This window comes from Bos javanicus, chromosome 14 (genome assembly GCF_032452875.1).
Source record: "Bos javanicus breed banteng chromosome 14, ARS-OSU_banteng_1.0, whole genome shotgun sequence".
NCBI lineage: Eukaryota > Metazoa > Chordata > Mammalia > Artiodactyla > Bovidae > Bos > Bos javanicus.
In genome coordinates this window covers 60,262,033-60,364,657 of record NC_083881.1, presented here as the reverse complement: position 1 = coordinate 60,364,657, position 102,625 = coordinate 60,262,033, and the positions used below count along the sequence as shown (strand labels likewise).

Here is a 102,625-nt window from a genome sequence, read left to right as displayed (position 1 = left end):
GTCCAGGGGACTCTCAAGAGTCTTCTCCAGCACCCCAAATCAAAAGTATCCATTCTTACTGGTTTGGCCAAAAAGTTCATTCAGCTTTAGCTGTACGGTTTTACTAACAACCTGAACAAACTTTTTGGCCAACCCAATAGTTCATCATCCTTTTTGTTCTGCAGTCAAGATAAATGACAGTTTGAGTAAACTGGATCACAGCCTGCTGTGGTGAAGGGGCTTGTATAACTCAATGAGGCTATGAGCCATGCCAAGCAGGGCCACCCAAGACTGAACAGGTCATAGGGAAGAGTTCTGACAAAACGTGGGCCACTGGAGAAGGAAACAGCAACACACTCTAGTATTCTTGCCTGGAGAACCCCATGGACAGTATGAAAGGCAAAAAGATACGATGCTGGAAGATGAGCCCCCGGGTTGGAAGGTGTCCAATATGCTACTGTGGGAGAGCAGAGAATGATTACTAATTTCAAGATAGGCTTCAGCAGTAAGTGAGCCAAGAATTTGCAAATGTCTGAGCTAGGTTTTGAAAAGGCAAAGGAACCAGAGATCAATTGCTAATGTTTGTTGGATCATGGAGAAAGAAAGGGAATTTCAGAAAAACATCTACTTCTGCTTCACTGATTATGCTAAAGCCTTTGACTCTATGGATCACAAAAAACTGTGGAAAACTCTTCAAGAGCTGGGAGTACCAGACCACCTTACCTGTCTCCTGAGAAACCTGTACTCAGATCAAAAAGAAGCAGAACCTTACATGGAATAACTGCTTGGTTCAAAATTGGGAAAGGAGTCCATCAAGGCTGTACATTTAATTTACATGCAGAGTACATCATACAAAATGTGAGCCTGGATGAATCCCAAGGTGAAATCAAGATACCTCAAGAAACCTCAGATATGCAGATGATACCACTTTAATGACAGAAAGTGAAGAGAAACTAAAGAGCCTCTTGAGGGTGAAAGAGAAGAGTGAAAAAGCTGGCTTAAAACCCAACATTCAAAACACTAAGATCATGGCATGAAGTCCCATCGCTCTATGGCAAATAGAAGGGGGAAAAGTAGAAGCAGCCACAGATTTTATTTACTTGCACTCCAAAATCTCTTTGGTGGATGGTGACTGCAGCCATGAAATTAAAAGATTCTTGCTCCTTGGAAGAAAAGCTATGACAAACCTAGACAACATATTAAAAAGCAGAAGCACTACTTTGCCGACAAAGATCCATATTATCAAAAACACTACTGTGTTTTTCCAGTAGTCATGTACAGATGTGATAGTTGGACCATAAAGAAGGCTGAGCGCTGAAGAATTGATGCTTTCGGATTGTGGTGCCGGAGAAGACTCTTGAGAGTCTCTTGGACTGCAAGATCAAACCAGTCAATCTTAAAGGAAATCAATCCTGAATATTCATTGGAAGGACTAATGCTGAAGCTGAAGCTCCAGCACTTTGGCCACCTGATGCAAAGAGCTGACTCATTTGAAAAGAAGGCTGTATATTGTCACCCAGCTTATTTAACTTATATGCAGAGTACATCATGAGAAATGCTGGGCTGGAAGAAGCACAAGCTGGAATCAAGATTGCCGGGAGAAATATCAATAACCTCAGATATGCAGATGACACCACCCTTATGGCAGAAAGTGAAGAGGAACTCAAAAGCCTCTTGATGAAGGTGAAAGAGGAGAGTGAAAAAGTTGGCTTAAAACTCAACATTCAGAAAACGAAGATCATGGCATCTGGTCCCATCACTTCATGGGAAATAGATGGGGAAACAGTGTCAGACTTTATATTTTGGGGCTCCAAAATCACTGCAGATGGTGACTGCAGCCATGAAATGACACTTACTCCTTGGAAGGAAAGTTATGACCAACCTAGATAGCATATTCAAAAGCAGAGACATTACTTTGCTAACAAAGGTCCGTCTAGTCAAGGCTATGGTTTTTCCAGTGGTCATGTATGGATGTGAGAGTTGGACTGTGAAGAAGGCTGAGCACCGAAGAATTGATGCTTTTGAACTGTGGTGTTGGAGAAGACTCTTGAGAGTCCCTTGGACTGCAAGGAGATCCAACCAGTCCATTCTGAAGGAGATCAGCCCTGGGATTTCTTTGGAGGGAATGATGCTAAAGCTGAAACTCCAGTACTTTGGCCACCTGATGTGAAGAGTTGACTCATTGGAAAAGACTCTGATGCTGGGAGGGATTGGGGGCAGGAGGAGAAGGGGACGACAGAGGATGAGTTGGCTGGATGGCATCACTGACTCAATGGACGTGAGTCTGAGTGAGCTCCAGGAGTTGGTGATGGACAGGGAGGCCTGGCGTGCTGCGATTCATGGGGTCGCAAAGAGTCGGACACGACTGAGCGACTGAACTGAACTGATGCTGGGGAAGATTGAAGGCAAAAGGACAAGGGGCGGCAGAGGTTGAGATGGTTCTCTGGGTTAGATAGCATCACCGACTCAATGGACACGAATTTGAGCAAACTCTGGGAGATAGAGAAGGACAGAGGAGCCTGGTATGCTGCAGTCCATGGGGTTGCAAAGAACTGCACATGACTTAGCAACTGAACAACAGCACAAAACTGGATTTCTACCACCCTTTCTCAAAAGTGTGAATACATCCCACATCTAAGTGAGTAAGTTGGGGCAGATTTGCCTGCCTTGAGAACATAAGTGCCTGGATTTTACGACATGTTTTTAAAATCCCTCTTGGCCTATTTACCCAGGGGAAGAAATATAAGCTCAGCTTCTCTGCATACATGAAGGATCACAGCATAGACCAGGAAGCATGGGGAGGGAAGGTTTCATTGTAGCATCTTTCAGCCACACCGATTCCATTTAATGCCCTCAAATCCTGTGTTCATTGGTGTGATTGGATAATTTGCGTTGGAGGTATTCTAAGGTTGAGTGTTCTATTTGATTACATGGGGTTTGCTGAGAAATCTGATTTCCAAGAGTTTGGAAGCAGATGTCTCTCAAGAAATTATGCTTTTGAATTAAAACCAACCTCCCAGACTCCCAATCCCATTAGTTAGGAGAAGATACACATGACAGGATAACAGGATATAAAATGAAGATCTAAATGTTTATTAATTATACTAAAGATCTAAATGCTTGTGAATTACAATAGAATGTAAAATCACAGAGTTAGCGATTTTAAAATAAATGTAGTCATTATAAAACTTTAAATGGGAAAGTGATTTTTAAAAATTCAAAGTAAGAAATCTGGTACAAGCAAAGATGACATTTTAAAGTATCGTCAATGAATTTTCACACTGACTTTTTATCTCACAATAATATTCATTTATATCTTCAATCTTACACAGCAACAAAGTCACAGTAAGAAAGACAGCAATTGCTTCTGAGAGGAAATCAAAGAAGCCTAGAGAGATTATTTTTTCAAAAGGATCTTAGGGAGTTGAAATAAGGCTTGCTTCTCCACGGGTTGACAGCATTTAACTGGGATGGGAACAGCAGCATCCTTTTCTCTGATTTTACCTTTGAACAGAATAAAAGGAAATGAGTGTAACATTCTCCCTCACAAAGAGATGCAGAACCGAAGCCTAACCCCCAAGAAATGTTATAATCAAAGTAAACACCAATCTTGCTCCTACAAATGCTGGTAATAGCATGTTACGCCATTCAACAGAATGTCTTCCTCTTGCTAATCTTCCTCTGAACTTTTAACACAATTTTCTTGGATTGGAAGAATAATTCTAATCATCAGGAAATGACAACAAAGCTGGAACTGTTGGCTTCACAGCATTATTAAAGACTTAACAACATTCAAATGAAAGAGAACACGGCTGGGAGTACACAGCACCCCATCACAGTCTCAGGGTTTATGTCAGGAAGCACAGGTTAGCATAATGTGCAAACCAGCAATGCCTAACTGGATTTGTATGTAAAATGAATCCTTTGACAGACAGTGTCCCTAATTAACACAAACACCTCTCCCTGTCCGTCATGTCAACCTCTTCTGTAATCTTTTGCTGATGTGACATGTTGCAAATCTGAATATATATTACACAATAAAAAGAAAAAAAAACATGGAGGCTAGTGAAGTTGCAAAACAAAACATGTAGATTTCATGAAGTCAATAGAAATGATGTTAGAGAAATGTTTAAATCACAGCAAAGCCCAACCAAATAGGTACCTGGCAGAGCGGGACCAGAAAACAACTGAAAAAATAATAATAATTAAAAAAAAAAAAACAAGAAAAAGAAAATTGACAAAGATGATGATCATAGGTGCTTGAAGAGGACAGATTTGAATGCAAAAAGAGAAAACTGATGAAGCACTCAAATTTTTTTTTTTAATGACCATATCTGTAATATTATTCTAAAACTAAGTGTGAAATAAAGCTTATCATATACTATCAAATAATTTTCCTGAAAAATTACACCTAAAGCAACATTCGATTCATTTTTCACTCATTCTAGCTTCTAGAAATGGTTGCCTTTACAATACAAAGATTCATTACTTCCAGATAAAGTCCTAATCAGTTTATACATTTTGACTATAAACTTGCACTCTTGGTGTTAAGTAGTAGCAACCTTCCTCAACAGCAGGGCCCTCTGTGTTACCAGCCTCTTGCTTATATCTGGTTTTGCAAGCCTCTGTGCAATGTTCCCTAACATCTCAGAGAATAAATCTCCAGCTAGCTCAAGGCCTTCTTCAACTTGGGAGGCTCACCCAAGTGTTCTGCGTCAAGAGGTCTTTTATCAGTCTGCCCTTTGGCCAAACTATCCTTGAATCTTAAGTCACTTGGAAGTCTTTGACCTTGATCTTGGACTCTTCAACCGTTCAGGAAAAAAGAGATAGGCTAAGGTCATATGTTGGAGAAGGCAATGGCATCCCACTCCAGTACTCTTGTCTGGAAAATCCCATGGACGGAGGAGCCTGGTAGGCTGCAGTCCATGGGGTGGCTAAGAGTCGGACACGACTGAGCGACTTCACTTTCACTTTTCACTTTCATGCATTGGAGAAGGAAATGGCAACCCACTCCAGTGTTCTTGCCTGGAGAATCCCAGGGACGGGGGAGCCTGGTGGGCTGCAGTCCGTGGGGTCGCACAGAGTCGGACACAACTGAAGTGACTTAGCAGCAGCAATGTCATATGTTGTGCTGCAGGAAACCTTGCTGTGCCCACCGTCCCTTACCCACAGCACGTGGCTCAGGGCTGGGCCTGCTTCCTGGTCCCGTGTGTGGAGTCTTCTTTGGATGTCAATGTGATGACTTCTCCTTTATAGGGTTCGCGCTTCACGGGGGTAGGTATGCAAGTCTGAAAGAGAGCATTTCATTTTTCTCTTGTGGTTTATTGACTTTCTGAATTCAAAGCTAAGTTCTGCTATCTAAATGAACTGTGAGATCAAAAACGAGGCAGTGAATTTATCATGTGCCTCGTACTCTTTACCCTTTCACAGAAATTCCCAGCGACTGCAGGTACCTGTGTCAGCCCACTTTCTCTGGCTGGGATTAAACTGCATCAGACAAAGGCCCAGGGAACACATGCTAATACCATTCTTTCCACCGCAACTTTCTCTGGGACCTCTACCATACCCTCCCACACTGGGTTCTATAACCACCGTACAGGCTTATCAAATGTTTTATCTTTTCTCGTGGCTTCAATCCCAGGTGTCTGTGTCCCCAGGGTTCTTTGTTGTACATGTCTTAAGACTTCCAGCATTTTGCGGCAGATTCTAGCAATCTGTGTGTACGTCTCCTCATTTTCCTGATTGTCTCTGCTTGTAATGGGCCTTCCACAGAATTTCCCATCTGGATCTACACCTCTCTGCTGGCCAACTGGGTAGCGGGACCCTGGATTCAGCCAGAGTTAATTCAGTGTTTGACCAGAGTTTTGAAATCAGGACTATCTAAACAAAGGGATTCATAAGGAGTAAATTATATTCTTCATCAGTGTGGAAACAAATTCCCTGACAGGTCAGGTGAATTGTAAACCACCATCATTAAGGGCATGGGCTCTGGAGCCAGCTTGCCTGGGCACGTTACTGTGCTTCAGCTGTAAACTGAGGATGGTAACAGCACTTAATTTATAAGTTGGTTATGAGAATTACATGTTGAGAGGATTAAATATATGTAAATAAAGCATTTAGAATAATGCCGAGTGTATAATAAGCTCTTAACAAATAAATATGTATGTGTGTATGTATGTGTGTATGTTTGTCTTATTTTTACCATCAAAACTAATATCTGATAGTGATCAACAGTGTGGGCTTTAGAGAAAGGCAGGTCTAAGTCTGAATAACAGCTTTGCCATTTACTGGCTACAGGAAACTAGCAAGTTAATAAGCCCCTCTGAGCCTACTTACTCACCTATGAAATGGAGGGAATAAAACCCACGTCCCAGGCACATGAGATTTCCCAGATACAAAGCATTTTCTTCATTCATTCAATAGATATTTATTGAGTACACACGAGCCCCAGGCACAGAGGATAAAGCAGAGAACAAGATGGAGACCATCCCTACAGCTGCAGAATTTGAAGCAAGCTGATCACTCAGTGAATAGGAAGACCCCTGACCTCTGCACACAAGTCCATGCCTCTGTCCATTTCCTGTGTCCAATGGAATGCTTTGCTGAACCTCCATTTCGACTCACTGTCAGCTAAGTCCCTTCCTTCACCCTGGATCCTGTCATCACCTTGAACATCGACACAGAGAAATGAAACACCGACCTCTCATGGCTGCCACCCAGCCCCTGGACATCATGGTTACTTGGAGCCCATCAACACCTGAAACTTTACACTCACGTAATTCCCCACTCTCTGATCACAATCTCCCTTTCAGGTCTTAAGTCTCCAGGCTTTTCCTTCTCCTGGTTCACTTTCCAAGCCCAGCGGTATGTATAAAAACCTCAGACATGCAGCACAACCTGCAACATGAGTGTGCTCAGTTCTGTCCAATTCTTGGCTCCTCTCTGCATGGCATTTTCCAGGCAAGAGTACTGGAGTGGGCTGCCATTTCCTTCGCCAGGGGATCTTCCCGACCCAGGGATTGAACTCGAGTGTCCCGTGTCTCCTACATTGCAGGCAGGTCCTTTACCCCTGAGTCACTGGGGAAGCACACTTGAAACTAAAGTGATCATAAATTTACCATCTAAACTGGGACATTCTGAGTGCGTAAAGGGTACTAAACATAATGAACAGGCATAATCCAGGACCGTCCAAGCAAACCAGGATTTGTTTCCACCTTCCTTCAACCTTTCTCTTACCGACAATCTAAAGTCTCACGTCTTTCTCTTTTCTAGTGGTTATTTGCACTTGGCAAAACCCGTGGCATATTTCAGTTCAATCATCAGCTTTTTCACAGCCCTTGGAGAAAATGACATCGGTGGGCAGATAATCCGTGTCACCTGCCTTTGTGCTGTGTATTCCTCATCAGCTCCCCTTCCCACCTCCCGGTTCCCACAACAGTTCCTTTGAAACCTTTCTGTCTGTGGTTTTCATCTGTACTTTTTGGTCTCTCCTGGACTCCTTAGGGACAACACTGGTGATTTAAATGGGGCTGTCAAGTCTGGGCCCTACCATCCTCATTCAGGAGAGGGCTTGTTCCACAAGCTGGCTGCTGGTCCCTTGAAGGATCCTTTCCCTGGACCTAATTGCAGGCTCAGGGATGACTCAAACCAGGTGAATCAGGGTCCTTCCTAACATCTTTCTGCCAGGAACATGTCTTCTTCCACTGTGGCATGCCCACCCTCTTTTTTACCTAAATATCTGCAATGGACCTTCAGTAACTCAGCCCAGACAATCGTCAGCCCAGGAAGCTTTAACTCTGCCTGCCACATCAGAGTATCTTGCTTACCACTTTCTGGTTTTGTGTAATAGTCTGCCTCCTCCAGCAGACTCAGGGACAGTGTATTGCTCTGTTTCTCCATAACGAGTATTCAGTAAATAGTTGACTGAGTCCCTACTGAGTCCCTACTGAGTCCCTACTGAGGGTGGAGGGTGTTGGTGGGAAGAGATCCCTCATCTGAGCTTCTCTCTTCTTTGCGTCTGTTGTCCTGGCCAGAGCTGACTCAGTTTCCCTCATCTTCTTTTGTTCTGCTTCACCACTGAGCTGCTCCCCAGGTTGCACTTGCCCTTTGCACTTGTCTTAAGACTGCTTTCCAGCTGCTCAGTCACTGTACTAGCAAGGCCACGAGGCCCCTCTCAGCCTGGCTGGTCACTGTGGTCACACTGCCCATCCAACAGCTCTGACCCGACTGGCCAGGTGTCACTTGCACATAGCTTCCCTCTGCATCTGCCGCTGAGGCTCGGGATGGGCAGGGACCGGTTTCCCACCAGAATGGCCATGGCCAACGGCCACTTCGGCACAGACTGACCTTCTTTGGGGAGTTTTCTGCCACCCCACAGGTCACAGCCTTCCCCTGTATAGACAAGCGGACAGGGATCAAAGAAAAGTTCTGATCTCAAGCCTTGTAGTCCTTTCAACCTTTTCATCTTTTCTTATCCTCGGACATGGTTACATAATCTCTTTTAATGCTAGACCCAGGTCTCGTTCATCTTTGTACTGTTTATCGCCCGGGGCACTGTACTCTGTGTACATTTTAGAACCTCAGTGATGTTCACTCTGATGAAATGGAAAGGTGACGGTGCCGGTGCTGCGGAATGTGAAGCTGTCCCTGCGTTATTCCAGAGCTCAGTTGCCCATTTGTTTTCCAAGTAGACTGACACTGCAGCTCTCAGGAAAAGCAGTCATGTGGCTTCTCTCTGGTGACAAACGGCAAGTCTCCATCTCAGCCTGGACATGGGCACTGGCATCTGGCATGCCCTCAGAGGGCATGCCCTAGGGGTGTCCTGGAGACTGTCCAAGGGGCACCAGCATCTGGCATAATTTCAGAGGCTGTCCTAGGAGTGGGAATCCAAATCAAGCGGGTTTCTTTCCCGGGTATCCAGGAGGAGTACAGTAATGACAGGACTCCATCCCAAGTCTCCCAACTAAGGGCACACCTATTACTTAGAGGATGTTAATGCAGCATAAAGCTCACAGAAAGGCCAGGATGAAGCATCAGAGGGTTCTGGGTTGAATAAAGGAAGTTGGTCTCTTCTCTTCTTGTGTTCTCTTGGCTTTCTTCCAGCCTCACCCATCAGCTTTCTTCAGCTCTCTTGCTGGCTCTTACCCTCCTCAACCTCTAAAGGTTGACAGCCCCAGAGCTCTTTCTCAAGGTCACTTTCTTCTCTGGTGGCCTCAGACTTGTGGTTTTAAATCTTATATATGCCAGGATTTCTGAATCTTGTGTCCAGCCCCAATCTCTCCCAAATCCCAGACTCCTTTATCCAAATGGCTAATGACCTCCTCACAGGGAGGCGTAACTAGCATCTCAAACAGAATGAGAACTTAAGCAGCAACAAACTATAGCTGATTACAGTTCTTTGAGCCTAGGAACTGCTGTCTTAGTTGTACCTGTATCATACCCAACACATGGAAGATGAAATAGCATCTGGGGCTTAATAAACATTTGTTAAGTGAAAGATTTCTTGACTGCGGGACTTTTTTTTTTCTCAAACTTTGTAGATGATATCGGGCGATAGAATCACCTGAGGGTAGCATTATCTATGATCACTTGACAGCTTTCTCAAGGAGCACCTCAAGAGACTAGGGTTCTGAATGTACAGCTTTGGGAGACTGACCTGGGTGGTGGCATCTTTCCGCCCTGTTACAGGCTGGTCAAAATTAGATGATCAGCCCAGGCCAGCAGTTCTTCCTGTCTTGATGTATTCACAACCAAATAGAAGGGCTTGAGAGTAAAACAGTTTGAAAGGCTATCCTAAGTAATACAAGAAACACGGATGGCACCTCACCCAGCAGGGTGCTGGTGGTTTACTCACATAGATGAGAGTTCAGTTTGAGTTCACAGTATTTAATGATGATTGTTACTATGATGAGTTAATAGAAAGACAAAAAAGAATTATATCACAATATGCAGTGCTAGAATAAATATTAATTGTAATCATTATATCTGCATAACTGAATTTTAGTTAGCTGATCAGGGGAAAGAGGAAACTTAAAGTTGATAGAAAATTTAACTGTATTGTCTGCAGAGAGTGGAATGCCAAGATGCTAGATTTTCTGATGAGCAAGACCATAGAAAAGAATCTTGAATTCCATGGAGTTCCTAATACAATGCTGACCATGGAGGCTAAGATATTAAAATAGTAATAAAGACAACAGAACTTCCAAATACCAAAAGCAGACGCTGACCTAACACCAAGCAGTTCCTTTGTTCCTTTGGAACAGCGACTGTCTGAGAATAAAATCCACACCTGGCTGGTGAATTTAGATAGGTACTCAGTACCTCATGAACGCCGAGGCTCTCAGAGGTCCTTATGGAACTGAGCTTGCCAAGGGATGGTGAATCACTAGACTCAATAGAGGTGATCTATAACAATGAAAATTCGCATTTTGATAATGTTTTATAATCCACCAAATGTTTCTATTTAATGTTCAAAATACTCTGTGAGCTATTTCTCCAGAACAACGTGAACACCTAATTGGTTTTCAGCAAATATTTACTGAGTGTTAAATGGTTAGATGAAATATGAAAAGAAAGCGTTTAGAAAGTCTCTGTACACAGTGATGTGCTGGTAAATGTTGACAACCCACCTTCCCTTTCTCTCGTCACTCCTAAAGCCCTGACTTAATGCACGTGCCTCTTTCTGTCCTGTAAATGCTCCCACCATGGCTGATTTCAAGCTACCAAACTAACATCACTGAATAAGGAGCTGGGGTGGGATACATACATGTGGCTCCAATATACAGCTCACCTTTTGTAAGTGTAAGTAAGAAGAGATCTACTTACTTTATTCATTACTAGCCATCCATCTGGGAAAATTAGAATTATATGGCAGTTGATGATGACTTCAATTATTAATATTTTCCTTGAGCTACCACATTGAGAAAGACATTGAAAAACTGTCATTTAAGAAATGGAGGACACCCATTTCAAAGATTAGATCAGCCATTCACTCAATTTTATCGTATCTAAATGGCAAATTATGTGTATAGATGCAAAGGTACAGCCAGTTTAAAAGCTTGGGCAGCAGTATTCTGAAACCATGCATGACTCCATGCAGATATTCCTGCTTCTTCAGAAAATGCCACATGACTCTTATTTTACAAAAGAGATTGGGTTGCTTACTACTGAGAAAAGAGGGGATGATCGGAAGAATGTCTATACTTCCAAGCTTTGGTAAAAAAATGTAACACTCTAAACACACAAAAAGTCTAGAAATAATAAACCATTTGAGTCTAAAGAGCTAGCTTTTGGAGGGGGGTAAAGAATGAATCACATGTGAATTGATTTTGTTCTTTCAAAATGTTCTTGAACATCTCAGTTGCTGTTACAGTGGCCCCCATATGCATCATTGGTTGAATGCACAGATAGAAAAAGACAACAGTCTAAGGGACTAGAACATCTGTGGATTTTGGTACCTGCCGATTCTGAGAACAAAACCCCTACAGATACCAGGGACAATGTACTTTTTTTCTTCCTCTTTTATTTTTATTTCCCTGAATCCCCCAGTACTCTTCCATATGTGACTTTTTATATTGAATTGAAATATATATTTTATTATTATGTTTATCAAATAAAGTTTGATATTTCATCTCCTGATCTAATTTTTTTCCCTTAAGGATCCGCTGTTTAAATGTTAAAGTAACAATTTCCTGAAGCTGTCAAACTACATTAAAATGTCATTTCTCTCCTTTGGACTTCCTCTTAATATCTGTTAACAGTGACAGCTGCACAGCATGATACTAAGTTTTTTATTAAGTCATAAAATCATCGATAGAAATCAAGTTTACAGATAACCCCACTGTTTGGGACAAGGCACTGGACAATCTTCTGTGCAAATTAATCTAAATTCCTGTCCATGGCCTCTGAAACTATAGTCTTTGTTCCTTCTATTTGCAATTCATCTATTTATCAACACCTACTAGATAGCAAGTATTGGGCATAAACAAAGTAAGTTCTTCAAAGAACTAACATTCTAGCCAGGAGACCAGCTGAGTTCTGGGACTGAGAAACCCTGGCATTTCTCTACAATCTGTGCTTTGGAGTCCAGAGTGGCGAGTGATTAATGTTCTTGGGAAGGATAACAGGTGAGCAGAAGTGGTGTGCGCACTTCCTGCTTGCCTTCAAACTCTTATCCTCACTCACGGAGAAGTTTGAACATTTTAAATGAAAACCAAGGGAAAAGCTCTCATTACTTCATGTGAACATAAAATCTAGGATTCTTAACAGCTCTTTTTCTTACCTTCAGTGTGATATGTTTCTTCTATAAAATTATCTTTGCCTAATGGAGATTTAAAAAAAAGATCTGAAACATCTCCACACAATCTTCAAACCTCTTTTTATCCACTTTATTTGATACTTTCTCCACATTAACACTTTTAAAAATAATGGATTCCTCATGATTTGGGTTTCACAATTATGTTCTTTTTTCTTGTTCTATTGAAATCCCATGGTATAGTGAGAATCTGGAAGGCATTACCACAAACCCTGGCTCTTATGATTCCTCACTGCTTAGCCCAGGGAAATTTTACCTAATTTTGCTGAGAGTCAGTTTTCTACTCTGTAAAACAGGGATGATGCTATCTCTCACATGGCTTGCTGTGCAGATTAAGTAAAATAAAAACTATTAATTACACCAAGTACAGTGCCTGACAGATCATAAGTACTCAGAACAACATATTATAATGACAACTATTACTTATTGTAAAAGCAATCATGGACTAAAATACCTTCAAAGTTGAGATCAGAAGAAAATATTAAGAAACTAACTCACAAAACTGATGGTGAACTCTGAAAAAAATGACGCTGACATTAATTTTGCCAACAAAACACCCAACAATTGAAATAGAGAACTGATAAAGCCAATCATGTGGTGATCTTGGCTGCCTCAAACATTTTCCCAACAGGAGGAAGACTTAGGCAAAGTCAGTCTTTTAAATATAGTCTATCAGGAAACCTGGGTTCAATCTCTGGGTCAGGAAGATTCCCTGGAGAAGGAAATGGCAACCCACTCCAATATTCTTGCCTGGAACATTCCACAGACAGAGGAGCCTGGTGAGCTACAGTCCATGGGGTCGCAAAGAGTCCAACATGACTGAGAGACTAACCCTTTCACTTTTTCTGTTGGATCTACCACTTCTAAGTCTACGTTTCTGTTTATTCCTTGTATTACTACTACGAGTGTCATGAATGAACTAGCTTCCATCAATGTCTCTAATTATTTTTTCCCAAACCTAGTACAGAATAATTTACCTCCCATTAACTTTGGCCACCTCATGTGAAGAGTTGACTCATTGGAAAAGACTCTGATGCTGGGAGGGATTGGGGGCAGGAGGAGAAGGGGATGACAGAGGATGAGATGGCTGGATGGCATCACCAACTCGATGGACGTGAGTCTGAGTGAACTCCGGGAGTTGGTGATGGACAGGGAGGCCTGGCGTGCTGCCATTCATGGGGTCGCAAAGAGTCAGACACGACTGAGCGACTGAACTGAACTGAACTGAACTCACTTTAAGGGCTTCCCTTGTAGCTCAGTAGGTAAAGAATCTGCCTGCAGTGCAGGAGACCCGGGTTTGATCCCTGGGTTGGGAAGATCCCCTGGAGAAGGAAATGGCAACCCACTCCAGTATCCTTGCCTGGAAAATCTCAGGGACAGAGGAGCCTGATGGGCTACAGTCCATGGGGTCGCAAAGAGTCGGGCATGACTGAGCGACTAACACTTACTTACTTAACTCACTTAAGTCAACCTTTATGTTTTACAGTATGTGGTTTATTGCTTAAGCATATAGCTTTTGGAGTCAGACAACCAGAGTTTATGTTTTGGTCCTGCCATATATGACCTGTATGACATTACGAACTTTATTTCCTGAAGCTTCAGTTTCCTAATATTTAAAGTGGGGAAAATAATAAATACTCCCTCACTCACAGGGTTGTTACAGTTACAAGACCCCCTAGCACTGTGCTTTGCCTCAGTAAGAGCTCAGTAAATGTTAGTATTGCTGTAATTTACCATATGATATTTAGAAATACATGGAAACCTTATAGTTTCTACCTACCTGTCACCTGTCAGTGTCAACATTTACAAATTAACAAAATAAATGGCAACCTTAAATATTTTGACTGGAATACAGTAGATGACGAATTGTAACATTCTGAGAATCTACAGCATTCCAAAGTACTTGTTTACTAAATCAAAGCTTTAGGAAGTGATTTTTAAAGAAGAAGAAGAAAGGATGAATCTTATTTATAACAAAGTCTGAGAATCCACAAGCAAAAACATTTCACAAGACATTAGGGAAGAAATCAAAGAGACTACAAGATCCAAATGAAATGAATCAGAAAACAGCTAGAGAACTTTGGAAAAAGAGAAATGTATTTTAAAATGTAAAAAGACAAGGAAGCCTTAGAACTAATCCAAGGGTTATAAACTGTAATGGTTATGTAGTCAGGTTGGGAACATTAATGAGTGAAGCCTGCAGATGAAAGTCATAAAGGCTGCCTCTGCAGGGCTCTGTCACCCAGCTCTAGCCTAGTCTTACCCTGTGAGATTGAAGGCACTGGTTGCCTTCCATCACTTCCAAACCAGCCGTTTAGATGATTTTAATCTGAAATTTTTGATATGTTAGTGTATTTAGTGAAATGACTTTTTAAAATTGTTGAAAACACTGCATGACCTAAATAAACAAATGTGGAAATGCCAGACATAGTAAAAGAACATACCTTTTAATACCTCTCTTATAACAACAGGATTATTACAAAGACTTTATTATAAATTCAGTCATCAAAGGGGGAAAACAAAGAGACAGAACTGATATTTATAGACCTCCCACTAGTGCCTTATATTTTACAATCTCACTTGACTCTTACAATCTCCTGGGGAGAAAACACTATCCTCGATTTCGAGATGAGGAAGCAGCCCAGGGACGACAGAGAAGCTTGGCCACACAGCGAGGAAATGTGAAGTCCAGGGAGAATTCATATTTACTTGACCCCAAACCCTGCCGTGAATGCACCTTGAAAGTGAAAGTGAAAGTCGCTCAGTCGTGTGCGACTCTTTGTGATCCCATGGACTCCTGGAGAAGTCCATGGAATTCTCCAGGCCAGAATACTGGGGTGGGTAACCTTTCCCTTCTCCAGGGGATCTTCCCAACCCAGGGATCGAACCCAGGTCTCCCGCATTGCGGGCGGATTCTTTACCAGCTTAGCCACAAGGGAAGCCCAAGAATATTGGAGTTAGTAGCCTATCCCCTCTCCAGCAGATCTTCCTGACCCAGAAATCGAACCGGGGTCTCCTGCATCGCAGCCTGATTCTTTACCAACTGAGCTATCGGGGAAGCCAGGATGCACCTTGCAGACCTTCAACTACAGGGAGTGTAGTTTCTCATGGGGCAGTTGTTGAGCTTGAATGTCATGTTTTTGTTCTTAGGGGAGGCCACGCCTCTCACTGCTGCTCCCAGCCAATGACAGCACGCCACGTAGCTGTACGCAGGAACGGGCTCACGGGCTGTCTGTAGGTTGCTCAACCTTTGTTAGTTTGTATGAGATGGTATTCTAGGATGCTCCTCACGCTGTTTTTTCTCCCTCTCTCATTCCTTGGGGTTGGGCTTGAGTTGCAGTCTGATGGCTCTCCACAGTCTTTCCCACTTTCCCTCCCATTTTTCTCTCAGGTGTAAAACGGTGGCACTTTTATCTTTCTGGATGGCTACTTGTGAGACGAGCCTGACTAACAGCAATTGCCAAAAGGCCCATAGCGGCCCTGAACTTGTCTAGGAAAACACGACTTGGTCCATTAGGAAACCCTGAATAGGCAGTAATCTGCAAAGGAAAATGCATCCATCCAGTAATGATTTTTTCTTTGAAAGCTCTATTTATCCCTAACTTTTTCTGACATCCCAGGAATATGTTACCCCACTGTATGTGATAATACCAGCACCAACATCCAGGAGCACATGACAGTCCAGCCCCTGCAGGCCCAAACTCACCTGGTCCCGTTGCTTGATCCGTTTGTAAATATATTCAGCAAACGGTTTACGAGGAATAAACTTCCCATCTCCTGCAGAGACACTGAAAACTCCAGCTTCGTATACCACTTTGCCTCTTGAAATAGTCACCACGGGCACCCCATGGCAAACCATGCCCTCGAAGATGTTGAAGTTGACAGCCTGATGATGAGTTTTTGCCGAAATGGTCCTGATGTAAAAACAAAGATTCTCCTGATCATGCCTGGCTCACTTGACAAGTATGAAATATTAAAAGAATGGCTTAGAAGAAAATTTAGCAACTCTATTAAGCCATAGCTTTATTACTGGAACAAGTGACTTTAAGAATAGAACATAGCATTAACATTTCATTACAAAGTAATTACATTTTCTGAGAGAAAAACCCAGTAGATCACTCTTTATGGTGATTAAAGAGGTGGAGTGGGTGGAAGAAGGGCATTGTCTCTCATGTTTATGATTTTAAGTTATTTTTATGTATATGTTTAAAGAACAAAATACTAATTATAAAATATTTCAAATAGATGAGTCTGATGAACACACTGACCCAATACCCAACTCTACAGAATTTTAACTTTTTGCAGACACAGTTGAGGCTTCCTCAATACTTCTCCCCAAATTCCATTCCATTCCCAGAGGTAATAGTTAAAGGGTAGCTTTCAAGGCAAATCATATCTTGAATTTCTTTCCCTTGTCTGTGGCAAAACTGGAAATTTGAGCACAATATAAATAACAAAATATGTTAGCATATAATCCCTTAGCATATTTTGTCACGTGTTTGCATATTCATCAGCTGTCTCAGCAGTTTATTAATACTTCTCAATCATATACAATATGACTTCCAGGCTGGATATTTGGAAATGCTGGGTGTCTCCTTTCCCTAAATCACATTAAATGGAAAATGAAAAAGAAAATCTGGCAGCAGTGGATTTGGACCATACAAGCATAACCTGAAGTTTCTACAAGTGCTTGCTCTCAGGAATGGATTAAACAAAAGTGATTTGTAAAAAAAAATCCCAAGGTTAGGTCGAAGGAATAGCAGCTAACAGCTCCCCTGCAGTCCTAATCTGGAGGGTCAGAGCTGGGAAACTTCACAGAGCCACTTCCAGTGGAAATGAATGGGATCACACTGGCCTGGTCTTGGGTTCCAGAACCCCGTACCCAACTACCTGTTGGGTTTCCACTCCTTAACACGTCCAAACAAATTCTTGATTTTCCATGATGACTACAGTCCACACACTTGAATTTGCTCCTCTCTTGAATTTCTCATCTCAATAAACGCTACCTCCAACTATGTTTCCTCAATCCTTAACCATCATCAAGCCTATTGATTCCACCTCTTCCCCCAAAGATCTCAAACCTGCCCACTTTTCTCCCACTCTGTTGTCCCACTGAGTCATCTCGGTGACACCACAACCATCTCTCATCTGGACAACCTCAACACCTCTTCATGTTTCCACTCTATTTTTTTTTTTTTTTTAGCATTTTGTCTGTACTGTGCTGCATGTGGGATGGTTCCCTGACCATGGATAGAATCCAGGGCATCTGCAGTGAAACCACCAAATCCTAACCACTAGGCCACCAGAGAGCTCCCTCCGTGTTTCAACTCCTACCCTTCTGCACTCCTCAACCCTCCCCACAAAGCTGCTCAAATGATTTTTTTTTTTTTTAATGAGTATCACATCAGGTCACATTTCTGCTTGAAACCCTCACTAGCTCCAGTCTGTTCCCCAAAAGCCAAATAACTGTTTAAAAAGCCCAGATGATGATAACCACAAAAAAGAATCTGCTCCCAATGAGAAATATCAGCATGGAAAAGAAAGAGAGGAGCTTCCTTATGCCAGGTGGATACTTTATGACATCCTATTTCATCTTTATAGCACTGCTTCAAGATAGAGAGTATTTTCTACACTTGACAAGTAAATAAATTGCGATTTAGAGAGATTATATAACTTGTCAAAATACCTATGACTACTTTGATGAAACTGCAACCTTTTTATATTTTTAAAATTAACTACAATAAATTTACTTTTTTAGTGGTAGTTCTGTGAATTTTGACACCTGGATAGAAGCTTTATCCTCACAACACTTTGGACACAAAATAGTCCCATCACCTCCCATAACTCACACCATTCCTGTGTAGTCACAACTTCCCCTCCCCCATAACTCTTGGAAAACCCTGATCTATTCCCTGTTACTGTAGCTGTCTCTTTTCAAGAATGTCATATAAATGGAATCATTGAGTAGGTAACCTTTTGAATCTGACTTCTTTCATTTGGCATAACTGTTTTGAGATTCACCCAAGTTGTTGTGTGTATCAGGAGTTCATTTCTTTTTAATTGCCATGTAGTATTCCTTTGCATGGGCTTCCCAGGTGGCACTAGTGGTAAAGAAACCCCTCCCAATGCAGGAGACTGAAGAAATGTGGGCTTGATCCCTGGGTCAGGAAGATTCCCTGGAAGAGAGCATGGCAACCCACTCCAGTATTCTTGCCTGGAGAATCCCATGGACAGAGGAGCCTGGCAGACTATGGTCCATAGGGTAGCAAAGAGTCAGACACGACTGAAGCAACTTAGCATGCACACAAGCATGCACGCATTCCATTGTACAGATGCACTACCGAGTGCTTTTCCATTCACCTTCTGAAGGTCATTTTGGTTGTTTCCAACTTTTGATGATTATGAATACAGATGTCATAAAGATTCATGTACATATTTGTTGTGAGCTCTTCTCTACTATATATTCCCATGAGTGGCGTTGCTGGGTCATATGGCCAGTGTATACTGCCAAAAAACGGCTTTCAGTATCCTTAGCAATCAACTTCCTCATATAGAGAAACATTAAAAGATCACTAATGATTGGCAGGTGGGTACAAATACAACAACAATAATTTCAAACACTAAGGAGGCGGGAAGAGTACTGATCAAATAGCAAGTGATGTCATCAACGTAAGGAAATGAATAAAATAGTCAAAGGGTTAGTAGATATAGAATGAGTTATGAATAAGTTATGAGTTGGTGATAAAAGATGCAGACTTAAAGAAAATAAATCTAGGAAACAATATAAAGGAGATTTAGACGTTCAGGCTACAGTGACTTTTTTATGACCAACACAGTCTCTCTGATAGTGCCATAGTCTGGTACTGGGTTCCTGCTTTTCACAGTTACACTGATGGCAGAAGCTCTGGGGCTTATATTGTAGTATGTTACATAAGCATGTCTAGACTGATGCATTAGTAAGGCTGCTGTAGAGAGAAAATAAAATGCATAGTAATTCATGCTGAAATGGTTGTTTACGTACAAGATTGGGAGGCAAGAAAGAGAAAACCCTAAGTTATAAAACTTTATTTCTCTAAGCAGAAAGTTAAGAGTTACAGATGCTGTTAGGAAAATAATCTAACAGAAGAAATAAGTTCTATACACAAAAATTGCCATTACAATATCTAAACTATTGAAAAACTGAAGCATAACAATTTTCCAATGATTACTCAATGGAATATGGCATATCTATGAAAGACTAGAATTAAGAATACACTGGGAAAGATTTAAATGGAAAAAAGTTGGGTTTTCCTAACTTCCCAGAAAGCATGGGTGAACACATATCATGTGGACAAATGCCAAGGAAATATACAAGACAAAGTGCTTGTGTGCCTAGGAAAAACAAATACACAAAAAACAAGTAAATATGAGAGCAAAAGATCTGTGGCAGCAAAATACCAAATCAGATTTCTCTGCCTCAGCCAAAATAAAGGTCATGGTTTTGACTTTCTCAGTGTTGGGGTTAGCAAGAGAAAGAGGGCAATTAGGCAACATCTAAGTGATGCGCTATAAGGCATTATGTAAATGAGGTCCAATTAACACAAAATGTAAATTCTTGGCATTATCACCAGCAGCAAAACTCTGTGCTTCCACTCTCACATTGGAAGGTGTCTGACAGGGTGTCATTCCTCACCCAGCTTTTCCTTCCCGCTGAGCTGAGAGTCTCCAGTTCCTTCTGTGCTTTCACACTTCTGAATCTTCTCTTTCCCTGGGTGCTCTTCTCACTGCTCACATCTGCCCTCTCCCTGCCCCTGCCATGCCAACTTCTTTTACCTTCCACTAACTAGATTCTGCTCAAAAATCCTGGTTCCATGTCAGTTATATCTCAATAGAGCTGAAAAAGAAAAGAAGAGAAATGAAATGAAAAGAAACAAAAGGAAAGGAAAGAAAAGGAAAGGAAAGGAAAGGAAAGAAAAAATAATACTGGTCCCTCTAGAAGCTAACCCTGATAACCCAGGGTGAAACTTGGCATTTTCCTCTGTGGTTTAGCATTATCTAAATCAGTTACTATGTTTTGTATGTTTTGGAAATAGAATGCTGACTTAAATGGAATGTAAACATCCAGTCCCACAGTTCTGTTGTGTACTTAACATTTCTGAACTGTACCAGCTCATTAGTAATAAATAAATAAACATTGTTACAATTATCATTCTTAGTTGTATTGTATCCAGTTATGTGAAATATTTGTTTATCAATACCTAACAATACTTAGCAATACCAACATTGTCAAGATGATCAAGTCCATAGATAAGTATTATCACCCCATGTCCTGGATAACAAGGCTGAAATACAGCTGTGTAAGAGCTTGCCCAACCCACTCCAGTGTTCTTGCCTTGAGAATCTCAGGGATGGGGGAGCCTGGTGGGCTGCCATCTATGGGGTCGCACAGAGTCAGACACGACTGAAGCAACTTAGCAGCAGCAGCAGCAAGAGCTTGCCCAGTTTGATACTGAAGCAACCTCTGAGAGGTTGGAATCACTGCCTCTTTTTGAGTAAACTGGTATATCTGTAACCCCATCGTAAGAAGATTTTAAAACTTGTGGTACATTTTCAATATTTGTTTTAAACAAAAAAATACAACACAGTATCATCACAAGGTTTATAAAATTATTACAAAATGTATTTAAAATCTACTTATTACCAGTGCAGTATGGGAGATGCTTCCCTCATAGCTCAGTTGGTAAAGAATCTGCCTGCAGTGCAGGAGATCCAGGTTCAATTCCTGAGTTGGAAAGATCCCTTGGAGAAGGAAATGGCAACCCACTCCAGTATTCTTGACAACCCACTCCAGTATTCTTGACAACCCACTCCAGTATTCTTGACTGGAGAATTCCAAGGACAGAGGAGCCTGGTGGGCTACAGTTCACGGGGTCACAAGAGTCGGACACAACGTAGCAACTAAACTACCACCATGAAAGATGTGGTCCACTGATGAAATAAGCACAAGTTCAAAGTCACACAATTGCTTTTTTAAGGACGCTTGTCCCTTTGAACATGCTTCCTCCAAGGCAGAGGCCTTCTGCTCTAAGGCAGAAGCCACAACACACTTCTCAGATGCCTTTGCAGCTGACCCCGTCACGTGACCTGGCCTCCTCCAAAATGGTGCCCCCGCACCAGTCTTTGCATGGCAAGCTGGTGGCTCAGGAAGCAGGTGCCACAGAATCCATGTTGGTGAAGGTAGAGATGGATCAATCCTGTTTTTCAGGCCAGCTGTGACAGAGGTTTAGCACTAGGGTTCAAGCCCTGCTTCAGTCAAACCATCCATGGTAACTGAGCCCAGGGACAGCCCTGGGGCTCTCCACTATCCTGTGGGAGACCTGGGGCATGGGTCCCAGCTACGCATCCTCTAGCCTGGTCTTCTGGCCCTCCTGGAGATTCTCTGAGCCACCAGTTTTTTTAACATGTTCCTCTTTTGTTTAACCACCTAGCTTAGAGTTCTTTTGCTTGCAGCTGAAGAACCCTGCCTGATACACTTTTTTCTTTTAGCCATCTTAGAAGAAAGCAAGAACAACATGCCCGGGCTCTGACTAAAAGAGATTCAGTCATTGGACAAACAGGTCATCATCCTAAGGTTCAGCAACACTGGGAGACCAACTGGAGCAGGTGACAAATGGGAGCTTTGCAGCGTATTTCAGCCACACGTGGTCCTATTCCGAGAGATGCAGTGTAGCAAGCACTGTAGTCTCAACCCTTGACATTCACTCTCCCTTCCTTTGGTTTCAGCCACCCCCTATTTTTCTTTAAGAAAACCCTCTCAGGAATTTCCTGGTGGTTCAGTGGTTAGGACTCCGAGTGTGTCCACTGCTGGGGTGGTGGGTTCAATACCTGGTCAGAGAACTAAGATTCTGCATGCTGTGGCCAAAGAAAAAAGAAAAAAAGAAATGTCTCTCTCCCACTGGAGTTAATCTGGCAAGATGGCTACACATGGTGCCCTGTTCTTCCCTGGCTAAGAGACGGGAAAACTCAATGTTTCCCAAGAATTTGAATCTTTGGCAGGATGACAAAATAAACCAATAAATAAAAGTGATTGGAGGGTACATCACTGAACACAGATCAACTTCTGTCCGTGGTTGTTCTGGGCTCTGCTCTTTCAAAGCCTGGCCCATAGACTATTCCTTTGATTTATGAGCTCCCCATGACCTTCTCATAGACCATTTTTACTCACCTGAGTGTAAGTTACTTGCTCTGGTTTGCAGCCAAAGACCCTGACTGATAAAGACTTTGGCCTTTGGAGAGTAATTCCTGTAATGAAAAGCCCAAGATGTCTGAGGCACAGTTCAAAAGGTCTATTACTCAAAAAGAAATCAGAAGCTACTTTCCACCAAATCTGTCCACAGAATAGATGTGAATGTGGGGTGGTGCTCTGATTCCATTCATAAGTCAAACCAAAGAGCTGTGAAATTCATCATCAAACATTTTTTCAACTTAATGATATGCAAGCGAGCTCAGGAGAGGAATAATTATAAGAAATACCTTCTTTTTGATTATCGATTGGATGGCTAGGCTCTTGGTCTGTCCCAGTGGTGACAGGAAAGATAAGAATGATTAAAGTCTTCCCATCTGGGAAGTGAGGCTGGGTTCCTGGAGCATTGACTCTTCATTAGCAGATTCTCCGTGGTCACCCTGCCCCAAGGGAAAAGCTGCTCTCTGTCAAACGAGCTTTGAGCCTGTATCAAACAGGCACATCTCTCTGCAGAGGGGTGTCAAGGTTGTCTTAGCGAGTCCCAATTATACACATCTCCAAGGCTTGAGCTGACAGGAAAGCAGAAGCCCTGAAGATAACATTAAGCTGTTTTTCAACTGAGTCAATAACTTTGATACCACTGACATCACAGCCACAGAAAAACATTCTGTCCCTTTGCAAATAGCTTTCTATCAGAGAGCTGCGTGCTCCTACAGATGAGAAAATCACTGAAGCAAAGCCTGCGGGAGATGGCAACACTGTCCGTGTGCTTTCAGAGAGGACACTGGAGAGAGGACGAGAATTCCTGAGAATAACTGCGGGTCTTCCTGACCCCAGAGAAGTCACTTGTGTAGGTGTTTTCTTATAGTTTCTCCAACTCAGCTACTTCGTCCATGGCATGAATAGATTCTTACCATGAGAACCAAAAGTAAGTTAAAAGAATCGTCTCAGGTCTATTAGTGGCTTCTTCAAAAATATATCTTATCTCAAAAAAAGGGAGGGGGTGGGAAGAATTGGGAGTTTGGGATTGACACCTATATACTATTGACACTTATATACTATTGACACTATGTACAATATAGATAATGAATGAGAACGTACTGGATAGTGTAGGGAACTCTACTCAATGTACTGTGGTGACCTGAATGGGAAGGAAGTCCAAAAGGGAGATGATATTCATACATGTACGGCTGATTCATTTTGCTGTACAGTAGAAACTAACACAACAGTGTAATCAACTATACTCCAATAAAAATTAATTTAAAATATATATATATACACCTCATCTGTCTACACTGTGTTCTGGTACCTTCTATATTGAACATGAAGGGATATTAACCATTTAAAGCTTCCCAAGAAGAACCAAAGAGCCTCTTGATGAAAGTGAAAGAGGAGAGTGAAAAAGTTGGCTTAAAACTCAACATTCAGAAAAGTAAGATCATGGCATCTTGTCCCCATCACTTCATGGCAAATAGATGGGGAAACAGTGGAAACGGTGGCAGACTTTATTTTTGGGGCTCCAAAATCACTGCAGATGGTGACTGTAGCCATGAAATTAAACGATGCTTGCTCCTTGGAAGAAAAGTTATGACCATCCTAGACAGCATATTAAAAGGCAGAGACATTACTTTGCCAACAAAGGAGCATCTATCTAGTCAAAGCTATGATTTTTCCAGTAGTCATGTATGGATGTGCGAGTTGGACTATAAAGAAGGCTGAGTGCCGAAGAATTGATGCTTGTGAACTGTGGTGTTGGAGAAGACTCTTGAGAGTCCCTTGGACTGCAAGGAGTCCATCCTAAAGGAAATCAGTTCTGAATATTCATTGGAAGGACTGATGCTGAAGCTGAAACTCCAGTACTTTGGCCACCTGATGCAAAGAGCTGACTCATTTGAAAAGACTCTGATGCTGGGAAAGATTGAAGGTGGGAGGAGAAGGGGACGACAGAGGATGAGATGGTTGGATGGCATCACCGACGCAATGGACATGAGTTTGAGTAAGCTCTGGGAGTTGGTGAAGGACAGGGAAGCCTGGCATGCTGCAGTCCATGGGGTCACAAAGAGTCGGATACAACTGAGCGACTAAACTGACTGACTGAACAACACTATGAGGTAGATACTATTTTTTCTCCCATGCAGTAGACAAGGATGATGACACAAAAAGGTGAGTAACTCACGCTCTGTTACACAGCTTGTAAGTTCATGTAGCTCACATGAGATAAGAAGTTGGACTCTTAACCACTAGACAATGTAGCCCCTTGAAAGCTCTATGAGAAGTTACTTGCAAAGCATGCAATCAGTGAAAACATTCTTCCTCCACCAGGAAACAAATGGGAAGCAGCTTGTCCCATACTTCCTGGTGTTTCTTAAGTCTGTTTTCTGTTTAGCCACAAGAGGTTTAGGATGCTATTCCTTAAACTGAGATTGGTCATTCTCCAGATGATCACAGTGGAAGATTTTTTTTTTTTTTAATGTGTGTTCCAACTGTCCATTTCAAACTACTTCTCTCTCAATTTCTTGGATGTGACAAGTTACATAAATGGGGAGCAAAGCAGTCACTTCTCTGGAAATGCTAAATGGTGTTGCTTCAAGTGCATTCTCATTATTAAGCAAAGTTGCTGCTCACTGCACCCATCAATCTTCCATTCTCTCTGCAGACTTCTGCACCGCCTCCCACAGAAGAGAAAATGGGAATTGCTTCAGCCACGTTATTAAATCTAAATTGGACAATCACTTGGAACTCTATTGGTGCTCCATGGATGACAAAACATTCAATGCAGAATCATAAAAATGCTGCCCAAACATTGACTTACAGAAATAAACTGATCAGGTAAGCCAGCTATTTTGTCCTTGGAGTTATATTCTACAGGTCATGGATAGTGGTAAAGACTGCATTTAGATACACTGGATTCAGACTCTAGAAAGTTGACCTTGGGCTTCCCTGGTGGCTCAAATGGTAAAGAGTCTGCCTACAATTCGGGAGAGATCTGGGTTTGATCACTGGGCTGGGAAGATCCCCTGGAGAAGGAAATGGCAACCCACTCCAGTATTCTTGCCTGGAGAATCCCATGGACAGAGAAGCCTGGCAGGCTACAGTCCATGGTGTCGCAAAGAGTCGGACACAACTGAGTGACTAATAAATACAACAACAAGTTGACCTTGGAAGGAGGTACTGCATCTTTCACCCCCTGTGCCTCACACAGCACTGAGCAAACAGAAGGCACTTTGCATACATATTTGTTTATCTGAAAATAAGTTATTAGCTAATTTTGACATTACTACTTAACATAAATATTTCATGCTTTATATAGTAGTTTTCAGAAAGTGGGGAACTAAAAATAATTTAGTGTCTCAAAGGAACAGGAGCTGAATGTGAATCAGCAAAAGTTTAGCATGATTCTAGGATGCATGTCCCATGAATGGTAAACAGGTAAGTGCTTATTGCTGAGGTTTGATTGTTAGCTTTCAGAAGGCTTGGCTGTGGGCTCAACATATTGGTTCTGAGTCAGAAATAACTTTCTGGGGTGGGGGGGTGGACTTGGCCTTGTAATTACATTGTTACCCTTCCTGGGAAGCTGCCTTGCTCCTGGCAAGATGACACTGATACCCTAACTATGGGGGCAACTTGGGCAGAAAAAGACGTGGTTTTTCTACACAGCAATTCATGCTCTCTCAGTCACTACAGCCATGTCCGACTGTTTGTGACCCCATGGACTATAGCCTTCCAGGCTCCTCAGTCCATGGGATTCTCTAAGCAAGAGTACTGGAGTAGGTTGTCATGCTCTCCTCCAGGGGATTGTCCCCACCCAGGGATCAAACCTGCATCTCCTGCATTATGGGTGGATTCTTTATAGCTGAGTCACTGGGGAAGCTGTGTAGGTTTTCCACACAGCAATACTCTAGGTCAAATTCACATAATATCCTTCCTGAAAATCAGAATAGGCCAGTTCCTTAAGATTAACATAATTATTCAGCTCTAATAACATATTTTAGGAATAAAAAAGGGTTTACTGGAATATAAAGGGAAGACAGTAGGGTTCTTAATAAAGGGATGGAAAAAGAGAACGCTGGATAACAGAAATGTCAGAGGGACTTCACAACTTTTTTTTTGGAAGGAAAAAGATGACCTATTTTCCCTCCATCCCTGCTGAAGCGAATAAAAAGAGGTAGTAAGCAGAAATGCTGGCAGATGGAATGTGGTATGACACTGGAAGATAACTTCTTGACAACCAGGAGTGAGATGTGTTAGTGAAGAAGAGCAAAGTCTACAGCCAGGAAAGAGATCCATGGACGTGGCTGCCAGTGAACTATGTGAAGAAGCCAGAGGGAATTTCCAGCTCCACAAACCTAAGATTGGACCCCTGGCCGCCAGCATTCCTGAGGCAAATAGAATGTCGCATGATTCCATTTCCAAGTCCCTTCAAATAGGGGCCCTCAGAAACTCCAAAACTGTCATCTGCTATAATAACCATAACCAAAATACTTAGGATTTACTCTGTCATAGGCATTGAAAGCATTATCTCATTTAATCCTTGCAGTAAGTCTATGATATTGATGTATTATCATTATGCCCATTTTACGGATGAGAAAACTGAGGTCAAAAGAGGTTAAATTCTCCAGGACACAGCTAGCATGTGCCAAAGCTAGACTTTGAACTTCAGTCTGTGAAGTAAAAAGGCTTCCACGTCATGATGAAAAGCAGCTTGATTTAATGGCAATGCAGGTTCTACACATTCTTTCAGAAGTAGCCTGAGACTATTGGTCGTTAACTATGCAAAGTGCTATGCTTATGTATTTCTGCCATGGCTAGCAAGTCTTCCCTCATGCTGACTGCTCAAACACCATCAATCAGCTTTGAATGGATGGAGTCACTGATGATCCAAGTATCTAAAGGGAATTTCCTTAAAATTTTTTAGACATGAATTGTGAATAACAAAGTAACATTTCCCCACCACTTCTTTGATTCTATCTAAAGGCTGTGCTGTGGTATAATACCTCACAAGAGCCACTCAGATACCAGAGGCTTCCCCGGTGTCATGGTGTGAACCAGAGTCCCAGGTGTCCAGAGAAGGCGCTGACCTTGGATGTTTAAGAAGAGTTTGTAATCTCCCAAAAGCCTAAATCAGGGCCTGGAAAACTATCAGAGGTTGCAGGTCAGATCAGGCCCACAACCTGTGTTTGTAAATAACGTTTACTAGCACATAGCCTGGAGAAGGCGATGGTACCCCACTCCAGTACTCTTGCCTGGAAAATCCCATGGATGGAGCAGCCTGGTAGGCTGCAGTCCATGGAGTCGCTAAGAGTCGGACACAACTGAGGGACTTCACTTTCACTTTTCACTTTCTTGCATTGGAGAAGGAAATGGCAACCCACTCCAGTGTTCTTGCCTGGAGAATCCCAGGGACGGGGACGCCTGGTGGGCTGCCGTCTATGGGGTCGCACAGAGTCGGACACGACTGAAGCGACTTAGCGGCAGCAGCAGCACATAGCCATGTTCACTCAGTTATACATTACTTGTGGCTGCTTTTGTATCACAATGGCAGAGTTGAATGGTAGCAACAGAGGTAGCAACAATAGTAGCAACCATAAAACAGCAGGTTTTATGGCCCATAAAACCTAAAGTATTTTTTCTCTGGCCCTTTACAAAAGGAGAGTTCACTGACCTCTGCTCTAAATGCTGCTGCTGCTGACGCTAAGTTGCTTCAGTCGTGTCCGACTCTGTGCAACCCCATAGATGGCAGCCCACCAGGCTCCTCCGTCCCTGGGAATCTCCAGGCAAGAACACTGGAGTGGGTTGTCATTTCCTTCTCCAATGCATGAAAGTGAAAAGTGAAAGTGAAGTCGCTCAGTCGTGTTGGACTCTTCACGACCCCGTGGATGGTAGCCTACCAGGCTCCTCCGTCTTTGGGATTTTCCAGGCAAGAGTACTGGAGTGGGTTGCCATTTCCTTCTCCAGCTCTAAATGCATCCTGTAGCAAAAAGAAACAAACAAACAAACAATAAAAAAGACCTAAAATCTTGACAAGGGATAGAGATGCAGAAAGAAAAAATGGAAGGACAGGGGAGAAAGAGAGAGAGGAAAGAAAAGGGGTAAAGAAAATAATAATTTTAAAAGTGCAAAGGAGGACAAAAAGGGTGACCAAATACTTGTGGGCAGAAGGGGACTCAACTGTGACCATCCAGCAAATTCCAGGTGTGATTAGTGTCCATTAAACTATATTCCAGTTTCCTCCATGTGCACTGCCTTATCTCATTTCGCAACAGCCCAGATTATTATCTCTGTTGAACAGTTGAGGACACCGAGACTGAAAGAGGTTGAGAAACTTGCTTGAGTTGCACAGGAAGTACATATGGCAGGGCAGGAAATAAACACTGGCAGACTGACCCCCTCCCTCTCCACCTTCCATCATCACACCCCACCATCCATGAGCACCCCCTGCCCCAAGGATGAGAGCATCACAATCTTCACTCATTGACAAAGTTACTAGAACACTTGGGACTTTCAACAGTGAGTATCTGCTTTCCATCTGGGCAAGAATGCTGGTGACAGCTAATCATCTATTTCCGTCCGGGTGCACCAGAGCGTTTCATTGACCCTCCAAAAATAGAGCATTTTGGAGGAATGAGCACAACCCCAAAGTCCCAATTAGCAATACAGTAGTCTAGTTTCCACTTGACCGGACCTAAAAGGCAGCTGCTTCAAGGGAGCATTGTCGGGTCAAAGGAGCAGGCGCCGGGGCTAATTATGGTCACGGCAGCATCACCTCTGTCCTCCTCGAGCAGGCGAGGCTCAGAATCCAAGGTGGTGATGCTGAAAAGTTGCACAAAATGCTGTGGGAGAAACTGACAGCACTTGAGCCCGCCACCGAGCCGCCTCAGGGCAGCTCACCCATAGTGAAGCAGCGAAGGCAGCGGCGGCCGGACAAGCGCTCTGCCACTGCAGAGAGACGGGCAGAAACCCGCTGACTTGAACAAACTGGGGTAACAACTGCCAACAGGGTGCTTACAGCCCTGGGCACTGTTGCAGAGAATGCACCTGTATTAATGCCCTGACTCTACATATAATCTTTGACTAGGGGATTATAATCAGGCCCATTTGACGATGAGGAAATTGAAGCAAACCAAGGTTAAGTAACGCACCCCAGATTTCACCATCTGTAAGTGGAGAAGCCAAATTATAAACCTGAGAGGTCTGAGTGCAGGGAGGTCTCAGTCCAGAGACCACGTCTTAACTTCTATGCTGCAGGCGCACCTTCCTTCCCTGCCCTCTAGGGAGGCTGTCACTTTGCAGTGTCAAAGAGATGAGACACAAGCCAACCAGGTCTGCTCTGAATCCCAGCTCTGCCCTTTTCAGCCGTGTGTCTGAAGCTAATGAATAACATCTCTGAACCTCTCAGTGTTTTTATCTTAAAACAGACACCCGCATTTATCACGGCATCTAGGCTTTAGAGGGTGGAAGTGAAGCAGCAACCAGTTTGCGGGTCAAATGATCTACCACCTCATCTCCAGGGGTGAGAAGCCCCCCTGGGTTCTCCTGCTCTGTCTTCATCAGCCTCCATCAGCTACTCTGACTCCAGGCTCCTCTGTCCACAAGATTTTCCAGGCAAGAATACTCAAGTGGGTTGCCACATCCCTTTCCAGGGAGTCTTCCCAACCCAGGGATCGCATGCATATCTCCTCCATTGCAGGCGGCTTCTTTACCACTGAGCCACCAGGGAAGTCCATGTATGTATATATACATGTGAGCATATATCTATTGCTCATACACATGTATACATGCATGTGTGTATACATCTGTATCTGTATCTGTATTTCCAGGTGGTTCCATTTCTCTGTTTGAACCCTGACTGATATATCCTAGATGGGCTACTTCTGGGATCTTTTCTTACAGGGATCTCTCTCTCTTGGCTTTTGCTTTGACATTTTCACTTGATTTTCTTACAGTCACTAACAGCACCTCAGTGGCTTAGGGGCCATGGTCAAGCCATGTATGATGAACATGACAATGATAAATAACATTCCGTTGCAGCTTCTATTTACTGCTTGCTTATTTGTCAGACCCTATGCCAGCATCTTTACATGCACTATTTTATTTAATCCTCACAATCCAACAGGAGCAGGGTTTTTAAAATACTTATCTCGTAAATGAATAAACTGAGGCTCAGGGAAGCTGAGTGACTCACCTAAGATCATAAATAAGAGTCTGTGTGCCTCAAACACAAAGCACTTAACCACCATGTGCTGCCTCCCACTGTAAGTGATCCATCCAGGAAACAAGTCTGGAGCAAAATGCACATTTTACCCCATGTTCTTCCAGAAACACTAAAGCACCTTAAAAGGAAAACGAATTTGAGGTAGGATAATTAGAGATAAAAACAGAACAGAGAAACTTTAGAAAAGAAGATGGTCCCAGGCACCTGTGTGTAGTTGAATTTAGGTCTCTACAGGAGATTAAACTCATTAGCATAAATTTCTATGCAAAACCTTTCCCCCAAACTAGGCGACCAAAGAATGAATCAATTCTAAGGCATTCTGTCATGTTTTCTTTTAGACCTTGTGAACAGTTTATTCTCATTATTGCCAGAAAACAACAAGTGAGGCATGGGAAGACTAGGAGGCTTGCTATATATTTAGGAATTAGAAATGCTTTTATATAAAAACAAAGCAACAACTTGAGTCTTTTATCATATTGCTGAAAGCCATGCTTGGGTCATTAAACTCTTCTTGTCTCTGGTTTATCACTTAAATAAATGAGGTAGAATTACTAATTAGGCTTACAATGTTACCAAAAAGAAAGTTAGGTTCTAAGAAATGAGTTTCCTAAGTCCAGAATGATAAGAATACTATTTCACAGTCCTGACCTGCCAGCTATCCACAACTCCATTTGCTTCCAGCTTGAGGCGAAAAAGAAAATGAAGTCATCTTGGTGGAACATTGTAGAAAATCTCTATCCATCTATGTGTTTATCTCATACTCATTCATTTAACATATATTTATTGATCACTACTCCATGCCATGGACTGTTTTAGGCACCGGGGATACAGCAGCAAATAAAACAGACAAAAATTCCAACCTGAATAAAGCTCACACTCTACTCAAGCCTATTTCTGAATTTGCAAGGACCTCTTTATTGTAAGTATGACTCTAACATATGAACAAGGCCAATCTTTCAATAATAATAAAGTGCATATAGGGCTTTACAGTTTATGCAAAGCACTTTCATGTAACTATAGGTTTTATTTCTCAAAAGAAAACTTGGAGAGTTTTCAAAAAATAAGACAGACCATTTAAATGAAGAGACAAACAATATGTTACCAATGAAAAATATACAAAGCACATGAACGGATATTTCCTTACAAGGAAAAAAAAAAGCCCAATGGCTAATAAACATGAAAAAATATTCAACTTCCTTAGTGCTCAAACATAGGCAATTTGTAGCTGAAAAGTAAGAATTTTTACCCAAAAAAGTAGCAAAAATCAAAGAAAATAAAAGATTGTGCTCAGAGTTGGTCAGGAACAGTGAGGAGGTAACCACATATGCAGAGAATCCTTAAATTCATATATTCTTTGATGTAGTGATTCTGCTGTTAGTAATTCAGCCAATAGAAATAATCAGAAATTTGGATTTAAAACCAAAAAAAAAAAAAAAAGAGAGAGAGAGAGAGAGGGAGAGAAAGACTTTAAAACTGTAAAAGTATTCCAAGTTATAACTAACATAAAGAAATTACCCAGACAGCCTTCTCTGGAGACACTAACCCCACATGGTCAGACAGCCATCGCTGCTTAATACCGCTTTGCAATGTGACATCTAAGGGGGTTTTTTCATAAAAACCACAGGAACAACTGCACCCCAGTGACATGCCAATCACAAACTAAGTGTGCAGAAGAGGATTCGTAAACAGGATGGAAACTATGATTGATGAAACAAACTGGAATTCTGAAACCGTTGTTGATTCTTCTAAGCTTTTTTTAAATTTCCCATAGGTTTCGAATCATAAAAGTCATTTACTTTGATACTTCTTTGCTAGTTGAGAAATCTCTTATCACTTTGTATGTGATAATGATAAAGCTATTGCTGTGTTGTGCTTAAGTTTCTCAGTCGTGTCCAACTCTTTGTGACTCCATAGACTGTCGCCACCAGGCTCCTCTGTCCCTGAGGATTCTCTAGGTAAGAATACTGGAGTGGATTGCCATGCCCTCCTCCAGGGGATCTCCCCAACCCAGGGACTGAATCCAGGTCTCCTATATTGCAGGCAGATTCTTTACCATCTGTGCTACCAAGGAAGCCCGATAAAGCTATTAACGTGCTTCAAGTTTTACCTATGCCACACATCATGTGAAAGGTATTATCTCCTCCTCCAACAAGCCCCAGAGCTTGGTACTATGATTCGCATATCTACATTATTGTGTTTGAGAGGAAACTGAGACCTGAAGAGGTGAGTAACTCATCCAAGGTCATGTAGCTAGTATCTGAGATTTGAATCTAGTGACCCAGTTTTGCTCTGAATCTCATGACCCTTAACTACTGTGCCACACACCCTTACCTTTTACTTTATAGTAAATATGAAGAGATTTGTTTCAATCTGTCCAATTAGGCTCTAAGCTCATAAGGGGAACACATTTTCTCACTCAGCTTTGAGTATGATGTCTTGCACCCAGATGGCACTCAATAAATGCTTGGGTCATAAATGAAAAAAGCTGCGGTTGTTTTGAAGTCATTTCTACTTCATTCAATTTTCAGTCTTTCTCCAAGTTGTCAGGAGACTTTTATGTCCCCCAGGGAAAAATATCTTAAATCAATTCCTTTTCCTCCATTCCTTTTCTTTGCCATTACTTGTTTGAGGCCTTATTCACTCAAGCCAGACTCCACCAATAGCCTTCTGACTGTTCTCCCAGACTCCAACCTCACCTGTACACTCATGACCCTAAAATGCTCTTTAATCAAGGTTTGCCAACTGATGAGCCCAGATTCAAGATTGAAACTCTGAGATCCCAGGGTGACCAAGTGTGGGCAGAGCTCCTAAGCTAGTCACCTTTGACCAAAAGCATCCTCGCAAGTGCCAAGCAGTCCTGGCATAGGCCCAGGCTGAGGATTTTGTCTGGATGTGAGACTTTCAGCATTACTGGAAAACTGGCACGGTTCCGGGCAAACCAGGACAAGTCGACTTTGCTGTATTCTCCTTCCAGTCTCCAGATCCCCTTCTCTTTACTGCCACGCACTCTACAAATAACCATTTTCTACTTATGCCATGTAAAAATAGGGAGGCACAGATTTAGATCAATTCAGATCCTCACACAAAGACATTCAATAGCTCGTGCTGCCTAAGAGAAAATCTGCTGGACTTAAACCACCACTCAAAGCCCTTGGCAGTTTTCAGGACTAATCTTGTCTCCAGCTGCTTGCCCTCTTGACCCCTCTCTGCCCAGCCTCTTCTGTCTCTTGATTGCCTATTGAATTATTTCCATTTTCCCTCAGTTCGCCCAGACTTCTTCATCTGGAGGGCTTTACTGCCCCCTGTCTACTCGTCCAGATCCTCCCCGCAAGGATTCAGTTAGTTCTACGCCTTTCCCAAGCCCATCTCAATCTTCTGTGCTCAACTCAGGACAGTTATTTGAACCATCCATTGGTAGGAATCAAGTGCACGAGACCCTGCCCTCTTCTGGAACTGATGTGTTGACAGGTTATAACTTTCCCCTTCCAAGAGCTCCCTTATCCTTTCCTAGGTTTATATCTTGTCTATCCAACCAGAATGCAGCTTTAGATGGCAGGTGTTACACCTTATATTTATGTCCCCCGCAGTGTTTACAAATGCCATTTCTTATACTGAGTGAGCATATAATACATGCATGTTTATAGATAACTGGTCAATACTATCTTTCTCTCCCACCTCCACTGCATAAAGAATTCAGCCACCCTTCTACACAGATGAATGCTCCAATTTTGTGTGTGAGGCTAAACTGCCTTCTCATTTTTCTGCCTCCAGACTCTTAGTTTTTCTTAAATGCCGGGTAGGAGAATAGAACCCAGAGCGTAGTATAAACATTTCCTTCCCTGGTGACCAAAAACAAAAAAAAGGACAGAATCACATTGGAGGCGGGGTTGGGAAGGGAGACAGGAAGAAAATATTACCACAGAAATGTAAAGAAACAACCTTTAAGAAATTTTGGAGAGGCGAAGAGGATTCTAAATATAGGAAAAGAGAGAAAAGGTAGAGGGGAAAAGGGCTTCACAGAAAAGAAAAAATAAAATTAGCTGTTTGTGTTAGCGTATGGCCAGAGAATGTGCAGAGAGGCCTGGCACAAACAGCAAGCTCTGCCTGGAGGCACCGCTCCTGTGACCCCCTCCAGAAGGCCGCCCTCTGTGGGCACCATGCAGATGATGGGACTTGTGTCCATGCCCGGGGGTGCCCAGATGCCTGGTCAGCATGCAGCCCCAATTACAGGACCCAAGGCAGGCACAGGGAACTGATGGAAAATTTCCTTCAGGCAACATAATCTCGGCATAAAAAACAATATTGATCCATTTGCCTTCCAGCCAAAGAGAAATCAAGTTAGACAAAGGAAATTAGGCAGTAGGTTTAATGTGACTCCAACTGCAGCTGCAAAATAAACCTAATGCACCCTGACTCTCCTTCCCCAGCTCGCTTCTGCTTTGCACTGGCCACTCTTCTGGGAGGGCGCAGAGTTTCTGCAGGCGCAGGAAACCTTTTAAATGGAAAACGTCAACTGTCCTCTGGTGTTCAGAGAATCCCCCAGCCACCAGGATGTGCTGGGAAGTGCGGTCCCAGAGCACTGGCAGATTTGCAGGGACCTATGTCACTCGCTGGCCAAGCACACACTTGTCACTGAGGACATTACATGCAGTCTGCTTCTCTACAGCCCAGCGAAGAAGCTGTGATCTTGAAGTCTGGGGCGGCCTGCTCTTCATGAACCTATACATATACATGTGTGTATATATATGAATACAAATTTAATCTCAGTTTATACGTGATGAGAGTGGGGAAATCATGACCAACATGTATGTTTGCATAAAGCATGTGAGGCTATAACCAGAGTCCCTGATGAATAGGAAACAGTTATATGTCTGTGTGCATGTGTCCTGGGTCAATGCTAAGAGGATGAGGGATGAAGTTAGAATAACAAAATAGGTACAGGGCCAGGTCTAAAGGTGGATATTTGCTGCGTCATCTCAAGGGACAGGAGATGATCCTGAGCGCAAGTTGTCTAACTCCACTTCCTCCCACCCACACCCCAGCTCCACATCCTGTCCCGCTCTGCTAGTGAGGGCTGATCCTGGAATGTCACACTTGCAGTTCAGGAAACAATAACTGCAGCAAAAAAAGCAAAAGCCACCACCTCTCCACTAGCTTTGCCCTGCTCCCCCTACCCCCGAGTAAAGAGTGGGATTGTGTCTTACTTTTGTCTTCAGCTGCCTACTGTGGTCTTTGACACATGACTCACTGGAAAAGACCCTGATGCTGGGGAAAGATTGAGGGCAGGAGGGGAAGGAAGCAGCAGAGGATGAGATGGTTGGGTGGCATCACCAACTCAGTGGACATGAGTTTGAGCAAACTCTGGGAAACAGTGAGGACAGGGAAGCCTGGCGTGCTGCAGTCCATGGGGTCGCAAGGAGTCAGACAGGACTTGGCGACTGAACAACAAAGGGGTCCAATATGCCATTCTTAATGACTGAGTAAATGAATGTGGGACAAGATAAAATGCACTACAGACAAATGGAAAGTTCTGTGTTTACTTACAAAGAATCATGCAATTGTATATATTTCTACTGGCAAAAATCTGACAGCATTTGATATAAAACAAATGGATGTCCTATAGAAACTCTCCCAGGGTACCAAGGATGGATACAGCGTCTGAAATAGTGAAAGACTGGAAACAACCTAAACATCCTCCAGCATTGGCACATATATAATCAATCACGCTACACTCATAAAATAGAATGTGATACAGCAGTGGAAATGCGTGAAGCACCTACACATTTCAACACAGATGAGCACCATAAACATAATACACTGTACATATGTGGTACAATTCATATAAAGCCAAAAGTACACAGAATACATATATTGTGTATATACTGTGTTTGGGGATGCATTTATGTACTGCACAAATAGAAAGAAATGCATGGAAGCAATAAACATCAAATCCAGGATTCAAGGTGTTTACTGGGGGAGGGGAGAGATGGCTTTGGGAAGGTTAATATGCAAGTGTTCATTGCATTGTTCTTTGTACCTTTTGTTTATGTTAAATATTGTGTCTTTGAAGGATTATGGACACTGTAAATTACTATCTGCTCAAGTGGACTTAAGAATGTGATACCAAAAACAACCATTCAGTATAATCCTATCATCTTAACATAAATATTAATACCAGAGAAGGCCCTACACAAGTTTCTATATTATTGACTGAATAAATGTGATAAGATATTAAAACTCCATACAATTGCTCATATTTCATATTCTTAATCTACAAATGGCAATTTCATAAGGTATTGGGTCAGCCAAAAGATTAGTTTGGCTTTTACTGTAGAATGTTATGGAAAAAATCAAATGAACCTTTGGCCACCACAATATATCCTAGAAAAATGTCATGAAGGTAATGAAGAGTTCTTTGCTGCTAAGTTGCTTCAGTCGTGTCCAACTCTGTGCGACCCCATAGACGGCAGCCCACCAGGCTCCCCTGTCCCTGGGATTCTCCAGGCAAGAACACACTGGAGTGGGTTGCCATTTCCTTCTCCAATGCATGAAAGTGAAAAGTGAAAGTGAAGTTGCTCAGTCGTGTCTGACTCCTAGCGACCCCATGGACTGCAGCCTACCAGGCTCCTCCATCCATGGGATTTTCCAGGCAAGAGTACTGGAGTGGGGTGCCATTTCTTTCTCCAGAAGAGTTCTTTACTTAGTTATAAAACCAGTCATCTTCACAAGTTCCTGCTCTGGTGGTATTACAAGCAGAGTCAGATCCAGTTCTGGGACTTGCATCTTTGTAGGATATGGAGAGGTGTCTGTCAAGAGAAGGGTGAGCAGAGGTGTGCCCAGGATGTTGGGATTCTGCTAATTATGGTCCTCAGGATCCACTGAGGGATCTGAGGATGCTTAGCTGGTGATGGGATGACTTATTGGAGCCAATGTCTTTCTTCAAGTGTTTGATTAAATAAATGAATGAATGGACTATTATCTGAGAGTGTAGACACATTCCTTGTAGCTTCAGAGGCCAAACATGTTAGGAACTGGAAGGAGGTACTTTTTAATGCAACCAAAGTAAGTACATCCTAACAATTAAAACCTTCCCAGGAAAGATTAAGCTGTTTGGTTAGGTAGTAAGTTCCCTAAAATGAGTAATAATCAAATGGGGCTATAAAGAACTCTGGGGAGTTAACTGGATTTTGAGTTCCAAAGTCTTCTCATACACGATGAGAACCTGTGCTGCTCAAACCTAAGCATCAGAAATCCCTGGAGGGCTTGTGAAAACACAGGTTGCTGGGCTCCACACACAGTTTCTGAGACAGTAGGCCCAGGAGGTACCTGAGAATCTGCATTTCTAGTAAATTCCCAGATGATTCTGATGCTGCTGGTCCAGGGACCACACTTTGAGGACCCCAGATTTAAAAAAAAAAAAAAAAAAGGTAAATCAGCTTACATTAAGGTTTGTGTGTGTGGCGGGGAGGGGGGTTGAGTTTTGCTCAGATCATTAAAAAAGACTGCCTTCCTAAATGACTCACTGCCTCCAAATAGACTTCCACTGAGATCATCTTCCACAGAGAACAATGCATTGTTACTGATGTTTTCTCTAAAGGTTTTTGTAGGAAGCTATGGCTCTTTGCTGTGCTTTAAGAACACAAGGACCCCTGGGATTCTTTGCAGGTACTGATATTAAATTTCCTCCCATCCATTTTCACTCTGTCTCCTGACCCTTCCATAACCAAGGGCCCATGTTTTTAAGATAACTAACCAGAATCAGGGGTGAGTCTGTGACCAAAACACAGAATCATTTAACCCATAAAAGAATCCAATCTGGCTTCAGCCACATTCGTGGCCAGGCTAGGTCTGGCAATGCTACTGGCCCCTGACTCTGGAATGTATCCTTGTCGAGCACTGCCTTGGGGAAGGAGAAGACAGAAGTGCCAAGGATCTTTCTTTTTTTTCCAACTCAGATGGGAAAATGTAAAACCTGGATCTTGAACTTGTTTCAGGAACAGATAAACAAGGCCCAACCAAAAATTTAAAGTCACATTTATTCACTGGCCCAAGACAATTAATATCTGGTTTAGTCACTCAGCAAATAACTACTGAACTGCTATGTATTCCTGGCACTGTTTTGGTACCTAGGGATATAGCTGTAAATAAGACAGGCAAATGCCAAAGACAGAAAAATGTATGATACATGTGTGGTAGGAAGAAAAATATAGCAGGTGCTTAGTTAGAAAAGACTACGCCTTTCATACAACCACCTCCCCTTGGTGCTTATTTTTTGCCCAAATCCTAATGCTTAAAATAAACTGTGCTTACTCTGGCAAAGGCAAACCATCAGTGATAGATGGGTTACTGTGATCTGTTTCTAAGCTGCTTTTATTTTATAATTTGGAAAAAAATGCAGTTATTAGTAGTGAAGTCCTTGGAAATCATTTCTAGTTCACTTGAAAGGTTCAGTTGCATAAGAACATGTTTAAATAAACAAACTGGAATAAATAGTAGAGAAAATTTTATCCATATGTAATCAGCAAGCTAGCTTTTCTCACGTGTAGTCCAAAACTTTTTAAAAGCAAATATCTTCTGAAGGTCACAGAGTGGATCTTAGTGGTTTGTTGAAACTGTTTCACTGCAAATAATCTCTTAAAGGAGTCAGCTCTAGGGGCACATGAGTTCTGATTTAATCAGGTTATCTTAGCCAAAAGAATCCATCTAAGCATCTTCATTTTAGTCCTTTTTGCTGCGAGTTGCAGGTGTGTAAGAAACACAAGAGATTGAGCTTTCACATGATTTTAGCATAATTTCATGTAATATTAGTACTGTACGGTATATGATCTCATATAATTTTAGTACTGTTTAGTCTGCTTTTGAATCACAATTATAGTTAACACTAGCTCCCACTTATTTAATCAATTGACCATCTACTGCCACTGACTACCTACAACTACTGAGCACCTCCTGCATGCCAGGCACTACATTAATTATGTACACAGCATTTAATTATGAACATTAATTATGTACAGAGCATTTCAAATAGTTTGTTTTTTATTTGGTTTATTATACCAAGCATTTTATGTACACTATCTTAAACACAGCAATGCTATGAGATTAGACATCATCATCATCCCTATTTTACAAATAAAGAGACTGAAATTCAGAAAAACTAAATAACATTCCCAAGGTCATACCCAGTATGTGGCAGACAGAGAAGGAACGAACTGCCAAGGCTTTCTCTTTACAACCTGGTTCTGCTCCTGCCGCAGCAGGTAGGCTAGATTTTGTGTGGACTAGCAAAAGTCATTTATTCCTCAAGATACTTTGCTACCATTTGCCAGAGAACTGTCATAATTGCTCTATAAATCTATGGTAGATCTACTACGTTGTGGGTGCTTGGATAGCTGTGCGAAAGCAGAGGCTGCACGACCTTCACCGGACGCCATGCTGCCCCCGTGAACGTCTGCAAGGCAACCCAGTGAACAATCATGGCGTAAATCATCCTCGTTTCCCATCGCCCATCTGGTACAAGGCTTGGCCCTCTTCCCTCCACCCACAGGATGTGTGCTGCAATAGTGTGGGTTTGGGGACTAGAGGAGGCGTGAGTTATAAACAGTCTTAGAAACAGGCATTAAAAGCAGAGCCTTCAGGCTGACCAGCATTTACAAGCAGAGACGCGGTAGCTGTGTTTGTGTGTCTGTGAATGTGTGCTAGTATGTGGGCGTGCTGACACTCCTTTTGAGAAGGAAAAGCATAGTGTACAAATTAGTTAAATGGTACACAATGTCCAACCTCAAGGGGAAATGCCCGGTAGCTTCCATGAAATAGTCACTGATGACACAGCTGTAATAATCAACCACAGTCACCACTCTTTACCAAAGGGCACCTTACTCCCTATTTCTTGTTTTTCCCCAAGTCCCACAATCCCCACTGCCCAAGGATGAAACCATCATTCTTATCCTGCTTTCTTTCACACACAAGGCCCTCTCTAGATCTAGGAGGGCACTTTCATAAGCTGCAAGTCATTACTCTTCTCTGAATATAGTTAAATTCATTTATCTCTATCTTCAATGAGAAAGGGAAGGAAATTAAGCAGGAAAGACAGCACAATGCCTTCAAGAATGGCATATTCAAGGTCAAAACCTGCAATAATTGAATTTAAAAAATAATACACACAAATAACTGTGAGCAAAGTATGCCTGCTTTGTAAAACACAGTCCAGGCTAGGAGTCTTCATGAAATGTTCCAGTGTACACAATGGGTTAGCTGTGTGTTTGTGTGCTTGAGATTCTGTGAGATACCCTGCAGCTCATAAATACTGAAAAGGGACAGTTGCCATAGTAACTAAGTGCTATTTAATGAATACAGAAGAACAGAAGCTCATAGGATAGTCTTAAATTGTCAGAACCTGAGTTACTGCTGCTGCTATGGGCTTGCAAGTAACTTACATGCCATCTTCACTAATAAGGTTTTTAACAAGTTGGCCAATTTGACTGGTCTCTGTCTTCACCACGTAATACTGAAAGATTTTGTCTTGACATCACATGAAAATCACACTCTGGATCTCGTGCTCCTGATTCTAAGTTCCAAGATATCCTGCAGAAATGGGCCAAACATTTAGATTGGCAACGTGTCCAAAATTTGAAGCTCTGACTCAAGTTGTGACGTGTTAGGACACATACCTCTGTAACAAGCAATAGACCCCGGCTCCGTGGGCTGTCATGCTGCATACAGCAGACTCTTTTTTACTTCCAAAAAAGGTGAATGCTCCATAAGCACGAAATGCAGTTTGTTTTGATTGTGCAATGACACAGAAGAGCTATTGCACTTGATTTTTGCAGAAATTTTTACAGGCTAGCAACGTCTTAGGTAATCTTTCATCAGGATGTCCAAACCGTCTCTACAGACTCCCACTGCCAGTCCTGTCTCAACATCCATCATCACATGTCAGATTCCTCACTCTGGAATCATCTGGCTTTTTACAAGTTTAAAAGAAAAAAAAAAAGCTTGGTGTACTGCTTTTCTTTCTCATCTCCCTCAGTCACTTTAATGCAACCCATTTTTAAGGTTACAGATTGTGTTGCAAGCATACTTACCTCACATGCCATTAAAAAGTAATGAGAATTAAAAAAAAAAAAAAAAGAAAGGAAAACATCTATGTACCATGAAGCCAAAAATCATTAGCAAGTGCATCCATCCTCCAGGGGCTGGCTTGTTCTTGCATAACCAGCAGCTAGATTGGCCTCGTTGGGGCCCCTAGCTCAGGGCGGGCTGTGCGCTCCCCCTTCAGGCTCTTGGGAGAAATGCACATTGCTCTCATTTGACATAGTGGGGCGATTGCTTTTGCTAAAACCTTTTGAGGAAATTTGGAAGGAAAATTCTGTCCAATCTCCAATGGTGTGGTTAGACAGAAAGCTTTCACATCACCAGCCTTCAGATAATAATAAAATCATGTAAAATAAGAAGGGATATGTTGAAAAGAAAAAACCTATAGATACATCTATTTGTTCATTTAATTAAATAATGTTTCCCCACTAGATGAGCTCTATTTAAAACTGTAATAAACAAAATTAAAACTGGAAGAGAGGCAGCCCACGGCCTCCTCATCCTTCTGCTCCCTTCCACATCTTGAACCTGTTCTTTCTGCCTTGTAACCCCAAACCTTACCTGCCTCCACCCAGACAGACCCTCCTATCCATGCCTCGGTTTATCTGACCTCCATGTTTAATCCGACTTTCAGGTCAGGGGTCTTGCCTGGAGAATTCCATGGACAGAGGAGTCTGGCAGGCTACAGTCCATGGGGTCACAAAGAGTTGGACACGACTGAGCGACTGACACACACTCAGGATTAGAAGTCTCGTTTTCTCTCTCTTGATGGTGGGCCTGTAGGTCTTTTGCCAATGACTGCACTAATACAAGAAGGATCTTTCTTTCTCTGAACTTCGGTGGTGCCTTGTTTTTGCCTAGCATGCGGTATTCTTAACACATTCCTAGACTGTCAGCTTCCCGAAGGCAGAGCCTGGCTCTTGTATAACTTTGACCCTCATGCCTGTCTCTCAGCGCCGCTCCTTGCTGAGTGAATGCGTGCATGAACCAGGAAGATAGCTCTCTGTTAACTTCATTTTCTTTTCCTATTATAAGAGTTGCTTAAAAAGCTAATTGCTTCCCAACCTCAAACTAAAGGGGACACAAGGAAAAGGAGACCTGTTATCCAGTTCCTCCTCCTTTGCTCAGAAAATCCTTTATCCTTTATTCATCTCTGTTCATTCATTCTTTCAACAATTATTTATTGATAACTTGCAGTAAGTTAAAAGTGTGAGGAAATAATGTTCTCCTCACTTTTCCTCTCATTTAATCTTTGCTGAAGAAAATCTTTCCCATTTTCCTCACCAACCCTGGGATCAATTTGGGTCTCCTAAATTGCAGGCAGATTGTTTACCGTCTAGTCACCAAGGAAGCCCCTCAAAGACAAGAGAGAAATGGAAACACTCTGCGTGTTGACTGTCCTAATTCCTAGCCATGTGGACAGCCATATGCAGGCCAGTCCCTGTGGATCTTCTCTTTAACCCTTCTCCGGGATATCTATCTCCCGTGGTACCAGCCTTAGGAGTCTCCTTGGTTCTTACAATGTCTGAGAATGACACCAGCTCAGGTGTAAAGCACTGTCTTCCTTAGACAAGTGGACAAAGAAAAACGACCTGAACTCCAGGTTGTGAATAATTCGCTTCCTTTACTTACACATATATTGTTGCTTGGAAGATATTTATAGGCTGTGATTATGTCTCTTTGAGTCATGTTTTTGGACTATATAAATTTAGACCACTCTCTCACCAGCGTTAGCTACCGATTTCTACAACATTCTTTGTCCTTCCTTTCCTATTCACTTGTTTCAGAGTAATAGCCTATAATGATCCAGATGTTAAGTTCTTATTCTTTTTAAAGATCTATATATTACTTGCTTAATTTCCCTAATTTCTAGCCTAAAATAACTAACTTAAGGTCAAGCCAAAAAGCCTCTGTGCTTTTAAGTTTCTCTCTACCACTTTTTTTTTATCAGTTCTCTAATATTTCTTATATAATACCTGTCCTTCACTTTATAACAGTAATGATAACAGAAAATTAAATATTTACATTTTTATATATGTGTCTTTTGGGGAAAGGTTATATATTGGCCTTTGATTACTAGTTCTGAGTCTTCTCTCTTGATGTCTGCTTATTGTATATAACTAAAGGCTAAGCATAATGAAAACCAGCACAGCCTGAGAGCCTGCTGTGTAGGTCTGATCCTAGGTCATCAATGCTAAGCTGCAGGACCCAGGCATATCATTTAAGGTCTCTGAATGTCCACTCTCTCATTTGTAATGAGATATTGATAATAATTATTATGCCTACTTCAGATGGTTTTTTTTTAGAATCACATAAGAAATGCGAAAACGTTCTATAACCTAAGAAAGTGTTACACCAAAATAAGATATGTATTACTATGGTTATTTTACATTTATCTAGTTTGGCTGGTGTCATTCTTTGCAATACTTTTTTATTTTTAGGTGTTCTCAGCTATTTTGCCTGTGGTGATCAGGGAGGCAGATGAACTACTGGGTTCTATTTCTCTGACTCTCAGAATCTTAAAAAAACAAACAAACTTTTCTTATTTTAATGTCCTTTTGAAACACAGAGAAATGTTATCTTTACTTGGCAGGATGTACTGAAATGATCTAGCTCTCTTTGGATTTCTTTGACTTATATCTTACTTCTCCAACCCTTTAAGAATTTTCTCTAATCCACAGTCAGAATTTTTTGCACTATCATTATTCATCTTTTTCAATGTGAAAACTGCAGAATGTGAGAAATGGGGTCGAATAGGTGGTTGAAGAGGAGACTCCATGAATAATGAATCTGGAAGAATACAGGCATACCTTGGAGAGAGGGCAGGTTTGCTTCCAGAGCACTGGAATAAAGCGATTATCACAATGAAGCAAGTCACATGAATTTTTTTGGTTTCCCAGGGCAAATAAAAGTCATGATCATATTGTAGTCTATTAAGTGTGCAATAGCATTATGTCTAAAGAAACAGTATGCATACCTTAATGAAAAATTATTTTATTGTTAAAAAAGGCCTAACCATCATCTGAGCCTTCAGCAAAGTCCTAATCTTTTGGCTGATGGAGGGTCTTGCTTGGATGTGGATGGCTGCAGGCTGATTAGGATGGTGGTTGCTGAAGGCTTCGGTGGCTGTGGCAACTTCTTTTTTGTTATTATTTATTTCTTTCTGGTTGTGTTGGATCTTCACTGCTCTGTGAGGACTTTCTCTAGGCAAGCAAGCTTCTTCTTGTGGTGGCTTCTCTTCTTGCACAACAAGGGCTCCAGGGCGTGCAGGCTTCAGTAGCTGCCCCACAGCTTGTGGGATCTTCCCTGACCAGGTACGGAGCCCGTGTCCCCTGCGTTAGATTCTTAACCACTGGACCACAAGAGAAGTCTGGAAATTGTCTTCAAATAAGGCAACAATAAAGTTTGCTGCAATGATTGGCTCTTCCTTTCATTAAAAAAAAAATGTCTCTGCAGCATCATGCAAGACTGTTTGATTGAATTTTACTTACAGCAGAACTTTTTTCAAAATTGGAGTTGATCCTCTCAAACCCAGCCTCTGCTTTATCAACTAAGCTTACAGAATATTCTAAATCCTTTGTTGTCATTTCAACACCTTCGTAGTAACTTCATCTCAAGAAACCACTCTCTTTGCTTGCTCATGAGAAACTACTTTCCATCCATGAAATTTTATCATGAGATTGCAGCAATTACTTCATAACCTTAGGCTTCTAATTCTAGTTCTCTTGCTATTTCCACCACATGTACAGTTACTTTCTCCTCTGAAGTCTTGAGTCTCTCAAAGTCATCCATGAGGGTTGGAATCAACTTCTTCCCAACTCCTGTGAATGTTGATATTTTGACCACAGCCCATGAATCAAAATGTTCTTAACAGCATCTAGAATGGTGAATCCTTTCCAAAAGGTTTTCAACTGACTTTGCAGATCCATCAGAGGAATCACTATCTAGGGCAACTATAGTCTCACCAAATGTATTGCTTAAACAATAAGACTTGAAAGTTGGAATTATTCCTGATCCATGGGCTGCAGAATGGATGTTGGATTAGCAGGCATGAAAACAGCATGAGTCTCCATCAGAGCTTTTGGGTCACCAGGTGCAGTCATATTTCAAAAGGAATTTTTTTTTTTCTGAGAAGCAGGTCTCATGAGTGGACTTAAAATACTCAGCAAACAGATGTACTGTCATCCAGACTTTGTTGGTCCATTTATAGAGTAGAAGCAGAGTAGGTTTAGCATAATTTTTAAGGGCCCTAGGATTTTCAGAAGGTGAACGAGCACTGGCTTCTACTTAAAGTCACCAGCTGCATTAGCCCTTTGTAGCTTTGAAGTCAGGTATTGACTTCTCACTAGCTATGAAAGTCCTAGGCGGTATCTTCTTCTGATATCAGGAATATATAATGTGTTTTCATTTACATTGACCATCTGTTGTGGGGTGTAGCCACCTTCACGAAATATTTTTGCTAGATTCTCTGGATAACTTGCTGTGGTTTCTACGTCAGCACGTGCTGCCTCACCTTGCACTTTTATGTGATGGAGACAACTTCTTTCCTGAAACCTCATGAACAAATCGTTGCTAACTTCAAACTATGAATATTCTTCTGCAGTTTCCTCACACCTCTCAGACTTCACAGAATTGAAGAGAGGTAAAGCTCTGGATTGGAGAAGGCAATGGCACCCCACTCCAGTACTCTTGCCCGGAAAATCCCATGGACGAAGGAGCCTGGTACGCTGCAGTCCATGGGGTCGCTAAGAGTTGGACACGACTGAGCGACTTCACTTTCACTTTTCACTTTCACGCATTGGAGAAGGAAATGGCAACCCACTCCAGTGTTCTTGCCTGGAGAATCCCAGGGATGGGGGAGCCTGGTGGGCTGCCGTCTATGGGGTCGAACAGAGTCGGACACGACTGAAGCAACTTAGCAGCAGCAGCAAAGCTCTGGATTAGGCTTTGGTTTAAGGGACTGTTATGGCTGGTCTGATCATCTATCCAGACCACTAAAACTTTCTTCATATCAACAACAAGGCTGTTTCACTTTCTCATCATTCATGTATTCACTGGAGGAGCACTCTTAATTTCCTTCAGAAACTTTTTCTTTGCATTCACCACTTGGCTAGCTGTTTGATGCATGAGGCCTATCTTTCAGCCTATCTCAGCTTTCAGAGTGCCTTCATCACTAAGCTTAATCATTTTGAGCTTCTGATTTAAAGTAAGAGACATGAAACTGTTCCCTTTCCTTGAAAACTTAGAGGCTGCTATAGGGACAGGGAGGCCTGGCGTGCTGCGATTCATGGGGTCGCAAAGAGTCAGACACGACTGAGCAACTGAACTGACTGAACTGATAGGGTTATTAACTGGCGTAATTTCAATGCCGTTGTGTTACAGGGAATGGGAGGCGCAAGAAGCAGGGGAGATACAAGCGAATGACCATCGAGTAGAGTAGTGAGAGCATGCACAGCATGTATCAAATTCATTGTCTTACACTGGCTCAGCTCATCTCCAAACAATTACAACAGTAACATCAAAGACCACTGATCACCATAACCAACACAATAATAATGAAAGAGCTGGAAATATTGCAAGAATTACCAAAATACGATGCAGAGGCACAAACTGAGCAAATACTGTTGGGAAAATGGAGCCAACAGACTTGCTCCAAGCAGGTTTGCCACAATCCCTCAATTAGTTAAAAACACGTGTCTGAAGTCCAATAAAACAGGGTTTGTTTGCATAGACTTTTGTTTACCACCACATAAACCCTTTAAACAAATGTCTCTTGGTAATAGTAGACGGTCTTACCTATCCCCATTTACACACACACATGTGCATCGACACGCACTTGTGCACACACATGTGCAATGTGAAAGTATGTGGGGTTTTCTCTATTAACAGCTGCAGAGTTTATGAAAAACACGATCAGGATGCAGATGTTGTCTGCATCAACATCTTATCAGGAGAAATTAACAAAGCTTCAGTCTCTACCGAATGCTTTTCTGAGTTGGTAGAATTGGCCAAACCTGCCATACTAACATAGAATTATGGAAATTGGAAACAAAAAAGCCGGAGTCTACTGGGAACGACAGGCTCAAGATGAACTGAGCTGGAAAATGTGGCTAAAAGTGACATCCTTTGTGCTGGAATTTTTCTATCTGAAAGCTTGAAAAAGGCTATAATTATTTCGAGTTTTCAATGCAACCCTTTTTAAACTAAGCCTTTCCTTTTCTTCATTGCTCTGTACCTTTCCTCCCTGTGAACTCAGGCGCTTGCCCAGCACTGAACTGGGAAATTCACATTGGTTTTATACACATATGCATTTCCACAGAAGGTAAGCAACACAACTTTTGCATCTTCTATGCCAAAGAGAACAAAAGAATGTTTGTACAGTCAAATCTGTACCCTGTGCTTATAATACCTGAGCCTGCCTAAATAAATCACCGAAGAAGAAATGGCTGATTAAGGCCAATGAATAATTTCTTTGCAAGTTAGTGCTTTTTCTCCATGGAGAGGCCAAGTAATACAAAAACTTAGGCTTACCTTGTGGCTTTTGGGTCCCAAATCACAATGTCAGCATCTGAGCCCACAGCTATTCTTCCTTTTCTTGGATAGAGGTTAAAGATTTTCGCTGCATTTGTGCTGGTAACTGCCACAAACCGGTTTTCATCCATTTTGCCACTGTGCTGGAAAACAATTCAAGGAAGAAAATACATTTCTTTTTCTGATAAATCATAAAACACTAAAAATCTCTTATCGATAAAAGCAGGAGACTTGTATCTCTTAGAACCAAATAGAACCACACCTAATTTTGTATACTGTGAGGCCAAACACATCTGTGAATACTGATAAATCTTAAACAATCATTGTGATAATGATGGGGATGAATGGGGTTAAATTTGGAAGCCTGAAAGTAACTTTTCAAAAACCTATCAGCTTAACAAAACATCTGCACAAATTTTTCCCATTCTTCCCAGAATCACAGAGAAAAGAGCTAAACATTGGTAACAGGACTTCCAATTCTTTATACTTCCACTACCTGCTACATTTACGATCTGGATTATTTACTGCAGACCTAAGATTTATAGATAAGATGTATAAGATAATCATGTAGATATTATATAGAATACTACAGAATTAAAATAAGATAGGCCTATAAATCAGGTGACAAGACTTTTAAAAAAAGAAAAATCAGCCAAGAGGTTCAGTTTTTGCTCTACTAAAATCTACATGAACCAACAGTCATGGACAGTCTGCTGCAAGAGATTTTAATATGGACACATTTCAGTGGGATGTGATCCTTCTAAAATGATTTTTTTTAATGTTGAGAGTTTATCCCTATACACACTTATATGGCAAGAGCATCCTTAAGGTCTGTTTAATTATCAAAGGGTCTTTGCCTCAAAAAAAAAGTCCAGAGATGTGATTACTACATCATTGAAGGGAGGGGTTCTGAGAGATGGATGAGGATGGCATGACATTGGGGACCTCAGGTCCTACCCAGCAAGTCTTCACTGCTGATCTTTACAACTACACTCGTCAGCCACCTGGATAGGCTCATGTATGAACATTTAGCCATTTGATTATTCTTCATCCTCAGGTAGAAATTTCTAAACTGTGAAATTAAAAGAAAATGTCTGTGCTTTGGATTTATGATTTATGTGACCTCATACAGTAGCTTTTTAACCATAATATTCAAAAGTTCTTTAAAAGGGACATTTATGTTTTTATATGAAAAAGGGGTACAAATGTAATAAAAACCCTTCATGTCTTTTCAATCATTCCAAGTGTTTATATCAGTGACACATGAGGAACTGGGATTCACAAACATGGAAATCAGATAGAAGGGCTATTAGATTTCAAAGACTTCAAAAACAATCCTCTTGGTACCCAATCTAAACTTATACTCTGATGTCTGCACCATGGTGCAAAGCATCCTCTAAACTATGCAGAGAAGAAAAGTATTTTTCCTTATTATCTGGGGAGATGGCATGGAGGTGGTGATGCGGCAGTATTCCCAGTGGCCACTTCTGTGAAAACAATCAAGAAGCTTCTCATGAAGTCTTCTGGAACTTTGGTCCTAAAATAGACCAGATCCTCATTGAAGAATTCACCAAAACAAACTGAATTCCGTGACACTCACCACGCCTTTTTCCCATATTATCGACATCCGGTCCTCAACACCATTCACTCCATTGGGAATCTTAGTAAAATCATCCTTCCCAAGAGCTTTCTGGCAGCTGTTGAAAGTACAGTTGTCAGACCCTGTGGTGGTTAGGTCATCGCTGTAAAAGAGACACACATGAGAGCAGGGGTGGGTGAGGAGATAGAAAATGTCAGGAGGAAACTACCATACCTTTCTCTGGTACCCTGACCCCATTCTCAACTGAAACTCAGAAAACCGCAATGGAGAATGAGCAGCTTTTCAAGGCTGGAAGGAAGTGGCAAGTGAACTCTTGTACAGTCTATTGGGAAAAGCTCTCTGTTAACTCAGATCTGAGTATCTGTGAATGGGGAATGTCAAAATATCCACGAATGGTGTATTCATCAACAAAAATGATCATAATGCACCCCCCCCCATGCCAAAAAGCATCTGTAAATGGTCTGAATGGTCTTTCATGGGGATAACCTGCTCTGAGGGCAGGATTTTGTCTTTTACCTGTGGCTCTTCCCTAGATCATCATCTTTTGTATCTCTACCACAGGCATATCCAATTCCTGGGTTATATCAACATGGAAAATACTTAAGAATATTCTGTCTGATAAAAATAGGGCATACGGAAGAGACCTGGCCCTAAGCAACAAGAGATAGAAAAGACAACAAAAAAATCAAAGCAGAGGAAAACTTCAGGAAAAATGATCTGATTTCACTGTGGTCAGGAGAGATTTTGACACCACATCATAACGTAATGAAGCCAATACTTTTTGGTCCCCAACTGCAGGACTTCCCAGGGCCTGTCAGGTCAAGTAGAAGTTGGTATCACACAACCTCCTATACTCAAATCCTTCACATTTTAAGACTTGAAAAACATCTTAATTTGGCAAAACACTTCACAGTCATCTGCTAATTGATTACTTAGCCAATAGATTCATGAGGAAGTCAGGCGTTGAAGGGTCTGGTCGCAGGGGTGGACCCATAACGTGATGGGCGGCATGGAGCCATTCTCTATCCCAGTGGTGAGTGCCATCCGTGCCGAGACCTGCTGCGATGGGTTCTCCGTAGACCACCTTCCCTGGAAAGTTCAAAGGAAGTGATCAGCACCTCCATTTGCTCTTAAGAGATCTGACTGACAAACACCTAATATCAGTCTCCCTGTCCTAGCTAAACCATCATGTGCCTTTGTCTTTCACCTCTCCAGTGGCTCTAGATTGAAAACTAAAATCTCCTATTCACTGAGCCTTTACTATGGTCAGTAAAACCTTTACTATGGTAAATGTGCATTGCAGCTTGTGGTAGATGATTGCACCCACTCACTGATACTAGGCTTGGCCTCATGACTTCCTTTGGCCAATTAAATATGAACAGAAGTGCCACGTGCTGCTTCTGGGCAGGAGCTATTAAAGCCACAATGAGTCTTGTCATGAGACCAGTGGAAGCTGCTTCTTCAGGTGTGTCTCAGAATGAAGAGAATATGGAGCAGAGGCAGAGCCAACTGATGATGGATGAATGAAATACAGATCTTTGCTGCTCTGAGCTATTGATATTTTAGGTTAATTTGTTACTGGAGCATAACCTAGCAAAAGCTGGCTGATATATATGCCATTTTAATGGAATCTTCTCAAAAACCCTGTCTGGAAAATGCTATTATTATCTCCATTAAAGGAAGAGTCTTGGGCATATATTTAGAGAAAACTATAATTCAGAAGGATATATGCATTCCCAATGTTCGCTGCAGCGATATTAACGACAGTCAAAGCATAGCAGCAGTATAAGTGTCCACTGACAAACGAAAGAAGAAGATGTGGTACATACATACAATGGAGCGTTACTCAGCCACAGAAAAGAATGAAATCACACCATTTGTAGCAACACGGATGAACCTAGAGATGATCATACCAAGTGAAGTAAACCAGACAGAGAAAGACAAATACCACATGATATTGCTTCTGTGCGGACTCTTAAGAAAAAAAGATACAAATGAACTTATTTACAAAACAGAAATAGATACACAGACATAGAAAACTTAGGGGTTCCCAAAGGAGGGATACATTAGGAGTTTAGGATTAACAAATGCACACTCCCATTGGGTTAGCCAAAAGATTCATTCAGGTTTTTCCTAACAGCTTATGGAAAAACCCGAATGAACCTTTTGGCCAATCCAGTATATATAAAAAATACATAATCACCAAGGACCTACTGTATAACACAGGGAACTATATTTAATATTTTAAAATAACCTAGAAGGGAAAAGAATCTGAAAAAGAATATACATACATACTATATATGTATGTATGACTAAATTACTTTGCTGTACACTGGAAACTAACACAACATTGTAAATCAACTATATTTCAATAAATAAATAAATTTTAAAAGGCAAGGCTAAGGCTTGTAGAGTTAAACAACCTCTGTACAGTTAAACTACAACTCAACACAAGTTGGGGGAGGAAGTAGGATCTGAATCCAGGCGTTTTCATTCCATCAATCCTAATCTCTGCACTATACTACTCTGATGATAATGACAACATAGAGCCCAACCACAAATAGATTGATCATCTTTCCACACTCTAAAGGTAAAAAAACCTCCTCTAAAAGCTTAACGTTAAATAAAAGAACACTCAGATAATAAAATTGTAGCCAGAAATGCATATTTATAAAATCATGCAAATGAGACTATCAAAAGCACACAATATTAGAAAAGTTAATAGCGCATAGTGAATTTAAATTTAAAATCAGAAGCCTATCTCTGATTAGCATTTGTCAGCACTATAATAGATTCTCTGGCATCCACCTGATCACATCCAAGCTGTCTTGAAGGAGAATACAGAGAAGAGAGAAGCTGGCATCCCAGTTACTTCACTCTGGTTAACCAGATGCCAGACCTTAGTTAAAATCCTGATATACAACTGAAATCCACTGATGTCCTCAGAGAGTCCTGACAGCGGATGGCCACCAGCTGCCCGAGTCGTGCTGAATTGGAGCGTAGCATACTATTATCACACAGATCATTTCTCCCCCAAACAAGCCATTTTCTTCCAGTGAGCCTAGGAATTTGAAAAACCCTGAAAACAAAGCTGCTTGAAGCCTAACCAACTTTGCCTCTTAACTAACCCAGTATCAAACCATGGTCAATGAAATTTATCCTCTGAGAACTTTCTGTTGTTTAGTCACTAGGTCGTGTCTGACTCTTGCAACCCCATGGACTGTAGCTTGCTAGGCTCCTCTGTACATGGAAGTCTCCAAGCAAAAATACTGGAGTGGGTTGCCATTCCCTTTTCCAGGGGATCTTCCTGAACCAGGGATCAAACCCAAATCTCCCGTGTCTCCTGTACTGCACTGCAGGCAGATTCTTTACTGCTGAGCCACTGGGAAAGCCCTAAACTAAGAGGTAATGCACTATTTATTGGAGAGATAACAGGACAGACAGGGTATTTTATTTGCAGGTAAAAGAGAACTTCCTAGTCCAAGAGAACTCTTAACGGATAGTTTAGACAATGAGAAACTCAGATACTTGATCTGCAATAACTTTACAAGTTGCCAACTCAGGATTTTTCATGGTGCTTCGTCACAGAGGAAAGATTCTTATCACATGTTCTGTTCAATCATTTGGCCCATCAAGGTGGTATGGGAATATAGTTCCAAAAGTTCTACAATTTTAATAGCTCTCTGGAAAAATTAAAAGTGTCAGCATCTACCAGGAGTCTGCCAGGGTTGTTTTGAAACCAGATGACAGGCCATTTCCTTGGAAGGGCTTAGCACCTTTAAAATGTGATATGCCACTTAACAAACTCTCCATTAATAGGGCTATTTTCAACTGACTCCCCATTAAGTATCTTTAAATACTTAAAAAAAGTAAAAATTCCTAATTACTCTTCCCTGTATTTCACAATGGTTCTAAGACACTTTCAAAAGGCTAAACAGCAGGAAAGCAGTGAAAAGAAAACAAGGGGCCTAGGTAATCTATAAAGTGAAAAATTAAACTAGATAATTCAGCATAATGGTGGGTTCTGTTATTTGGGAGCCAAAAATAAAGTAGTAATAAAAAATATAACTTATGTATAGCTCTCTGGAGTTTGCAGATGTAGACTGAAGATCATGTATCTTATTTGACCTTCATGGAAACCCAAACACTGGTTTGACAGATAAAGAAGCACATTCAGGACTTCGCTGGCTGCCCAGTGGTTAAGGCTTTGCTTTCCAATGCAGGGGGTACAGGTTCAATCCTTGGTCAGGAAGTTAAGATCCCATATGAGTCATTGGCCAAAAACCCAAAACATAAAGCAGAAGTAATATTGTAACAAATTTAATAAAGATTTTAAAAATAGACCACATAAAAATTGAAAGAAAAAAAATTGACCCCCAATAAGACTAATTCATCCATGACACAGGAGTAAGTGGTACATGAGAATTATAGAACCCTAGTACACTAATAACATACCACACGTAGGCACTATGTTAGCAGGGAAAAGTATTATTTTTCATTTCTTGGTAAAAAGCATATATATTTTCAAAAGTCAACCATAAGATCTGTGGACTTGGTTAAGCAATTTTCCAATTTCACTTACTGGTTTGATTTACTATACTTAACAGGTTGGTAATGAAAAGTCTTAGATCTGTTCTCTCTTGATTATATTCGAGAGCAGATGGTTTCAACAACCCTTGGGAGATAGTACATCTCCATCACTAATGTCCTCCCACTGCCTCAGCAAGCTTCACAGTATGTTGTACTCTGTCTCCCCATGCATGTTCTCTCCTTCTTTCTCCATCCTTTGGCTCAAAACCAACAAAGAATCTGCACTTATGATGCAATCTCCCAGTTGAAGGAGTTCTACTCTCTGAGAGATTCTTAAGATTTCTAAATAATGAAACATGTCAGATCAACCCACACTGCCCCCATCCCTGGCCAGACAACACTAATAAAATCACTGTTTATTAAATGCAAGTGAGAAAGCAGATGTTAACATCTTGTCTACGTTTGGGAGCTGCATTTAATCAAGTCACGGCATCTTTTAGAAAAGGTTGAAAGATGCAGAAAAGCTGGCATAGGTGCCCAAGAGCGGAAGCATTGGTTACCAAACAGAAGACCAAACACTTTCATGAAAAAAATTTGTCCCAGCTTGAAAGACAGAGTAGAACCTTACTGGACTTCAGATTCAAAACATTACACTTATAAAGAAAAAAAAAATAATTGAGAAGGATAACACATAGAAGGGGCATAATAAAGTAGATCACACAGATCTAGATTCAAATTCTGATTTTGTTCATTTTAGTTGGTGACCTTGTGCAAGAAGAGTCATTGCTCTTGGTCTCAGTTTTGCTCATCTGCAAAATGGGATTGTAGTGTCCCTCTAGTGTGGCAGTTTGGTGAGGATCAAATAAATTAACATATATGAAAGTACTTGGCATCTTCCTGGGATCCTGGAATCACTTCATGTTATGAGCTGAACTGTGTCCCTTGTCAAAATCCACATGTTAAAGTCCTAACCCCCAGTATCTCAGAATGTGACTATATTTGGAGATAACGATGCTTTAAAGAGCTAATTAGGTTAAAATGAGGTCATTAGAAGCGAGCACTCATTTAATAAGACTGGGGTTTTTGTGAGAACAGGAAATATGGACACAGACACACACTGAGGGAACCCAAGGTGAAGACACAGGGAAGAGGCAAGCATTACAAGCTGAGGAGAGAGGTCTGGAACATCCTTCCTTCAGTGGCCGCAGAAAGGACTGACATCGCCAAGCCGAAGATCTTAAACTTCTAGCCCCCAGAATGGTAAGGAAATTAATTTCTGTTGTTTAAGCCACTCAGTCTGTGGTACTTTATTGCAGCAGCAAACATTAGTTTTCTTATGGTCAATTCTCTCTCTCTCCTTTTTTTTATTTTTCAGTGTTTTAAACTGGGCAGTCTTAAAAAAAAATAAAAAAAAAAATAAACTGGGCAGTCTTGAATTGGTTTGCAATTAGACACCATGTTCTAAATTTAAAGGACAAGGAGGGTTCAGATGCTCATGCTCAGGAAAGAATAAAGGAAGTCTGAGATTCAAATCCATCTTGACTCAGGCATACACCCATCTTTTCTTAGGAAAAGCACCGGTTACCAAGCATCAGCTCATTGTACTTGTGGAAGTGAGATTTGGTTCACTCTGCTGCTGCTGCTAAGTCGCTTCAGTCGTGTCCGACTCTATGCGACCCCATAGATGGCAGCCCACCACGCTCCCCTGTCCCTGGGATTCTCCAGGCAAGAACACTGGAGTGGGTTGCCATTTCCTTCTCCAAAGCATGAAAGTGAAAAGTGAAAGTGAAGTTGCTCAGTCGTGTCCGACTCTTAGCGATCCCATGGACTGCAGCCCACCAGGCTCCTCCGCCCATGGGCTTTTCCAGGCAAGAGTACTGGAGTGGGCTGCCATTGCCTTCTCTGTTGGTTCACTCTACTCAGCACCAAAAAGCAGGGGGCAGCATGAACACATGGGCAGAGAGAGGCCTCTGTGTGGCCCTTTCTCCCCCTTAGTCCCCAACACAAGAGGAATATGTGAGGAAGGGAAGGTAGAGTTTAAATAAAATGGAAAATAAGACATCTAAACCTTCCTGGAAGAGAAGTTTGTGTTTTACAGCAATAAGCCTGAAGAATAAAGCTTTCTACAAATGTCAAACCAAAATCAAATCAAACGAACAACAAAAAAAACTCAACCATAATGTAGCCCAGTTCATTGTAAGCTGCTTGAGAATCAAAATTATCTTAATCATCTTTGCAAATTCAATGCCAAGAGCAGTGTCAAGCATATATTAGGCATCCAATAACTTCATTTTTTATGAAGTATAAACAAAACATTTTATTAAAAAGTTCAAGTGAGAGTCATATTTATACCTGAAAGACATGAATATGGATGTAAAACAGAATTATGCTTTATTAAGACAAATTGAAACAAGTTATATAGAGAAATTAGTATTAAAAATTTCAGTATTTAATTGGTAAACAAATTATAACAGATATACACCAAAGAGAGCATCAAGTAAGTTGCAGAGAGAAATCACCAGCATTCTAAGCAAAGCACCAGAAAAATACTAAATTCATGTGCATCCATGTTCTACTGGGAGGTGGGAAGGAGAGGTGAGCAATGATTTTTAAACACTATTAATAATCCCATGTGTCAATATGTGGCAAAAAAAAAAAAAGGAACATGGATAACCAAAGCTACTCAAACCTTACCTCTGTCACTGAAGCACATGACATATACAGACGCCCGTACCATTTAGACAAAGAGTGAACAGTGAGTGAAAGAGATCTGAGAGTAGGCAGATGGGAACTCCTAGGCAAGGTACGATTTCAGCTGGTTCACCCAACTTTTTACTGGAGGTATGGAACAACGGAGGGGGAATTCTACTTCTGGAAGAAACACACTCTAGGGACAGCCTTCTGACCCCCTTGCCTCATTTTTGCACGAGTGGATGGGAACTAGCCTAGATCTAGTTGCTCAACTTGGATTACTGAGACTTGAAATACACACGAAATCGAAATTCCTTGCAAACTGTCAAAGGCAACTCAAGCTTTCAATGGCGTGCACGGGGAAGCTGTATTCTTTTTCCTATAACCTGCTTTTCACGTTTTATTGCAGGTGCTGAACCCTAAAAGGAAATATCAAGGTATGAACAAAGGGAAACGGCAGGCTTTGAATGAAAGTTGATTCACTGAACATGTATTCCCCTCTCTTCCTTTCCAGCTCACATCAAACGCTGGTGAAGATGTACAACAGATGAACAAAATACAGGGCTGTGCTGAGAACAAAAGAGGGACCATGGCTCACCAGAGGTTCTGACAGACTGTAGGTAGACAGAAAGCAGACGGGATTGCAGTGCTTATAACAGGAAGTAGTGGCAGCAACAGCCTGAGCTCAAAGGGGTAGAAGGGTCATGATGGACATTTTTCCTGGGGTAGGGAGGGCAGTGAGCATGGGGAAGGGGATGAGATGGGGCAGTTGGCCCCTGTCCCCACCTCTGCCCAGGGAACTAAGCTTCCTAAGGTGGTGCTGATGCTACAGAGTGAAGCCCCAACACCTGAAACTGAAGCTCACCAGTGACCATGCCCCATTTACACTCACTAAGCTCATAGTCTCATTTCTGGTGCTCTCAACTAGGGGCAGAGTTTGCTCAACAGTGGAGGAAGTCCACGCCAGCTCCCTGCTCAACCACCTGCAGTGTCCAGTCATAACACGGACAGCCCAGGATCACCAGACACTTGAAAAAACAAACAACATAAAAAGATGGGCCAAGATGTTTAAAAAAATACCACACACACACACTGAAAAATTGACTCAGTAAGAAACAGAGATAATCCAGGAAAAAGTGTTAAGTGCTCAGTCTTGTCCAGCTCTTAGTGACCCCATGACCTGTAGCCTGCCAGGCTCCTCTGTCCATGGGATTCTCTAGGCAAGAATACTGGAGTGGGTTGCCATGCCCTTCTCCAGGGGATCTTTCCGACCCAGGGATCGAACCCATGTCTCTCACGTCTCCAGCCCTGGCAGGTGGCTCCTTTACCACTAGCGCCACCCGGGAAGCCCAGTTATAGAGCCGACTACAAACGCTGGAACTCCCGTCCACGTGAAGATAATAACGGAACCGACAGAAGTCAGGAGGAGACAGAGAGGGTAATACTGGGACTCTCGGTTTCTTTTGAACCTAGTAGATGATAAGGAGATCCCACACAAAAAATTAGCCAAAACACATAAATTTAAGTAACATTATTTGAAGTGACATTTACTACTAACAAAACTCAGGAGGGTTAGATTTATGTAAGTTAGATTGCTCTTTTTTCACCACTTAGAATCAAGTTATACTGTCAAAAAATAAGTCACTGCTTACAAACTTAGGGCTTAGGATTTTGGAGGAGACCACCACCAACAAAAAATAGATATGGTTAAAAAATTCTAGTTCCAAGACTGAGCTGAGAGAGAGAATGCTTACTTCTTACTTAATACAGTCTTCATCATTTCTATTTCTGGCATTTTTTTTCTTTTAACAATGATAAATAACAGAATGATAGTAACATTTTAAATATGTTTCTAAAAAATGTAAGGCCAATAAGCAAAACCAATCAAATATAAACTTGACATCTGCATTTCCCAACACTGTAACCCAATTTCTTCTTGAACAGAGTAAAGAGTAATTAAAAATGTGGACTTAGGGTTGAACAGACTTGAATCCCAGCTTTAGCACTTACTAGTAAAGTGAACTTGGGCTTAATTTACCAAACTTTCCCAATCCTCAATTTCATCAATCACAAAACAGTGAAAAATTTTGCCTGAAGCATTGTTATGACAATTTGAAAAGATAACGTATGTTAGGGTGTATTAATGAGATAACATATACTAAAACTTGAAACAAGATATATTGAAATATGTGCCAAGTGCATATTAAGCACTCAACAAACAAAGTTGGTTGTTATAATCGTTCACCCTCAGGTTGCTATCTTCTGGGTATATAGCTGGCAACATAACAATAAAATCCAACATAATGAGAGTGTTGTATTTCTAGGCAACTACAATAGAGACGATTAATAACTGGATCTCTTTTGTGCCTCCGGGAGCAATGATTCTCACATTTAATATGCATATGAATCACCTGGGGTTCTAGTTATAAGGGCACATTCCAACTCAGTGCATCTGGCATGAGGTCCAAGGATCCGCATCTCTAACGAGCTCTCAGGGGATGTCAATGCTCTGTTCCAGGGACCACACCCTGAGCGGCAAGGCCCTGGATGACAGAATGGGCTGGCAAAAGGATTTACTGATAGGAAATCTTCATATTGCAAATCTGTAAGGCTGAATCATTCCTTTTTTAAGCAAGACAATGATGAATAGATGTGTATTGCTCTTTTACATTCAGAAATTATGTGAGATAATAAGGACGGAGTAAATGAATCTACTGAAAAAGGCCACTGTGCCCGCCAGCTCTTGTCACTCTGTACTCCCCGTGGACCTGCCCTCGGATTGGCTGATGCGGTCACCATGTGAATGGTGTGACACTGCTTGGTCACCTGTGAGAAGTTACATGCCAGTGATGGAATAATCTCTCACGCTAGTTTATTCTGGACCTCCGCTGCCCCTAACAATTGCATGTTGGAATACCTTCACAAGTGTTATTACAGTACGTCTGACTCAACTAGAGCATTTGGGTTGAGATTTTAAGTATTTCATACTTATAACCACCTTGCAAAGGGATTTAGCCATGTCCAAAAAGTATTTGAACTAGCAGTCCCGTTTCTAGTGAGGCTACCCTATTGTGGAGGATAGAATAATGATACCCCAAAGATGTCCATGACCTAATCTCTACCACCTGTGAGTATGTTACGTACATGGCAGAGAGACTTCAAAGATCTTAAAGATCTTCAGATAGGGAGAGTATCCTGGATTAAACAGGTGGATTCAATATAATCCAAGGATCCTTAAAGAGAGATCAGAACAAAGGAATGTTCTCCACCCACCACAGCTGGCTGTGAAGAAGAGGAAGGGAGATAGGAACCAAGAAATATAGGTGGTCTCTAGAAGCTAGAGAAGGAAGGGTATCCCCCTGGAGCCTCCAGAAGGAACACAGCCCTCTGACACCTTGGTTTCAGCCCAGTGTTACCTATTTCAGACTTCCACCCTCCAGAACTATATGACAATAAATTTATACTGTTGTAAGCTATTACACTTGCTCTCATGTGTTACAGCAGTAATACAAGACTACTATACCTTCCACATATATGAAATAACATGTGCATAAGGCCATCACTGTGGTTTTATCTGTAACAACTAAAAGTTGGAAACAGCTCAAATATCCATCATTAGAGACTAGTTGACAAAATACAGTGCCATGCTTTGCACCTGTAAAAAAGAATGAAGAAGCTCTCCATATCTAACATGGGCTGCCCTTTAGGACATATTTTCAAATAGGAAAAAACAAGATCGAGAACACTGTGTATTTTACCTTTCAAGTAGGAGAGAAAGAAAAATAAGACACATATGTTCTTTAAAAAAAAAACAAAAACCACTGCAAGGGTAGCCCAGAAATAAATTAATGAAATAATTAACTATGGGATGTGGGATGAAGCAGCTAGGAAGGAAGCAAGACATCTCTGAGAACACATCTTTTAATGTATCACTTTGACTTTTGTACCAGGTAAATGTTTTATATGTTCAAAATATAAAATTATATTTAAAGTAATATTAAGATATTAATAATTAATTTTAATAATTTTCTACCTATGATTTACATTCTAAAATATTTCCTAGGCTTATTCTGCGGCTAATGGAATTCTATCCCAAATCAAAATACTCAGGATCCAGAAACTATTTCCTGACAGAACGGTCAAAATCACAGATTGCTTGTGGGTTAAGATTGACCATTTCTGCTGATTTTGCTGTTTCTTAAATCATATTCTTACATTACAGACCTCACTGACAAGCTATAGGACCTGGTGCATCACTTACCAGAAAATAGAGAAAACCAATTTCATAGAGCTAGCAACAGCGCCACCTGGTGGCAAAATCTAAAGCTATAACGATTAATAAAATTGAAGTAAAGGTTCTTTTTGAAGTGCTGTGTTCTTTAATACTGAAATTACGTATGGCAGAAAAAAGCAACCAGAAATGGCTGGTACTAAGATCTTCTTTTCTTATGAATACAGTATTTATTTTGTCTTCCTTCTTTCAAGCCCTGAGCCAACCATCTTCCCTTGGCTTCCTGGAGAAGTACAGGAAAAGGAGACACGGGAGAAAGAACTATGGGAGGTGGAAATGGCTCCTTCACATGGCAAAGAGGATGACAGAGGCCCCATCAGGCAAAAAGAGCCCCATGGCCTCAGGGCAAAGCCCAGAATGGCGTAGAAGAGCTGCTGCTTTAGAGAAGGGTTCCTCCCATAACCAATGATGAGGCTCCCAAAGGAAAGTAGAAAGTGTTCGTTGCTCAGTTGTGTCCGACTCTTTGCAACCCACTGGGCTCCTCTATCCATAGAATTCTCCAGGCAAGAATACTGGAGTGGGTTCCTATTCCCTTCTCCAGGGGATCTTCCTGACCTAGGGATCAAACCTGGGTCTCCTGCATTACAAGCAGATGCTTTACCATCTGAGCCCCCCAGGGAAGCCCGAGACTCCCAAACACAGTCCTAATTCCAGTCCCGGAGCCAGCCACCCCTACTGTGGCAGCCCCAGCTGCAATGAACTTGACCACTGTGTCAATGTCCCTTGAAATGGCACCAGTCTGGAAATGTGGCTAGGAATAAGTGAAGTGGTCCGGGAACATGGGGCTGCTGAGCTACTGTGGCCTTCAGCTGTCAGTGTCGCCGGTCTTTTTAGTACCCCTGCAGACAGTGACCGGCTCAATAGTGAAGAGGTTCTCCTGATCAAGGAGGGCATGCCTGCGTGCTAAGTCGCTTTAGTCATGTCCGACTCTTTGCAAGCTTATGGACTGTAGCCACAACGCTCCTCTCTCCACATCCACGGGATTCTCCAGGTAAGAATCCTGGAGCGGGTTGCCATTTCCTCCTCCAGGGAATCTTCCCGACCCAGAGATTGAACCCCCGTCTCCTGTGTCTCCTGCACTAGCAGGTGGGTTCTTTACCACTAGTGCTACCTGGGAAGCTGATCAGGGAGGGAGTGGAGACAAACTTGGCACAAGCGTACATTTTCAGGGAATGAAGGGCTGTTTCAGGAGAGCTGCTCCCAGTGCAGAGAAGACAGAGCTGGTAGTCAGATCTTATCAACTCCTGTGTGAAACTGAGGTTACTCTTAATTTGATGTACTGCATTTAAAAGTGCATTTAGCTTGCCCAAAATTCTTAGTGAAATTCAAGCAGCAAGAAGTAACGTTGACAAAATTTATCCTAGTGTCAATTATGGACATGCCAAGTCTATTTTCATGGTTTTAAAAATCTATATTATAAAAATGCAGCCAGGATGAGTTATACAATTCTTTCTGGTTATCTGGTTTCCTAAAAGTGAGAGAAACCACAACCATCTCCCAGGAGTGTCTAAAGTGTTGAATAAAATATATCTTATTTGTTTTTCATCCTTCCTTTCCCAGTACTGGCCAATGAATGAAATTATTTCCTTCCTTAAGTCTTACCAAAAGCAGATTAATGATTACATAAGACCTGGGTTTGATTCCTGGGTCGGGAAGATCCCCTGGAGAAGGAAATGGCTACCCACTCCAGTATTCTTGCCTGGAGAATCCCATGGACAGAGGAGCCTGAACGGCTACAGTCCAAGGAACCGCAAGAGTCGGACACGATTACAACTAAACCACCACCACATATTAAATTATAGAAGTGAGGCAATTAAACAATTTGGAGTAAAAATACCTTTGTATTAAAAACCTTAAAATAATTATCATAAAAACACTATCTGGATGATTATTTCCATTGTGCCAATGCCCAAGTTGCTATGAGACAGATTAATTTGGTTCAAAAGAAATGTGTTGAGCACCTACTATGTGCCTTGCATGACCCTGATTCAGGTATTGGAAGTGTTAATGGAGGTGCCTAAGAGACAGGAAAGCTTCTTTGAAGTTCACTAGAGAACTGCTCTGACTCTGTGCAACCCTATAGGCTGTAGCCCACCAGGCTCCTCTGTCCATGGGATTCTCCAGGCAAGAATACTGGAATGGGTGGCCATGTCCTCCTCCAGGGGATCTTCCCAGCCCAGTGATGGCACCCACATCTCTTATGTCTCCTGCATTGGCAGGTGGGTTCTTTACCACTAGCGCCACCTGGAAAGCCCTAGAGAACTGGTAGTTAGTGGTGTGAAGGTTGGAGCTTGTGACTGAAGGAGGGCAAAAACAGACAGACCTGTGCAAGACTGGGAGAAAACAGAAAGGATGCTAATAAAAAGGCAGGAAGAAAAACTATGGAAATGCATGGACAGCTTTCTCATAGGGGTTGCCATTGTTTCACCTTACTCTTCAGCTAACAGTACTGAGTCGTAAGGAGGGTACAGTTCAGGAATTACCATCTCTCCGGGCATCCGCCACCACCTTTGCCGCAGACTTGCTCATCACGTGCACGACGTAGAGAGGGCAGTTCACGGCGCTGGCTATGGTGACGGCCCTCAGCGTGGCTTCTGCCTCCACCGCTTCTGGACGGCTCAGCTCATGGCCCTCGGGACCTGTTATCCCCAATGCCAACATCTTCTTTGCTCCCTGAAAAGGCAGCAGGAACATACACGGGAGAAAGCTTTGCTAATGACAAATTCCATCGTTATGTGAAATAAATACACTGCCAGCTTTTTATTTGAGATCTGTTTGGCATAAGTGTGTGTGAACGTGTGGGTATACAGTGTGTGTTTTTGGTAAAAAATAATCTACTACTCTGATTTGTTACTGTTTAGTCGCTAAGTTGTGTCTGACTCTTTGTGACCCCACGGACTGTAGCCCGCCAGGCTCCTCTGTTCATGAGATTTCCCAGGCAAGAATGCTAGAGTGGGTTGCCATTTCCTTCTCCAGGGGATTTTCCTGACCAAGGGTTAGAACACATGTTTCCTGCTTGGCAAGTGGGCTCTTTACTGAGCCATCTGGGAACCCCAGTACTCTGATAGCATGTTGTTAACTTTTCATATACATATTTCACAATTAAATTATTTTGATTGGAAAGGTGAAGAAGATATGAGGTCTGTTCTAATCACATTCTTTGAAAAGACCCAGGAATCAAACAGGGGTCTCCTGCATTCCAGGTGGATTCTTTACCAGCTGAGCTACCAGGGAAGCCCCTTTGAAAAGAAGTAGTGTCTGTATTTAAGACTTTGGTTCAGAACAAACAAAACAAAGTATTCCAGTCCCCCATATTCGATTCTTCTTGAAATGACTCATGCTATTATGCAGTTAGTTCTATTCTTTACCAATTCATACTCTTCACTGCCTTCTCCTCTAACCCACAGAATGATATTAGATCTGTATTTCTCCTCTCCGAAAGTGTTATTTCTTCCTTACAAGAAAGTCAGGAAGTCAAGACAGAGTGTCAAACTGACTTGCCCGGTGTCATACAGCTAGGACATGGAAGAGTCCAGTTTACACCCTGGTCTGTTTGAGCTTACAGCTCATGCTTTCCTCATATCATTTCCCCCACCTTCTGGCCATGTGGCCACCTTCTCACAGACTTTAATGGGAACTGAGCCCAGGGAGAGAGAAAGATCAACCAATAGAAAGGGTAAGAGACAGCTCTTTAAATCTTACAGATGGTATACCCTTCGGGCATTAATGATGGAGTTAATATGAGAAATAAATACCATCTAGATTCCTCCAGAGCACATTTTAATACCCAATTTCTGAAAAGAGCGGGGCTTAAAACAGCTACCTAATGCTCTGCCTAAGTCATCAGATTACACTGATGCCCACACTTTGGCTTTCTGAACCAGCAGCTTGAGCATACTTTAAATGAAAAAAAAAAAAAGTGCTGGGGACACAAAGAAAAATATCTGTGCTTTTAGAATAAACCTTGTTTGAGATCTAATGGCTGCTCTGAAAAAGGGAACTCCTCATTCCAGCGCATATACCACCCCCAAAAAACTCAGCAAGGACAGCACGTAAATGGAGTCAAGTGTTTCCAAGTCACAGAAAATTAGTTCCTGGATTTCCTTTCTTCCAGTCCTTTGAATGAATTTACCTACTTGCGGCCAGTCATCTTCCCCTTAAATCATGGGCAGTTTCCCTTCTGTGGAAGCTCTGAACGGCAATTACCTACCTCTGCAACTAGGTCTCCGTTTTCGGCATGAACTTGAGCAATGGCTCCAATCTCCTTGCACCGAGAGAAGGCCTCATACAGCTCCACATCCCTCACCATGTACACATCTTTATAAGCCATAAACATCTTGAAGGAGTTCACACCTTTATCCTGGGTAAGGATTTTCATTTCTTCTTTAACCTAAAAGGGCACCATAATCACAGCAAAATGTCACCCTTTAAAGACAATACCAGCATTCCCCAAAGTGCTGCATTCAGAAGAAAACAAAGCAAAATGAGGACATCAGTTGAACTCCAGAAAAATGTAATTAAGGCCTCGATCGTTCCCCTAAGTCAGACTTTGTCTCAGACTTCGTCATCTGATGAACTGCTGTGGCTATGATGCTTTTAAATCATGAAAGAGTTAATAGTACTCCCCCTCCCCCAAATACCTCACTTTTACACTTAGATATGAAATTCTCAGTATCTAGAGAAACAGGTACTGAGATGGGAAGAAATTATTCTAGAACATGAAAAGACAACCATTTGGCAGCAACAGAAGCAGTCATGTCTCTGGAAGGAATCAGAGCTAATGTGAAGTAAGGTTTGGGGTCACATCTGAACCCCACAGGATGAGTTAGAAGATGGAGGTGGTGGAAGATGTGAACTGACTCACTGGCAGCTCCTGGAGGTGAAAGATTCTGAACCAGTGGGAAGCCCCAGGAGCCTTCTGGGTTGCCAACTCAAACGTTCTGATCACCAATTCCAGTGTGTGAGTGGGGAGATTGGGGGTTCCTTCGCAGCACCAAGCAGTTCTCCAGACATCAGCCAGGAGGTATCTTACAACTTAACTCAATTTTAACACTACCTGGAGACTGCCTCATGGTCCACAGGTTAAGAGTTCAGTCTTACGGGGTATCCAGGTTGTCACCTGCACTTCTGACCAACCAGCTATAAATCGGGGCTTCCCACAGCACCCTCCTCAGGTTCAATTAATCTGCTGGAGTGGTTCACAGAGCTCAGAGAAGCATTGTACTTACTGGATCACCAGTTTACTATAAAAGGACATGATAAAGGATACAGACGAACATCAGGTGGAAGAGGTCCTTCATAGGTGAAGGAATGGGGGAAGGGCACGAGGCTTGTGTGTCCTCTGAGAGCACCGCTCTTCCCAAACCTCCACTCGGTCACATCCTTGAAGCTCTCCAAATCCTATCCTTTTAGGTTTCGTGGAGGCTTCATTACACGGGCATGACTGATTAAAGCATTAGCCACAGGCAACTAACCCAACCTCCAGCCCCTCTCCCCGCCTCACAGGTCAGTTGGGGGGGACTGAAATTTTCAACCATCTAATCACACAGTTGGCTTCTGGGTCAATCAGCCCCTGTCCTTGCTGCTGCTGCTGCTAAGTCGCTTCAGTCGTGTCCGACTCCGTGCGACCCCATAGACGGCCTCCTACCACGCTCCCCCGTCCCTGGGATTCTCCAGACAAGAACACTGGAGTGGGTTGCCATTTCCTTCTCCAATGCATGAAAGTGAAAAGTGAAAGGGAAGTCACTTAGTCATGTCCGACTCTTAGCGACCTCATGGACTACAGCCCACCAGGCTCCTCCGTCCATGGGATTTTCCAGGCAAGAGTACTGGAGTGGGGTGCCATTGCCTTCTCCGCCCCCGTCCTTAGGTGGTGTCTAAAAATCACCTTTTTAATTCCTTGTAGCTCAGATGGTAAAGAATACGCCTGCAATGTGGAAGACCTGGGTTCGATCCCTGAGTTGGGAAGATCCCCTGGAGAAGGGAAAGGCTACCCACCCCAGTATTCTGGCCTGGAGAATTGCATGGACTGTATAGTCCATGGGGTCGAAAAGAGTCAGACACGACTGAGTAACTTTCACTTCACTTAACATACTAGACCTTTTCATTGCCCTCATCATGTAGGAAATTCCAAGCGTTTTAGGAGCTCTGTGCCAGAAATGGGGACAAAGACCAGATGTGAATTTCTTCTTATAAACAATAATATCATACCAATGATAAGAGACAAGATAGGATCAAAACTAGTTTGGTAATTGCCTTTGCAGGTCCATTTCTAGTCTCAACAATGATGAATAACTTCAAAGGAAAAGTCAGAAGATTTGACCAAATAAAACTGCTTCAATTTCTACAAGTTGAAAAATACACACATACACATAAAAAATATACACATATAAATATAACAGAACAAAAATATATAATAAAACATAAAAAATATGTAATAAGGATAGAACTATCGCTTAGTTAATAAAAATGTTAAGAGTTATTGCTGCTTCTACTTGAAAAACCCTAACATTCTAGATGAAAAATGTTATTTACAGTTCAAACAGTAAATTCAAATGACTAAGAAACATGGAAAAAATGTTAACCTTCCTACTCATTAAAAAGTACAAAATAAAACAAAGCAATCTTTTCCTTCTATATGAGCAGAGTTTTTAAAATGACAATATCACACGTTAAGTTACTCACTTCCATCACTGTTTACTCTTTTACTAATTTTTCTCACTTTTCTCCATGGCACTTTATCAGCTGGCATATAATATATTTACTTGTTGACGACCTGCCTCCTCCTCTAGGATTTCCACCCCATATGAGGAGCGGCTTTGTACAGTTTGGGCTTCCCAGGCAGCTCTGGGGTAAAGAATCTGTCTTTACCCCAGCAGGAGACACATGAGACGCGGGTTCAATCCCAGGATGGGGAAGATCCCCTGGAGAAGGCAAAGGCACCCCACTCCAGTACTCTTGCCTGGAAAATCCCATGGACAGAGGAGCCTGGCAGGCTACAGTCCATGGGGTTGCAAAGAGTCAGACACAATTGAGCACACATGTAAGCTAAGCTTGTATAGTTTATCTGTTGCTATATCCTGGAACAGTGCCTGGTCCATAGTGGCCACTCAAAAACTTTCTGTTGGATGAATAATGAATGCAAAGGAGCAGAAAACACCCAAATGTTGAGAGTGAACATCACTGAAATGATGGAATGAGTTTCAAGATGCATTAAGTGACAACCGCAAGGGTAGAACTTGGTATAATGTGCCTCATTTTTAAAACTTTTTTACAAGTTCTAATTTTCTACCGTGAGTCTATTATTTTTATAGTGGGGGAAAAACCGCTTTAGACTGTTAGGAAACTCACACTACGGGCTTCCCAATTACAACTCACATAGCTCAAGTGAAATACCCATGACTCCCAGAGTAGAAGAGCCTTTCTGCAGATGACCTTGTTAAACATCACTGTCACCCATATCCACATTCTAGGGTGAGTCCCACTATACGACGGTCCGGCATAGCAGTTTAAGCCTTGCTATTGCAAAAGTGTGGTACCTGAACAGCAACAGCAACATCACCTGGGAGCTTACTAGAAATGCAGAACCCCAGGCTCTGCCCCAGACCTACTGCTATGGGCTGTGTCCCCCTAAATTTATAGGTTGAAATCCTAGCCCCCAGTACCAAATGTGACCTTGTGCATGCATGCTAAGTCACTTCAGTCACATCCAACTCTTTGGGACCCTATGGACTTCTGTGTCCATGGGATTCTCCAGACAAGGATACTAGAGTTTCTCGCCATGCCCTTCTCCTGGGAGTCTTCCCGACTCAGGGATCTCTTATGTTGCCTACCTTGGTAGGCACGTTCTTTACCACTAGTACTACCTGGGAAGCCCAGGACCACCTCGGACTTGTATAAAAAAAGTAATAAGTAGAAGGTGGCTCAGATGGTGAAGAATCTGCCTGCAGTGCAGGAGACCTGGGTTTGATCTCTGGATTAGGAAGATCCTCTGGAGAAGGGAACGGCTACCCACTCCAGTATTCTGGCCTGGAGAATTCCCTGGACAAAGGACTCTGGCAGTCCATGGGGTTGCAAAAAGTCAGACACAGCTGAGTGATTTTCACTCACTCAATTAAGTAGAGTCAAGAGACCAGAAGGGGGAGCTCTCATACCTGCATGTCAGCGCAGAAGAAAGGGTTCTCTTTCTCGGCGAGGACCAGAACAATGAAAGTCATGGACTCTGTTTACTGGAGCCTCCCAGCTTCCCTCTCCCCTCTAGGAAAGCCTGCGCCTTCCCTTGCCCTGTGGGGACTTGCACATGGCTCAACATGTTTGTAGACCCTGAACTGCAATTCTTCTATTGATCTCAAATATGCCCATCTTTGCTGGAGAAATATCAGGCAGTCTCCTTGTTTCAGGTCAACATTTGGAAATAGGGCATTTACCAAAGTAATCAATTAAGATGAGGTCACTAGGGTGGACCATAATTCAGTATGATTGGTGTCTTTATAAAAAGGGGTAATTTAGCCACACATACACACACACACACACACAGAGAACATCATGGGAAGACAAAGGCAGAGATTCAGGTGATGTTCCTACAAATCAAAGAATACCAGAGATTGCCAGCAAACCACCAGAAGTTGGTGAGAGGCTTGAAAGAGATGATTCCTGACAGCTCTCAGAAGGGACCAGCCACACCGACACCTCGATCTCTGGCTGTGCGTCTCCTGAACTGTGAGACAGCTGTTCCAGCCACCCAGTTTGTTTTCTTGGTTAAAGCAGTCCTAGCCAACTAACACACTCATTGAGCATAATCTGTACTTTACCAGTATTCACCAGGTGAATTATGTACATATTAAAATGTGAGAAACGCTGGTACGAGCAAGCATCTTCACCTTTGCGCTATCTTATAAAACAAGAGTGAGAGGAAAGGAGGAAGGAAGAAGGGAAAGAAGGAGGGGCCGGAGAGAAGAAGGAAGGCAGGAAGACCTTAAATGCACAACGGAGGTCAGATGCCTCACTCAGAATTTTGCAGTTTCTGGAAAAAGATTAACTTTTTCTCTGGACTCTAAACCTTGCTACTATGTTTGCTGAACTATCTGATTACTTGTTTTATATTAACTTAGTGTCTACAACCCAAATTTTGGGAGGAAGCAGGGACATAAGTTACATGGTGACTTCAAATAAAGTCACCCCATGAGCCCTTTCTAGCAAAAAAGATTTCTGAATTAAGTCCAAGGTGGAAAACATGCTATTGATTTAAATCACAGATAAAGGTTTCTTCCAAAGTACACATACATGTTTTCATGGGGAAAATAAGCATATTTTAACATCTCACAAAACTTTCTTTTCTATCTGAGTCATGTTATCATTTCTGCCATGGTCTAAATAATGAGCAGATACAGAAGACTGTGGAAATTCGATTTTGAAATGATCTGACCAGGAGTTGATATTAACAGAGTACCAGCTTAGTGCACAGCTGGAAGAAGGCCTGGAACACATTCCTGGTCTGTCCCTTCCTTGGTTTCTTTCCAGATATTAAAAACATTTATCTAACTGAAGTCTAATCTGTGGGAAAAGACTGCTTAAAAGTGCCCGGAGATGTTGAAGTTGAAAAGTCAAGTACTTTTAAAAATTGCATTTAAAGTATTTACAATTCATGATTTAAATACTATGAAAGACTATTGTGAATCAGTATAAGGGATTTATCCTATTATCTTCATATGCTTTTTTTTTTAGTTTTCTCAATTGATAATATTTCACAGGATTCAAAACTCAAATGGTACAGACGAGTATGCAATGAAAAGTCTTTCCTCCAATTGTGAGTTCCCGGAAGCAACCAACATCACTGGTTTCTTATGTTTTGACGTTGCCCGTTCCTTGATCTTTGCACGGAGCAATGATTAAAGGACTAACTAGAAGAAATTGGACCCCTGCATGGTTCACCTGGTCACTCCACCACGTCACTGCCACATGCAGGCTGTAATCGCAGCAGACTTGGGGGTCAGCCCAGCTTCGCCAGGTGTCAAAGGCCTCAATGAGGGAGTGGCCTTTGTGTGGAATAGCAAAATCCATGATCATGGTGGTGCCTCCTGCCAGGGCAGCCTGAAATGACAAAGAGAGTTTCAACAGGTTAGCCATAGGTTTTCCAGTTGAGTCATTTATCTCCTTGAACAGCATGCATTTATAAGCATTTGGGCAAATTTGACGGGTCCAGGTATTTGCACAAAGATGCTGCCTGTGTAAAAGATCTAGAGAGACATGAATAGATGTTCCATAAATTAAAGTCTGAAGCATTAAAAGAGCTGGAAGGGCTTCTGCAAAAAGAATGACATGTCTGGTGAAATGAAAATGGCTTTGATCCAAAAAAAACAGAGTGGAGGCTGTAAAGAAAAGCCAAAATAGAAAAACGGAGACGATTCAAACATTTTTCTTCTCAAGAGAACTATATTCATCACTGTAAAATCCACTTCATTAGAATCAGCCTCGAGAACTGTATCTCTAACGACACTGGGTTCCACACAGACTCTCAGAAGACTCACGTGATTCCCAGCTGGTCTTTGTTCGGGCAACTCCTGAATCGTTCCTTAATCCTCAGCTGTCTCCTCTAATCCATCTCCAGTGCTCTGGCCTTAGTGTCAGCCCTCGGCTTGCTCCTTACGCCCCCAGTTTTGCTATTACGTCCTCCAATACAAACCCCTTTATTGCAATTAGAAGGAAATTTCAAAGCACAAGTGTGACCTCTTGACTCCAAGACTTAAAACTGAATGCTTCTCACTGCCCCTGGGATAGCCTTTAACCTTCACGTGGTCTACAAGGCCCTGAATCATCTGCCTTGAGACTTATATAGTCTCTTTGGTGTATACTAGGTTACAATATGACTGGATTAAAAACTATTAAGTTATTAAATCAAATGTTTTTGACTAATTATTGACACTGATTTTATTACAAGATGGTTATGTATGTTTTTAACTGTTGTACTTAAACAATGGTTGAATACTCACATACCGTTGTGCGAGCTGGACTGTAAGGAAGGCAGAATGCCAAAGAAATGATGCCTTCGAACTGTGGTGCTGGAAAAGACTCCTGAAAGTCCCTTGGACAGCAAGGAGATCAAACCAGTCAATCTTAAGGGAGATCAACCCTGAATATTCACTGGAAGGACTGATGCTGAAGCTCCACTATTTTGGTCATCTGATTCGAACAGATGACTCATTGGAAAAGTCCCTGATGCTGGGAAAGATCAAGGGCAGAAGAAGAAGAAGGCATCAGAGGATGAGACGGCTGGACAGCATCACCGATGCAATGAACATGAACTTGGGCAAACTCCGGGAAATGGTGAGGGACAGGGAGACCTGGCATGCTGCAGTCCATGGGGTTGCAAAGAGTCAGACACGACTGGGCAACCGAACAACAACCACAGTTCAAATGATGCAGGTGAAGAAGAACACACAGGCAGAGACATACTAGCGCGTGGGTTAAGGGCACTGACCACACAGGTTTACTGGTTCCAGGGTACAGCTCAGCTTCAACATTACACTCCGAGTAATTCCTTCACTCCCTCACTCCTTCCTCCTTTCCTTTTTAAAATTAAATTTATTTATTATTTATTATTTATTTTTGGCTGCTCTGGGGCTTCATTGCTGCAGGCGGGCTTCCTCTAGTTTTGGAGAGAGGCAGCTGCTCTCTGGCTGTGCTGCACAGGCTTCTCATTGTGATGGCTTCTCTCCCTGCAGAGCCCAGGCTCTAGGTGTGCGTGGGCTTCAGTAGTTGGTGGCTCGTGGGCTTAGTGGCCTCTCAGCATGTGGCCTCTTCCCAGACCAAGGATCAAACCCGCATTCCCTGTATCGGCAGGTGGAGTCTTTACCACTGGACCAGTAGGGAAATTCTCTTTCCTTTGTTAGTTTATTTGTACCTCCTTCCTTGTACGGTATTGCCCTGTGTATCATGTCCTCAGAACTTAGACATCTTGTAACTGAAGTCTGTGTCTTTTGATCAACAGCTCCCCTTTCCCCCCACCGCACCCTCTTCTCAGCCCCTGGCAACCACATTCTACCCCTGGGTTCTCTGAGTTTGTTTTTTTTAGATTCCACATGTAAGCGAGTTCATATTATTTCACTCAGCACAATGTCCTCAAGGTCCGTCTCTGTTGTCACAAATGGCAGAATTTCCCTCCTTCTAAATGATATTCCATTGTATATACACAGATTTCCTTTATCCACTCATTCATAGATGGACATGTAAATTTATTTATATCTTGACTTGTGAATAATCCTGCAATGAACAGGGGAAAGTAGACAGCAGCTTCTTAACCTCCGGGTGCCTCTGATTTCTAACCTGTGAAGTGAGGATTTTACCTAAACCATAGAGTCTCTGGGAAGATTAAATTGAGGTGATGTATATAAAGTGCTTAGTATGGTGTTTGCTTCATGGTAAGTGCTTCATAAGCTTCAACTCACAATGAGCCTTTGTGAATTAGGCATTTTCCCACTTTTCATATGTTAGTTGATCTCATCACCAGGAAACAATGTTACATGTTGTCATGTTACAACACAGAAGGGAGTGCCACCAGCTTCTCTCCCAGGTATGCCCACATGTCACCTTCCCCTACCCCCCACCCCACAGCCTTCCTCCCCAGACACAGAGTGCTCCCAGGAGTGCTCCCACGTTCCAGCAGGTACACCAGCTGTATTCCATCTCTTTTTTTGTGCTTACTTCAGTGGATTTTTATTTTTTCCTTAAGTCATTCGGTCCCACTCCAACTCTTTCTGCTCTCAAAAATCTCACTATTTATACAGGATTCTGTACTTTTATCTCTATCTTTAGATAACGATTGCTTTATGCATGGTGAAACAATACATATTTGCATTTCTTAAGAAATCCCTATGGGTATAATGAGAGTACCAGAAAAAATTCCTTAGGCTCTGTATTTTTATTTGAATGTAGATTAATCTTCTCACCTTCTTCCTTCTAAAATGTCTTCTCACCGTTATCCCTGGAGGATGAAGGGCATTTTTCTAATAGAAAGTGCTGTTAATTAAAGTGTTGAAAGAAAATACCTTTTTCGTGTCTATTGAACTAGAAAATCAAGCTTAAAGAACAATTCTTTCCATATTAAAAGTCTCATCACATGCAGGATGTGGGAAACTAAATACAGTGCTGGTGGGAATATAAATAAAATGCCGCAGCCACTCTGGATAATAGTTTGGCAGTTCCTTGTAGAGTTATCATACGACTTAGCAATTCCACTTCTAGGTATATACCCGAGAGAAATGAAAACACGTCCACACAAAAACTTGTACGCAGATAATCAGAGCAGCATTATTCATGATAATCAAAAAGTGGAAACCACCCAAATGCCCATCTACTATTGAATGAATAAACAAAAGGTGGTGTGTTCATACAATGAAATATTATCTGGCCATAAAAAGGAATAAGATTCTGATACACCTGCTACAGCTCGGATGAACCTTGAAAACATGATGCTAAGTGAAAGAAGCCAGTCACAAAAGGTTACATAGCCTATGATCCCATTTACATGAAATGTCCAAAAGGGATAAATCACAGTGACAGTAGGAAGACCAGTGGTTTGTTGGGGTTAAGGGGGTTGGGGAAAGTTGGGAGGAGAGCTAAAGGGTACCGGGCTTCTTTTGAGGGAGATAAAAATGTTCTAAAATTGTGCTGATGTTTGCACAGCTCTGTCAATGTACTAAAAACATTAAACTGCACATTCCAAATGAGTAAATATCATTGTATATGAATTACATTTTAATAAAATTGTTACCCCCCAGAATTCTACCCTATGTAAGCTATTTCATGGAGTGAAAGGGGTGGTTACGCACAATGCAATGAAAAAATCTTCCTTCCAATTCTGACTTCCAGGAAGCAACGCACATCACCAGTTTCTTGTGTTTAGACATTGCTCACTCCTTGATCTTACACAGAGCAAGGACTAAGCAACTGAATGGAAGAAACTAGACTCCTAGTGGCTCACCTGGTCACTCCCCTATGTGATACACAAATGATCAGACACACGAATAGTCAAACAGTCTAGAGGGGGAGACAGAAATACGAACAAACAATTATAAAATAATCAGATGGTAATAACAGGTAGCAAGTACACTTTCATAGTAAGCACAGTATCAGATCAGATCAGTCGCTCAGTCCTGTCCGACTCTTTGCAATCCCATGAATCGCAGCACACCAGGCCTCCCTGTCCATCACCAACTCCCAGAGTTCACTCAGACTCACATCCATTGAGTCAGTGATGCCATCCAGCCATCTCATCCTCTGTCGTCCCCTTCTCCTCTTGCCCCCAATCCCTCCCAGCATCAGAGTCTTGTCCAATGAGTCAACTCTTCGCATGAGGTGGTCAAAGTACTGGAGTTTCAGCTTTAGCATCATTCCTTCCAAAGAAATCCCAGGGCTGATCTCCTTCAGAATGGACTGGTTGGATCTTCTTGCAGTCCAAGGGACTCTCAAGAGTCTTCTCCAACACCACAGTTCAAAAGCATCAATTCTTTGGCACTCAGCTTTCTTCACAGTCCAACTCTCACATCCATACATGACCACAGGAAAAACCATAGCCTTGACTAGACGAACCTTTGTTGGCAAAGTAATGTCTCTGCTTTTGAATATGCTATCTAGGTTGGTCATAACTTTCCTTCCAAGGAGTAAGCGTCTTTTAATTTCATGGCTGCAGTCACCATCTGTAGTGATTTTGGAGCCCAGAAAAATAAAGTCTGACACTGTTTCCACTGTTTCCCCGCCTATTTCCCATGCAGTGATGGGACCGGATGACATGATCTTCGTTTTCTGAATGTTGAGCTTTAAGCCAACTTTTTCACTCTCCTCTTTCACTTTCATCAAGAGGCTTTTGAGTTCCTCTTCACTTTCTGCCATAAGGGTGGTGTCATCTGCATATCTGAGGTGATTGATATTTCTCCCAGCAATCTTGATTCCAGCTTGTGTTTCTTCCAGTCCAGCGTTTCTCATGATGTACTCTGCATATAAGTTAAATAAACAGGGTGACAATATACAGCCTTGACGAACTCCTTTTCCTATTTGGAACCAGTCTGTTGTTCCATGTCCAGTTCTAACTGTTGCTTCCTGACCTGCATATAAATTTCTCAAGAGGCAGATCAGGTGGTCTAGTATTCCCATCTCTTTCAGAATTTCCCACAGTTTATTGTGATCCACACAGTCAAAGGCTTTAGCATAGTCAATAAAGCAGAAATAGATGCTTTTCTGGAACTCTCTTGCTTTTTCCATGATCCAGCACAGTATAGGGATTGTGAAAAGGAAGCTAACGTTGCTAAGCTCCTAGAAAAGATGGGCTTCCCAGGTGGTGTTAAGTGGTAAAGAACCCACCTGCCAATGTAAGAGACATAAGAGATGCAGGTTCAACCCCTGGCTTGGGAAGATTTCCCTGGAGGAGGGCATGGCAACCCACTAGTCTTGCCTGGAGAATCCTATGGACAGAGGAGCCTGGTGGGCTACAGTCCACAGGGTCGCAAAGAGTCAGACACAACTGAAATGACTTAGTATGCATGCTAGAAGAGGTAGAGGGAAAAGACTGCTGGAAAATCCCAAGGGAAACAATCAGAGGAGGATTTGAATTAGTATCAGGACATACACTCGAAGCTGCCACTAATGGTAATAAGATCTAACTGGTAGAGACTACTTATTATGTTCCAGGAACTATTCTGATGTTCGAAGTGTTTAAACCAACTTAGCAGCTCTGCAGCAGGGCATATCATTAACCCCGTTTTAGAGTTGAGGAAACCGAGACCAGCACCATGAAATAACTGCCTAGTTCTCACAGCTAGAGAATGACAAAGGCTAGACTGGACCCAGGGCATTGGGTTCCAGAGCCTGTGCTCTCGGGAATAGCCAAGAGCAGGCAGAAGTTCTGAGAAAAGGGTCTGCGAGGAAGAATCAGCAGAGAAGTGGTAAAGGGCGAATGTATCTCAAAACAGAAACTGACTCACAGAGATCACAAACTAGTGGTTATCTAAGGAGAGCAGGAACCAGGGAGGGACGGTTAGGGCTGAGAGATACAAACACTATGTATAGAGCAGCAACAAGGATCTACTGCACAGTACGGAAAATTACAGCCATTATCTTGTGATAACTTGTAATGGAGTGTAATCTGCAGAAGCATTGACTCACTCTGCTGTACACCTGTAACTGACATAACATTGTAAATCAACTAAGTGTACTTCAAAAGCAGGGGGAGGTGGGAGGGAGGTTCAGGAGGGAAGGAACATATGTACAAGGACGACGGATTCGTGTTGATGTATGACAGAAAGAAACACAGTATTGTAAAGCAATTATCCTCCAGATAAAAATAAATACACTTGAAAAGATGACCAAGATGTGTGAAGCAGTGATTCCCAGAGGAAGGCAGGGCGGTGGAGGCTGCAAGGGTGATGGGGGTCTGGGGTGACTGACGCGGCGGATGAGGGACAGAGGAGGGCAGCCCACCTGGGAGAGAGCATGGGTTCCATGGAGAGCAGCCTGCGTGTGAGGCGCTCGGGCACATGTCCACTCTGTGGACAGAGAAAGACACAGCCCTGAGACTGAACGACACTCATGAGGAAGAAAGGAGAAGGATGTGGCAGTGACCTTGGAGAGGATGCTAGAGGGGTCCTGAGGTTGGCAGAAATAACCAGAGAGAGAGAGAAGCCACAGCAACACGCTCCAGAACATACCAGCCTTTAGCAAGAGAACAAAATTGGACGGAGTCAGGACGAAACGTTTTCAGTGGCTGTTTCTGGATGGCGTGCTTACGGGTCTTCATTTCCCTCTAGTTAACTTTTATTTTCCATAGTTGCTATATTTTCTACAAAAAAGCCTAACTTTTGAAAGATTAAAAAATAGATTTTACATGGTTTTAGTGTGAGTCAAAGTGTTCAGTCGTGTCCGACTCTTTGTGATTCCATGGACTATAGCCCACCAGGCTCCTCTGACCATGGAATTCTCTAGGCCAGAATACTGGAGTGGGTAGCTGTTCCCCTCTGCAGGGGATCTTCCTAACCCAGGGAATGAACCCAGGTCTCCCGCATTGCAGGAGGATTCTTTACCATCTGAGCCACCAGGGAAGCCTGGTGTATTATATTAAGTATAGGTTTTACATAATATGATACAAACTCATATATGCATATATGCCATATAAACTAATGATGAGTCTTTTATGAAACTGAAGATGTGATGGTCAAACAGCCACTTTTATTAAAACTACAGCAAATTAAAATTCCTGGGGCTAGCTATAATTTAATCATGAATACATATTTATCACAAATGCTTCACATCCCTAATAAACTGAAAAGGAGCAGACATTTGTCTTTTTTCATTTCTTCTTGTTCTGTTTCTCTTTCCCACTTTCCTCCATTTCCTCAAATCTCAAAATGGGAACAAAGTGCCTGCAAGAGGACAGCCCGGGTCAGAGTGGGCAATGGATGGAAAACAGAATCTGTCTTTTCCCAAACCACTAGGGCATCATCCATCCATCTGCCACAAGGATCCTAGCTGCTACCCTGGGACCTGGCCAACAGTGGTCGGGCACCATCAGCATCCCTCCCTGTGTCCCTTGAGCCTCTTTTGGTCTCTCTAGTCACCCAGAGTCCTTTGGCAGCCCAAAGTTATCTCAAATCCATGAACACGATTTCAAGAGCTGAAATACTCCCTTCTTTCCACTGGGTCCAGGGAGCCATGTGTCACAGCAGCAATTCTGTAATCTCAATTAAAGGGGACACTCAGACGTAGGAAGGAGACCTGTACCTCCCACTAAGTATTTGCCTCTCAAGGAAGAGCTTGTTCAAACACTCAGTCCTGGTTAAGCAACTTTTTTTTTTTTTTTGTCTTCTAAATCCCTTTTAGAAATCCGGTCCCATCACTTCATGGCAAATAGATGGAGAAACAGTGGAAACAGTGGCTGACTTTATTTTTGGGTGCTCCAAGATCACTGCAGATGGTGATTGCAGCCATGAAATTAAAAGACGCTTACTCCTTGGAAGAAAAGTTATTACCAACCTAGACAGCATATTAAAAAGCAGAGACACTACTTTGCCCACAAAAGTCCATCTAGTCAAGGCTATGCTTTTTCCTGTGGTCACGTATGGATGTGAGAGTTGGACTGTGAAGAAAGCTGAGCGCCGAAGAATTGATGCTTTTGAACTGTGGTGTTGGAGAAGACTCTTGAGAGTCCCTTGCACTGCAAGGAGATCCAACCAGTCCATTCTAAAGGAGATCAGTCCTGGGTGTTCACTGGAAGGACTGATGCTGAAGCTGAAACTCCAATACTTTGGCCAGCTGATGCGAAGAGCTGACTCATTGGAAAAGCCCCTGATGCTGGGAGGGATTGGGGGCAGGAGGAGAAGGGGACGACAGAGGATGAGATGGTTGGATGGCATCACCGACTCGATGGACATGGGTTTGGGTGGACTCTGGGAGTTGGTGTTGGACAGGGAGGCCTGGCGTGCTGCGGTTCATGGGGTTGCAAAGAGTCAGACACGACTGAGTGACTGAACTGAACTGAACTGAAATCCCTTTTATTTATTTATTTTTAATTTATTTTTTATTGAAGGATAATTGCTTTACAGAATTTTGCTGTTTTCTGTTAAACCTCGACATGAATCAGCCATAGGTATACATATATCCCCTCCCTTTTGAACCTCTTTCCCATCTCCCTCCCCATCCCACCCCTCTAGGTTGATACAGAGCCCCTGTTTGAGTTTCTTGAGCCATACAGCAAATTCCCATTGGCTATTTTACACATGGTAATGTAAGTTTCCATGTTAGTCTTTCTATACATCTCATCCTCTCCTTCCCTCTCCCCACATCCATAAGTCTATTCTCTATGTCCGTTTGTCCATTGCTGCCCTGTAAATAAATTCTTTAGTACCATTTTTATAGATTCCGTGTATATGCATTAGAATATGGTATTTTCTGACTCACTTCACTCTGTACAATAGGCTCTAGGTTCATCCGCCTCATTAGAACTGACTCAAATGCATTCCTTTTTATGGATGAATAGTATTCCATTGTGTATATGTACCACAACTTCTTTATCCATTCATTTGCCAATGGATGTCCAGGTTGCTTCCATGTTCTAGCTATTGTAAATGGTGCTGCAATGAACAATGGGATACATATGTCTCTTTCAATTTTGGTTTCCTCAGGGTAGATACCTAGGAGTGGGATTGCTGGGCCATATGGTGGTTTTATTCCTAGTTTTTTAAGGAATCTTCATACCATCTTCCATAGTGACTGTATCAATTTACATTCCCACTAACAATGCAAAACCATTCCCTTTTCTTCACACCCTCTGCAGCATTTATTGTTTGTAGACTTTTTGATGAAGGCCATTCTGACTGGTGTGAGGTAATATCTCATTGAGTTTTGATTTGCATTCTCTAATAATGAGTGATATTGAGCATCTTTTCATGTGTTTGTTAGCCATCTGTATGTCTTCTTTAGAGAAATATCTGTTTAGGTCTTTTCCCACTTTTTGATTGGGTTGTTTGTTTTTCTGGTATTGAGCTGTATGAGCCACTTGTATATTTTTGAAATTAATCCTTTGTCAGTTGTTTCATTTGCTATTATTTTCTTTGATTATCTTGTTTTGATTTATGTCATCGAGTGTTCTGCCTATGTTTTCCTCTAAGAGTTGTATAGTTTCTGATCTTACATTTAGGTCTTTAATCCATTTTGAGTTTATCTTTGTGTATGGTGTTAGGTAGTGTTCTAATTTCATTCTTTCACATGTAGCTGTCCAGTTTTCCCAGCACCATTTATTGAAGAGGCTGTTTTCCCCCATTGTATATTCTTTCCTCTTTTCTCAAAAATAAGGTACCCATAGGTGCATGGGCTTATTTCTGGGCTTTCCAACTTGTTCCATTGGTCTATATTTCTGTTTTTGTGCCAGTACCATACAGTCTTGATGACTGTAGCTTTGTAGTATAATCTGAAGTCAGGAAGGTTGATTCCTCCAGCTCCATTCTTCTTTCTCAAGATTGTCTTGGCTACTCAGGGTCTTTTGTGTTTCCATATGAAGTGTGACATTTTTTGTTCTAGTTCTGTGAAAAATGCCATTGGTAATTTGATAGGGATCACATTAAATCTGTAGATTGTGTTTGGTAGTATATTCATTTTCACAATGTTGATTCTTCCTACCCAGGAACATGGAATATCTCTCCATCTGTTTATGTTGTCTTTGATTGCTTTCATTATCTTATAATTTTCTGAGTACAGTTCTTTTGTCTCCTTAGGTAAGTTTATTCCTAGATATTTAATTCTTTTGTTGCAATGGTGAATGGCACTGATTTCTTAATTTCTCTTTCTGATTTTTCATTGTTAGTATATAGAAATGCAAGTGATTTCTCTGTATTGATTTTGTATCCTGCAACTTTGCTAAATTCACTGGTTAGCTCTAGTAATTTTCTGATACTGTCTTTAGAGTTTTCAATGTACAGGATCATGTCATCTGCAAACAGTGAGAGCTTTATTTCTTCTTTTCCAATCTGGATTCTTTTTATTTCTTTTTCTTCTCTGATTGCTACAGCTAGGACTCCCAGAACTATGTTGAATAATAGTGGCAAGAGTGGACACCCTTGTTTTGTTCCTGACGTTAGGGGGGATTCTTTCAGTTTTCACCATTGAGAATAATGTTTGCTGTAGGCTTATCATACATGGACTTTACTATGTTGAGGTAGGTTCCTTCTATGCCCATTTTTTGAAGAGTTTTAATCATAAATGAGTGCTGAATTTTGTCAAAGGCTTTTTATGCATCTATTGAGATTATCATTTGGCTTTTATCTTTCAATTTGTTAATATGGTGTATCACACTGATTGATTTGTGTATATTGAAGAATTCTTGCATCCCTGGAATAAACCCAACTTGATCATGGTGTACGAGCTTCTTGATGTGTTGCTGAATTCTGTCTGCTAAAATTTTGTTGAGGATTTTTGCATCTATGTTCATCAGTAATATTGGCCTGTAGTTTTCTTTTTTGTGTGTTGTCTTTGTCTTGTTTTGGTATCAAAACCAGGTGGTGGCCTCATAGAATGAATTTGAAAGTGTTCCTTCCTCTGCAATTTTTTGAGAGTTTTAGAAGGATAGGCATTAGTGCTTCTCTAAATGTTTGATAGAATTCACTTGTGAGGCCATCTGGTCCTGGCTTTTGTTTTTTGGGAGATTTTTGATCACAGCTTCAATTTCAGTGCTTGTAATTGGGTTGTTCATAATTTCTATTTCTTCCTGGTTCACTCTTGGAAGATTGAAGAAAAAAAGATATTTTTTTCTAAGAATCTGTCCATATCTTCTGGGTTATCTATTTTATTGCCATATAGTTGATCATAATAGTCTCTTATAATCCTTTGTATTTCTGCATTGTCTGTTATAACCTCTCCTTTTTCATTTCTAATTTTGTTGATTTGATTCTTCTCTCTTTTTTTCTTGTTGAGTCTGGCTAAAGGTTTGTCAATTTTGTTTGTCATCTCAAAGAACCAACTTTTAGTTTTATTAATCTTTACCATTGTTTCTTTCACTTCTTTTTCATTTATTTCTGCTTGGATCTTTATGATTTCTTTCCTTCTACTAATTTTGGGGTTTTTGTTGTTCTTCTTCTTCTTTTTCCAGTTGTTTTAGGTGTAAAGTTAGGTTGTCTATTTGGTGCTTTTCTTGCTTCCTGAGATAGGATTGTATTGCTATAAACTTTCCTCTTAGAACTGCTTTTGCTGCATCCCATAGGTTTTGAGTTGTGTTTTCATTGTCATTGTTTCTAGAAATTTTTTGATATCCCTTTTGATTTCCTCAGTAATCTGTTTGTTATTTAGAAATGTGTTGTTTAATCTCCATGTGTTTGTGCTTCTTACAGTTTTTTTCTTGTAATTGATATCTAGTCTCATAGTGTTCTGGTCAAGAAGATGCTTGATATTATTTCAATTTTCTTAAATTTACTGAGGTTTGATTTGTGACCCAAGATGTGGTCTATTCTGGAGAACTTTGCATGTGCACTTGAGAAGAAGGTGTATTCTTCTGCATTTGGATGCAATGTCCTGAAGATATCAATGAGATCCATCTCATCTAAGGTATCATTTAAGGCTTGTGTTTCCGTATTAATTTTCTGTTTTGATGATCGGTCCATTGGTGTGAGTGGGGTGTTAAAAGTCTCCTACTATTATTGTGTTACTGTCAGTTTCTCCTTTTATGCCTGTTAGTGTTTGTCTTATGTACGGAGGCGTTCCTACATTGGGTGCATGCTGCTGCTGCTAAGTCGCTTCAGTCGTGTCCAACTCTGTGCAACCCCAGAGACGGCAGCCCACCAGGCTCCCCGTCCCTGGGATTCTCCAGGCAAGAACACTGGAGTGGGTTGCCATTTCCTTCTCCAATGCATGAAAGTGAAAAGTGAAAGTGAAGTCGCTCAGTCGAGTCTGACTCTTAGCGACCCCATGGACTGCAGCCAACCAGGCTCCGCCGTCCATGGGATTTTCCAGGCAAGAGTACTGGAGTACCATTGCCTTCTCCCGTTGGGTGCATAGATATTTACAATTGTTATGTCTTCCTCTTGGATTGATCCCTTGATCATTATGTAGTGTCCTTCCTTATCTCTTGTAATCTTCTTTGTTTTAAGGTCTATTTTGTCTGATATGAGAATTGCTAGTCCAGCTTTCTTTTGCTTCCCATTTGCATAGAATATATTTTTCCATCCTCTCACTTTCAGTCTATATGTGTCTTGAGATCTGAAGTGGGTTTCTTGTAGACAGCATATATATGGGTCTTGTTTTTGTATCCACTCAGCCAGTCTGTTGGAGAAGGAAATGGCAACCCACTCCAGTGTTCTTGCCTGGAAAATCCCAGGGACGGGGGAGCCTGGTGGGCTGCAGTCCATGGGGTCTCGAAGAGTCGGACACGACTGAGCGACTTCACTTTCACTTTCCACTTTCATGCATTGGAGAAGGAAATGGCAACCCACTCCAGTGTTCTTGCCTGGAGAATCCCATGGACGGAGAAGCCTGGTGGGCTACAGTCCATGGGGTCGCACAGAGTCGGACACGACTGAAGCGACTTAGCAGCAGCAGCAGCAGCAGCAGCCAGTCTGTGTCTTTTGGTTGAAGCATTTAATCCATTTACATTTAAAGTAACTATTGGTATATATGTTCCTATTGCCACTTTCTTAATTGTTTGGGTTTGATTTTGTAGATCTTTTTTCCTTCTGTTGTATTTCTTGACTATATAAGTCCCTTTAACATTTGTTGTAAAGCTGGTTTGGTGGTACTGAATTCTCTTAGCTTTTGCTTGTCTGAAAAGCTTTTTATTTCTCCATCAATTTTGAATGAGATCCTTGCCGGGTACAGTAATCTTGGTGGTAGATTTTTCCCTTTCAGTACTGTAAATATATCCTGCCATTCCCTTCTAGCCTGCAGAGTTTCTGCTGAAAGATAAGCTGTTAAGTGTATGGGGTTTCCCTTGTATGTTACTTGTTGCTTCTCCCTTGCTGCTTTTAATATTCTTTCTTTGTGTTTAGTCTTTGTTAGTTTGATTAGTATGTGTCTTGGCATGTTTCTCCTTGGGTTTATCCTGTATGGGACTCTTTGTGTCCCTTGGATCTGATTGACTATTTCCTTTTCCATGTGGGAAAATTTTCAACTATAATCTCTTCAAAAATTTTCTCATACCCTTTCTTTTCCTCTTCTTCTTCTGCAACCCCTATAATTTGAATGTTGATGTTTTTGATATGGTCCCAGAGGTCTCTGAGACTATCCTCAACTCTTTTCATTCTTTTTACTTTATTCTGCTCTTCAGAAGTTATTTCCAACATTTTATTTTCCATCTCACTAATTCATTTTTCCGCTTCAGATATTCTGCTATTGATTCCTTCTAGAGTATTTTTAATATCGGTAATTGTGTAGTTTGTCTTTGTATGTTTATTCTTTAATTCTTCTAGGTCTTTTTAAATTGATTCTTACATTTTCTCCATTTTGTTTTCAAGGTTTCAATCATCTTTACTATTATTGTTCTGAATTCTTTTTCAGGTAGTTTGCCTATTTATTCTTCATTTATTTGGACTTCTGTGTTTCTAGTTTGTTATTTCATTTGTGCAGTATTTCTCTGTCTTTTCATTATTTTTTTTTAAGCTATTGTGTTTGAGGTCTCCTTTTTTCTGAGGCTTCAAGGAAAGTTGAATTCTTTCCTTGAAGAAAGTTGAGTTCTTTCTTCCTTTTGGTTTCTGCTCTCCTATGGCTGGTCCAGTGGTTTGTGTGAGCTTTGTATAGGATAAGATTTGTGCTGAGTTTTTGTTTTTTCATTTGTTTTTCCTCTGATGGGCAAGGCTGAGTGAGGTGGTAATCCTGTTTGCTGATGATTGGGATTGTATCTTTGTTTTGTTTGTTGTTTAGATGAGGCATCCTGCACAGGGTGCTACTCATGGTTGGGTGATGCCAGGTCTTGTATTCAAGTGGTTTCCTTTGTGTCAGCTCCCACTATTTGATACTCACGACGGGTAGTCTTTTGCTAGTCTAGGGTCTTGGGAGTCAGTGTTCCAACTCCAAATGCTCAGGGCTTGATCTCTCCCTAGGATGTCCTCCAACATTGCGCTGATCTCTGGATCTGCTGTGGGACAGATTCTAATCTGGTTCTACTCCGGTGTGTTCTTGCCTCCAATGTCCACAGCTATCAGCGTTAGTGCATTTTCTTTTGTGGGAGCTCTCAATGGCCTTTTATATATTCCATAGACATAGAGTCTGCTTAGTTGATCATGTGGACTTAATTTGCAGCTTGTATAGCTGGTGGGAAGATTTTAGATCTTTTTCCTTAGACACACTGCCCCTGGGTTTCAATTGTGGTTTTATTTCTACCTCTGGGTTTCAATTGAGGTTCTATTTCCACCTCTACATGTGGGTCGTCCCCTGGGGTTTAGCTCCTGAGGCTGCCCTGGAGGGCTTGGGTTTGCCCCTGTGAGGGCAAGGTGTGGAGGTGGTGCAGCTGCTTGTGTTGCAGGGGTTCTGGCAGCACCAGGCACTGGGGGTTGGTGGCTAGCACAGCAGGAAATATAGTGCTCTAGAAGGGAATGGCAACCAGTACTGGCCAATATGCTCCAGTATTCTTGCCTGGAGATCCCCCTCTCTGACAGAGAATCCTGGCAGGCCACAGTCTACAGGGTCACAGAGTCAGACACGACTGAAGTGACCCTGTGAGCATAGACGCAAGACTTATTTTTTGCCAGTGGCAGCTCTGCGCCAGTGAGAGTTGAGCGTTAAGATGGTGCAGCTACTTGGCTTGCAGGGACCCTGGTGGCATCAAGTGTGTAGGGACAGAGACTGCCTCTGCTGCAGGAGTTATGGCCCTATCAGAGTCTTTTTTCAAGCCTCTTGTAGTTGGCGATCAGGCCTCTTTGGTCAGTTTTTCTCTGTAGCTCCACCTGTTCACTTAGAGGGCATTTAGAGGGCTCTCTTTCCCGGGGAGTGCTGAAGAAGCTGAAATCAAATGGTTCTATGAAAACCTACAAGACTTTTTAGAATTAACATGCAATAAAGGTGTCTTTTTCATCATAGGGGACTGGAATGCAAAAGTAGAAAGTCAAGAGATACCTCGAGTAACAGGCAAATTTGGCCTTGGAGTACAAAATGAAGCAGGGCAAAGGCTAACACAGTTTTGCCAGAGAATGCACTGGTCATAGCAAACACCTTCTTCCAACAAAACGAGAGAACACTATACACATGGACATCACCAGATGGTCAACACCAAAATCAGATTGATTATATTCTTTGCAGCCAAAGATGGAGAAACTCTATACAGTCAGCAAAAACAAGACTGGGAGCTGACTGTGGCTCAGATCAAGAACTCCTTATTGCAAAATTCAGACTTAAATTGAAGAAAGTAGGGAAAACTACCAGACTACTCAGGTATGACTTAAATCAAATCCCTTATGATTATACAGTGGAAGTGAGAAATAGATTCAAAGGGTTAGATTTGACAGATAGTGTCTGAAGAACTATGAATGGAAGTTCATGACATTGTACAGGAGGCAGTGATCAAGACCATTTCCAATAAAAAGAAATGCAAAAAGGCAAAATGGTGGTCTGAAGAGGTCTTACTGAGAAAAGAAGCTAAAGGCAAAGGAGAAAAGGAAAGATATACCCATTTGAATGTGGAGTTCAAAGAGTAACAAGGAGAGATAAGAAAGCCTTCCTCAGTGATCAATGCAAAGAAATAGAGGGAAACAAGAGAATGGGAAAGACTACAGATCTCTTCAAGAAAATTAGAGATTCCAAGGGAACATTTCATGCAAAGATGGGCACAATAAAGGACAGAAATGGTATGGACCTAACAAAAGCAGAAGATATTAAGAAGAGGTGGCAAGAATACACAGAAGAACTGTACAAAAAAGATCTTCATGACCCAGATAACCATGAAGGTGTGATCACCCACCTAGAGCCAGACATCCTGGAACGCAAAGTCAAGTGGGCCTTAGGAAACTTCACCACGAACAAAGCTAGAGGAGGTGATGGAATTCCAGTTGAGCTATTTCAAATCCTAAAAGATGATGCTGTGAAAGTGCTGCACTCAATATGCCAGCAAATTTGGAAAACTCAGCACTGGCCACAGGACTGGAAAAGGTCAATTTTCATTCCAATCCCAAAGAAAGGCAATGCCAAAGAATGGTCAAACTACCACACAATTGCACTCATCTCACACGCTAGTAAAGTAATGCTCAAAATTCTCCAAGCCACGCTTCAACAGTACATGAACCGTGAACTTACAGATGTTCAAGCTGGATTTAGAAAAGGCAGAGGAACCAGAGATCAAATTGCCAGCATCTGTTGGATTATCAAAAAAGCAAGAGAGTTCCAGAAAACCACCTACTTCTGCCTTATTGACTATGCCAAAGCCTTTGACTGTGTGGATCAAAACAAACTTCGGAAAATTCTTCAAGAGATGGGAATACCAGACCACCTGATCTGCCTCTTGAGAAATCTGTGTGCAGGTCAAGAAGCAATAGTTAGAACTGGACATGGAACAACAGACTGGTTCCAAATCAGGAAAGGAGTACATCAAGGCTGTATATTGTCACCTTGCTTATTTAACTTATATGCAGAGTACATCATGAGAAATGCCATGCTGGATGAAGCACAAGCTGGAATTAAAATTGCCAGGAGAAATATCAATAACCTCAGATATGCAGATGACACCACCCTTATGGCAGAAAGCAAAGAAGAACTAAAGAGCCTCTTGATGAAAGTGAAAGAGGAAAGTGATAAAGCTGGCTTAAAACTCAACATTTAGAAAACTAAGATCATGGCATCTGGTCCCATCAGTTCATGGCAAATAGATGGGGAAATCAATGGAAACCGTGAAAGACTTTATTTTTGGGGGCTCCAAAATCACTGCAGGTGGTGACTGCAGCCATGAAATTAAAAGATGCTTGCTCCTTGGAAGGAAAGCTATGATCAACCTAGATAGCATATTAAAAAGCAGAGACATGACTTTGCCAACAAAGGTCCATCTAGTCAAAGCTATGGTTTTTCCAGTAGTCATGTATGGATGTGAGAGTTGGACTATAAAGAAGGCTGAGCGCCAAAGAATTGATGCTGGTGAACTGCGGTGTTGGAGAAGACTCTTGAGAGTCCCTTGGACTGCAAGGAGATCCAACCAGTCTATCCTAAAGGAAATCAACCCTGAATATTCATTGGAAGGACTGATGCTGAAGCTGAAGCTCCAATACTCTGGCCACCTGATTCGAAGAACTGACTCACTAGGAAAGACCCTGATGCCGGGAAAGATTGAAGGTGGGAGTAGAAGGGGACAAGAGAAGATGAGATGGTTGGATGACATCACTCACTCAATGGACATGAGTTTGAGCAAGTTCTGGGAGTTGGTGATGGACAGGGAAGCCTGGCGTGCTGCAGTTCATGGGGTCGCAAAGAGTTGGACACAACTGAGCAACTGAACTGAATTGAACTGGTCTGGGGTCCTTCTCTGTTGTTTGGCATATCAGGCACATACAGGGCCCCTCCCTGGCTGGGGTCCTACTCTGTAGATCGGCTCTTAAGGCACTTAAAGGGGCATCCTGGGTGGGGTCCTTCTCTGTAGCTCAGTGTGTCAGGCATGTGATGGGCCAGCCTCCCTATTGTTCAGCTGCTGATGCTGGCCTGTGAGAAGAGAGAGGCTATGGTGGTGGCTCCACCCCTGATGCATGACTCAGCAGTATCGCCTTGCTTCCATGGCTGCCTGGCTTTCCTCCACTGGCAATTTCCACCACAGTCTCCTCCCTTACATCTCCTCAACCTGTCTCTCTGCAGTTCACAGCAGCCCTCACCCTGGGATTGCTCCACAATCCCTCCAGCTCCTAGCTGCTGCACCTTCTGGGAGACCAGTGTTCCTGTCTGGGGTATGTATGGCTGTGGCAGGAGCCGTCTGATTCTCATTCCATTTAGGCTGCCACAGATCAGCTATTTCACTCTCAGCCTTAAATGTTTCTCCTCTGACTCAGTTGCCCTGCTGTGGGGATAGGACCCCTGCTTCAGTTCCCCCACCCGCCGAGGGCAGGTCCAGTCCTGCTAATACTCCTGTTTCCCCCCCAGTTCCTTCGTCCTACTGAGTTTTGTGTGGTCCTATATCTTCTTTTCCGCTGGTCAGGTACTCCTGCCTGCTCTCAGCTGGTGTTCTGCATGCACTTCTGTGTCTGAAGGCGTATCCCTGATGTATCCGTGGAGAGAGATGTACTCCACGTCCACCTACTCCTCCGCCATCTTGTTCTCTGTGTGTTAAGCATCTTATGTACATTAACTCATTGAATGATGCCTTGCTACAGTCCTGAGAGATAGAAATTGCTTTTCTTATTTTACAGTTGAGGATACTGAGGCTCAGAGATGTCAAATGGCTCTCCAGGGTCACACAGTTGGCAATTCTCATTGGGAACACGGAGGAGGCTGCAGCTTTGTCCAGGAGGTCTTACCTTCTGCCTACTCTGTGCCTCAACCCCATGCAGGCCTTGTCCCCTTACCCAGTCTTCAATTCAGTGTGACGGTTTCCAGCCTATTGTCCCAGTGCATCAGTGAGTCTTTACTTGGAGAAATGCACAGGTTGGTAAAATAAATCAACCATTTAGGAAACCCAAGACCATACCAAAACAAAACAAATCTTATTGAACTATGAATTGTAAATTCACAAAGGAAATGAAATTTTATTAAGCTCATGTCATGTTCATCATTTTGAGAAATGTCACTGAAATAATGTGCTCCTGAAAGAGTTACAAGGAAAAGCTCTATCTTGATGCTTTTTGCTTCCACACAGCTACTATTCACAGGATAATTAACTTTATCCAGCAAATCAACTCATCAGAACATTGCATTCCTAGCTCACTTTGTAGATTGTCAGTATTCACTGAATTACTTTTAACATCAGTTGCTTTACATTCATTTCACAACATGTTCGCCAGAATCAACATTTGAAGAATAAAGAGAGTTTAGGGGAGGGAAAACCAGGAAAGAGAAAATTCCTTTCATATTTTCATACAAAACCTAATTGTTTCCTTTGTACTTACTGATGATTGACTTCACCTTTATTTGTCAGTTAGCCAAACAAAATGCATTTACCTCTTCTAATCTTGGCTCATAAATCAGTTCTTTCAGCTCCTCATTACTTTGGCTGTTCTCCCTTGAAAACCTTCTAATTTGTCTAAAACCTGCTCTTAGGGAGAGAAGAGCATGTACTTGCTGTCTTATGTGTAAACCTTATTGTTCAGTCTCTAAGTCGTGTCTGACGCTTTGAGACCCCATGGACTGCAGCACACCAGACTCCTCTGTCCTTCACCACCTCCCGGAGTTTGCTCAGATTCATGTCCATTGAGTTAGTGATACTATCTCATTGAGTTAGCGATACTACCTATCTTATCCTCTGCCTCTCTATTCTCCTTTTGCATTCAGTTTTTCCCAGCATCAGGGTCTTTTCCAAAGAGTTGGCTATTCACATTAGCTAGCCAAAGTATTGGAGCTTCAGCTTCAGCATCAGTCCTTCCAATGAATATTCAGGGTTGATTTCCTTTAGGATTGACTGGTTTGATCTCCTTTTGTGACCGAACATAAATTGGGATAAACTCTAACCAACAGTAGGGTTATAATATTACATAACACAAGATTTTACTTAAGACTGTATTAGACTATAAATAATTATTGAAAGCATCTCAAGTGTTTTCTTTTATGGGCCTGCTGAATTTTCATTTCTAAGCTCATCTTGGAATAAGTGACTTTGTTTCGTTAAAATTTATTACAGGACTTGCTCAACCCAAATGAATCAAAAAGAAATCCAACAGGACATTTGAGCCTTAGGGAGAAAAACACTTGGCTGAATTTTCAACTTTCTCATAGTCACTAAGACTTAGGAAAGCAAATTTCATGATTCCAGTTTATATTCTAACTTCAGAAGCATAACCAGCTTTGTAAAAAGACGTCCTCCACAGGGACTTCCCTGATGGTCCAGTGGGTGGGAGTCCACCTGCCAGTACCGGTTACATGGGTTTGATCCCTGGTCCTGGAAGATCCCTCATGCTGAGGGGCAACAGAGCCCATGCACTCTAGAGCTGGTGCTCCACAATTAGAGAAGCCACCATAGTGAGAACCCACGCACCACAACTAGAGAAAGCCCGAATGAAGCAATGAAGATCTAGCAAGGCCAAAAATAAAACATAAATAAATGAAATTTAAAATAAATAAAATACTTTAAAAGAAATGTCCCACAGTACCTTGCCATACTCCTTGCCTCCCCAAGTGTGAAATATTAATCACACCATCACTCATCCAACTGGGCAAACCACAGACTCAAGAGGCACCCTTGATGTCTACCTCTCTTCTTCCCTGGTATCACCAAGTCCAATCCGTCAGCAAACATATCCCCTCCCCGACATACACCCTGAGTCACCATACTTTCAGCCCTGCTCAGAGTGCTACCTGCATCTCTTGACTAGACCAGAGCAGTTAGTTTGTGTACTGTCACCTTGTCCCCAGTCACGCTAGCCACTTTCCATCTTTTATTGACTTCCCTGTACTGTTAGGATGAAGGAAAACAGTTATCACACAGCTTCATAAAGCTCTGCATGATCTGAGTTCCTTTCCATATCAGAGAGTCAAGTCACCCACATTCTTTTCTCCTTGTCCCTTCTCTAATCCAGTGACTTTTTTTGTTAAGAATTTTTTTTTTTTAATGTGGACCATTTTTAAAGTCTTTACTGAATTTGTTACAATATTGCTTCTGTTTTATGTTTTGGGTTTTTGACTGTGAGGCATGTGGAATCTTAGCTCCCTGATTAAGGATCAAACCTGCATCCCCTGCATTGAAAGATGAAGTCTTAACCACTGGATTGTCAGGGAAGTCCCCAGTCCCATGATCTTAGCCCTGGCTGCCTACTGGTCTGCTTTAGGGAACTTTTATCCCATCCTCCAGAGATTTTTTTAATTTAGTTGATGTAGTTTCATCACAATATGCCTCATGCCTGTTATAGTACATAAATATTCTTTAAATGTTTAAGGGAGAAAGGAAGAGAGACCAATGAATTTCTCCCAGAAATTATGAGGTAGAATAATTAGGATGATTCACTTCTCCAATAGCAAAGTGGGAAAGCTGTGCAGATTGCATATTCATGCACAATTCCATTTCTCAAAAAAATTGCTAGCCCTGGCTGGGTTGTTTTCAAGATCCTTCTATGAAATGTTAACATGGAATGTAGACTCTAAGCACATTTGAAAGCTGAATGCTCAGTTTTGTCCCAAGCCTATTACTTCAGATCAGATCAGATCAGTTGCTCAGTCGTGTCCGACTCTGCGACCCCATGAATCGCAGCACACCAGGCCTCCCTGTCCATCACCAACTCCCGGAGTTCACTCAGACTCACATCCATCGAGTCAGTGATGCCATCCAGCCATCTCATCCTCTGTCGTCCCCTTCTCCTCTTGCCCCCAATCCCTCCCAGCATCAGAGTCTTTTCCAATGAGTCAACTCTTCACATGAGGTGGCCAAAGTACTGGAGTTTCAGCTTTAGCATTATTCCTTCCAAACAAATCCCAGGGCTGATCTCCTTCAGAATGGACTGGTTGGATCTCCTTGCAGTCCAAGGGACTCTCAAGAGTCTTCTCCAACACCACAGTTCAAAAGCATCAATTCTTTGGCGCTCAGCCTTCTTCACAGTCCAACTCTCACATCCATACATGACCACAGGAAAAACCAAAGCCTTGACTAGACGGACCTTTGTTGGCAAAGTAATGTCTCTGCTTTTGAATATGCTGTCTAGGTTGGTCATAACCTTTCTTCCAAGGAGTAAGCGTTTTTTAATTTCATGGCTGCAGTCACCATCTGTAGTGATTTTGGAGCCCAGAAAAATAAAGTCTGACACTGTTTCCACTGTTTCCCCATCTATTTCCCATGAAGTGACCAGACCAGATGCCATGATCTTCGTTTTCTGAATGTTGAGCTTTAAGCCAACTTTTTCACTCTCCACTTTCACTTTCATCAAGAGGCTTTTGAGTTCCTCTCCACTTTCTGCCATAAGGGTGGTATCATCTGCATATCTGAGGTGATTGATATTTCTCCCGGCAATCTTGATTCCAGCTTGTGTTTCTTCCAGTCCAGCGTTTCTCATGATGTACTCTGCATATAAGTTAAATAAGCAGGGTGACAATATACAGCCTTGACGAACTCCTTTTCCTATTTGGAACCAGTCTGTTGTTCCATGTCCAGTTCTAACTGTTGCTTCCTGACCTGCATACAAATTTCTCAAGAGGCAGATCGGGTGGTCTGGTATTCCCATCTCTTTCAGAATTTTCCACAGTTTATTGTGATCCACACAGTCAAAGGCTTTGGCATAGTCAATAAAGCAGAAATAGATGCCTTTCTGGAACTCTCTTGCTTTTTCCATGATGCAGCAGATGTTGGCAATTTGATCTCTGGTTCCTCTGCCTTTTCTAAATCCAGCTTGAACATCAGGAAGTTCATGGTTCACATATTGCTGAAGCCTGGCTCGGAGAATTTTGAGCATTACTTTACTAGCGTGTGAGATGAGTGCAATTGTGTGGTAGTTTGAGCATTCTTTGGCATTGTCTTTCTTTGGGATTGGAATGAAAACTGACCTTTTCCAGTCCTATGGCCACTGCTGAGTTACTTAATCAGTGTTAAATAGGACTTTTAACAAAACAGAATTACAGTCTATTTTTATATCTATGCCTCCAATAATTTCCTGTTTGTTTTTTTTTTAAGATTATGATTTGCTTCATTTTATTTTAAGCATTTATGGGTAAACAGATCCTCAGGACTCAGAACTCATGACTACTATCACTGTAACACAATTTCTCTATTGGAGGCAATGAAATGTAACAGAAAAAGTGAGGTGTCCTTCCTCGATTGCTACTTGACATCTGAAAAGAAGAGGACAAAGCAGTGTTGAGGGGAAGGCTCTGGGCAGGTGCTGAAGCTCACTTATCAGAAATGTAGCCCAGTGATGTCAGCAATTATGACTGGTTACTAAGCACAAGGGAAAATGCCAGATTGCAAGTGTTCACTCAAAAACAGTCACACAAAATTCAAGTTAAGCCTACACATCCAAAAGTTCACTGCATATAATTTATTACCAAAGCCAGGAAAAATTAGAGCTCCATATACCTCCAGTCTGTCTGCAATTGAGAACAAAGATCACGGTTTCATCTCTATAACCCCAACCATAATGCCTGGCACTTAGGGGGTTTCCAAGAACTATTTGTTGCCTGAATTCATGGAACCTAATTATGAACTTTAAAAATCCATCACTTAAGGTTATTCCATATTAAATGGCAGTGATGAGGTCCAGAATATGCCATTGTGGCATAAAAATCATTTTGAGCTGAAGGCATCTGAGAATAGATGCCTTTTTTTTTCTCCCTGAACTCCTTTATCTGCCTGAAAGCAGAGCCTTTCAAAAAAGAATTGAATTGTCATAAATCCCCTTCCAGGAAGATGACTCTTACTACCTGAGACTAGAAGCTTGCACCACACTAAATAGATCTTGTCATGAAATATCGTATCTCCATCTATTCTCCTAAGAGCCTGTCGGTCTCTCCTAAAAGCCATTTGTTTTCTCATAGGTGCCCTTCCCATGTTAAGGTGATAGGCGTGCCTGTGCTCAGTCATTTCTGACTCTTTGTGACCTTTTGGACTCTAGCGGGCCATGCTCCTCTGTCCATGGAGGTTTTCAGGCTGGAATACGAGTGGGTTGCCACTTCCTCCTCCCGGTGGTCTTTCCGACCCAGGGATCGAAACTGCATCTCCTATGTCTCCTGCACTGGCAGATGGATTCTTTACCACTAAGCCATGGGGAAGCCCCAAAGTGATATGGAAGCCCCTAATTCTAACTTGCCTTCTTGAATCACATTTTTCTGTGAACTTGGCCTGAATGTACATGAATTTTAAAAATCTATCTTTTCTCTTTCAAATCTATCTTTTGTCAGTTTATTTTGAGAGGGTGGTTTTAGTCACTAAGTCATGTCCGACTCTTGCGATTCCATGGACTGCAGCCCACCAGGCTCCACTGTCCGTGGGATTTTCCAGGCAGGAATACTGGAGTGGTTTGCCTTGGTTTCCTTCTCCAGGGGATCGTTCCAACCCAGGGATCAAACTTGGGTCTCCTGTACTGCTGGCAGATTCTTTACTGACTGAGCTACCCACCAAACTAAACATAAGTGGTTAGAGGAAAACTTTTCCTTCCTGATAGCAGTATCAAGGAAACCATGATTCCTGACTACCTCTGTCAGAGCCTGAAGACATGAGGTCCAGATAAATGAAGGAGAAAACAAGTGGAAGTGAAAAGCATGCAAAACACAAATATGAAAACTGAAAGAAGGCAAGTCCCAGAGTCTATAAAATTCAGTGAAAGGCTTCCTAACACACAACACCCTCAATAGAGCCAAAGCCCTACTTCATACTGAGTGGCTTCAAATTAATCTTTGAGATGGTTTTATTTTTGTTTTCTGATTAGTACAAAGATTAAATGTGTAATCAGTAAATAGCCATTGATGGAAATCATAGAATTACACACTTTTACAGCTGGAACATGGAAGCTATTAATACAAGAACGTTCAAAGCTCATCCTTGCTGCTGCTGCTGCTAAGTCGCTTCAGTCATGTCGGACTCTGTGCGACCCCAGAGATGGCAGCCCACCAGGCTTCGCCGTCCCTGGGATTCTCCAGGCAAGAACACTGGAGTGGGTTGCCATTTCCTTCTCCAATGCATGAAAGTGAAAAGTGAAAGTGAAGTCGCTCAGTCCTTCCCAACTCTTAGCAACCCCATGGACTGCAGCCTACCAGGCTCCTCTGTCCATGAATTTTCCAGGCAAGAGTACTGGAGTGGGGTGCCATTGCTACCAGCAATTAAAGAAATGCTTGTTTAAAAACAGTAAGAAATTCTATGCTTTTCCTATTAAATTAGCATCAATTTTTTAAAAGTCAACATCCACAATTAGCTAGGATGCAGTGAAACGGGAATTAGGAGGTATTGCTGCAGAGGTGGGTGGGGACTGGGGCATAAACTGAAAGGCAATCTGGATGTCTGTGTTAGACTCTTTTAAGATGGATCCAATGCTGGCCCAGGCATTTCACCCTGTGGGGTGATTTCCACGTCAATTATCAAGCATCTGAGCAATGAATTACGTTACATTGTTATACACAAGCCAAAAAAAGCTGGATACCACCAAAATGTCCAACACGAACAAGTTGAGAGTGGAGTTGTTAACAGTAGGGGAAAGATAGGAAGAAAAATGGGGCAAGCACTAGAAGAGAAGGATAAATTTGAGGACTTGAAGTCTGAGGCGCTTATGGGACATATTCAGACGGGCAGAAATGGAAGCCTGATGCAGAAGAGATATAAGACCAGAGAGAAAGATCTGGGACTCAGTCTTGGACAAGACAACAGGACACAGAAATCATATTCTCTGACAACAGTGAAGATCCTGGGGAAAGGTTTCATGAATAAGGCTGATTTCAAAGGCATAATTTAGTACAAGGCAAAAAGTTCATCTGTCCCTCCCAGAAAAGAAAAATCTGAAAGGAAAATGTTGAAACTGTAGGCGATCTAGCTATATTTTTCTTTATACTCTTCTGTATTTTCCTTTTATTTTTTTTTAAAAGAGCAGTTTCTTCATTCAACTCATATATATTACATGACTATAATTTCTAGCCTTTTCCTGAATGATGAATATATATTTTTCATTACTTAAAATTTTTTTTAATCAAAGATGTTCTCACTATTATTGCTTTGTTTTACAGATAAGGAAGCATTGACAACACCAAGAGAGGAACTGACTTGCCCGCACAGCTTCTGAAACCCATCCTGGCGCTCCAAAAGAGAGGCAACAGAAAAGAGGTTTGGTTTGCAACCAAACTCTCTGAATCACAGCTCTTCTACAAGGTGAGGAAGCTCTATAAATACAACCATAAATGTGTGCTTAATCATATACCTTCCACTCCCTTATTATAAGTAATCACCATCATGGCATTTTACCAAAAAGTTCCAGAGCAAAGTATAATTTTCTCTCTTGATCATTTTGAGGACTTTTTGTCCTTCACATAAAAGGTATTCTGCATTCTCTCAATTAAAAAAAAAAAATGATATTTTTGCCAGCCACTGATGCTGCCAGGTTTTTAATGTGAGTCCACCCACTCCAAGCTGTGTCTATGTCTGAATACAAATATATATATATTTGAAAACTGACTGAGTTCTTTTAATTCACTTTCTTATCACAGGATGTTGTAAAAGCAGTCATAATTCCTTCAAGTTTATCTAATTTACAATACCCATTTGAATAAAGAATCCCATTGTCTTTCACAACAAATATTAAATTATTGGAAGACTACTGTATATCTAGTACAGAATAACAAAATGAAATGTGATTTCTTTAAAGCAGAATGCCATTACCATTAGTTATATCGGATGGAAGGCTTTTACCTGTAATTAAGTAAATCAATTATAAGCTTTAAACCTACCTCTGACATGAATTAGATTTCCAACATATGTAACCTTTGGTTGACCTATATTTCAGTTTTTAAATTTGGCTCCATCACAACCTAGTGATCAATACGTAGAACACCACAAACAGTATCCCTTCTGTTTGTCAGATATTATAAATGATCAGCCTGGTGCTTGCAGGAAGCACACTTTGGTCTAACCTTTTGGGGCCCATCTCCTGAAAGCATGATATATCATTCTTACTTTATGGCTTTCTGTACTTAAGGTACCCATTTCTGTACCCTTAGAGATGATGTGGCTATAAATGCAGGTACAAATGTCTCACAAACCCACTCCCTGCAGTGTATATTTATTTTGACAACCTTAACTGCCTGCAGCACTGGGAAGGTGAAAGGCTACTGTATATCTTAAGGTTGACTTTGCTCTGTCTTTGACAAAAGACATCTCACAGTAACATACCCCTTACTTATATAGGTTTTTCATCTACCTACTGCCACTTTGGTGAATCTAAACCTTAGATTTTTTTTTTTAAAGTCATCATTTCAGAAAGGATGAGAACCTAGTATTGAAAGCAGGCGGTCCTGAATTTGAAGAACCACTCTGCCACTTACTAGGTGTGCAACCATGGCCACGTGACTTACATTTCAGCTTCGTTAATTGCAAAGGGTAGACAGTGGCACCTGGGATTGTTGGAAGACAAAGCACAGCTTAGCAAGGTGCCTAAAACATAGCACAGATTGATGAAGCAAAGGCTGCTCAACAGTACTCATGTCTTTCAAGTTTAGTATAAAATATGACCAGCATTTACAAAAGACTTCTTTGTCCCTATTTCCCCAAACCCAAAACCACCAACCCTGCGTTGGGAATTATCGTGAAGACTCTAGAAAAGAGGACAAAATAACTTCATAATGGCCTTCTTTCAGAACTCAGGCCAATACTTTAATGCTCATGTTTATCTCTATTTACCTGTCTGGTTCCCTGTTATGAAGTCTCATCTGTTTAGGGAGTGGGGGTGGGAGGGTGAGTATCTCCTGGGATCCAACCAACCGATTTCAAAGTAAACTTTTGCAACTTTGCCCTTTTGTGAGTACTATTTAATGTTCAACATGCATTTAGTCTTTGCTCAGTCTTTGACCTTATCTCTGACCATATCATTTTCTGCTGCAATTCTAAGCTCATGAAAAACATGTTTTCCTTTAATGTTTTTCCCTGGTGGCTCAGAGGTTAAAGCGTCTGTCTCCAATGTGGGAGACCCGGGTTTGATCCCTGGGTCGGGAAGATCTCCTGGAGAAGGAAATGGTAACCGACTCCAGTATTCTTGCCTGGAGAATCCCATGGACGGAGAAGCCTGGTAGGCTACAGTCCACGGGGTCGCAAAGAGTCGGACATGATTGAGCGACTTCACTATACTCTATAAGTGAGAAACACCTAAAGAATCAACCAGTAAGTTCTTTAAATAGTATGCTACAAAAAGCTGTCTTCTAAGTATGGAAGTGTGAAGTGAAGTGAAAGTGCAAGTCGCTCAGTCATGTCCGACTCTTTGCGACCCCATGGACTATACAGTCCATGGCATTCTCTGGGCCAGAATACTGGAGTGGGTAGCCTTTCCCTTCTTCAAGGGATCTTTCGAACCCAGGTCTCCCACATTGCAGGCGGATTCTTTACCGTAATGGAATCGTAAACCTCTCCAAACTGGAATCCCAGAATGGACAAGAACATATAGAAAACTGCGAACCACCTCCCTGGATCTTTGGGCATGCACCAATCATCTTGAGAGAGAAGGAACGTCCCTTTCCCACAGCATCCTAACCCTTCTTGGCTGCTTCATCTGGGATGAGAGAAAGGGAAATAACCAAGGGGAATGATGCTAGTGGGCCTAGTGACTGACTGATGATCAGCAACAGCAGCTCCCTAAGGTGTCAATGAAATGCCCTGCCATCAGCAATGCACCGAGTGAATGGTGAGTCTGTGACAACAGAAAGTGCATGTATGATAACTGAATACAACAGGGTGCATGATTTCTATATACAGGTACACGCACTTATACACACATGCACACACACCACAATAATTTTACAGTTATGTAAAATAAAGCATATGAAAATCATAAAGACATTAAACCAAAACATTGTCACTGAGTGAGAGATTCTGGGTAATACTGTTCCTCTTTCTACTTTCCTATTTTTTTCCCCCAACTTTCTACAATCGTGAATTGCTTGGATATCTGAAAAAAATGTATTTTACATGTCAACATAAAGTTGTTGAAGTTTAGCAAATTTCACATTTTAGCAAAAGAGAAGTGAATACTCTTTAACAGATACTGATCTTTCCTATAAAAGACCTTGACCATTGTCCTGATAATTAGTAACTAGGAGGAAGCTTTGCAAATGTTGGCATCAGCAGCCTGCCCCAGACCTAGGTCAGATAGTTCTTTTTTTCTTAAACATTTTGGTCAATCATAGAGGATTGGGAACGTGGAGGAAGAGAGGTGTAGAGAGAGTAAAGCTGTTAGAAATCGGTAGGGTAATGGATAAATCCTCATAACTGCTTTGAAACTGCACAGCCTGTATTTGGACTAACGGCCGGATTTGCTTCATACACATCACAGCACGGTCAACGAGAAAGAACCCCTACAGAGAGCTCAGACCTTCAGGATATCGCTACTTGAATTTTCCAAGGCGCCAGCTCTCCCACCACAGCCCCAACGGGAGCCTCGAGAAGGGTGCAGGTCAGGCTCCAGCCAAAGTAGCTGTGTGCAGTTTTAACTTCAGGTTCCTGTAAGCTGCCCTGTTCATCTTCTGATTTTTTTTTTTCTTCGTTTTAGTTATTTTCATAGGCTGAGTCTTTAGGCCTTTGTGTCTAGAGAAACCCAGGCCTCCCTCACCTGGGGAGATCTATAATCTGATCCTTCGACCCTGCTGTGAAAGCCACAGGCGCTCAATCACCAAGAATCAGGGTCTGAATTTGATGTCCCCAGGCAAGCAGGTCGGAGAAGGGATGGGGTCAGGTGGAGAGCTAGCGCTGGGAGACCGTTTCTACAACAGCGTTCTTGGAAACCCTCGTCGGCCTTGCATGAATACTTTTTCTGCTGGCTGGCGGGTGGCAGTAAAAATTGTGAATGTCGTGGGCTCATCACCATCACCTGCCGTGCGCTGCTAACTTTTGAGTCAAGGCGGTAACTACTGGGTGAATGGATTTTTCATTTCGTTTTGGCTGAGAGCGTCGACTACAAAGAGTCTAAGATATTAAGGAGGAATTTCGGAGTTTCACAGAACACCCAGAGAAAAGGAGGGGTTCGGGGGAGAGGAGTAGAGAAACAAGGGTGAGGGAATAGGTTGCTTTAAACGAGTCAGATTATCCAAAGAGAGGATCAGAAGGGTGTCTGGCTCGGCCGAAGCTGAGCTGATGCCCGCCCCCCCCCCACCCCGAGGAGGACCACCCAGAAGGGAGCTCAGCTTGGGGGCCGACATCCTGCGGGGTCGCCCCGGCGCGCTCCTCGGGGCCCGGGGACCGCCGGAGAGGCAGCCGAGAGCTGGGCGGACGTCCAGGGTGTAAGGGCGCGCGGGGGCGGGTACCTTGGTGCCCAGATGGAAGTCGTCCACGGAGCGCGAGCCCATGAAGGGGAACTGCATGTGTGTGTGCGTGTCGATGCCGCCGGGCAGGACCAGCTTGCCGGCGGCGTCGAGGACCCGCAGCCCGGCTGGCGCGTCCCCGGGCGGCAGCACGTGGCGCCCCACCGCCTGCACCACGCCGTCCTCCACCAGCACGTCGGCCTCCTGCGAGGAGTCGTCGTTGACGACGCACCCCCCGCGGATCAGGAGGAGCGACCGCGCAGCCATGGCGAGGGGCGCGCTCCTCCTCGGTGACTGGGGACAGCCCCAGGGCCCCGCGGCCAGGTTTATCAACTTGGCCGCGGGGCGGGGTGGGGCGGGGAGAAGGGGCGTATCCATCTCCAACCACAGTCCCGCCAGCCAACCCGGGCCCGGGCCTGCGCCCAAAGGATGGTGTTGCAACCAAAAGTCAGTGCAACTCAGACTCTGGGCTCTGAATCCTGGTGTATGTGTTGGTCTTGGTCATTAGAAGGGAAACACCTTGAAGGTAGTTTTATTAATTTATTTTTAAAAGCTTATTTATATGAACTTTTATTGGGTACTTCTTTTAATATAAAAGTTATTTATATTAACTCATATAAACATTA

General features: G+C 42.1%; 1 protein-coding gene across 1 annotated transcript; it reads right to left on the bottom strand.

The window, feature by feature from the left end:
• Positions 1-3,051: 3,051 nt before the first annotated feature.
• On the bottom strand, positions 3,052-102,311 carry DPYS (dihydropyrimidinase). Its single transcript, XM_061439173.1, has 10 exons — positions 102,003-102,311; positions 71,391-71,549; positions 65,671-65,850; positions 63,944-64,133; positions 50,881-51,037; positions 49,949-50,090; positions 48,349-48,491; positions 15,999-16,206; positions 5,146-5,267; positions 3,052-3,483 (listed from the first exon to the last, which is right to left on the bottom strand). The coding sequence occupies exons 1-9, from the start codon at positions 102,264-102,266 to the stop codon at positions 5,160-5,162; spliced, it is 1,551 nt and encodes a 516-aa protein (XP_061295157.1). The 5' UTR covers positions 102,267-102,311; the 3' UTR covers positions 3,052-3,483; positions 5,146-5,159.
• Positions 102,312-102,625: the final 314 nt, after the last annotated feature.

Excerpts from the sequence above, each read along its gene's own strand:
- DPYS (XM_061439173.1), bottom strand. The coding sequence starts at position 102,266 with ATGGCTGCGCGGTCGCTCCTCCTGATCCGCGGGGGGTGCGTCGTCAAC. Across the intron at positions 48,492-49,948 it reads TAATATGGGAAAAAGGCGTG|CACAGTGGCAAAATGGATGA; the intron begins GTGAGTGTCACG and ends ATTGTTTTCCAG. Across the intron at positions 16,207-48,348 it reads TGGGACCCAAAAGCCACAAG|GACCATTTCGGCAAAAACTC; the intron begins GTAAGCCTAAGT and ends TTTTTACATCAG.